The sequence below is a fragment of the Phytophthora cinnamomi genome (assembly GCF_018691715.1).
Source record: "Phytophthora cinnamomi strain GKB4 chromosome Unknown Contig90, whole genome shotgun sequence".
NCBI classification, from domain to species: domain Eukaryota; phylum Oomycota; class Peronosporomycetes; order Peronosporales; family Peronosporaceae; genus Phytophthora; species Phytophthora cinnamomi.
The window spans coordinates 210,899-349,405 of record NW_027151023.1 but is presented as its reverse complement, the minus strand read 5'-3'; the positions used below and the strand labels follow the sequence as shown (position 1 = coordinate 349,405).

The following is a 138,507-nucleotide window of genomic DNA, read 5'->3' as shown; positions in this document are numbered from 1 at the left end:
GAATACTAAATAGTACGCGGTAAAGTAATTGAACACCCTGTGATTCAACGCCCTCCTCTAAGGCGTTCTACAACTAACACAGCACCATCAATATAGCGCGGTCTTACTTGGACGCTTATCGTGTATAACACCCCCTCCCTTGCATTGAAGGGCGGTTTATAACACTAGACCACCGTGTACTATTTGGTATCCTACGTTAGATGGACAAATTAGTGGAAAGGCGCAATACCCCTGTAGCAACGAAGTTCAACCGTGATGGGCATTTAAAAGCTAAGTTGAATTTATGCTAAAGCATCAACTCTGCAAGGGTACCTACGGTGTGTGTGGTCCGATTACGTGTGGTACTGTCGTGCTGAGATAATGCCATCCCGACGTGTGCGAGTTGGAAAAATCGCTCGTAACGAGCCACATACTAAAAATCGACAGCTGTGAGGTTTGAACTCACGCGGGTTACCCCAATGGATTTCAAGTCCATCGCCTTAACCACTCGGCCAAGCTGTCGGCGCGAACATTACGTCTAATATTGTTACTATTATATAAGTTACAAGCGTGACCGAAACGTATTCGCCGACTTCGCGTGATCTTTAAACCGACAAGCACCAACTCTGGATCTAACCCACACATAACACAATCAACCAACCACTCTAATATATCGTATTTTGCACCGAAATGCCCGCCCCCATAGTTTCCCCCACTAGATATGAATAGAGGTTGATTTAATAATAAAGCGTCCAGAAGCAGGCTGAGCTTTGAACCAGCTATAATACATCAGCATCGATCTAGCGTCAGTTTGCTGGAAATGATGTTATATATTGGCATTTCAGCATCGGGCACATTATCTGGTGCTTGTTAGAAGGTGCATGCACCCATTCACTCTCTCGGACAATTCTAGGAGGATCGATTTATAGGTGCTGGCTTTAGACATTTTTATTTGCCGTGTCGTTTAGATTTGACGGTTAAATCGTGGTGGTAAAATGCGTGCAATCCACAATAGTAGTTTCATCTACTATTCCAGCACTGTTTTCGCATGCGCCGTGGGCGCGTCATAACTGCGGCGAACAGTCGCGGCGCTTTAACATCTATTGTTAGTTATTAATCAAAGTAACTAAAAAGGTTTAATGGGAAAACTGCACACACAAGCCTACACGTTTCGACTGATCTCCTCGCTATTTCGACTGAATCGTGCTTCCTCATTAATAGACCGACTACTTGAGTAAGTGCGTGAGTGTGAGTGACTGAGTAAGTAAGTGACTGGTCAGTGAGTTTGTGATAATGAGTGAGTGAGTGAGTGAGTGAGTGAGTGAGTGAGTGAGTGAGTGAGTGAGTGAGTGAGTGAACATTGATCGAGTGCGGGAGGGAGGGAGGGAGGGAATATACCTATTCCCCCTCTGCTCACTTTAGTAATGGTTACAAGAATGTGGCGGAATCGTTTTAACCCCCTCTCCCCGTGCCCAACGCTGTTCGTACAGCGTGATTTATTAGCAATTGAAACAAATAGACATTCCAGCAACAAGATGCGGACCACCGGGCCCAAGTCCTCGACCGTCTTGCTCGCCAGTGGTATGACGAGGTCGCTAACCTGCTCGCGGCGGCAGTGCGTCGGCATTTGGCTACCTAATTTTTAGCAGCAGATATTTACACTTGATATTGAAGCACAGCGACGCATGCATTGTTTTGTGGATACGATGCCAAAACCCATAAAATAAATGTTGGAGGCATAAATGTAGCCAACTCTTTTTCATCGGATCGTACTTATTCCGGGCATTAACCTGCTGCTGTGGTATTTCTGGCGATATTATTGTGAAAACCGGTGATTTTGTCACTCCGTATAGCTCTGTAAATCAGGGCTGTGAGCAAAAACGATACGTGGTAATTTGTACTGGATAGGAAGTTAATGTGGGTACTAATCTGAGTAAGTCGGCTTAAATAGGAGTTGGGAACTGGGCTCTAAAGCCATCTTGTCGGAACAGAGTGGTGAGGGAGAGAGACAGCGGAGACACGATGTATGCTGCAGAATTTCGATGGAGAGCTGTGGTGCTGCACTACGCGTATGGTGTGCCATGTAAGCGTATCGGCCACATATTTGGCATCAGCTCGCGACGGTAGTTCGATGTAATTGGCCTTTTGCAACCAAGGTAGTATTTCCGCTGAGCGAGCGATCCTATTGGTGGATAACGGCTCTAGGCTGTGGTATCGCCCCCAAAGAAGGCGGAACCCCTACTAACTTTGAGGTATCGTTTGCAATTTCTGTTGCTCTAGGCGTTTGTATTGTCGCATGGATATGCTACCAGCTCCATACAAAAAAGACGTGGTCATTTTTCCCCTTGTTGCAAAACTGGCTTTGCGGTGTGGAGTGCAAGACGGAGAAAAATGAGACCGAAGCGCTACAGAGCGATTTTGACGGAGTTCATGAGCTTTAACGATGCTCATGCCTACACTGCGGAGACCGTGTTTACGACAGAGATGCTGCTAAGCATCACTCCTGAAGATGTTAGCCGGTGGATGAATTTTCGTGCGTTTGGTGAGCCATACCCTGGCGAGGACGCTAAGCCAGTGTTTGCCAGATCTTCCACTCTCGTATTCGCCAAAAAAGCTATATCGTGCTTTATGCCTCGTGTTGCTGTTACCTGGGACCCGATTCGAAAAGAACGCAATCCGACGCGCTCGGAGCTGGTGAATAAGGTGATCAAAACGGTGAAACGCTTCGAGGTTCGCCGAGAAGGAGTGCAGTCCGCCGCCCGGCGTCCCATCGAATACGAAGAGTTCATTAACCTCCTCGAGGTTGTGCGCTCTAATCATGACAAAGGCAGCATCAAGTACGTCATTAGCAGTGTTCTCACTTTGCAATGGCACATGATTACTGTTAAAGGGTGATGCGTGCGCGTGGCTTCACACTTGGCGCGCCATTGTGTGTGCGTGCGTGTGCGTGTGCGTGCGTGTGCGTGTGTGTGCGTGCGTGTGCGTGCGTGTGTGTGTGCGCGTGTGCGAGGCTTTGTGGCGGCGTCCAATGCTCAAGATGAGACGCGCAGGCTGCGTGTGCATGAGGACGAGCGCGTGGGAGCGCGTCTGGATGTTCAAGCTGCGTGGATGCGCGGGTGGGTGCATAGTATTTGCATATGTAGGAGTAGGGTGTCCATGACTTTGCACAAGTCTGTATTGCTTAGTGGGTTAGTACCGGGTCTTTGACTCGAAGGTCGTGGGTTCGATTCCCACAGATGTTTGCTTTTCTTTTTGCCAACAAGAGAGCATAGTAGGCAGGCTAGAAGCTAAAACTCACTCAATCAATCTTACTTTTGGTTTTGCAATCTCGGCCCGAAGCCGTCTTTAAGTGTTTCAAGCTTTACAGCTCGTAGTCCAACTTCCTTTTGGTTATGAGCCCAAGTACCGACACCAAGTTCAAAGTCGAGCCTTTCGACGGCTCGAACTACTCGCTGTGGAGCTACAAGATGAAGATGTACCTGATGTCCAAGGGATTGTGGGATGCGGTCAGCGGAGAAGCCGAGGTGGCCTCGGCGAAGGAGCAGCAAGCGCACGCGGCGATTGTGCTCAACCTCAACGACTCGCAGTTGATGCACGTGGTGACGTCCAAGACTGCGAAGGAAGCGTGGGACACATTGAAAACGTTCCACAAGACTCAAGACATGGCGAACCGACTGTGGCTCAAAGAGAAGTTCTCGGCGTTCAAGTTTACAGCATCCTCCGTCAGCAATCACGTAACGGAGTTAGAGAAGCTCGTGATGGATATGAAGAACGCGGGGTGAACCAAGCGAAGAAGACGTCTGTGCGACGATGTTGCGGAGTCTACCATCGAGCTACGAGAGCCTGGTTCAAGCATTTCGCATGTCAGTGAGCGATTTCAAGCTTGCAGACCTCGTGAGCAAGCTGATTGCGGAAGAAGTGCGTCAAAAGGACTCGACGCGCGTCGAAGAGGCGACCGCGCTTCTTGCCGGTAAGGGCAATGGAAAGCAGCAACAGAAGAAGAACACACGCGGGGGACGCAAGAAGGGATTCTCCGGAGCGTGTTTCAACTGTGGCAAGATGGGCCATTACGCGAGGGATTGCCGTTCTAGGGCAAGTCCCGATGATAGTATCCAAGACCAGTCAAACGTTGCGTTTAACGCGACCGACGCTTTGCGAGCGAGAGCTGGGTGATGGATAGTGGTGCTTCGGCACACATGTGCAAGACACGCGACGCCTTTCACGAGTACTCGGCTATAAAGACTGCGCGCAGCATATTGAGCGCAAAGAACAGTGCGAACTTGAAGATTCTCGGCTTTGGAACAATTGTTTTGCGTGTCTGGACTGGAAGTTCGTGGATAAACGCGCGGCTGGAAAACACGTTGCATGTTGAAGACTTAAACAAGAACCTGTTCTCTCTGACGGCTGCAACAGCACGCGGTATGACCGTGACTATGGACAGCGAGCGGTGCGTTGTGAAACGCGGCAGCCAAGTTGTGGCGACGGGTAGGAAGCAAGGCAAGCTGATGTACCTCAACACTGATGGTGGTGAGGAGTGTCATGTGGCTGAAAACGACGTTGGTCTGTGGCATCGGCGACTCGGTCACGTGTCTTTCAGCACGTTGAACTCCATGGTTAAGGACGGAAAACTCAGTGGTGCGCAAGTTGCACCTGGAACCGTGTGTGGTGTATGCGCGACTGCGAAACAAGCACGCAAGCCATTCAGTTCAACCGAGAAGGAGCTCGAAGCCAGGGAGAGTGCACGCAATGACACCACCGTGTGCTCTGATGTGTTGGGGCCTGTCACCCCGCATCCAAGTCGGGCTACAAGTATATTGTGAGCTTTATTTTGATGAAAAGCCGTTTTGTGACGATCTATCCACTGCGCAAGAAGAGCGAAGTGTGTGAGGCGTTCAAGAAATTTCTCAAAGAGGCAGAAACAAGCGCGGGCATCAAGGTTAAGGTGTTACGCAGTGATAATGGTGGTGAGTATTGCAACGCAGCAATGGAGACTCTTTGCGACGACAAGATGGTCAAGCAGGAGTTTACGGTACCATACAACCCGCAGCAAAACGGTATGGCAGAGCGAATGAACCGTACTCTGGTCGAAATGACACGCTGCATGCTGAAAGAGAGCGGGATTGACAAGTCGTACTGGTGTGAGGCTATGATGACTGCAGCAGACATTCGGAACGTGTTGCCTAACACTTCAAACCCACACTCAAGTCCGTTCCAACTGGTTTACAAAAGGGAGCCACGTCTGGAGCACATGCGCGTTTTTGGGACCGAGTGCTATGCCCATGTGACCAAGCAAAAACGCAAAAAGCTGGATGACTCGGGTATCAAGTGCGTTTTCCTCGGCTACGCCAAACAGCACAAAGCATATCGACTGCTGGATCCAACTAACGGATCAATCGTGATTTCAAGGAGTGTGACGTTTGCTGAAGCCCCACTCGCTACGGCGCGTAAGGAGGGCAGCCAGGAGGTGATCGATATCATCGGCAACGACGAAGAAGAGGAGCGCACGGAAGAACCCAGCGTTGAGGAAGGTTTCCGCACACCCCAACTCACCCACGCCGGGAACCTGATAATCACAGCGGGCCGACTGACTCTGTGCCGACGCGTGGCTCTAGCACTCCGGGGAGAGATGGCGAGGAGGAGTGGATGGTGCGTCCGGCACGCAAAAGGCGTGGAGTTGTGCGCTACCAGGACGAGTACCCCGGGACTCGACGTGGTGAGTTCAACTTGGACGATTTTGAGGGTGAGTTCGATTCCCTCTACTGTCTACTTACTGAAGACGACGACGGCGAGCGTGCTGTTTCATACGACGAAGTTATGCGCAGCAAGTACAAGGACGAGTGGCTGCGTGCCATGGAAAGCGAGATGAAGTCGCTTGAGGATCACCGCACCTGGACTTTGGTGGATATGCCATCAGACAAAAAGGCAATCGGGTGCAAGTGGGTTTTCCGCATCAAGCGAGACCCGAGCGGGAAAATTATCAAGTTCAAGGCTCGTTTGGTGGCAAAGGGCTTCACACAACGCCCAGGAGTTGACTACACGGAGACGTTCGCTCCTGTAGCACGCAAGGAGTCCATCAACATGGTTGTGGCAATTGCTGCAGAGGAAGACATGGAGGCTGAAAACGTGGATGTTGACACCGCGTTTCTATACGGTGACGTGGACGAGGAACTCTATATGGACCAGCCAGATGGTTTCGAGGACCAAAGCAACCCGACTAAGAAGTGTTTGCTGATGCAAGCACTTTACGGCACGAAGCAAGCGGCGCGTCAATGGAACAGCAAGCTGAATAAGCACTTGGAAAGCCAAGGCTTTTGTCGATCGGCGGCGGATCCGTGTGTGTACGTTCGGCGTTCTGGCTCAAAGTTCAGCATTATTGTCGTCTATGTGGACGACCTCATGATCTTCAGCAAGACGAAAGCAGATATTACTGGGATTAAGGAGGCGCTGAAGCGTGAGTTCAGCATTAAGGAGCTCGGTGAGCTAAAGTACTGTCTCGGCATCGAGATCCACCGCGACCGTGAGAGCAAGGTCATTATCATGAACCAACGAGCGTATATTCAGCGACTCGCAGAAAAGTTCGGTGTAGAAAACTGCAAGGCAGTGCACACACCAGCGGATAGCAACTCGAAACTGGTGAAACCCTCGGAGGACGAAGTTTTCGCGCCTAAGTACCCGTACCGCGAGTTGGTGGGGCTTTAATGTACCTCGCAACTTGCACCCGTCCGGACATTGCTCAAGCTGTGGGTGAAGTGGCCAAGTTTTGCGAGTACTACAACAAGTCTCATTGGGTGGCCGCAAAAAGGATTTTAAAGTATTTGAAGACGACTCAAGACTTGGGGCTTGTGTTCAACGGCCGGACCAAGGGAGAGTTGTTCGGCTACGCGGATGCGAACTGGGCAGGCGATCTGGACACTCGGCGCTCGACTACAGGCTACGTGTTTTTCCTGAATGGGAGTGCGATTTCGTGGAAGTCAAAGCGGCAACCGACAGTGGCAACATCGAGCACGGAGGCAGAGTATATGGCCTTATACAATGCCACCCAAGAGGCAGTATGGCTGCGTCAGCTACTAAAGGACGTGGGGGCTGAGTGTGTGGGTGCTACTACAATATTCCAGGACAACCAAGGATGCATTGCGCTGGCCAAGAACCCAGCTTACCACTCACGTACGAAGCACATCCACCTGAAGTATCACTTCTTGCGCGAGAAGGTGGAAGACAAGATCATCGTGCTTGAGTACAAGCCGACAGACGAGATGGTCGCGGACGGGTTTACCAAGGCGCTGGCACGACCCAAGCACCGCCAGTTTATCGTTGGACTCGGCATGGACGACTAAGACGCCAGGCACAGCGCATCAAGGGAGAGTGTTAAAGGGTGATGCGTGCGCGTGGCTTCACACTTGGCGCGCCATTGTGTGTGCGTGCGTGTGCGTGTGCGTGCGTGTGCGTGTGTGTGCGTGCGTGTGCGTGCGTGTGTGTGTGCGCGTGTGCGAGGCTTTGTGGCGGCGTCCAATGCTCAAGATGAGACGCGCAGGCTGCGTGTGCATGAGGACGAGCGCGTGGGAGCGCGTCTGGATGTTCAAGCTGCGTGGATGCGCGGGTGGGTGCATAGTATTTGCATATGTAGGAGTAGGGTGTCCATGACTTTGCACAAGTCTGTATTGCTTAGTGGGTTAGTACCGGGTCTTTGACTCGAAGGTCGTGGGTTCGATTCCCACAGATGTTTGCTTTTCTTTTTGCCAACAAGAGAGCATAGTAGGCAGGCTAGAAGCTAAAACTCACTCAATCAATCTTACTTTTGGTTTTGCAATCTCGGCCCGAAGCCGTCTTTAAGTGTTTCAAGCTTTACAGCTCGTAGTCCAACTTCCTTTTATTACAAGAATCGACGACATGATGCAGCTAAAGTTCGACAGCTTCACTCCTAACATACACAGCACCCTCACACATTACTCTGTCAACTACGCAGGTCAAAGAATATTTCCGAGGAGCGTGACGCCCCGGAGCAGATTTTGCTGGGTAGCTTAGACCCACGAGTGTGTGTCCTGTTGAATTTGGCTGTTCACCTTGAAATGGCGAGTAGTAGTGCGTCTCCCTACGTGTTTGGGAACGCGGTGGACAGAGATCGTGTTGTCCGACGCATTCTGCAAGAGATATTTGACGGTGATAAACTTCACAAGCTAAAGCAAGGCAACCTGGGGACTCACAGCGTGCGTAAAGGGGCACCGACTTACGGGACAAGAAGTGGTTTGACCAGAGATTTTATAAATCGTCGCGGGAGGTGGCGTGCCCAGAAGAGTGTCGTCGGCGATCATGAAGTCGTCCAACGACAAGGCTCCAGGTCCAGATGGACTACCAATCGAATACTACAAGTTGGCACCGGACTTGTGGGCGCGGATCTACGAGGTCATACATGATTTCCAGTTAAGCAAGGGCAAGATGACAAAGTTTCAGCGACGGGCGCACCTATCGCTGTTGTACAAAGCCGGTGATCGCTCCTTACCTGGGAACTACCGGCCACTCACGCTCCTGAACCATGATGCAAAGCTTGGACCGAAGGTGTTGGCTTGGCGGCTCGGGGAGGTGCTACCTGGGATCATAAACGAGGATCAGAAGGGGTTTGATCAATACGACATCTACTACTACAATTTCAAGACTTACAAGAGCTGTGCAAGGATCGCTATCCAGACGCGTGCGCGGTTCTCCTGGATTTTACCAAGGCCTTCGACAGTGTACTATGGCCAGCCCTGGACATGGTACTTCAACACTTCGGGTTTGGGACAACCTTCCGTGCGTGGGTGAAGACCTTCTATTGCCAGACTTCGGTGAGCATCTTACTGAACAACTCGCCCGGCGACCCGTTTCTATTGGGTGCTGGTGTTCGGCAAGGAGACCCACTGTAGCCTGGACTCTTTGTGGTCTTTGTAGAGCCACTACTGAACTTTCTACGGTCGCGGTTGTCCTCCAGCGGTTTGGCAGTCAATGACATCACTCTACCTCACCTGCTGATGGCGACTGCACTGGGTTATTGAAGGACGTTCAAGATGCTACGCGTTTCCTGGACCTGGTTCAAGAATATGCGGATGCAGCTGGCCTCTGACTCAATGTGAAGAAAACGTACATTATGCCGTTCACCCATCGTGTATCTCGAGCTAAACTGGATCGGCTACGCGCTTCAACCGCGCTCAAGGTCCTCGGCATTACCGATACTGTGAAGCTGCTTGGTGTATTACAAGGCGCGTCCATCACTGCCCAACAAAGGCTCAGCGCGGTGATTACCAAGATGCGTGCACGGTGTGCCATTTGGAAGTATCGAGCAAGAACCCTTCGCGGAAAGGTAGTTTTGCTGCGAAGCATTATTCTACCCTTGCTCTGGTACACAGCCAGCGTTACCTGCGTCCATCCGTCTGACCTTAAAACGGTGGATATCATCATCCGAAACTTTGTTCATTCGAAGGACACAGACAACGCGGAAGCTGAACCAGGCAAGTTCGCCAAAGAATGGATCTTCATCGACATTGCCAAGGGTGGACTAGGCCTTACGCCGGTCAAAGAGTTTATCCAGGCTATGCACTTGAAGTGTATACGCGATGCTATTGCGGCCACTTACGAAACGGCGACGACCCCCCGCTGGTTTGCACCGACATTGGAGCTTTGCTCGACCGCATTAGGCTCACTTGGCACCGGATTCGACATTCTCTACGCTAATCTACGCGGACAACAATGGACCCCACTACCCAAGTACTGGAGAACTACGTTACGGCTCTGGGCAGACCTACATAGCTCCGGTGGTTCGGTGGATTGGAAAGGCCATGTTGAAGGCATGCCGATCTGGCTCAATGTTCACTTCTCCTTCGGGAAAGCGAACCGACCGCTTAGCGTCGTAAGCGCCACGACGATTGGCACACTCAAGGAGCTAGGCTTTGTCCGTCTCCGAGACTTTGTCAATTATCATGGCGACTACGTTACGCGGGAACTATTGCTATCGCTACTACCAGTGGAAATCTTTAGTCGACCCGCGTCACGGACTCGACTGATAACCGACACCATCGCTCGCTTCAACTTGATTACGCCATCGACAAGACCGATCTGCGGACCGACTCGACAGGCGCAACTGGAAGCAGCTTTTCATGGTTGGAGTTTCGACGGCAAAATGGTGCAAGATATGCAGAACAAAGACTTTGTACAATTGGTATTGAAGGAGCGCAACGCCTCGAAGCTTCCTGAACTCCCGCTGGAACAACTTGGTGTACACGGCTTTGGATCGACAGATTGCATGTGGCACACGGAGATCGCTTGGGATCGCCATGTTTTGCCAGTCTTTGCCGATCTCAAGTTTCGTCTACAACACAATGCTCTCGGCTTTCTTTACAAGTTCGGATGGCGTACCCAAGTAGCCACTTCAAGTGATTGCGTACACGGTTGCTCAACCAAAGAGACGGCGGACCATCTCTTTTGGCATTGCGCCGTGGCTCGCTTTCAATGGGACTTTTACCTACGACCTTTTCAAGACCTCATTGATGGAGATATCGATTGGAAGTTGGTGATTTATGCAAGTTCGATTCGACTACGCCTATCTACAGTTCGTACTTACGGTGATTATGCGGTCCAAGCTGTCTTCAACATCATTAGATGTTGTGTTCTCCGGTCACTTTGGCTTCATCGAAACAAGCGACTGTACCATGCAGAAGTGGCTACATCGGCGCCCTACGTTAAACACAATGGGTTAGCTTACGTACGGTTACATCTGCGAGCGTTCCGGTCCATGGCAAGAAGAAAAAACAAGAGCAAGTGGGTCAGATTTGCGGATCATATTGCGGATGTATTACGGATTACGGTTAGTTCTACTACTACTACTACGAGCACGACTGGTGATACTGCAACCGACGGCGTCGTGCCAGCGTCAGTGCAAGGGAGTGGCTCTTAGTTTAAAAGCCGGCCCACCACGACAAGGTGGCCACTCCGTTCGAGCCGGGAAAGACTACCTTGCGGCAGTCTAAGGGATAACAAGCGATTTAGGGTCCTACGAGGGGCTACTGTACTCACCTTTCTGAAGGGCAAGCCTGAAGTAACCGCAAGGCGCTGGCGCGTACGAATGAAAGATCCAGGTGCTTTCAGCGGAATTTACACAGAGCCGCTTGTTGCCGCCTCCCTACAAGGACGACCATCACCTTTCAACCCCCATCGGACACAACTCAACTCAAAGAGAGCCGTCACTCTCGCACCCCACATGCTATCAAGGTTTCGACGTCTGGGCTAGAAAGCACCCTCTTTCTCATCTTGGCACGCACACGGAGCCGCCACGCAAGGTCCGCTGTCGGTGTTGCCGCCACAGAGCCGCCAAAAGCATTCTACCGCTTATGGATCCCTGAGACCAACTCCTAGGCATTCCAGACATGACTTTTGATAGGCGTATTCAAGTCCAAGCATCAAGCAGATGACATCCATCTCTCCAGTCGACGCAGCAAAGGTCCAGATCCAAGAATCTGGAACCAATTGGGGCCTGTCAAGGCTCGCTGCGCCACCGGCTAAACGTTCTTCAATCCACACAGCCTGGGTCAACATTCAAGAGGGTACTTGAACGCCGACGGTGAGGCAGGTACTACGCATCTTTTCAACCGCAGCAGCTACTCCGTCGCAACACTCAGACCAGCCGAAGCAGTCCAAGATCAGTTCCAGAATTTCCGCCGCAGTCAAGCCAACAGATTCCCTCTCCTCTCTTAGCAACTGTACCACCATCCTATCGGGCGGAGCAAATCTTCCGGTCTCACGCCAAGTCAACAGAAGTCAACCAAGCACGAACCCATCAAACTCGCCGCGGCTTACACAGACTAGGAAACAGCTGCCTCGACACCTTGCACGTACGCGCCTATCCCGACCTCAAGTGGATTCTGTGTATCGAAGAGTCAAATAGAATTCCACCCGAAGCCGAAACTTACCAAGATACAAGCAACAACAACGCTACCAGGCTCCTCTCGCCAGCCCAACTGCATCATCGCGGACCAATGTTCCATGCCCCCTCTCTCTCCAGGGCAGATTCAAACCACGAGACTATCGACTACGACCCCTCTCGCCGGTCATGGTCTCCAATCAGGCGATTTCAAGCTACTCCCCCCTCTCTCTTCAGGGCAGAAGTCTACAGCCACAGAACACTGGCATCACAGCTGCACATTGAAAAATCAAAGAAGACTGCAAGCTGTGACCTGACGCCTCCCTCCACTAGGTCGGACGCCAAGTTACAACTCACAACCACGGCAACCGCAAGTCACGACATTTCCGCTCCCTCACACACCAGGGCAGGCTTCCAGCCACAACTCACAGCCAAATCGAACATGAACCAAGGCCATTCCTCCTCCCTCACACACCAGGGACGGTATCCAAGCCAAGACTCACACAATCAAGGACGCCGGGTGAAGGTACGACCTTCCATCCAAGTACGAGAACGCCACTGGCCCCCGGCGATTGTTTTTTTCAGGGGTTGTCTCCCCCCTAGCTTCGCACTTGCTAGTAGCGCACTCCGTTGTTTTTTCACGGGGTTGTCTCCCCTTTACATTTGACATAATGACATACTAGACTAGGAATTAAAGTTAATGAACACAACATTCCCAGAAGAGTGTCGTCGACGTTTATATTGATAACACGCAGCCTTATCCGGACGCCGCAACGGCCAGCGTGCTAACAGGTCCACTGGGCCCGTGCTTTTACGTTATCGAAGATGGCATGAGATTTGTCACCGATAACTTTCTCGTCAACCGAATCGGCAGCGTCATCAAGCAGAAAATGGGAGAAGGCGTATCACACGAACTGAGTATAGTCTTGTTGTGGGCGTCGCTGGTGCCCGACGGCTCGATTGACTATGCATTAGTCCCTACGGCGCTGAAACAACGCGTGATTACAGCGTATCGGGATGCTGGCGGAAACCCTACGGTAAATCCCGTCAAACGGGTTCCCATTCAAGTCTTGGGGGAGGGTGCACAACTCCAGCTTATTGAGCTCACAGAAGACGGTCCATATTCTGATAGCAGCACCTGTAGAACACAGCAACATTCCCACCAGGATGCGCGCAGACAATACTCGAACGGAGTTCACAGCATTACACTCACAGTTATTTGGAGTGCAGCGCCAGCTCTCAAACACCATGAATGAGGTCCTTCGGCTGAGAACAGAAATGCAGGAGCACCGAAGAATGATGGCTGTGATGCGACGCATCGCATTGCAGCCTGTTGTCCGAACGCTGGCAGAGGGCAGTGAGGTTTCTGACGTTGCTGCTGGTGTTGGTGCAGTTCGCAGAGTCGTGCGGCTGGCCAAGAGGCCGCGAGATTTGTTCCAGTTGTGGCACGAGTATAAGTTCGGCTTGAATGGAACCAAACCTGCAAAAGAATTCACACGAGCAGAGAGAGGAGCAAATAAGTTCGCATATTCGCGACGGAAATCTTTCTGGGATAGTGTGGCGTACCTCGTTCGAGCGGGACTCACGAGCGACGTCGCTATCGACAGGATCTACGCAGCGTACGGACGCCAGCGGTCAGTGACAGCGATCCTGACAGCTCTTCGCCGCGACAAGAAGAATGGCGGAAACCCAGCGCTCCGCGTGTAATTTAGGCGACTTTTTACAAATCAAAACGCAGTTGCACTGATTGTTGCACCGATGGTCGATATTTATATGGTATCAGCAGTTCAAACGTGACGGCGAGGTCATCAAAGCTGCCCTCTGGATCGAAGCGAAACTCCGCGTCCTCGACACGGACGCTGGTTCTGCTCGTCCTGTTGATTCCTCCTATTTTGACTGATATCTTGGCTAGTGTTTGCATAGCCGCTTGCTCGGTGGATTTATTTGTGCGGACTTCCTCGGAATGCCGAGGTTGGAGCTGACATTTCAGCCTATTTAGAGACCAAATCGATTCCGACTCTAAAATAGCTTTGACGCGAGACCGATTATAATTAGGGGTACACAATTCTAAGTAAGCGATGGGTCGAAATAAATAAGGGTTCCCGTATCTAAATAAGGCACTAAATCAGCCGATTTACTATCCGATTAGACATTCTGAGTGCTTTTCACAATAACATCTATTAGAAATAACAGTTGTATTGCGATATAGCTTTATCTCCTTTCTGAAAAAATCTGGCTCTGTAAAAAAAAACTGTAGTTGCATATACCTCATTTTTCTACGACACTGACTATCATACGCGAGGACTGACTTTTTGTGTGTTATCTACTGAACACACTTCTCAGCGCCTCCTTGATTGGCCCGATGTGAGCCTTTGTCTTACTGAGTCTTACTGAACGGCATGAGATCGTCGACGTAGACAACGACGAAGCTGTACTCGTTGCTCGATCGACGGACGTAGGCGCACGGGTCAGCATCCGATCGCTTAAAGCCTTGAGCCAAGAGGTGCTTGTTCAGCTTGCTGTTCCATTGACATGACGCGCCGCTTGTTTCGTGCCGTAGTGCCTGCCCAAGCAAACACTTCTCCGTCAGGTTAGCTTGGTCCACGAACCCGTCCGGCTGATCCATGTAGATCTCTTCCTCGACATCACCGTAGAGAAACGCAGTGTCGACATCCACGTTCTCAGCCTCCATGTCTTCCTCTGCAGCAATCGCCGTCGCAGTGTTCACCGACTCTTTGCGTGCGACAGGAGTAAACGTTTCCGTATAGTCGATCCGTGGACGCACCGTAAATCCCGTAGCCACCAGACGCGCCTTGTACTTCACGATGTTTCCGTTCGAGTCGCGCTTAATGCGGAGGACCCATTTGCCAATTACACCACACCTTTGCGTTCCAGTCGCACCATCCACTCCTCCTCACCATCTCTCCCTAGTGTGCTTGATCCACGCGTCAGCACGGAGTGCGTAGGTTCACCATGCTCCTCCTGCGCCGGTTCCTGGCGTGGTCGAGTAGGTTGCGTGCGAAATCCTTCTTCAGTACGCGCGTCCTTGCTGATATCTTCAGTCTTGTCGTCATCAATGACGTCAAATACTCCCTCAGTAGCGTCCTTCGGAATCTTCAGTACAGGTGCCTCAGCAAACATCACACTTCTTGAAATGACGATCGATCCATCGCTTACGCTCAGAAGTCAATACGCCTTGCGCTGTTTCGCGTAGCCGAGAAAAACACATTTCACACCCGTGTCGTTGAGCTTCTTGCGCTTCTGCTTGTGTACATGGGCGTAGCACTCGGTTCCGAACACTCGCATGTGGTCCAGACGCGGCTTCCGCTTGAACACCAGCTCGAACGAACTTGAGTGTGGGTTGGAAGTGTTTGGTAACACATTCCGGATATCCAGTGCCGTCATCGTGGCTTCACACCAGTACGACTTGTCGAGCCCACTCCCCTTGAGCATGCAGCGAGTCATTTGAATGAGTCCTGTTCACTCGCTCTGCCGTTCTGCTACGGGTTGTACGGCACCGTGAACTCATGCTTGATCAGATTGTCGTCGCATAAGGCTTCCATCGACTTGTTCCGGTATTCGCCACCGTTGTTGTTGCGAAATATCTTGATTTTCAATCCAGTTCGAATTTCCTTCAGGGATTTCCGGATCACATCGCACACTTCGCCCTTGTTTTGCATTGGGTAGATCGTCAAGTGCCGACTCTTCATCATGACGAACGTCACGATGTACTAGTAGCCCGACTTGGGAACGGGCGTAATGGGCCCCAACTCATCTGAGCACACCGACGTATCCTTGCGCGCGCTCACCCTTGCTCTCAACTTCTACTTCGTTTAGCTGAAAGGCTTGCGTGACTGCTTGGCTGTGGCACAGACTTTGCAGACAGCTCCGCTCCCCTTTGGGGAACCGTTGAGCTTTCCGTCCTTGATCATGCTGTTCAGCGTGCTGAATGACACATGTCTGAGTCGCCGGTGCCAAAGCTCGGTTTTATCCTCAGCGGCATGACACTCGCCGCTCGCTTCCGTGTTCAGGTACATCAGCTTACCTCGCTTCCGCCAAGTAGCCACGTTTCTCAAACCGGGCACTGATCCATGACTGTCCAGTCCACACCCGCAGCTCAACCGTTCCGAACCCGAGGACCTTCAAGTCGGCACTGCTCTTGGCATTCGAAATACTGCGGCCATTCGTTGCCGCCGTATAGTCGCTGAATGCATCGCGCGACTTGAACATGTAAGCCAAAGCTCGACTGTCCATCACCCGACTCTCACTCGCAAACCCTTCGGTCGCGTTGAAAGCGACGTTTGACTGTTCACGATCCACACACCCGGGGCGCGAAACGACTTGCAGTCCCTTGCGTAGTGACCCAGCTTACCACAGTTGAAACACGCGTCAGCAGGCCCCTTCATGCGTCCGCCGCGCTGTTCTTCTTCTTGTTCTACAGCTTTCCATTGCCCTTGCCGGCAAGAAGCGCAGTCGCTTCCTTGATGTACGTCGATACATCTCCTCAGCGATCAGCTTGCTCACGAGATCCGCTATGCTGAATGTTGTCATCGACATGCGAAACGCTTGCACCAAGCTCTCGTAGCTTGCAGGTAGACTCCGCAGCATCGTCACGCAGACGTCTCCCTCACTTGGACCGCAGTTCGCGTCCTTCATCTTCAGCACCAGTGTCTCCAACTCCATCACGTGTTCTTTGATAGAGGATGCGGGGTACTTGAACGACGCAACTTCTCCTTGAGCCACAGCCGATTCGCCATGTCTTGCGTGCGGTGGAAGTTCTCTAACTCCGCCCACGCATCCTTCGCAGTCGCCGCATCGATTACGTGCATCAGTTGTGAGTCCTTCAGGTTCAGCACAATCGCCACGTGCGCTTGCTGCTCCTTGACTGCCGTCACGTCACGTCACGTCACGTCGCCTTCGCCGGAAACCGCTCCCCACAACCCCTTGGACGTCAGGTACATCTTCATCTTGCAGCCCCACAGCGCGTAGTTGGACCTGTCGAATGCCTCAACGTTGAACTCGGAGTTGTCGTTGCTTGGGCTCATAACCTAATGGAAGATAAGGAAGAGCGATGCGGGGTGTGTGGATGAAGAAGAGCTTGTTAGCGAGGTTGAAAAAACAAAAGTAAGTGTGAGATTGAATCGCTTAACCCGTCAACGATCAAAACAAAATTCGACTTAAAAGAATTTTCATTCATGTTGTCAAATATCCCCAGTTAGAGCCGTGCAACATTTAAAATTTGTATAGTCCCGAGAAGTACTGGTACCTTTTCTGAAAAACGCGACACGTCACTGTGACTGTATCTCCAACCTGCTGGAATATACAACGTCGCCAGTAGCTTAATGCAGTACCCTACAACATGTGGGGCATAAAGTGGACATCGTCTACTTTCCGCGGTTGTCCTTTTTATCAAGAGACACGACGCTAGCTCGTCCATGACACGAGTGGTAAGCAACCAAAGCCGACACTGGAAAACTCACTGATATTAGAGAACGAAATGCTCCATATATATTTGTCGTGTAGGAATTCAATTTCGTTGGGTAAACGGTAGTCCTATCATTCTGACTCTGTATGTTGACGACATTGTGATTGACGACACTATGGATAACATTAAGCTTGTGTTAAAGGAGCTCACGAAGAAGTTTGAGATCAAGGATCTGGGTGATGTGAGCCACGTGCTTTCGATGGAGATCAAATACGTACCTGGCCAGTTTCTGTCGATCTCTCAGCGTGGTATATCGGGCGGATTCTTGAGCGATTCGAGATGGCAAATTGTAAGGCCACGCCGGCACCGCAGGCGAAAGGCAACTTTTCGCTGCCAAGTGACCCAGATAGAGAGGCTGTGTGCGTTAACATCGATCCTGATATGAGACCGCGCAGAACGAAATGATACTGTGGTGGAGCGGAGAATTGAATTATACCGCGATCTCAACCCATCGATCAAGGGCAAGAAATGTAATACCTCGGAAGAGTGTCAAGGTCACAAGAGAGGTGCCACGGAAGCGGGAAGTCAATACCTGGCATATTCGATCTGGATCGACGATATCGATCTTGACAGGGATGACGCTGATCTTGAAGATAGACACCGAATCTCAGTCCCACTGATGACGCAAACACCATAGAGAGAGTCAGCGAGGTCCAAGGAGCCAGTAGCAGCGCGCCAGGATTAGTGGTGTAGGAGAACAAGCAGGGCCAGTACTAGGACATGGTAACACATTAAACAGAGTTGATTTTTCCTTCTTCATCACAAGTGGTCTTCGCCTTCGCGCTACCGGGCACGGGATATACTTTGGCCCACCCGACGTTCCGCCAAGTCAGCGACGCCACCAAGATCGAATCACCCCGGACGCCAGGATAGCTTGACCCAGCGTCCGTCAACCCTCGTTTCAACCCACCGCTTGAGGAAGCGGCAAGCAAGGAAAGGAAAGACAAGGTCACACACCGACCACAAGGTAACCCCAGGCCAAGATCAACATCGGCCTACGAGTCTCGATCCAGGTAACCCAAGATCAACGACCCGAACCTATACCGGCGCAGCGCGTAGAAATATTCCCGCTGCTGCCACAAGTTCCCGCTGTCCGCCAAACAGTCCAAGTCTCGACCGCAAGCGCGTCTTCCGAGATCACCCGAAGAGCGATCCAGCCCACCGACGGGTGCACAAGGTGAGGATCAGCAACTTCACGGAAGATCGGAGTACCCCTCCGTTAGTCGGCAGTTCGGGCGCCGTGTGCAAGAGGAACCCCGCGATCTGCAATTTTCGCGAAGCCACTTCGCCACAATGGTGCGCGTTCCCGGATCTTTGGGTGACTCGGGATTTCACCGTGAGTCCCCTCAAGAGGATGCGCAAGGCGAATTTGGACAAGGGAATGAGGTGTCGACGGAGATCGGATCACCGACGACACCGCTGAATCAAGATCGATCCGCGGAGCGGCCGAGTTTTGGGAGGAGCTCTACCGACGGAACAGAGGGAGGTCCCGCTACGGACCTCGAAGATAAACCTCAACCTCCTCCCCAGGTCCCCTCGGGGACCCTGCGGGTCTAGATTCACATCTAGACCCGCCGGACGAAAGTCCACCGGCGAAAGCCGGAGCACGATCGTCCACCCAACCACCTAGTGCGAAATCGACAGCAAAGAAGTAGACCGCAAGACCGAAGTCCTCGCGGAAGAAGATCAAGGCACCAGACTCGGAAACAGAAGATCGTGGTGATCTCACGTCGATCGTGTCCGAAGATCAGTTGGCGGTTGCGTACTGCAAGAAGGAACTGCATGGCTTCTTGATCCAGGACACCGTGATGCGTGTCTTTCGACCGACGATTCTTGGCGAGCTCCGAGGACCCGTGTCGCCACCAGTGCCTGGATCGAACAAGCTTACGGCAGCTAAGGCACTGATGCATCTCCTAAAAGAATGTGGAATAGTTGCCGGGTCATTCGCAGCGGAAGATCTATTCGATCTGAAACTCAGCGAGATCGAACACACCGTGCAGATCCTGTTCACAGTGCTGACACCTCTAGTGGGTGAGGCAAAGCGACCGCAGGAGCAATCGGCCCGGTCAAAGCAGGTTACAATCGAGTTAGCGCTGACGCCGGCAAGATCGACCCCGGTTACACCCGGGGAACGGACCGCAACGTCATCACCTTATGTGTCCGCCACCGAGGATATCGAATCAGACAGTTCGGAAGACTCGCCGCGCATGACACTAGGGCCTTCTGGTGCAGCCATGTTATGAGATCTAGCTGACCGTGCAGACCGAGCGACGCCTACTCCCAACAGAACACTCAGGAAGGCATCGACAAATTCAGATCGCCACTCGCCAGAGAAACTGGAGTCGTTCTTCCAGGCAGCAATGGAAAGGTTCCTGAAAGAACAGCGTGTGTCCCACGGGCAGCCGAAGTCAAGATCGACAGGGGATCAAGATGTCGAAATGGAGTCGGTTGGGTCACCAAACCAACCCGCCTCGTATGGGGAATACGACCCCGACGACCTTGATCTCGTCCAACCAGCCTGAGCGGCAGTCGCTACTGCGACGACCACTACAAGCGGACAGACACTGTCCACACCACGTATTCGAGTGTCAGCGATGTCCGAACTGAAGGAGTTTTCTGGGAAAGACGGCGATGAAGATCGAGCCCGATCTTGGATAAGCAAGGTAAAATCGGCATTCGTCCGCGACCTAGCACCAGATGAAGAAAATTGCCTGGTGATCGGAGACCTTCTCACGGGGCCAGCACGAAACTGGTACCGCCAGCCGAGCCGCACTGCCCGTAGCTCGTGGAAGGATCTACATCAAAGCTTTCAGATCCAATATTGTGGTCGAGGAGTCTCGGTGGCACGGCAATACTATCATGTCCGAAAGCGATCTGATGAGTCACCCCTGGAGTACCTGCACCGCCTTAATGTCGCTGACCTTCGTGCTCGTCTACAAGTCAAGGATGGTTCGCCTGATGTCAGGCGCGAGCACGTCGAGCATTTTATCGAAACGCTCGACGACCGCGATCTGGCCGACCAGTTAGCCCTGCTGCGAATCCCTGACGCTGACACTCTGGAAGAAGTCTTGCGATCTAGCCAACGCGCGAAAGCCAGGCAGAGTAAGACCGTGTATGGATCGATCAAGCCCCACCAGAAGACCGCTGCTGCAGCCGCTGGTGCGCGGGCGGTACGAGCGATCCATGTACCCAGTGACAGCAGCGACTCTGACAATGAGTCAGGTGAATCGGCGGACGAGAACTTGCACCGAGTATATCTGGCGGCGACTACGCAACAAGAAAGATCACAAGATCAACATCTACGTGACCAAGCCCAAGATCCATTAAAGCAAGATCACCGGACGGAACGGAACATTAGATCGCCGGACGAGGGGACGCCGCCTCAGCGGTGTTCGCATTGTGGGTCAAGGAAACATGACGATCTTGGATGTTGGAAATGACTGTCCTGTGACTAGTGTGGACAGAGAAGCCATGCCGGAGTCGGCCGAGAAGATGTTAAACTAGGAGCTCGCCGGGTTGGAATCCGGTACGAGCCGAGCGTTCTAAGTTCTGCATCTATGCATATGTCGAGAGGCAGTCGGAAGCGACGGTAAACGAGGTGATCGACAATACATGTGGACTTCATGGGAAATTTACTGCTGCGATGGCAAACCTTCACAAGATCGATGAATACTCCAGATCAAACGTGAAAATGGCGCTGGATATCGCGCACGGAGAATCACGACAATAGTCAAGCATTAGAATGTGAGGGAGTGGGAAAATCGCCGTACATGGCGGAAGGACGTACTCGTCTCAAGGTCACGCTTGCTGGATAGTTGGTTTACTTCTTCGATGCTTGGGTGGGCCCCCGACCGGCGGCCAAGACCTGATGTTAGGCATGGACTTCATAGTACCGGCCGGTATCCGTATCGATTTGGTGGATGGATCGATTTGTCTGCCATATGAAGTCCGAATTCAACTCGCTGGACGGCGCCCTCTGTATGATGACAAAGTGGAACAAGTAACCTTGGGTAGACACTGCGAGATCGATGTTGGTGGATCAACAGAGGTGAAGCTACATACCGTGCCGTCGGATGGTCAGAAACTATGGGTCACTCGTGGAGATCGCTGGGTGCCTACTGTCGCTGCTGGTCCCGGTAAGATTTGCTACCTGCAAATAGTTAATGTGAATGACCGCAAGCTAGTGCTCCAGCGAGATACAAGGATCGCAATGTGGCTAACTGGGGATTGCATAGCCCGCATACCTGGATATATCTCGGTCGGGTCACAACGTTACGCTGAGTGGCAGAATTTGGCCTACCAGGCGACTACCGACGCAGGTGGCGCCACCCCAGATCTAGAAGTTGTGCACGGACCAGCCGTGGATCGTCCACTGTACAAGTTACCAACCGCGATTTTGAAGCGCCCACCGAGTCGATCTGGAGAGGTGGCGATCGTTGCCCCAGACGATATAATTAATGACTCCACCGCAAGCGATTTCCATGGCACCGACACGCGGAAAGGTGGTTCCGCCACGCCGACGAACAAGAAGTGCGCTCGAGCACTGATATCGCAAGTATGCGCTGCTACCCATCCGGTATGTGACACCGCGTGTCTCGCAAAAAAATCGGCCGACAGTTCAGAGGGGCGTAAACATGCACTCATCGATGACTACGATCTGAACAAACATTCAGCATCCATCGAACATTGGGACAAAACATCCATCGAACATGGGGACGAACACGTCTGTATCAAGGAAGGCGGCGATCTCTACGCGGAAGATGTCGAAGGACACCTAGCGGTACTTCCGGAAGTCACACCCACAACAGAAGACGTCAAGATTGAAGATCTTCAGGTGGGAGACCCAAGTGATAACACGCAGGAAGAGATCGACCGGCTACGGAGCATCATCTGGCGCCGGCGGCATTTACTGATCGGTAAAGGCAACGCCTTACCACCAACCGCAAAAGGGGCGATCTGCGACATAGATGTGGGGAACGCCAAGTCCATCGCTCAGCGGGTCAGGAAAGTCGCACCGCAGTTTCGCGAGAGGCTTTTCCAATTGATCAAGGGTCTTTTGTCAGCCAAGATCATCAACTACTCTACTTCACCATGGGCATCACCTATTGTTGTGATCATCAAGAAGAATGGGATCGACATCAGACTTTGCATCGATTATCACTTGGTCAACAGCTTGACACGTCTGATGGTCTATCCTATGCCATTGATCAATGACCTACTCGACGATCTCGACAAAGTACTATGGTATTGCTCACTGGATATGGCAAGCGGGTTCTGCGTCGTATCTATGACAGATCGAGCCCGTGCGATATCCGCATTTATCACACCATTTGGACTGTTCGAATGGAGCCGAATGCCCTTGGATTGAAGAATGCTCCTCAGATCTATCAGCGACTACTCGATAACGCGCTGTATGGCTTCTTGAATATCACGAACGGCCAAGATCAACAGGCCCAACACTTGAGAGATCAAGCTCAACCCAGCCCGGTGGATCTGTTTCGTGAAGGTGAACCCGACGTGGAAAAGGAGACCTCAGTGCTAGGTCGTCGATCTTATATCGACGATATCTTGGTCACGGCAAGGTCATGGGATGCGTTGTGTAACCTAGTGGACAAACTTCTGGACGCCTGTGATGAGTGGAATCTGTCTATTAGTGTGGCGAAGAGCTTCTGGGGGTTGAAGAAGGTTGACTACTTGGGACATAGGGTGTCGGCGGAAGGAATGGAGGCTCAGCCGAAGGACTTGTCGTCCCTTGCTGACTTGCCCTTCCCAACGACTCTGAGATCGATGCAATCATTCCTGGGCAGCCTCAACTATTATAGCAGGTTCATCGAAGATTTCGCGATCTACGCTTCAATCTTGTACGAACTCCGGGAGGCTGACTTTTTCGAAGCGAGTAAGGTGTCTAAGATCAATACCGCAATCAACCCGACAGGGGACGATGGCGAGGAGCAAGATAAGTGGGTCCGAGCAACCGAAGCGTTCACGGTACTGAAGAGCAACATCATCAACGCACCCATCCTGCAACATTTCGATCCCGATCGAGAACCAGTGGTGATAGTGTATGCTAGCAAGTGGGCGATCTCGGCTGCATTGGTGCAAGAACATGATGGCATTTATTACCCGGTGACCTTTACCAGCCGCACGCTCAAGGCAAACGAGATTAACTACGGTAATTTAGGATAAAGAAGTGTCGACACTGCTCAAAATGTTGGATATTTGCTACACGCAACTCGTGAGGAGATCGATCAAGGTGTTGACACGCCACTCGACGTTGGCGTGGCTGATGAATTCTACAGGGGTGCAAGACCGGTTAGGTAGATGGGCGGCGTTGCTTTCGAGCTGGACGTTGGAGATTGTGAAATGTACAAAAGGCGAAGATGAGATTTTGGGTGTGACGGCTGCAAGCATCACGCCCCGAGAGGAAGTCGATTCGATCCTGACCTCGATCGCGCCCAGGAAGCAGCCTCGCCAGATCATCTCGATGCCCCCACCCACGGAGGAACCTGATGAGGAACTGTTAGTGGTTAGTTTCGATGGATCAGCCCGGGTGAAACGTAACGGCGGAGCCTTCAGCGCGATTGTGTGGAGTCTGCCCCGGTGGCAAGTAATTGCGGCCGCCTCGGAGTATAAGACTGATCTTACGGTGAATGAGGCAGAATATCACGGCCTGCTCCTATGTTTCGATTTGCTGGCCGATCTGCATGTAGACCGGGGACGCCTGATAATCTGCGGTGATTCCAATATGGTTATCAGGCAGATGCGAGGAGAGATCGAATGCAAATCCCCGGCCTTGAAGATATTACGCCAAACAGCCATGGAGCGACTACGATCTTGGCCTAATCACGAGTTCCATCACATGAAGCGAGATTGGAATCAGAGTGGAGATTGACTGGCGAGCGCAGCCTTACAACGAGAAACGGGGGTGGTGGCAACTTCAAAATCTGAACACAGCGACTTGGTAACGCTCAATCGGCTCAACGAACTGTTAGTTCCGCGATCTCAGGCTCTAGTGGTCAAGGTCAAGACTATAACGCGATCACGACAACGACGCAGTCCAGAAGTATTGCAGGAACCACTGGTGCAACGAATGCGAATGGATCGGATATGCCGAGCACAGGAAGAAGAAAAATGGATCGTCGATCTGAAGAAGTATCTCGCTGGGGACGTGCAGAAGCTCTCTGCAACAGACGCCAAGTCATGCGCCAAGATCGCAGAAGACTATGAAGTAGACGAGGCCGGATTATTATTCTATTGCCCCCCATCCAAGCAGTCCTCCGAAGATCGCGATCTCGTGACTACGTAGGTGGTCCCCGGAACCCTGCAGGAAGACTTCCTTCACCATTATCATGTGAGTCTCGAAGGTGGACATCAAGGTATTGGAAGAACGTACCAGCGTATCAGAGCTCATTTTCACTGGCGAGGGCTCTACAAGAGTGTGCAACGTTATGTTGGTCAGTGTGTGGATTGAGAGACGGGAAAAGGCAGACCGACCATGGAAGGAGAGTCACCTGGCAATCTACAGGCCACTTACTCATTCCAGATTATTGCCATGGATCATATTTCATCCTTGCCTAAGCCCTACAAAGGCAACACAGAGCTGCTGATCTGGGTCGATCTTTTCACCGGCTATGCGATAGCCAAGACAAGTGCGTATCGAACCGCTCAAACCATCGCCGAGAATTATGAAGAACGTGTGTTTCGTCGATTTGGCGCTAGTGAAGCCATACGCCACGATAGAGAGCCTGGGTTCATGGCGGACTCTTTCAGATCATTTAACAAGATCGTCGGTCAGAAGCAACGTGCGACGATGGCCTACCGGCCACAAGCGAATGGTACAGCTGAGCGTGTGGTGCAGACGTTAAATCGATCTGCAAAGATGTACGTCTCCGATGTCAACCAACGAGACTGGGATGAGTATGCGGAGCGTTTGACGTTCGCGCTCAATACAGCTCAAGATCGAGTGCGTGGTGATACACCCTTTTATTTGGTGCATCGGTGGGACCCACGGACTACGTTGGAAGCGATGATTCCCCTTGGATCAACACGCCGGCGAGATTGCGAGCCGCGCCGTTGGTGATATCACGTCCAGCGACACTATCAATTGGCTCGGGAAAAAGTCAATGGGCGCCTACGTGACGCGATCCAAAGTCGCGCAGATCGACATAATGAGTCAGTTCGTCCCCATGAGATCGAAGCTGGTATGCAGGTGCGGCTGTATCTCGACAGAGTCAAGGAAGGTTATGCGTGTGTCAAGAATTGACAGAGACCAATCCGAAGGTTGTACGAAGGTTGCGCGAATGTGGATCCTCAGTATTTACGGAGACCTGAGACCAGGTGTCTCGTGACGAGAAGAAAGGTGGAGATCCACGTGGTATTTGCGGAGATACATAATCGGCGGAGCATAAGCAAGGTGATGATGTCACCCAGGGCCTCTAGATGACGTAATAAGGTAGAGGCGAGGCAGTATAGGAGTGGTTGGCCGGCAGACGAGCCGCCGGCAGATAGGACAGTTCAGTTCAGAATTTCCAACATCAAGACAAGGTACTTCTTCATATTAGTGACACGAAGCGGCTCCAGAAAATTTGCCCAAGTCTCTGCTCAGTGACCCGGCCAGCGACAGGCCCGTAAGACATGCGACGGAAGAGCACAAGAGAAGAGCGAAGACACAAGCGAGGAAGAAGGCTCAAGCAAGTCCAGACTCCCGCCATAGTGAAGTCAAGTCAAACTCCAGACTCATTGGTCTCCGGACCCCGGACGCAAGATTCCAGACACCAGGCTCCGGACGAAGATCTTCGATGGGCGACCGGTCGCGCCCTGTCCCAGCCTGATTTGTACCCAGAAAGGCCTTCCAAGTTTCAAGTATACTCCGACCAAGATGTTAACGACCGACCAAGACGACCGACCATGATATGTTATGCACCGACCAGATTCCTGCCCTATCCATGACCTGCTCGACATGCGACGTGATTACGCCACGCTCCGACTATGGTGAAACCAAGATAAAAGAGCTGATTCCAGAGAGAACAGTGGATACAGAAGCCTAAGAAAAGATAATCAGAGAGTTCAATTTGCCAAGAAGGGCGCAAGTGCTTCCCCGTCCTCAGGGACGAGGTGTGCTGTCAAGTAAGCGAGAGGAACAAGCCTCGACCGGAAGGATCAACCCTGCCGGCGGCCCTAAGCTACAAGACCTGCGTTTGGACGCGTCGTGACCGCGAATACCGCCGTGGAACTCTCCCAAAGGCTAAGACCAAGTTAGGCGGTGATCGGGCGACGCGCGCTCCGAGGTGACCTGTCCTATTTCATATTCCAGTTGTTGGTCCTTCGTTCGGAGGTCCCATTTCATATTAACTGCGTTTCTAGGAGGTTGTGTGTAGTCACCCCTAGATCCGATCGATTGACTACTGTGTGATAGGATTGTATATTGTCTGACCGGAGGTTGTTCTCCTTTTTTGGGGTTGAACGTTTGGAAAGTCTTCCGCCTGGAGCTAATTATCTCCTTGCGGGAGCTGGTGCGCGTGAGTGAAGGGTGCTTTCGGACTCGACCGGTGGCCCGGAAGAAACTCCAGTAGACCGGTGTACGGGCCCCCCGCTCAAGGGCCCCCCAAAGAATAAGTAGCGGCTGTATATTTGTATATTTGCATATTAACTCTCTGATTTTTGAAGGTTTGGCTGGAAGGATCTGTTTGTGATCTCAACCCCAGTCGTGGAGACCTACGTCTGAAGTAACGTAAGCGCTCTACACTCAAGACCTTATCATTGTGAAAACAACTCACCAGGTGAAGTTCGTTCTATCGAAGATAAACGACACCTACAGGGATTCACAAGGTCACACGCCACCTCCGTTTGGAGCACCTAGTGCTGCTATCGGAGTCTGACCCCATTGGGAAAATCCGTAAGGAGGAGTAATTCTCCGGACGGGCGGCCCCGTGGCATCGTGCTATACACCTGGGCGGCAAAAGGCGCTCACCCGCCTCGCCACATTAGTCTTTCTATTGTGTGGTTAGCGGCTGTGTGTGCATTGTGACTGTTTCCTACCTACCTGCGACGTGTACTCGGGGCTCTGGATTGATTTGGCCTCCCCGGTGCCATCCTGGTAGCGTAGTGTGTTACATTGTCTGGACTCAAGAGATCAGCTCCCAGTGTTCGACAGTAGGACACTCTAAACGGTTTGGTAAGGCATTGGCGTGCGTCTCGCACTTTGGTTTGGCCCCGCAGAGTCGCTGCGGTAGGGGATCTCCATCAAATCTCGTACATATTGTACAACAAGTTTTCGTACAGTGGGAAGATTTACCTCACTGTACAAGTGTGCCCGCGACAGAGTTAACTTAAGTCTCTGCCTGCGAGTGTACTAACACCCCCATACTCATCTCTTCACATTGCACGTCTTCTAGGAATTACGCTAGATAAAGATCCGCGTCTTGCTACAAGGGTACACAAGGTGAGGCCCGGAGATCCTGAGGATCTCTGGGAGTTTGGCTTGTAGGGGTACCCCCCCCCCCCCCCCCGCCCCCGTAGTTGCGTGGCAGGACACATGTGGGAGTTTATTCGTTTTTATCTGAAGGGCTCCACCACAATGGTGCGCGTGCCCGGATCTACTAGTCCAGATGAAGGCGCGCAAGTGAAGGTTGAGGTGATGGAAGACGGATCTCTGCTAGGACCGTGTCGTGTAGGAACACGCGCTAATTTATATAAGGCACACTTTCCCCACCACCAACACCCACCAAGTCACCGAAGACTCAATGGGCTTGTTAGGGTTAGAACCTGAAGGCCCAGGAACTTTCCCTTGCACCGGGTTGATGTTTCCCCTGTGTACCGAGCTTCTGCTAGTCGACCGACGGAAGACTCAGCGTCACTAGCCACGAGCAAAGGCTAGCACGCTCTCACACACAAAATATACCTCGCAGGCCCTCAGAAGGAAGGGTCCCGGCCTTTTACGGCGCGATACGAGGGTGCCGGAGCTATACTCCGGCGGGAAGAAATAAATGGAGTGCGCTCTCGCTCCTCCAGTTCCTGGCGATGACTCGTCGCTACCAATACACCGGCCACTAACTCTTGGCCCTGCCAGGGATGAACACACGCTACACTAGTAGATGTGCCCACCGACAGTCATAATCCTACCTACCAGGTTTATCTTGAGCTGCAGGTCGTTCACTGCAGGCACCGGTGTCGCCCTTGCGTGGTTGGGAGGAAAAGCTGTTCTGTTATTGTTGCCCGAAGGCTTATCTTGTCTTCTCTTAAGTTTCCTATCGATCAATACAAATACCAAGTATAAACGCGTCCGTTTTGGACCGCCAGTTGTAACTCACGACTCTTCGGCGCTTTCTCTGCGACGTGGCAGCGTTACCGACGACTCAAACGGCCGCTGAAACGCCACCGACGACTCGGGACAGGCGCCGATGACTCATAAGTTCGGATCTTGCCAGTAGGTTCGCCCCGCACTTAGCGAGCTGCAACTGCCCGCTCTTGACTTGGGACCGTCGATGAGTCATCGTCACCGGCCTATTTAGGCCAATCAGCGATCGGGGGGTTTAGTCCAATGACTGGCGATGGGTTGTGACTTGCCAGTTAACGCCGGCGCCTCGAGTCTTCTTCGTCCCTCGTCCCGCCTTTGGGTTTTGGCTTCGGCTTCATTTCCCGATACCACAACCGGCGGAGACGAACCGTGGAAACGCAAGGTCCACCGACGGCCAGGCACCGGGGGCGCCTGAGCCGAAGGATATCGAATACGAAGAGAAGTCCCCCATTACGGCTCCGAAAGGAGCCGCCAGGGACTTGGCCCAAAAGCCAAGTCCCATTGGCCTCGCTGCAAATCGAGGCACCGGCGCCGCTGAAAAGCGGGGCCACAATCTGGAGCGTGAACATCTGAAGGGCGTCATCCGCGATCTCGCGGCTCGAAGTGACGCGCTCGATGTTGCAATGGACTATATGGAAACTGAAGGAGCGACGACCATTGCCGTGAAGATAAAGAAGGCCGCCAACCCAAGGAGAGATCCAGGATTAATATCCCAAGAGATCTCTCACAGCGATGAAGAAGAAGACACGCGATTTCGCGAAGCTGAGAAGAATTACTTTCGCCAGGAGCTCGAGTTTCTCCTCCAGAGAGATCCCATGCTGCGTAAATTGGACTTGGTGATGCCGGAACGATTCAAGGGTTTGGTTCACGATCCTCGTGCACTGACATCAAAGACAAGCTCCACGCCGTTATGATGCTCTTCTGTGTGCTCCAAGATGTTGGTTTCATTTTGGATCGACCACGGATCGCTGCAGATGGGCACGAGTACGATCTTGAGACCGTCGTACTCACCCTTGCGAGAGTCTTCGCTGTGTTGAGGAAGCTTGTCCGATGCTCGGACGATGTGTCTGCACATCCGGTTGCTGGAGGCCTCGTTCCCCCACGAAGTGGAACGGAGATCTCCCTTCGTGTGTCAACAGTCGAAGAGCAACGAGTGCCAAGTTCTGTACCAGGAAGGAAGACCCCACCGGCACCACGTGTGTCCCGCCGAGAACGTCACGCGCAGGCGGTCCGAGTGGCCTCTGTAACTGATGTAGGACGCGGGAAGTCTGACAGGCCGCCAATTGCCGCTCAGACTCGCCCATCGAGAGGACCACGTGCGAAGACCCTGGAGCCCCAAGACTTGGTATCGGAACAGTGTAACGGGGTTACACGTACAAATGGCTACAAACCACTTGTGAATTTAACAGATAGGATATCTGTTAAAAGTTTTAGATACTTCCTCACCTTGGTGTAAGACACACCAATGGATACATTGAAGTGGGCCACCATAATTAGTGGTCCACACATACCCAAAGATCCTATTGATAGAAAGCAGCATCTTTCTACCAATCAGAGACATGCATATTAGCGGGGCTCTGACAGCCAGCCGCTGTCAACCCCTTTCATAGATGATAGACAGTTTTAGCAGATTTAGGAGGAAGATCAATTTACAAACAAATACATACCTAATCTAAGTCACTTGGAATCTTATCTGATTTAAATTATATTTGTGTATTCAAATATAATTAACCTAAGTAATTACCAAGTACTTACGCTTCCTCATACACGTTGCGCAACGTGTAAGCTAAAGTAGTGAGTCAAGTTAGACCCACTACACCTGGTAGCACTTTGTAGTCCGTCCAACGACCGACTGCTTGACGTTCGTACGAGGTGTACGAACGCGGAGCCGAGAACCCCATGAGCACGGAGGTGCCCATGGAGAGCTCCAACACGCCTGCAACGCATGTTGCACGCGCTGACTGCCCCCACCTGTCTGACCCAGAGTGGGAGGCCCTCCAACGACTGCCAACAGTCATTGGAGAAGCGGCGATAGCTACGATGCTGCGTACGCTATCGCCGACGGAGCAACATGGTGTTGCTCTGGGATTCATCATGAAGGAGCAGCGTGATGCTGCTTCCTCAGTGATGGCGTCGTCAGGGACGACACCGCGTGTTCAATCATTAAAATTGAGCGTAAGCAATTACGTGGGAAGAGAGGGCGAGCCTCTCCTCCGATGGCTTGTCGAACTCGACACAGCCATAGCGGCTCGACGCATCGTCGACCCGCTGTCGAAGGTCGCGTTCGCCATGTCCTGCCTTGGCGGACGCGCAAGGAGTTGGGCGTATGGACGCCGACTCTCCGATCCTACGTGCTTCAGCACGTACGAAGTGTTCAAAGAGGAGCTCAAACAAGCGTTTGATCCCCCGCAAAACGAGTTCCGGTCGAGGGCGGAGTTCCTCGACCTTCAGCAGGGTAAGCATGACGTCCATGCTTACGCGCAGCGCGCACGATATTTGGTATCAAATATCGTGACTAACCCGATTGACGAGGCGACCAAGGTCGTCACGTTCATGAAGGGGCTTAGAGATGGGCCTGTGAAGACCTATCTCTTCCGAGAGTACCCGAGTACTCTCGAGGCTGCGATTACTCTCGCAATGCAAGAAGCGTTTAGCCTACGGCAGGCTAAACTGCATGTGAACGTGCCGAGGCCGCAACCGCGCCCGGTAGTGAGCACGGGAGGTCCGGAACCAATGGACCTCTCGAACGCAACAACTGCTGGTCACCAGCAGCACGGGAAGTAATGTGCGATGCTTCCGTTGCGGAAGGGTCGGTCACTTTGCCAGAGAGTGCACAGCTCCCATGCCCCTGAGTTGGCCGTCGTGGCGATGCCGGGCATCGCCGCGAACAGACAAAAAACGTGAACATCCAGTAGGCGCGGGGCGCCCTACTGGTAATGCAGTCACGCGTGCCGACATTGGGCACGCGACACTGAGGACTGCAGCCAAAGTGAGACCAGATCTCGCTGCAAGAAGCAAGATGACAGGCCGAACCTGGTCATCTTGAAAGTTTACTCGAAGAGAGCGAGCGACTCTCTTCGAACTTTGGTGGATTCAGTCGCGTCGAGCAACTTTGTTTGACTACGGAGTTTACCGAGTCTTGACTTCGAGGAGGTAAATGTACCTCGAAGTCTTCTGGAAGTTCGATTGGCAACAGGTGCTATCGTGAAGACCGAGAAGCGCGTCGTGAACGTGCGCTTCTCGTGCAAACAACGAGTGTTTGTCGAACGCTTTATCGTCCTGGACCTGGACGATAAGTTCGACGTGGTAATGAAAATGCCGTGGCTTGCACGACATGATCCGATGATAGACTGGAAGAAGCGCACGCTCGTGCGCTTCGGCCGCGACAGCGGAACAGAGAGCGATGACCCTGTTACCGCAGCGCACGCACCAGCAAGTGCGCGCGGCTCACTAGTCGAAACAGCGCTTAATGCTGCTGTCCAAAGAGTGCGCGAGGGCGCGCACGAGTGAGCCCCACGTCGGCAATGCTGCCGACGTCGGAAGAAAAAGATGTGCTGGTTCCGGGAACCAACACCCTCGTTCAAGCGTGTAAGGGACAGTCCCTGACCCGAAGAGGTCAGGTCGACAACGGCGACGCACCCTCGGTCATGAGGGGCTCCGCCATTGAATGGCGTCGAGGTGACGAAGGCGTGTCAACTCCGGGAGTTGACGCTGCAAACAGTGCGGACGGTTGCAACCGTACCGCACTGACGCAATTACATGCTGTCGTGCAGCCGGGCTGCACGACGAAGCGCCATGCGATCAAGCCGGGCTTGATATCGCGCGCCCGCAGACAGGGTCTGCCGGCGAAGGGACACATTACCGTGCAGCCGGGCTGCACGAATGAAAATGCGGTCAAGCCGGGCTGTATACCGCGCGCCCGCGGACAGGGTCCGCCGGCGAACAACAGTCCACGGCCGGGCCTGGACCAGAAGAACAACAGTGCGGAGCCGGGCTCCGCACAACAAAAACGGCGCATGCGGAAAACGCTGCGCAAGTCTCGGTCCGGGACCGAGACGCAACAAGAAACAGTCTGCCGGACAGACAGAGGCGGTGACGCCGGACGTCGAGACGCTAAGCGTCTTGACGCGCACCGATACTGGATTCCAGTATCGTGAAATGGAACTCGCTAATCCTCCGACGACGGCGTCGGAGTTGACTTCGCTTCCAGCCATGAGCTGGAAGCGCTTCACACGCGACTTGCACGATGGACGCATCGAGCAGGTCTGCGTTCTTTCGAACAGCGGAAGAACGGCGAGCGAGAGCGAAGAGCTGAGACAGCTCTTCATGGGAAGTACCACTGAGAGTGAAGACACTCTCAGTGCGAAGACGAAGCGAGAGCGCTTCGAGGAACAAGGTTGGGACTCGCTGAAGTCGAGTCCCTATTACGAATTGTTGAGGGAGTACAAAGACGTACTCCCGGAAGACATTCCTGCGGAGCTTCCGCAGGATAAGGGCATTCAGCACGAGATTGATCTCGTGCCGGGCACAAAGTACTGTGTCACGCGGCAGTGGCCACTGCCGCGAGAGCAGGTAAAAACAATCGACGACTTCTTTGAAAGTCGTCGCAAAGCAGGACAAGTGCGGGAATCAAAGTCCCCGCACAGTGCTCCGACGTTCTGTGTCAAAAAGCCACAGGGCGGATGGCGCATCGTTCATGCCTACACCAAGCTGAACGATGCGACGGTACCGGCGCAGACGCCGATACCGCGAAAAGATATTATCATCGGTTCGATGGCCGGGAGCACCGTTTACAGTGCTCTCGACTTGCGAGATAGATTCTATCAGATCCTAATGCGTGAGAGCGATATCCCTCTCACGGCGGTGAGCACGCCAAGCGGCATGCTCTGGGAATGGCTAGTAATGCCGCAGGGGCTTAAGAACGCCCCTGCGACCTTCAACAGGTGCGTGACGCACTTGTTGCGCTCGGTGCGCGACTTCGCACCGAGCTACTTCGATGATGTATTCATCCACAGCCGGGCTGTGGACGGGAAGACCGACATAGAGATGCACAGGGTGCATCTCCGGAAGCTACTTGAGCTTATGCGAACGCATAAGCTCTACGCGAACCTGAAGAAGTGTATCTTCGGGGCGAGCGAGATACCCGTCCTCGGGTGTCTCGTAGGGAAAGAATGGTGTTCGCCCTGACCCGGAAAAGGTCAGAGTGATCAATGAATGGCCAACGCCTTCAAGTGTCAAGGAACTGAGGCAGTTCCTTGGCAGCCACGTACTTGTGCAAGTACGTGGAGGATTACGCAGGCAAGATCCGCCCGCTGTCACCACTTCTTAAGAAAGAAGCTGTGTGGAATTGGACACCCGATTGCCAAAAGGCATTCGATGCAGTCAAGCGGGGCTTGACTGAGGCGCCGATCTTGGCAGTGGCTGACCAAGATCGCCCATTTCACGTAGTTTGTGACGCATCCGATTTCGCGATCGGATGCGCGTTGATGCAGCACGATCACGAGGGCCGTGATCGTGTCGTCTACTACCAATCGCGTCAGCTGAAGCCAGCTGAGCGCAACTATCCGGTGCATGACAAGGAACTCCTTGCCATGAAATATGCACTCGCAAAGTTCCGAGTGTACTTGCTTGGGAGTAGACCATTTGTGGTCTACACCGACCATGCTTCACTGCGCACCGCAGTGAAGTCGCCACACATATCACAAAGAATGGCGAGATGGCTCTCATTCTTTGCAGAATATAAATTCCGGGTCGAATACAAACCCGGAAGATTGAATGTAGTGGCCGACGCGTTATCACGTCGGCTGGACTACGCAGAAGCTGCTGACGTCAATGCCATTGACGTCATGCGATCGAACAAACCTACGTCGTCTCTGTTGGACGATGTGAAGGCCGCGTACGCGCACGACGCGGACGCGAAGCTCTTGCTGGCCTATGGCACAGCGCCTTTTGACAAGTCCCGTCAGAAGCTGCCCAAGCACCTTCGAGCGCGTGCACACCGCTTTCGTGTGCACGACGGAATACTGCTTTATAATGCAGTCGACGACAACGCGATCCGCGTTGTCGTGCCAAATGACCATGACCTGCGACTCAGGATCATGTACGAGTATCACGATGCCCCGACTGCGGGACATCTCGGACGTGAGAAGACTTACGTCCTTCTCACGCGCGACTTCTACTCGCACCACCAGTATAAGTGGGTGCGCAAGTACATCCGTGCTTGCGAGGTATGCCAAGGCGTAAAGCCTGCGCCGTTTGCGCAGGCTCCACTGCAATCACTACCGACTCCGTCGGAGTGTTGGAAGTCCATGTCTTTGGACTTCATCTTTGGTCTTCCCCCGGACAGGGGAGGGAATACCGGTGTTGTGGTCTTCGTCGACCGCTTCAGCAAGATGGTACATCTTGCTGCAGTGCCGGCGGAGGTGACTGCGAAGCAGACGGCCCGTCTGTTCGTCGACATGGTGTTCAAACACCATGACTTGCCGACCGACATCGTGTCAGACAGAGACCCGCGCTTCACAGCGCACCTGTGGCAAGAAGTGTTTACACTTCTTGGGAGCCAACTTTCAATGTATACTGCGGATCATCCGCAGACGGACGGTCAAACCGAGCGCGTGAACCGCGTGCTCGTCGATATGTTGAAGAGCTACGCTCACTCGTTCCAATACTGGAGCGAGTGCTTATCGATGGCAGAGTTTGCCATCAATAACTCAGTGCATGGCTCGACCGGGCATACACCGTTCAACGTGAATGCCATGCGGCATCCACGCCTACCGAGTTTACTCGGAGTGATGGCTCCCACTTTAAGTGGGGGAGGATCTACGACTGCAATACAGCAGCCGCAGAAAACCGCTGACACTTGCACAGTGTCAGCTGCAACAATGGACAAACCACATGAGTCTGCGCAGGGCGCAGATTCCCCCAACAACACGGCCAATGACCACGGGTCTGCGCAGGGCGCAGACACCGCAAAGAACCACGCAGAGGCCGGGCCTCTAGCGGAGAGCGAGCTGAATCACTTCAGCTCGGATGCAATCAGTTTCATCACCAAAAGACAAGCCGTGATTCGGTTTGTCCAAGACACTATAGCAGCTTCTGTTGATCAACAGAAGCTGAACGCAGACAATGCGGGCAGAGGCAACACAAATGAATTCAAAGTTGGTTCATTGGTTTTGTTAGCTACGCAAAACCTGCCTAAACATGCAGTTTCGGACTTCGGAGCAAGCAAGCTTGCTCCGCGCTTCATCGGGCCGTTCACTGTGTTGGCACGGCACGGCAACGCTTACACACTAGACGTACCGTCTAGCATGCGCCTCCATCCGACCTTTTACGTCGGACGGCTGAAGCCATACCTGCAGCACGAGCCATCTAGCTCGGCTGACCCGAAGCCTCGGCAGGAGCCGAGGCAGAAGCGGAAGCCTTGGCCTCGGCGACGAGCAGCCTCTCCTCCAGCGCGCGGACGCGCTGAAGCAACCCCTTCATCTGGGTCCCCAACTCGACCTGGATCTTCGAAGCGATCTGCGAGACCGCCGCGACTTGGGCCTTCTGGTTCGCCAGCTCCTGCTTCAGAGCGGCGAACTCAGCGCCCTGCAAACGCTCCACGACGGTCACCCGGTCGTGGAGAGGCGCATACTGATCAGCCCGGGGCTGATCATACCCGGGGCGTGTTCCCACCCCCGCCACCGCCGATCCGTGACGCCCGCGGCTCAACTCGCTGGATTGTTGAGCGGATTGTTGACCATAGTATCCCGAAAACGAACCCTCAAGGGGCTCGTTTTCGTATTCGTTGGAGAGGATTTCCTCCCCATCAAGATACATGGGAGCCGCGGAACGTCTTGCTGGAGGACGTTCCGGAAATGGTGAGGGCGTACGAGGAGCAGTACGCGCTGGTGCAGCGGAAGTAATACGAGCGCTGCGATCATCGCCAGCGCCCGAACCCGCACGTGCTAAGAATTTAGCACGGAGCTCTTTGAGACTCTCGGGCACACGGAACGACGTGTACCCGTTCAGGTCGCGGTCGCTCAAGCGGACCGCGCCTGGAAAGCACTTCGCGCACTGAAAGCCCTCGGGCACAGCGCACGGCACATTTGCCTCCTCAGGAGCAACATGAAGTTGCTCCAACTTTCCACGCTTCGAGTACGTCTCGAAGCAATCACGCGCTTGCTTAATCCGATCACGGTAAGCACTCGGCTTCTTGTTGAAGTTCTCAACAAAGGCGTTCCAGCTTTGACAAAGTGCCTGCCATTCGGGCACTTTGCTGCGAGAAGATGTCTTCTTGCTTTGAAACCATCGGAGCTCATGAAAGAGTCCGATGTAGTAATCGCGCCTTTGATGCGTTTCCGCATCAAAGTGCAGCTCGGCAGCCACAGCGTCATCTTTGATGGCGCTGCATACGTACAGCGGCACCTCATTCGAAGGTACCGAGTTCCCAAACCGGTCCGCGATCTCGGACGCGGACGGCATCCATGGATCGTGCGCTGCAGGTGCAGCGCGCGGAGAGCCTTGAGCTTTGACATCACGCGCTGCAGCAGCAGCGCGCGGAGTACTGAGAGCCCCAGCGGAAGCGAGTGGGGTATCGCTCTCAGTACGCGAACGCTTCGAACTCGAAGCGTCCGATTCGTCCCCTTCACGCGGGCGAACGTTCTTGGCGTGAGGGTCGAGCGATTCGCTCGACACTGAGTCTTTACGCTTTGAGGGTGAGTCCTCCTCGCCCTCCATGTCTTCATCGTCGTCGTCGAAGTCGACGACGTCACCGTACTTCGCCTTCTGGCGTTCGAAGTAGTCGTCGATGGAGAGATGACTCCCCATCGACTTTGCGGACTTCTTCTGAGGCGCGCTCATCGTTGAATGAGCGCGGGTTTCTTCTCCAAACGCGGAGAATTGACGAATGGTCAATTCCGAAGATTGACGTGCGGAGACCCCGCGCGTCTAACCTTAAGGGGGGGATGGTGTAACGGGGTTACACGCACAAGTGGCTGCAAGCCACTTGTGAATTTAACAGATAGGTTATCTGTTAAACGTTTTGGATACTTCCTCACATTGGTGTAAGACACACCAATGGATACATTGAAGTGGGCCACCACAATGAGTGGTCCACACCTACCCAAAGATCCTATTGGTAGAAAGCAGCATCTTTCTTCCAATTAGAGACGTGCATATTGGCGGGGCTCTGACAGCCAGCCGCTGTCAACCCCTTTCATAGATGATAAACAGTTTTAGCAGATTTAGGTGGAAGATCAATTTACAAACAATACAGTTCTCATTTTACCTAATCTAAGTCACTTGGAGTCTTATCTGATTTAAATTATATTTGTGTATTCAAATATAATTAACCTAAGTAATTACTAAGTACTTACGCTTCCTCATACACGTTGCGCAACGTGTAAGCTAAAGTAGTGAGTCAAGTTAGACCCACTACACACTCAGCTCTCACAACCCAAGATCCCGTCATAGGAGACGGCAAGTACGACAAAGGAAGACCTGCGAAGGCAAGAAAAGGCGCCACAAGCACATCCAACGCAACCCTTCGGTCGGATCCAGATCCAGGCCGCCAGATCCAAGTACACGGGTATTGGATCTGGAGCATATACCGCGAGCAGAGTGAGGATTTCCGCACTGCTCCACCCAGATCCACGCGTCTCGCCAAGACATTCCTCCTCCACTGCTTGGACTCTTCGGAAGTTGCCAGAGGAGCAAGATCCAGCCCTACCGACGGGTACACAAGGTGAGAAATTCAGCACAGATCACGGATCATCGGGGGACCCCCTCCGTTAGTCGGTGTCCGGGCGCTGTTGGGAAGTTGGATCTAGCGATCTCCCAGATTTCGCGGATCCCGCTACACCACAAATACGTTTCCTCTGCTGGTTCCACGTCCAGGGGCTGCGCCTCTGTAAAAACAAGTTATTTTTTGTATCAATAATTTTAATTTTAATTTACTTACTTTCTAGACGACGAAATTGCTCGTACACGCGTTGCTCCCCCCGCTTCTTGAGAATGTTCTCTCGATTGCGAAGGTAGGAGTCTCGATTGATCGCCTTGCGTGTCTTTGGGGGCTTTATCTTGCCGCACACCTTGCGGTGCTTCGTTGACTTCGAAACCACCTTGGAGCACGTAGCGCACGCCGCCTTGGGGGGGGGGGCGTCACCCTTCGCCATTTCCAACCTTTTTCTACGACTGAGGACATCTGTGTGAAACGCATTTTGATTGGCTTAAAATCATTTCTGCATGTGACTCGTTTGATTGGCTAAAATAAAACGTTGTTTCATGTTGTTTCAGGGAAAGAAGTCGACATTCTTTTTGCTATTGTAATGCTATTTTGGGCTTCTAAGTAAAACGATAATGCACCAATTATTAGGGGCGGGTCGCAGTAAAAAAAAGAGGTCGCAGAAAGAGAACCCGCCAATCAAACGACCCCTCACCTCTTTTTGCATGTACACTCCCAACAAGAGGTAGTGGAGGTCTTTTGGTCTCTTTTTCTGTTATAGACACGCATTGACAGATCTATCGTAACATTTGTCATTCTCTCTCGTCATGAATCCAGGCGACACGACTCTGGCATGCGCAGCGGCCTCGATATGTGTGCTTGCCGTCGTCGTCTCCGACAAACGCACGCGGCCCGAGCCTCCGCAACACCAGTACACCGTGCCGCGAGCTGACTGGGATATGATTCGGTCCCAACAAGTCTTTTCCGTGGGCTGGTTCTGACGGCATATACGCTGCACTCGTAGGCTTCTTCTGCGCGGCTGGCCATGCTTAACTGTGAGCAAAAGTTACACTGACTCTCATGTGAATTTCGTAAGGGAAATGCGAAAATGTGCTGTGACCCGACCTCCACTTTATTAGCAATAAAAGAGCCAAAAAGAGAAGAGGTGCGACCCGCCCCTTATGTGAGCCAGCGATTAGAAACTGCTTTCTTTGTGTTAAGAAATAGCTATCAAACGAAACCAAATGCTCGAAAATCTGGTTTGACATTCTATTTGTTACGCATTCTGTTTGTTACGCATTCTTTCTGTGAGGTACCGTATAGAACTTGTTGATTCCGACATTGATGTTTGAGTAGGGTAGGGGTACAAAAGACCCTATCAAATATCATGTCAACCTGTAATGTTTCATAATCAAATATGTTTGGAGCTGAGACGTCGAATACTCAAAGAAGTCAAAAGGCATACCACTCTCCCGGGCCACTCGCAGCGCGCGCACCCGCAGCATCGTCAACGAAACCGGGGCACCTTCGACGCGGTAGTCCTTCGCCCATCGCACGAAGTCTTGCTCGGCGTCTGCGCTCAGCGATGTGTCGATCCCGAGCAGACGGAAGCCACAACTCGAGGCTCCTGCCAGTTTCACACATGGCGACGATTTTGTCCTTCTTCTTGACTCAGATGTAGACGTGCTTGCGCTTAGTGACGAGGACTGTCCTCTCTAGCCCGGGAAAGAACGAGTCGAGCGTGTCTTGTATACCGACGCTTTCGTAGGAGTTGATGACAGCGAGACGAAAATCGTAGGTCAATTAAGCGTTCTTGTGCTGGTGCAGTTTGCGATCACCCCCTTAAGCGGCTATCGCCCCCGAAGCATCTTGTCAAATGATCTCTGATCTAATGCAGGCTGGCCGGTAGACGCGTGCGCTCGGGTTCACGCGGAAATCGGTGGCTCTGGGATTTTGTCGGAATCAACATATTAATTCGGCTTTTCTACGCGATTAAACGTCATTGGTCAAAATGTGATGTCGGAATTTACATATTGTCGGAATCAATAAGTTCTATACGGATGAATATAGTTACTTTTCCGACAGAGGTGAATTTGGTTAATGTAAAAGGATGAATATTGTCCAATGAGGTGTTAGCCAAATTCACCTTTGACCAATTAAAATCGGTAGGGGTAGGGTATCCTCTTCCGACGAATTCCGACAAATATTTGTCGGAACTAGCATCAAAAAATGAATATGCTCATACAAACAATAATACTAAAATATATTGTTGGCAGATTTTGAATATTCCGATATCTCGGCACTGTCCTAGGATAGGCAGCAAATAGGCAAGACATGATTGTTGGTGGCTGGGACAGCTCACAATTAAAAAGCAGACGAAGCAGACATGAGCTTGACAACGTTCGTGCCTGCGAACACGCAAAAAGCGCGCAGCACCGCTGTTAGCGCTTTTAAGCGTATGCTTCAAGATGAGCTAGTGAGCCTAGAGTACGTACAGGCTAGCATTGCGGTGGATACTACTGGTAAGCGCTTTGCTTCAATCATGGACCGCTTTGGGTTCTACCTGGCTACACATGAAGGTAAGAAGGGCAAGCTTGCTCGCAATACTGCCGTTTCGTATTATAGAAACGTGAAACTCTGGCTGTTTGATCTGTATCCTCACCTAAGGGTGCCTACGGAACTACAGCTTCTGAAACAAAGTAAAACTCTGGACAAGCACTGTCTGAAAAGAGAAAAAGGAGGTGTTGTTAAGAAAGCGCCTCCTTGTACTAAAGAGGACTTACGTGCACTCACTTAGTATGTCTACAGCAACGCTCGAGTGAACGCCGACTATCAGGATGCAGCTCTTGCCTGCCTGATGTGGCATTGCTTTGGACGCTCCTCGGACCTGGGGTATATCAAGAAGCAGCACGTGTCAGTATCAGCCGATGGAGTTTTCTACGTACGCTTGCTACGCGTCAAAACCGCTGAGGAACAGGGGCTGACGCTTGTACCTGACAAGGCGGACTTCTTGACCTGTCCGATCCACGCATTGGCTGTCGCCTTGGCCACGCAGGATGCGCCGTGCGGCTCTCTGCTCAGTCAGCTTCCCGATCTTGTGCCCGCCGAAGCAGCCGCAAGCTGCCCTGGTATCCCGCTGGCCGAGTTGCTGGAGGCGGATCCGATCTCGTTAAGCTTTGCATCGGCAGCTGCAAGCTCGTCCGGGAGCGCACGCGCCACCGGGAACACAGAAGGCACCGCTGCTTCATCTCCGCAAGCTGCAAGTCCAAGTCAGCCAGCGCCGTCGCACTCAGCAGAATCGGCTCGTGGAGAAGATGGTGTCCAAGCCTACGTGAACCGTCTACTCAAGCGCGTCGCAAACCCTGCTGGAACGTCAGAGGCCCTCTCGTCACACTCCTTTCGGCGTGGTGGCGCCCAACACGCGAACGCAGACGAGAGGCTTGCTCCGCAGTGGATCTTCGACAGGGGTGCCTGGGATATGAGCAAAGTAAACAAGGGCTTTGCATACGTGTTTAACACACCGCAGGAAGACCGCAAGGTCGCACGCGTGCTGAGCGGGTGGAGTGTCGACGACGTGCCCAACGTAGTGGACGTAGCAGCCTTGGATCACTCCACGCAGGAGCAGCTTGCGCGCCTTCAAGACCTGCTCTACAGCTCGTGCTCGGGATTAAATGACTCCCGATTCAACGTCAGCCACAAGGTTCTCGCAGTACTTACCGCTTACCTGGTGAAGTACTTCCCTCAACTGAAGATGCTGTCGCCTTGCGCACCAATCGTAGTCCGCGTGGAGGAGTGCTTGGACGAGGCTGGGATCTCTAGAGCCGACATGATTGCCTGGTCATCTGCCTTGAACAGCGCACCGTCGACTAGTTCTGAGGGCTCCAACAAGCAACACGATGAGGCAAGGGAATGCAGAGGGTGTCACCACAGCGCTGTTATTGAGGAGCTTATTGCGATGAATCGCACGTTGAACGCTCGCCTGGCGGTCATCGAGGCTGCTCTCTTGAAAGGTGCAAGCACGACGGTTACACAAGCTGCAGATGAACAAGGGGAAGCAACGTCAGATCCAGATCCAGATCCCGAGCCCAAGCCCAAACGCAGGAAAAAGCAAGCCACTCACCTGTCGACTTCTTGGTACGAGTGGTACACAAAAGTACCTCCGGTCTGGAGCTCCACCGACCGACAGAAGAAGTCGGAATCGCGCCATGTTGTGGCCTTCATGAAGCTTTTCCTCGTCGGTGGCTGGGCGCTTGATGTCAAGGCGGAGGACTACAAGGATCAAGTCCTCGACGCCGGGCGCCGTGCTGAGAAGGCTGTGCTTGCTTTCTTGAAGTCGCGGGGTGTCAACGCGAAGGGATCCGGGAGTGTCCTTCGTGCGCTTCGTCCGCTGCACAAGGCTGGCGTCCTCGACGAGCGCGTCACGGCGTACAAGCGCCTACTCGCAATCGGAAGAATCGTGGACCCTGCACCACTGGATACACAAGACATCCTAACAGTAGTAGGCCACGTATAGGTTGTGTTAGAACATGCTATCAATACAATAGACGCACCGCAACTGCTTCACCAGCATTGCCATTAGCTTCTGCCGCGAGCCGCGTAGCTCACCAGCGGCAGCTCCTCGTCCAGCAGAAGCCTTCGTCCAGCAGCAGCCCTTCGCCTTCACGTTGTCGCTGTCCAAACGCAGTACGCCATCCTCCAGCAGCACCAGCGGCACGCCGTCAACCATCGACACCGTCACCAAGTCGTCCAGCACGTCGTTCAGCGCGTCGTCCAGCACACGTCGTCTATCAGCAGCTTGGCAGCACAGCACCCGCCATCCCGCCATTCCCAAACAAAACGAAAGCGCCAGTCGGACTTGAACCGACAGCCTCAGAGCCGAAACTCTGCGCTCTAACCTTGAGCAAAAGGAAGTTGGACTACGAGCTGTAAAGCTTGAAACACTTAAAGACGGCTTCGGGCCGAGATTGCAAAACCAAAAGTAAGATTGATTGAGTGAGTTTTAGCTTCTAGCCTGCCTACTATGCTCTCTTGTTGGCAAAAAGAAAAGCAAACATCTGTGGGAATCGAACCCACGACCTTCGAGTCAAAGACCCGGTACTAACCCACTAAGCAATACAGACTTGTGCAAAGTCATGGACACCCTACTCCTACATATGCAAATACTATGCACCCACCCGCGCATCCACGCAGCTTGAACATCCAGACGCGCTCCCACGCGCTCGTCCTCATGCACACGCAGCCTGCGCGTCTCATCTTGAGCATTGGACGCCGCCACAAAGCCTCGCACACGCGCACACACACACGCATGCACACGCACGCACACGCACACGCACGCACACACACGCACACGCACGCACACACAATGGCGCGCCAAGTGTGAAGCCACGCGCACGCATCACCCTTTAACACTCTCCCTTGATGCGCTGTGCCTGGCGTCTTAGTCGTCCATGCCGAGTCCAACGATAAACTGGCGGTGCTTGGGTCGTGCCAGCGCCTTGGTAAACCCGTCCGCGACCATCTCGTCTGTCGGCTTGTACTCAAGCACGATGATCTTGTCTTCCACCTTCTCGCGCAAGAAGTGATACTTCAGGTGGATGTGCTTCGTACGTGAGTGGTAAGCTGGGTTCTTGGCCAGCGCAATGCATCCTTGGTTGTCCTGGAATATTGTAGTAGCACCCACACACTCAGCCCCACGTCCTTTAGTAGCTGACGCAGCCATACTGCCTCTTGGGTGGCATTGTATAAGGCCATATACTCTGCCTCCGTGCTCGATGTTGCCACTGTCGGTTGCCGCTTCGACTTCCACGAAATCGCACTCCCATTCAGGAAAACACGTAGCCTGTAGTCGAGCGCCGAGTGTCCAGATCGCCTGCCCAGTTCGCATCCGCGTAGCCGAGCAACTCTCCCTTGGTCCGGCCGTTGAACACAAGCCCCAAGTCTTGAGTCGTCTTCAAATACTCTAAAATCCTTTTGCGGCCACCCAATGAGACTTGTTGTAGTACTCGCAAAACTTGGCCACTTCACCCACAGCTTGAGCAATGTCCGGACGGGTGCAAGTTGCGAGGTACATTAAAGCCCCACCAACTCGCGGTACGGGTACTTAGGCGCGAAAACTTCGTCCTCCGAGGGTTTCACCAGTTTCGAGTTGCTATCCGCTGGTGTGTGCACTGCCTTGCAGTTTTCTACACCGAACTTTTCTGCGAGTCGCTGAATATACGCTCGTTGGTTCATGATAATGACCTTGCTCTCACGGTCGCGGTGGATCTCGATGCCGAGACAGTACTTTAGCTCACCGAGCTCCTTAATGCTGAACTCACGCTTCAGCGCCTCCTTGATCCCAGTAATATCTGCTTTCGTCTTGCTGAAGATCATGAGGTCGTCCACATAGACGACAATAATGCTGAACTTTGAGCCAGAACGCCGAACGTACACACACGGATCCGCCGCCGATCGACAAAAGCCTTGACTTTCCAAGTGCTTATTCAGCTTGCTGTTCCATTGACGCGCCGCTTGCTTCGTGCCGTAAAGTGCTTGCATCAGCAAACACTTCTTAGTCGGGTTGCTTTGGTCCTCGAAACCATCTGGCTGGTCCATATAGAGTTCCTCGTCCACGTCACCGTATAGAAACGCGGTGTCAGCATCCACGTTTTCAGCCTCCATGTCTTCCTCTGCAGCAATTGCCACAACCATGTTGATGGACTCCTTGCGTGCTACAGGAGCGAACGTCTCCGTGTAGTCAACTCCTGGGCGTTGTGTGAAGCCCTTTGCCACCAAACGAGCCTTGAACTTGATAATTTTCCCGCTCGGGTCTCGCTTGATGCGGAAACCCCACTTGCACCCGATTGCCTTTTGTCTGATGGCATATCCACCAAAGTCCAGGTGCGGTGATCCTCAAGCGACTTCATCTCGCTTTCCATGGCACGCAGCCACTCGTCCTTGTACTTGCTGCGCATAACTTCGTCGTATGAAACAGCACGCTCGCCGTCGTCGTCTTCAGTAAGTAGACAATAGAGGGAATCGAACTCACCCTCAAAATCGTCCAAGTTGAACTCACCACGTCGAGTCCCGGGGTACTCGTCCTGGTAGCGCACAACTCCACGCCTTTTGCGTGCCGGACGCACCATCCACTCCTCCTCGCCATCTCTCCCCGGAGTGCTAGAGCCACGCGTCGGCACAGAGTCAGTCGGCCCGCTGTGATTATCAGGTTCCCGGCGTGGGTGAGTTGGGGTGTGCGGAAACCTTCCTCAACGCTGGGTTCTTCCGTGCGCTCCTCTTCTTCGTCGTTGCCGATGATATCGATCACCTCCTGGCTGCCCTCCTTACGCGCCGTAGCGAGTGGGGCTTCAGCAAACGTCACACTCCTTGAAATCACGATTGATCCGTTAGTTGGATCCAGCAGTCGATATGCTTTGTGCTGTTTGGCGTAGCCGAGGAAAACGCACTTGATACCCGAGTCATCCAGCTTTTGCGTTTTGCTTGGTCACATGGGCATAGCACTCGGTCCCAAAACGCGCATGTGCTCCAGACGTGGCTCCCTTTGTAAACCAGTTGGAACGGACTTGAGTGTGGGTTTGAAGTGTTAGGCAACACGTTCCGAATGTCTGCTGCAGTCATCATAGCCTCACACCAGTACGACTTGTCAATCCCGCTCTCTTTCAGCATGCAGCGTGTCATTTCGACCAGAGTACGGTTCATTCGCTCTGCCATACCGTTTTGCTGCGGGTTGTATGGTACCGTAAACTCCTGCTTGATCATCTTGCCGTCGCAAAGAGTCTCCATTGCTGCGTTGCAATACTCACCACCATTATCACTGCGTAACACCTTAACCTTGATGCCCGCGCTTGTTTCTGCCTCTTTGAGAAATTTCTTGAACGCCTCACACACTTCGCTCTTCTTGCGCAGTGGATAGATCGTCACAAAACGGCTTTTCATCAAAATAAAGCTCACAATATACTTGTAGCCCGACTTGGATGCGGGGGTGACAGGCCCCAACACATCAGAGCACACGGTGGTGTCATTGCGTGCACTCTCCCTGGCTTCGAGCTCCTTCTCGGTTGAACTGAATGGCTTGCGTGCTTGTTTCGCAGTCGCGCATACACCACACACGGTTCCAGGTGCAACTTGCGCACCACTGAGTTTTCCGTCCTTAACCATGGAGTTCAACGTGCTGAAAGACACGTGACCGAGTCGCCGATGCCACAGACCAACGTCGTTTTCAGCCACAGACCAACGTCGTTTTCAGCCACATGACACTCCTCACCACCATCAGTGTTGAGGTACATCAGCTTGCCTTGCTTCCTACCCGTCGCCACAACTTGGCTGCCGCGTTTCACAACGCACCGCTCGCTGTCCATAGTCACGGTCATACCGCGTGCTGTTGCAGCCGTCAGAGAGAACAGGTTCTTGTTTAAGTCTTCAACATGCAACGTGTTTTCCAGCCGCGCGTTTATCCACGAACTTCCAGTCCAGACACGCAAAACAACTGTTCCAAAGCCGAGAATCTTCAAGTTCGCACTGTTCTTTGCGCTCAATATGCTGCGCGCAGTCTTTATAGCCAAGTACTCGTGAAAGGCGTCGCGTGTCTTGCACATGTGTGCCGAAGCACCACTATCCATCACCCAGCTCTCGCTCGCAAAGCGTCGGTCGCGTTAAACGCAACGTTTGACTGGTCTTGGATACTATCATCGGGACTTGCCCTAGAACGGCAATCCCTCGCGTAATGGCCCATCTTGCCACAGTTGAAACACGCTCCGGAGAATCCTTCTTGCGTCCCCGCGTGTGTTCTTCTTCTTCTGTTGCTGCTTTCCATTGCCCTTACCGGCAAGAAGCGCGGTCGCCTCTTCGACGCGCGTCGAGTCCTTTTGACGCACTTCTTCCGCAATCAGCTTGCTCACGAGGTCTGCAAGCTTGAAATCGCTCACTGACATGCGAAATGCTTGAACCAGGCTCTCGTAGCTCGATGGTAGACTCCGCAACATCGTCGCACAGACGTCTTCTTCGCTCGGTTCACACCCCGCGTTCTTCATATCCATCACGAGCTTCTCTAACTCCGTTACGTGATTGCTGACGGAGGATGCTGTAAACTTGAACGCCGAGAACTTCTCTTTGAGCCACAGTCGGTTCGCCATGTCTTGAGTCTTGTGGAACGTTTTCAATGTGTCCCACGCTTCCTTCGCAGTCTTGGACGTCACCACGTGCATCAACTGCGAGTCGTTGAGGTTGAGCACAATCGCCGCGTGCGCTTGCTGCTCCTTCGCCGAGGCCACCTCGGCTTCTCCGCTGACCGCATCCCACAATCCCTTGGACATCAGGTACATCTTCATCTTGTAGCTCCACAGCGAGTAGTTCGAGCCGTCGAAAGGCTCGACTTTGAACTTGGTGTCGGTACTTGGGCTCATAACCAAAAGGAAGTTGGACTACGAGCTGTAAAGCTTGAAACACTTAAAGACGGCTTCGGGCCGAGATTGCAAAACCAAAAGTAAGATTGATTGAGTGAGTTTTAGCTTCTAGCCTGCCTACTATGCTCTCTTGTTGGCAAAAAGAAAAGCAAACATCTGTGGGAATCGAACCCACGACCTTCGAGTCAAAGACCCGGTACTAACCCACTAAGCAATACAGACTTGTGCAAAGTCATGGACACCCTACTCCTACATATGCAAATACTATGCACCCACCCGCGCATCCACGCAGCTTGAACATCCAGACGCGCTCCCACGCGCTCGTCCTCATGCACACGCAGCCTGCGCGTCTCATCTTGAGCATTGGACGCCGCCACAAAGCCTCGCACACGCGCACACACACACGCACGCACACGCACGCACACGCACACGCACACGCACACGCACACGCACTGCACACGCACGCACACGCACACGCACGCACACACACGCACACGCACGCACACACAATGGCGCGCCAAGTGTGAAGCCACGCGCACGCATCACCCTTTAACATGAGCTATGGCGCTGGGGGGGGGGCAGGCGGGCAAACGAGCGCGAGCTGTGCGTGGGCACGGTCTTGGGGACGGAGGGAGGTCCGCGCACCAGTTAGGAAAAATGAAGACTGAGAGGGGAGGCTCTGTCGGAGCCCCTAGACAGCTGGGGCGCCTCACAGCCACGAATAAAGGTGCGTGTGCTTGCCGCGACAGTTGGCGTCATCCTACTGGCTGAAAAAAGGCCAATAGTGATCACCGAACGACTTTGTCACACTTTGATGGTTTTGTATTGGTAGATGAGCACCCAATCACTGTCACGCATCAGACTGGCTGTCAAGATGCCCCTATTAGTGGACCCTCACCAGGCAATGCGGCCTCATTAATGAATTCACCCGCTCGTAAGCACATTGCTCTGAGCCAAAAACGCAGTAATATCGAAAAAGGTCGATTTCTCGGCCTAGAGGCCGTTTCAGGCCATTTCCTCGCGCCTGCAGAGGGCCCTTTGTGGGCTGAATTGAGTAGCAAAAATAGGATTTTCTTTTTCACATCTCATTGCCCAATCAGCTGGGCCGGTTTAAACCGATCCGAACCGGTCCTTCTGCTTGGGACCGCCTTCTGATTGGTCAATTTTGTAGCCATCCCAACTGTCGGAAACTGTTGGGATGTCGGAACGGTCACGATATGGTAGAATATCATCAACTCTCCGACCTAACTTAAATTTTGTATTGCCTTTAATAGCCAATCACAGCATTTTTTATTTATTTAGGCTAATCATCATACGTCTCTTTTGGATTTCGGCCAATAGATTTCGATAGGGGTAGGTGAGTCTGGTATGCTGGCAGATCCGACGTATCGGGTCGGAGGCACACGCAAAATATGTATATGGCAATACAAATTCTAATATAATTGCATATCACACGCATATTTGTCATGTCTCCGACCGTCTCCGACCTGTACCGTCGTTCAGGTACACATGCACTCTGTAAAAAAATGTATGAGCGTACATGGAATAAATTTACTAATATCCCGCATTTTAAATATTAAAATGTGAATGCGTTAGGGCCTAGCAGGTCAGGCGTGCATTAACGATGAAGAACTTCATTTTTATTTACGCTTTTTATTTTATTATAGTGCTACTTGCAACGTGGCGGCAGGGTCGCTGGAGGCTGCCGGAGGGCGCGGCGTGACGCTTGCAGGTGCTCACCAAACGGGCAGCCTGCCAGCCGCCCTGCCGGGTAAGCCATCAAGGTCGCGGTTAAGCCACCAAGGTCGTCGGCGTAAACTGCTGCCCCCGCTGCCACTGCCGCCGCCTCCTCCTGCCTCCTCCTGCCGCCGTCTGCTGCCGCCGCCGCCTGCTGCCGCCGCCGCCTCCTCCTGCCGCCTCCCCGCCGTCCACTCCGCCGTCCACTCCGCCGCCGCTCGTCCTGCCGCCTCCCCGCCGTCCACTCCGCCGTTCACTCCGCCGCCACCGCCTCCTGCCGACACCCCGCCGCCGCCTCCTGCTGTCCACCCTGAATGAAAGTGATCGGTGTGGCACACAACTAAAAGCATAAACTAATATATAAACTTGTGAAGGTATGTGATATGGGGTACCAGTGTTTTGGTACAGGTCGGAGGTCGGATAATTTATGGTATGGTACCGTAATCGAGTTTTTTTAAGCGAGTTCTTACATTGGTTGCAGGAAATAACTGAAGGCACAACAAAGTGTTTTAATCTTGGAAGTCAAATTTTGACCGCCTGGAGGCCTCGAGCTACAGGCCAATTCGTTGGCAAAATGCCGTGGTCAGCTCGAGCTTGCAGTGGCGACGCCGTCGCCGTGCTGCTGCAGCCGCAGCAGGTGCTGATCGCCCAGGAGGACGCCGCGTGCCGCTCCGTGAAGCAGCTGGATCTGGTGCGCGTGCTCTTCGCGTCGCGCTCGTCCGTCCTGCTGGAGTGCGTCGTTGACCGGCGAGCGCCCGCCGCTGCGCTGGCTGGAGGACGCATCCAGCTGCACCCGTGGGTGTTGGACGCCTGCGGACAGCTGGAGGACGCTTCGGCGACGCTGGAGACGGTCGAACCCGCAGCTTCAGCGTCGCCCTCATCCTCGTGGCGCCTCTCGCTGAGCGTGCGGACCAAATTCCCGCGCGTCGCCGCCGCCTCCGGGAGCGACAGCGGCGACGGCGGACTGCAGCTGGGCGACCCCCGCACGCACCTGCTGCCCGAGAGCGTCCGAAGACGGCAGATCGACCTGGAGGGGGCGGTGATGCGCCAGCTGCGCGCTGCAGGGACGCTCAGGGCCCCGCGAAAGGGTCAACTGGTGCCCGTGAGGCTGCTGGGGGACACGTACGTGTTCCGGGTTGATAGCGCAGCGAGGACGGATGAGGCGTCGCACGTTGTGGTGAAAGGGTGGAGCGACGCTGGTGGTAGTGCAGTGACGGAGGAAGAACAAGCAGACACAGCAGTGCTAGCGACGCAGGTGGAGGCGCTGAGCATCCAGGAGGAGGCGCAGAGCAGCACGCCAAGTTCCTTGTACGAGAGTGAGCTGAGCGCTCGGCTCTGGCAGGCTGGCTTTGCAGGGTACACGGCATTTGTGCAAGACGTGCTGTTCAACCTCGCGCTCGTGCTGAAGCGCGGACAGAATGGCCCTGGTGGCGATAGTGAGATGGAGCAGATTGGCTCGCACGGTATCCTGATCTCGGGTGTAAATGGCGTGGGGAAATCGCTCGCGCTCGTTGCGCTGCAACGCGAACTAGTGCGAGAGAGGATTGGAACGTGGCGGGTAGACGGTATGTCGCTACTGATGGGGGCGGAGAGCGCGGTGTTTCCTACGGCGTACGAGTATTTGACCCACGAGCTGGAGCAGAAATTCCCGGAGCTAGGATCTCTAAGGGATGGCCAGGTTGCAGCATCGTCATGCACCGGAGTGGTGCTAATTGATGACTTGGACGTTCTTTTCCAATCAGCGGATGGACAAGTTGCTGACGGTTCCGACAGACAGCTCCCACAGCTTGGTAGTGCGTTACTACGGCTAATTGACGACCTTAGCTCACGTAACGCACGTCTTGTTGTCGTCGGAACAAGTATCAGTGCCGATGCGAATGTGCCACTTGTTGCCAAGCGAACAGGACGATTTGGAAAGGTGTTGGACTTGGATGTTCCCACGGAGCAGTCACGCCGCGAGATCTTGCGACGGCATCTCATCGGATTACCACTGCGCAGCGATAAGGAGATTGCAGTAAGTGACAATGCAGGATGCCTGGCCTTACGTTTAGCGTCACTGACTGGAGGCTACGTGGCAAAAGACCTGGTGCGAATCTGCCGAAATGCGGCTGCTCAAGCTCACGCAAATTTCGTCAGTGATGGTCGGTCAGTGGGTTCGTCAGTCGGATGGGCAGAGCTGTTGAACGCTCAGCAGCACGTCAAACCATCGCAGCTTCGGGAGCTGAATGTGACATCTCCAGGAGCTCCAGTGGACGGGAAAATCGCGTTTGCTGGATATACAGCCGTCCAAAAGCAGCTCTTTGACTTCGTTTCGTGGAAATTCCACCCGACTGATGCGATGAATGTACGTCTACTGCACAGACTTGCTGTACTATGCGTCCATTAATGGTAATGTCTGCAGCGCTTGAGCATTTCCAATGCGTCAGGAATCTTGTTGTCAGGTCCGTCGGGTTGCGGTAAGACGCTGCTTGTACAGACACTGGCAGCTCAAGCCCAGGTGAACTTCGTATCGGTGAAGGTACGCCCTGAGTGCCTTGCAATACTGGACTTTATCTTGTGTACTATTGTGCTCGTTTTGCGTCATACACAGTCGTCGGAGCTTCTCTCCAAGTACTTTGGCGATAGCGAGAAAGGAGTCCGCCAGCTCTTCGGTACGTGTTCTGTCTCACCCAAAGGAGGCACATAGTCGCAAAGAAACCTAACAGTTGTGTGCTGTCATTTTCTAGCCCGAGCACGAGCAGCAGCGCCCTGCTTGTTATTTTTTGACGAGTTTGATTCTATTGCACACAAGCGTTCGTTCGGCGAGGGTGACGGAGGAAGCAGTGGTGGAGGTGTATACGCGCGAGTGCTTTCTACATTCCTCAACGAAATGGATGGTGTCGGCTCGCAACGAGTAACAACGCCGTCTGTCTCGCATGCTAATGGGTCCTCTACATCGGAAAGTGGGGGCATTTTATTGGTAGCTGCAACAAATCGGAAGGACGCACTTGATGCTGCTCTCATTCGCCCAGGGCGAATTGATAAGACCGTCGAATTGGGCTTTCCGACACAAGAAGATATTGAGGTACGCAGCAACTGAAAGCCTTGCGCTCGGGACATGATTTAACGGATTTTTTTTCGTACATGATTAGAAAATCTTTGCTCTGTACACTAGAAAAATGCCACTGGCTGCTGACGTCGATATTCAAGCACTTTCTGGACGACCTAGAGGGTATCGTGGACAGAGCTTGTACGTTTGCCTTCATACATCGTTCCAACTCATTTGCCTTGCCATGTGTTTGCCGTCGACAGTTCTCGTATGTTCACGGGTGCCGACATTGCGGCAATTTGCAAGGAGGCCGCATTCCGCGCACTCCGCGAAGATATTGAAGCAAAGACAGTTTGCTTACGACATTTCGAGGCGGCATGGGATCAGCGCGCTGAAGCAACCTCAACGCATACACCAGCTACAGCGAACCCCGAGTCCTTGACGAATCCCGATTCATAGTATTGTCGTCACTACAATTTAGACTCGCGAATAGACCCCCAGCTTTCAACGTGGCGAGAGCGACGAGCGGCCAGGGACGTCACGTGGTATGATTTTGAGCACCTGACGCAGGTCCTTGCTGCGAGCTGAAGCTGCTCTTTCAGCCGATTTCTTCTTTCGTGTTCGACTGAAATGCTTCTGGGCTGCTTCTACTCGCGCCTTACGCTTCGCCCCAGACACTGTAGCACATTGGGCAACCTTAGCTGCAGACTCGCTGTTTCTGCCAGCGTCGGGGGTGCTAAAATGGGCGAACACTGTGCCGAACGGAAAAAAGGCTTGGAGGAACGGGTGGAACAACGCCTGCTTAGCTGTGGCTCTCGTGGCAGGGTTGACGTCCAGCAGACTGTAGATGAAGTCATGAAAGTGGCGGTTCCCCGGAGCCGCAGCTTCTAGACGTGTCTGCAGCGACGTCATATCCTGCTTCGTTGTGCTCTTGCCTTCCGCGACTTCGTAGCGCATAGCTGACCTATAGGGCGCACAAGCGGCATCCAGAGGAACTCCATTCGTCACCACGCACTCAATCTGCTGCAAGAGGTCGTCGTTCTCGAGCGTGGCCACTTCAGCGCGCTCTTGGACCGACGACTCCACCGCCGGCAGCGTGAATAGCGGCTTGCCCGACACGCACTCGAGCAACACACAGCCCAGTGACCACATGTCCATGGCAGAACAAAGCAGCAGACCTGCGGCCACCTCTGGGGCGCGATACGTGACGGTCTGCACATCAAAGCCGCCACTCGCCCCCTCGTCCACGTACACCGCTAGCTCACTCACGTCCAGGCAGTTGCCAAAGTCCACCAGCTTCACGGGGGACGAGCACGGCGACAGGGACGTCGACGATCCCTCAGCCCCCGACCGCACCACGTTCTCAGGCTTGACGTCGGCATGGATGAGTCCTTGGTCGTGAAGGAACGCGAGCGCGCCGCAGAGATGCACCGCCGTCTCCCTCACGTCCACCAGGGACAGGGGCGGCGCCGACACGGCTGCATCTCCAGCTGCCTCGGTCTCCTGCCTCCGCTGTCCTTCCGGCGACTGGATGTCGGAGCGTCTCCGCTTGAGCTTGAAGAGCTGCAGCGTCCGATCGGGGGCGCGCGTCGCTCCGCCGGGCGCCTGCCGCCACGGGCCCCAGCGCGCGACGTCCAGCACCGGCGGCCCGAGCAGCTCCAGCACGAGACAGAAGTGGCCCTGCTCCTCGAACGTCTCCAGCAGGCGAACGACTGGCAACACGCAGCACCAGAGTCAGCGTGAGGCGCTAGCGCAGACAGAGAGGGAACCCACCGGCACAGGCTCCGTCCGCGTCTCGGTCGTTGACTCGCCGCAGCGTCGCAGCCTCCCGCTCGCCCAGCGCGTTGAGGTCTTGCTGCCGCACGCACTTGATGGCCACGTGGCGCTGCTGCTGCACGTCCAGAGCCCTGGGCCAAGCAAGCAACGATGAAGAGAGGAGGTCAGCAGAGGCGCTACGGACTCGCTTCATCGGCCACGAACGACGCACCGCATGATGACGGCGAAGGTGCCGCTGCCCACGCGGCGCAGGAAGCGGTAGCGGCCGTCGCGTAGCAGCGTCTGGCCTTCCACCAGCGTCTGCATCTCGAGAGCTGCTGACAATCAGGGAATGGCGCCAAAGCGGTTTGAATACGTCGAGAGTAAGCGCGGTTAACGGAGACCGTCGGCGTTTGGGTGACCGCCAGGCCAGGGAGGACGAAGAAGGTTACGTTGGCTCTTTATTCTCGCACCGCTAGCTCATCCGTCTACACTCGTCCTCCAGAGGAAGCGTGCCCATGAGGGGACACCGGCGCATATACACAAAAATTAAATACTTTACTTGCTGCCGTTCACGCCCTGCAGCTGGGCGCGCAGATGCTGCACCTCGGCCTCCAGGCGAGACCTCTCCTCCTGCGATTGGTGCAGCATCCACCGCAGCGACTGCACCTCCTGCTCGTACGCCTCCAGACTCTTGCCGCTCTGCTGCTTGCTCAGCTGGCCGGCGCCCTGCGCTAGCAGGTGCATGTGGCTCTCCTGCGCCGGGGAAGGAGATCCCTGTTGCTGAGGTTGCTGCTGCTGCTGCTGGGGCTGCAGTCGCGCAAAGAACGGCTGCTGCGGGATTTGGGCCGGAGATAACCTCACGGCCGTCGACGTGAACTGGGTCTGCTTCATCGCCATCGCGTTGCTCGTGGCGCTGGAACTGCCCGTGACGCCTCCAGGCATCATCGAGACCGTGGGAAGCAGCGTCGGAAGGGAGTCCACGGCTGGCAGAAGCGGCGCTGGCGCCATGAGCGACGTGCCATTGAAGTTCGGAGCCGCCGGAGCCAAACGCGCGGCCTCGCCGTTCTTCCGCTTTTTGTTGCTGGCTGCTGTCTGCGGCTCGGACGACCCGCGCTTACCGGGGCTAGGCTTGCGAGGTTGCTTGGCCTTGATCGACCGATTCGCTGGCTTGGTCGGGCGAGCCGGCCCACGAAGACGCTGGAGCTCCTGCACTAGAGAGGAGCCGAACCGTGCTACCTGCTCGTTCCCCACGCCGCACGCCGTGAGCTCCTGCTCAGTGGACGGCATGTACAGAGCCACCTTGGCCAGCGTCGGGTTGGGCAGGATGTCCCAGGGCGCCACGCCATACATGTTCACCAGCTTCTGGCGCCACGACTGCAGGTGCTGGAAGACCAGGGCGGCCTGCTCCTCCGTCAGCGGCTTGAGCGGCGGCGCGACTGCGTTCGCGTTGCTGCTCTGCTCGGGCGTCTGCTGCTGCTGGGTGAGCAGGCGCTTGGCGTTGCTCTCCTGGATGCGGGCGATGCGCAGCCGCAGCGTCGACGCGTCGCGGTACTCGGCCTCGTTCTTGGCCAGCTTGTACAGGGCCTTCTCCATATGCTGCGCCAGTCTGGGCAGCGCCGCCAGCACCTTCTCGGGCGCGTGCGGCTTGAGCGCGCGCAGGGTCTCCACGATCTTGTCGACCATCGCCTTGCGCAGCGGGTTCTTGTCCGGCCCGTCCTCCTGCATGACGACGTCCGCCACCGCTGCGTTGGGCATGGCTGCTGCTGCGCCGCCGGCTCCGCGCTGAGAGAAGAGCTCCGAGCTGTTGGAGGTCTGGAACTGCAGCGGCGAGTGCTCGCCCAGATGCTGCTGCTGCTGCTGGACGTCCGTGGGGCTACTGGCGCCGCTGCTGCTGCTGGTGCTGGCGCTGACCGCCGCTCCGGGTCGCAGCGGCTTGGTGGGGCTCACCCACCTGCGCTGGTCGCTGTCTCCGCCTGCCGCGCCGCCGATGGCCGCCTCGTCGTCCCCTTGTTTGTGGCGCCGGTTCACGCTCAGCTTCTTCACACGCATCCGGCCGTCAAGCCGCCGCCGATGCTGTTGCCGGTGCTGCTGCTGCTGGTGCCGGTGTCTGCCTTGAAGCCGCCAGTGCAGATCGATAGGCCTGGGCGGGACGGCGCAAAACGGGCAATGCGTCGACAGCGCGCGCGGGCGCGTCATGCACCAGTTAATGCGGGCCGCAGCGCGCTTCCGGGCCCCCCGCAGCCGCACAAAAGGCTCGTTCAAGGCGAGCGGCGTCCCGGAAAGACCGGGAACGGCTGCCGAAAAGGGTCATCGGCGGAAAAGGGTCCTCGCGCGCAACCCGAAACGTGACGCAGACGCGTCATATTGAGACCTCCCGCCGAAGTATCGATGCGTGACGTCGTCCCATACGTACCTGCTGAGCTCCGCAACCCGACGTGAACTTAATCGGGAGGCCACGTGCGACTCGTCGCCCGTTACAAAGACCAGGCAGGGTGCGACGTCACACGTGCCACCACGCAAGCCGACCTCTGTTGTTCTTGTTTCCCCCGCACGGCATCACAGCGTCTCCCAGGGCTCGCAAAGCGATCGAGATGCTTGGCCGCTAGCGCTATTCACGCACGCAGCTATCGGTCGATAGCCGGAGTTGTGTCGCGGGGCGCAGTTTCTGGCGGAGTTGGCGTGCGCCGCGCGATGGGCTTTTACCGGTATTACCGGTATACCGCAACCCTACTCGCGGTAGCGCGACGTCACGTCCGTCGATGACGTCGCCGGCGGCCTCCTGAACGCGTCACCGCTTGACAGATCTTCAAGCGGCAATCCCCGATGCCAGCATTAGCGGCCAATGCTCCGCGGCGGGGTGGGCTGCTCTGTCCATCGAGCCCCCCTCCTGGCGCGGAACGGGCAGCCACAGTTTTACCACTTGCTGTTGTAGATGTACGTGTGCATGTACTGAGCTGAGCAGTGTGTTGCAGTTTGATTTTGGTGGGCGGTCGTGAGCGGCGCTTATCGGATTTGGTCCCAGAAATTGTCTTTTGGCCTGTCTGTGCAACAGGCAACTTTTCAACTTCAATGACGACTTACGTTGCTGCAAGTTCAGTAGGACGAGCTGCAGGTAGGGGGGTTCGGTGCTGATGGTTGTGTCGACCGCGACATCAGCGAGGGTGCAGCGTAGCGCGTCTCGGGTGTAGTTGTCTGTACTTGCTGGTGGCTATAGCGCGTGCTCGCTACCGTACTTGTACACGAGGCACTGGAGTACCACACTGGCACAAAACCTTGGATAGAGAGATTGACGCTGTATTCATATCGTATGAAATACTGTTTGGGTTCTACTAGTTTACTAGGTATTCATTCATACGAAATACTTCGTAGGCAATGGATATCAAAGAAATACTGGGTCGCACCAGATAGCCGAGGGTGATTATACTCAGTTCTTGCCTTGTTTGAAGAATCGTACATTGAGTATATGAAGCACAGGAGTCCTATGATAGGACTGCAGTATGTGAGAGGGATAGCATGGTCTTCTGGGGGGGGGGGTATTACTTGTCATATTACTTGTCACCAAAGAATGGTTTGTCCATCAGTGACATTCTTGTGTTGTCAGAGCATTCGCCATAGCGTGGTATTTTGCCGCACGAGGACTGTACGTAATTCTCAAGACGCGAAAGGAAAGATTCTTGCGTGGCGCGGCAACCGTTAGTGCACATTTCGGAGCAGCATACTCGAGCATGACGGTAACAAAGTGGCTGCTTCAAAGCACTTCTGAAGCTACTAGGTACAGGTTCTAGCAAGCATATAGACCGGAGCAATCGAGCCCAACTGAGCAGACCCTGATGCTTTCCCGAGTTCAGTAAACCATCTAGTGAGCAAGCCTACTCGGATGAGGTTTCGTCGCCAGGGATCTTCACCAGCAGCAGCTCTTCCGTCCGCCGACCAGCGTGCGCCACAATAGCAGGCTCTTTGAGGGAGAGAACGCAACTCGCACCAACGAAGAATGTCCCATTTTCGGTGCCGACCCGGTTTGAGCAGAGGAAGTGGCAGTTGGGCTTCGCGTACTCGCCTTTGGCCAGCGCATCCACGACCGGCGTCAAGCGCTGCGCCCAGTAGGAAAGCGTAGGGTACGGCGCTACGTCGTGCTCCTCGAAATCGTTCCAGGCGCAGGCAAACAGCACCAAGTCGCTCTTGTTCTCCAGTGCGTGCGTGCCGAACTCGTAAGTCGAGAACGGGGCCTTGAAGTCGTCCGGGTTGATGTCCATGCAGATCCCGAAGGAGATGGTCTTGTCGAGCCACGGGCAGTGCCACGAGCAGAAGCCGTCGCCCGCCGTGGCCCACGACTTGTCGGTCTCGTACAGGAACGTCTTGCGCGGGTTGAGCACCAGCTCGCCGTCGGGGCTCACGACCAGCATGGAGTTGTACAGCAGCTCGCCTGCCTTCTCCACGTAGCCGCAGGTCACCAAGCAGCGCAGACGTCGCGCTTGGCGCTGGCACCAGCGGAACGTCGGCCCTTGGCCTGCCACCTCCGCCACCTGCGCCACCTCCGCCTTGGACTGAAACACGTAGCCGGTGAACGCCATCTAACGAGAAAAGACGTGAGCTCTCGGTAACACGACTGCATCTCGTGCCGCAGGGCCCTCACCTCCGACAGCATCAGCACGTCGAGCTTGCCTTTCTCAGACAACGGCGCAATCATTTTGTCCACATACTGCGAGCACACCAACAACCCAGACACCAGGCAGCCTGTGTCAAAGCTTTTCCAGCAGTGATGGGTGAGTCTGAACATTTATTTATCACTTTGCCAACCTCCATGTTGTGCTCGACTTGCCCGAGCTGCGGGTCTGCGAGAGCCCAGGTCCACAGTACACAGCAGCACCAAGGCAATTCTTAGTGACGTAACAACTCCTCCCACAGCCCCTGCTTCTTGACAGCAACCACGACGTACCGTACTGCACGATGGCGACCTGCATGTTTGTTGCTCACTTTTTGAAATGGCTTCCATTTTTACCCAATTATAATACCGCTCTTCAGCAAGATGCTGCTGTCTTGCTGTCTTGCCTTAGCCTCGCCCAGCCTCCGTCTGCTGCAGCGCGGCGATGAGTTTGGGTAGTTGCAGGCGCAGCTCCGCCACCCGCTCGGGCGTTGCATACTCCTGCAGTGTTGCCGACTCCGCCGCGCCGTTCGCATGGCGGCGGCAGAAATACTCGGCCAGCACCAGCACGTACACGCCGCAGTCGTAGCCGTTCTGCTGCTGCGGGGCGCTCTGCACCTCCTCCACACGAGCGGCAGCCCCCTCTCCGTCGCGCCGCCCTGTCGCTTTAAGCAACCGCTCAAAGGACTTCGCCACGCGCCGAGCCGCGAGTCTGTTGTGGCCGGCGCTCGAGTCCAAGTGCCTGAACTGGCCGTCGGCGAACAGCAAGAGCGACCAGTGGCTGCTCTCTCCGCCCAGCGAGGCGTTGTCCGTCACCGGGATGAGGCAGAGCTGCCTGTCCGCCAATTTAACGCCTCTCGCCAGGTCCTGGAACTCGTCCTCGTCCTCGCACTGGTGCAGCAGGCACGAGACCACGGCCGGGTCCATGAGCAGCACGTCGCGCGAGGCCACGGTCTGCGTCAGGAACTGCAGGTAGAAGTTGACGGCGTTGTCGTTGAGCCATTGCCGCCCCGAGAAGAGCGCCACGTCCGACTCGTACAGCTGCACGTCGTGGTAGTTGAGCACTTGCCGAGCCATGGTGCTGTCTGCCCAAGTCGCGTCCAATCCAACGTCCGTTGATTATCTCTATCTAACGCCAATAACACGTTATTCACAGTCAGCCAGACGTTTTTTTGCCGACACTTCATATCTTCCCGGAGCATGGCGTCGTCGCTCTTCCCGCAGTTCGGCAACGTGTTCGGCGCGCCGACCACCGCAGGCCGCGTGGGTGTCGCCGCCCTGTCGCTCCTCTCTGCCCCCGGGCCGCAGTCGCTAACCGAGTGTCCGATGGATGTACGCAGAATGAGCTGGTGTCCTTCAACGCCGGCAAGATGACGGTGAAGCCCACGGCCAACGGCAAGTTCCTGGTGACGCCGCAGCTGGAGAAGGGCAAAGTGTGCCTCTCGCGCGGGGACGACCAGCTGCTGCACTTCCAGTGGGTGGACCGCCAGACGGGCGCCAGCCCCGAGGACTTCATCATCTTCCCCGACGACGCGCACTTCGCTAAGGTGGACACGGGCCGCCCCGAGGACCGCGTCTACATCCTGCAGTACAAGAACTCGTCGCGCCGCTTCTTCTTCTGGATGCAGGTACGGCCGCGAGCGGTGACGACTCGTCCATGGATCGCCCCCCCCTAGTCGACTAACTTCACGTTAAACGTTAAACGCTGACGCTGACGCTGACTGCAGAACAAGGACGCGTCTCGCGACGAGGAGCTGGTGAAGAAGGTGAACGACTGCATGAACAACGCGCAGGCGGCCGCCAGCAGCGACAGCGGCCGCGGCGCCGGCAGCAACGTGCAGCTGGACCACAACGCCATCATGCAGATGCTGGGCGCCATGGGCGCAGGCGACCAGGGCCGCGGTGGTGCCGGAGGCAGCGGCGGCCAGGCCGTGCAGATGTCGGAGCTGCAGAACATCCTGCAGAACATGGGGCTGCCCGCGGGCGCCCAGTCCGCGGCCTCGTCGCCCGCCACGTCGGCCGTGTCGTCCTCGCAGGCCTCGCAGAACGGCGGCGGCAGCTCGGCCGCGGCCACGACGGCGTCCACGCAGCACGAGCACGACGTAAGCGGCATGGAGGTGGACGAGATGGACGAGGACGAGCTGCTGCGGCTGGCCATCGAAGAGAGTATGCGCGACGGAGGCAGCACCAACCCGAACGCGTCATCGGGTAGCGGCGCAGCTGGAGGTAACAGTGACTCGGACAGTGGCAGCAGACCCGGCGGAAACAGCGGCAGCGGTACCGGTGGAGGCAACAACATGGACACCTCGTCTTAAGCTGTCGGGTCCGTTGAGGGCGAATGGGAGGCTTGTACCCGTTACGGGTAGGTAGCATGTAATTCGACAACAAAGTACTCCATTTGCTCGGTCCGTGCAGCTTCCCCCCTACTAACGCCTTCCACCACGTGAGTAGTGCTCCTTTCAGTGTCGTGTTTGTTTTCCATTGGTGGTTGACATGCAAAGGTTTTCTGACAGTTTTCTTGTGTTGCTGCGCGTTTGTAGGCTTGCTGGTCGCTGCTTTGCTGTGTCTGCTGTCCAGTGTATTTGTTTTGTTGGTGGCCAATGTGGCGATAACTTATGCTTGTCGCCATCGTTATTTAATGTTGTAGCGGCTTCTACCACGGCTCCGACATCGTCAGCACCAGCCCCAACTACTGCTGCAACCCCAACTCAAGTCGCTCCCGCTGCTACACCCGCTCCGGCTGCACCAGCACCTGCGTCTGGCGCTGCTGGAACCCTTACAACGGCGGATCTCCAGCGTGCGATGGCTTCCTTGCAGCAGTTTGCGGTAAGAGAGCTTGGATTCTCTGTTGTACAACGAAGAAAAGCCAATGTGGCCTGTGTTTAACGATGGTCATGGCGTCCATTCTACAGCAACCGAAACCAGTATCCCTCACCAAGCTGCTCAGCGCCGACAACGTGGCTAATATCTTTGACGACCCAGCTTGCGTTGAAGCGCTACTTCCGCACCTGCCTGAAGGTTCTCAAACCCCAGCAGAGCTTCGTGCGACGGTGAGTTGATCGCAGTGACCGAGGATAATTCCTGGTGTTTACTTATGTTGTTGCTTCTTTTTGCCAGCTGAGGTCTCCCCAACTGCGCCAATGCATCGGCTCGCTTGTGAGCGCTTTGCAGACCGGCAATTTCAACGCCGTTATGGCTAACTTCGGTTTGGACCCTGCCTCAGGCGCTGCCAAACTTGCGTTTGGAGATGGTGAGTTAACAATCGCATTTGCTTCTAAAGAAACCTGTCTTGACCGTTTTGTGATTGCTGTGTTGTGCCAGGTGTGGGTGCTCTCCTCGCCGCTATTCAAGCATGGGCAGACCAGCAAGACACCTCCATGTCTGCGCCAGGCGATCAGAACGAGGCCAGCAAGTAGGACACTTCCCTTTGATATCGTTTCAGCCATGAATTGCTGTGCGGCCAGCACGTATTTTGAAAAGGTTACCGAACACACTCCAAAGAGCGCCATGTAGCTGCATTTTCAAGAAGTAATACAGTCGATGCTGGCCTCCACTATGGTGATCTCTCAATATTCCCTGTACTGTACAACTAACTACCCGCGGTGTGGGTATGGATGTCCCTGGAACTGAAGCTCTTCTCCGGTGTGAGCTTTGAGCTCGCTTCCTAGTTTACGTATCTGCAGTGTCACCGCATCAATGTGGTCACGAACCTACAGTATCAACACAACAATATGAACATCACGTACTCCACCAAGCACAAACAGCTAATCGAGACGTACCCAAGCAACGAAGGCGGATGGGGACATGCTATCGAACTCGCGAATCGAGGCTTTGAAGGGCGATATCGCCTCCGAACTTGGCTCTGGCAGGTTCCTGCTCGACGACTGTGACAGCGCTGCCACAAGAGCAAACTCAGATGTAGTAAGCCATTCGTTCGGCCGCAACTCTCCGCGCTCAGCGAATCCAGAGAGGGCAAGCTTCATGCGCTGCCGGATGGCCACCAGCGGAGTTACACGCTCCCAGTGCTCCAGAGCCGACAAAAAGACATCAGCATCTTGGATGGTTGATAGGCGTTCGAGCATGGCAAGTTTGTTCGAGAACGGGAACTGTAGCACGCGCCAAATGACTTCCAACCGAGCATGAAGACTGAGAGCATGACCAGTTAAGGTATTCCCCGCAGAGCGGCCACCAGGGCCACGGCTCGCTCGACGTTGTAACACCGGTGGCCTCTTGCTTTTACCACTTCTCTTATTGCCACTACCGGTGCGACGTTTTACAGATGACATGCTCATCGAGCTCCGAGCCGAGAAGCTAGTTCGACTACTGTCAACACTTTCCACGTCGTCATCCCCATATTCTGTTCCGTCTTCTCCATCCTCTCCTTCCTCGCTGTTGTCCTCTCCATCGCATTGATCTCCTTCTTCATCGAAACGATCCTTATCCTCATTGTTCTCTTCCTCCGCAATCATACCAACTGCGTTGCCAGAAGCTGCTCCTGGTGGCAAATGCCACGCCCAGGTTTGGGCCGTATCTCTTCGATAAGCTATCCGGGCTTCCGAATGACGGCCGATCGCATTGGTGTCCAGTTGGGCACGAGGCGCACCGATAAGCGACTCCTTTCGCCGGCCATGCCTTGAAATCGGTTGGGACGGATTCACGAGAATCTTCTGCTCCAGTACCGATAAACGCCCGCGTGTGCCAAGCTGAGAGCGTCTTTGAGGCGATAGCGATTGAGTATCTGTCGCTGGAGTGGTAAAATCTGCCCCCATTGTCGTGTCAACGGTTAATACTGGCTCCGAGGCCGACATACCTAAAGCAAGGGAAGGACTTCCAGGATTTTGAAGCTGGTTTTCTCGAGATGGAATGCTACCGCCCGCAGGCAGTGACACTGCCGAGGTCGAGGTTACCATTAGCTTTGCTGGTGCTGTCTGTGGCAGCAACTGCTGGGTTTTGCTCGAAGCCCCCACTGCTCGCACAGCTGCGGCTGCTGTCCGTGTTCGTCTCTCATTAGCAATGAGGCGCTCTCGGATGCGAGCCTGCAGCTCTGCATATACTTCAGTGTCTCGTTGCTGCTGATTGCCGATATTTTTTCCAGCATCCAGAGCTCTGTTAACTTCATCGCCATTATCACTCCTCGGTGTGCTTCCAGCCTTCTTCCAGAAAGAATGCTGACCCTCGAGGCGCTGTCGGAGCTCCACAGGTATACATGCTATGCCCGAAGATACATACCTTGAACCGAAGTGCCCAAGGGTGTCCCAACGCTGACGCTCACCGCTCCGACGAAGCGCTTCCGCACCCCGTGCACCTACTGCCTGGTAGCTTGGTGAGCGTTGAATCCACTCATCTGCCGGATCCAGCATCTTTGCGAGCTCCATATCAGCTTCGGCGCTGTTGACGTTGAAGAGGCCAGACGTCTTCGCGTTTGAAGTCTCACCTCCCACCAATAACTGCAATACCTGTGCCACGTAGGGGTGCCGCGCATACAGATCCCCATCGTTGGTATTTGCGATGACAGGCACTATATTGAATCCAACATCTTCACGCGTAAGCAGTGAGCTCGCTGAAGGCGGTGCAAGTCCACCGCGGCGCGTTTGTATCCGCCCCAAGCTTGGACTTTTGCTGCCATCGTTATTCGCAGTGTCTTGCGCTTGCTGGCGAAATAATGGCGAAGATGATGTCTGGTTGTTCTTGCTCGGTCTCCTTTTTGGGATGCCTTCTGCAGTACGGATAGCGGGGAGCTTTGAAACACGGGCCGCTTTGCGCTGTCGACGCCTGGTCGACGCGGTGGTACCTGGTACTGATACCGTCTCGGCGGATTTCGCACGGCTTGATGGCCTCAGCAATTGACTGAGCTTGTGGGACGACATGCCAACAGCGCTTTGACCTGAATTCTTTCTTTTAGGTGACGTCGGTAGATGCAAGACCTCTCGCATAGCCTCATCGCGCAACCGATCCAGTTTACACCGGCGCTGCAAGTCGACGAGACACAGCGTTTGTGCTCGTTGGATATTGGCAGCTGAATCAAATATGCCATTCGCATCGAGCGCCTTCGTGATGCGCGCGAAGTTTTCGTCCACCTCGCTCGAAATTTGTTGGATTTTGCGCTGCATAACCAGCATTACCCGCTCGCGGTCCTCCAACGACAACCTCTGCAAGCTCCGATCGGCTGGCTCCACTGAAAAGAGAGCCACGCCACCGCCTGTGTTCGCTCGGGCCTCGAAATCCCTCATCTTGTGGCTAAGCACGACATCGGGCAGGTGCATTTTGTCGTCAGGACCGCCGTTTGCAGTCGAAGCACGATGGGGATCTGCAATATCTCCCAGAGTTGCAGCCGTTGTGGTCTCTGCAGCCGGCGCAGTAGTACTTCTTCCACCTGCTGGGCCTGGTTGTCCAGCCATCGCCGAGTCCTTGGACTCCTTGGCGAATATCGAGACACCTTCCTTGGCGGCATTGGCTCGACGCTGTGCGCGCTCGATCCGATCCCGCAGTTTTGCTGGTAGACGGATCGGCTCGAGCGACTGAGAAGCGCGCGTGTCGACGAGTAGGAGAGATGGCGACGCATCGGAGAAGGATCGGCTCGCTGCCCGATCATCGCTCATCTTGCTGCTCGCTTGGAAGAGTGCATGAGCGCCGCGCGTGACAAGGGACGAGAATAGGCCCGAGAAAATAGTTCCACCATGGTGATCGACCCGCACGCGTATCTCCAAGGGCAATATTTCATTTGATTTACAAGGGCAAAACTGAATGATAACACGAGTCGGACGTTAGTCCCCGGGAACTCCCATGCGCTACCAACGTTGCGCGGCCGAGTAGTCCGAGGAATTTATCTGCTGGCGTCGCTGCTGGAAAGGAGCAGGCGGTGGGGCCAACACGGGCGGCGAATGATACTGAAGTCCATGGCCGTGGCCGGTATGCTGCTTCACTGGAAGGTCTGGTAAGGTGACGTAACGAGAGTCGTCACTCACTGGGTTCTCGTGCGTACTCATCGTAGCACTTGTAGGCTGCTGTCGGTAACCATACTGCTGTTGGGAGGAAAAACCAGGGTGCAGTTCCAGCATAGAATCCACTCCATGCCCGTGTCCATGCCCACCATGCCCATGCCCATGGCCATGACTGTGGGAGTGACCGGCACTGCAATCATTCATCACCATCGACTGCTCCGCACCAACACCATCCAGTCCCATTGCAGAAAGCTCCTGAGGCTTTGAAATCTGCACCGACAGGAATTTGTCGAGCCGTGCATGGCGCCGGAAAATTGTTCGAGTTTGCTGGAGCACTTGCTGTTCGTTAGCCGAAGTTGAGATCTCGAGGTGCAAGGTGGCCACGCACATGTCGCCCGCGTGGTGCCAGATATTCCACTGAGCAACACGCTCCACACCGGGAATTGATGCCTGCACTTCTTGTAGGGCGGCGTTGACGTTGGCTTCCCGATCCTGCGGAGCTCCTTGCAGTAATTGGCGAGCAGTATCCCGCAGCAGAGGAAGCGTGCTGCCCAAGATCAGCAGTGAAATGAGTGCTGAGGATGCTGAGTCCGCCACGTGCCACTCGTACAATTGGATAAGTATTGACGAAATGATCACGCCCACACTACCCAGCGTATCGGCCAGCACATGGAGGTACACACCGTACATGTTGCTGTTTCCACCGTGATGACCATCCTCGGAGGCATCTTCGCCATGAGCTTGGTGATGGGTGTTACCATGGCTGTGCCCGTGGCCGCTGCCGCAGCCGCCTGAGTGCTCTGAGTGGCTATGCCCATGGTGCACGTGGTCATGGAAGAAGAACAGGCCGACAAGATTCACGACGAGTCCTGCCGTCGATGTGAGCAGCAAATGGTCCGTGGCGACCTCCGGTGGGTCCAGAAACCGCGATGCAGCCTCGGTGAGCAAATGGAACGACACAACAAGCAGCAACAGCGAGTTCAAGAAGCCCGATAGCACCTCCACGCGACCATATCCATACGTGAACTTTGCATCAGGCGGCAGCTGCCCGATGTAGGACGCCGCAAGGCCAATCACGAGGGCGCCGTTGTCAAATAGCATGTGCCCCGCGTCGCCCATCAGCCCCAGAGAGTTGGTGTAGAGCCCGACGCCCAGCTCCACGAACATGAAGGCGACGTTCACCGACAGGAAGATCAGCATCTGACGCGAGGCGCGTTTGGACCACAGCACGCCGAGAACGTGGCTCGCCCCGTCCACCAGTCCGCCCTTCACCTCCAGCCCAGCACTGGACCGGTACGTGTCGAGGTACGCCTCCGTGTCTGGACCTGTTCCTCCAAATGACGTGTCCATGCGTCGCCACCGCTTCAGCAGCACGTAGAGGACCAGCCCACTCGTCATGGCGCTCAATGCGCCGCGGAACCAGCCTCGCTCCCAAAATGCAACAGCGACGGCGAGTGTCACCCCCGTGGACGTCGTCACCAGCTGCGCCTTGGTCTGGTCCACCGACGGCAACGAGCGCAGCTTCCGGGCGAAGAAACCGGTCGTGAACTGCGCCGCAGCTGCCAGCAGCAGGCAAAGCGCCCATGCAGACGCACTCACGACGCCCCCGTCGGCGCTGGCTCGGTCGTTGGCAATCTGCTGGGCGCGCGCAACGCTCTCGGGCGTCAGCAGCGCAAGAAGCGCCGCGAAGCCCGCGGCAATGGCCAGCGAAAGCGGCGACGCGTCGGCATCGACGGCCGCCGCCCTCAGCGCGGGGCTCTCGGCCGCCAGCTGCAGCCCCAACGCCGCCCCCAGCAGCAGCAGCGTGCGCAGCAGCGCCCCGTACTCGTCTGCGGACACGCCGGCCACCAGGACGTAGCCCAGCAGCAGCGGCAGCGCGTCGTTGGCGTCTCCTCGGCGCCAGCGCTGGAGCTGCTGCAGCAGCAGCCGCGCGTGCTGCAGCAGGAAGGCCAGCAGCGGCCCGAAGTGGCGCAGCGCCTGCGCGCCCACGTACAGCGTCGCCAGCCGCCGCGCCGCGTCCAGAGTGGCGCTGCGCGGGTCCAGGGGCGCCGGCCGGCGCCGAGAGAGGGAGCTGCGCGAGCCGGCGGCCAGCTGAAGCACAAGCTGCACAAGCAGCAGCTGCGCCAGCGCCCAGAAGTCGCGCGCCGCGTGCAGCAGCAGCGCGCGCAGCAGGAGCAGCACCAGCAGCGAGCTCGAGGCGGAGGCCCCCGCCGCGCGCGCGAAGGAGCCGCCGCCGTCCGCCGTCAGGTCCATCGGTGCAGTCGATAGTGGCGTTGTGCGCATCAGCGTTGATGATTACAGGAGGGGCTAGATTTGGAGGGATGTGGGTATAGTGGTAATTTGAGATAGTTGGTCTCGAGCTTCTTGACGACGTGCACGTGAAGCAAATGCAGCCCTAGCAGCGTATTGACTACACGCATGACGTGTTCACTCCTTGGCTTTAGTTGCTCACAATTCCACTTGTCTACACGAACGAACCCGTTTGGGAGCGTTTGCTGGGTGTCACGTTTGCATACTCTACGAGGTAACTTCTCCGACGGCGGAAATAGGCAGCGCTGTAATTAGGATAAATGACGGTGATTAAAGAGGCTGCATTCGTAGTTCGCACGGCATGTACATGATGCTCGCGGACAGAACTCTGGCCGGCCACTATGCAGCGGGCAGCACGAATCTCCCTCCTGCTGCTGAGCGCCCAGGACGCTCGCCGACCGCTAGGAAACCCACTCGCGATCGGACAGGTTCACTCTAGTTTCTTTCTTGAAACGGGCCACTAGAAGTTCGTGCGCCTAGAAGACCCGGAGGGTTTCGCGATCGCCGCTGTGCTCGACCAGTAGGGACGGACATGTGGACAGCGCTCATGGACCTACGCTAGATAAATGCGCCGTGGCTGGCTCAGATGCACGGATTGTTCTGGTGCAGGCCTTTGCGGCGGACTGCCCTTGGTGCCAGGACTCTGGTCGTCCGCCTTGGAGTGCTGCAGTTTTTGAGCTGCCCAATCACGCGCACGTTGAAGCGTTGGGCGCGAAGAGGCGCAGAGACTTTCCTCCGAGCCGTTATGCGGCACCTGCGAACCGAACGGGCCCATTGCATGGAGTGCGCGTGGATCGCGATGGATGCAAACAAGCACAGCGAGCGCCGGTAGCGTTGTCTCCGATTCCAGCGGAAATGCGTCAGGACGCAGCTTTTTTCGCCAGCTTCGTCGCCAGGCTTTGGCGCTTTGGCGGGTCGAGCGCTGGGCTCGTTCGTGCGCTAGTCCAGCCTTTCCTCGATCGTTCGGCCGGCCGTTTTAGTAGGCACGCTGTTCGTTTCGGGCAGAAACCCCTGCTCCGAGTACACTTGCTCTCGGCCGCGCTGCTGCTCCACGGTCTCATGCACATTTCTCCTTTCGCTACGAAGGACCCACTTGGCCGCGCGACCCGCTTGCTGTCCAAGACCCGCACTTGCTCCAAGCATGCTCCCCGTCAAGTACCTGGTGGCGCTGATCGCGATGTGTGCCTCCCACGCGTGCGTGGTGAGCGCCGGCGGCTACCCGCCCCCGGACTTCACCCAGACGGACACGCTGGCCCCGGTGACGTACACCACGGCTCCAGTGACTACTGCTCCCCCGGAAGAAGCTCTGCAGACCTACGTGGACACCCCGGCGGTCACCGAGGCAGTGTACGTGAAGCCCACGCCGCCGCCCGAGACCGAAGCAGTGACGGAGATCCCTGTCCAGGAAGAGCAGTTGGTGCTGACAACTGAAGCTCCGACGGAGACGCCGTGTCCCGAGACGTCCACTCCTGAGACCGAGGCTCCGACCACTTCGCCGCCTGTGCAAGAAGAAGTGACCGAAGCCCCCATGACAGCCACGCCCGTCCAAGAACAAGAAACAATCCCGTACGTCACCACGCCGACACCTACCGAGGCTGCTACTGAGACGCCATGCCCAGAAACCCCGGCACCAGTGACTGAGGCTCCCACGGCGCCGACACCAACGCCGACGCCGACTCAGGAAGAATCAATTCAGTACGAAGTCCCAACGCCGACAGCGACGGAAACGCCGTGCCCGGAGCTGCCCACCCCCACTCCCGAGACGGAAACCGAGGCTCCCACGACGGTGCCCGAAACTGAGGCCCCGACGACGATGCCTCCGGTGCAAGAATCGGGTGAATACTTTCCCCCGGAAACCACCGAGACACCGGTGCAAACCGAAACTGCTGCCCCTGAGACCCCAGCGCCGGCAGCGACTGAGACCCCGTGTCCGACGTTTACCCTTGTACCGGAATCGCCTGCTCCAGAGGCCACTCCGTCCACACCCGAGGCGACTGCGGTTGATATCCCTATCGCTATTGATACGCCGGCCCCTACAACCCCGTGCCCAGTATTCACGCTCGTGCCAGACACACCAGCCCCCGTCGTTGCCACTCCGGCTCCTACGACTCCCGCACCAGAGGAAGCCCAGGCCCAAGAATCGATTCCGTACACACCGGAGGCGACCGAAACTGCGGTTGATATCCCTATCGCTATCGATACGCCGGCCCCTACAACCCCGTGCCCAGTATTCACGCTCGTGCCAGACACGCCCGCTCCCGTCGTTGCTACCCCGGCTCCTACAACCCCGTGCCCAGTGTTTACTCTTGTGCCTGATACACCTGTACCAGAGGAAGCCCAGGCCCAGGAATCGATTCCGTACACTCCGGAGGCGACTTACACCGCGGTGGATATTCCAATTGCTATCGATACGCCGGCCCCAACGACTCCATGCCCGAAGTTCACCCTCCCGGACACGCCCGCTCCAGAGGGAAGTCAGGAATCTACCCCGTATACGACGCCATCTCCGACGCAGACCGCTGTGGATATTCCACTAACCTTCGCCCCGGTGACTCCCGCCCCGAAGGTGGAAACGCCATGCCCTGAGCTCACCCTGGTTCCCGAGATGGCTTCCCCGACTCCGGCGCCGACGGAAGCTTACGTACCGACACCGACACCGACCGAAGAAGCTGTGTACACGCAGAACGAAGAATCGGCTACGACTGTGACGGTCACCGACGTACCGTTGCCTCCGTTCACCACTGTTCCGCCCGAGACCCCCTGCCCGACCACAGTGGCCCCAGAGATTGTGACGCCGACGCAGACGGAAGAAGCGGTCGCTGCAACAGAGACTCCCTGCCCCGACACGGTCGCCCCAGAGACCGAGCAGCAGACTCAAACGCAAACGCAGACGTCGGCTGAGGGCAGCGCTACCCAGCAGCAACAGGGGAACGACACCACGAACGACGCAGTGGGCACCGTCACGGCGGCTTCCGACGCGACGGAATCGACGGAAGCCACGACCGAGGCTCCATCCACGGCGGCCACCTCCGACGAGCCTTACGACACGTTCTCCCAGACGCTGCCCCAGTCGCTGACCCGCAACCTTCGATCGAACTGAGGCGGCTCCGAGTTCGATCCAGCTTTGTTTTCCGCTGCTTTTGCGTATAGGACCAGCCACTAGCGCCTTGTTCGTCCATGGGTTTGTATTCCTGGTTTTGCATTGTAGAGATCTCGTCAATGCAAGCATGCGTTACAGTGGCCGTACTAACAGCCTTCACCCCGCCAAGTCTTTCCGCTTCTCGCCACTTTGCTCGCGGTAACCTGAGACTAATCTTACTGCTACTGCTGCGCTACACCGTTGACGATAGCGAGCACGAAGCGCAGAATGTTGAACGGTGCGTCCTCATCCCGGCAGGCCTGGAATCGGCAGTGGGGGCACACGAAGATGTCCTCGTCGCGCAGTTTGAGATGGAGGCGGCAGCAGTGGCCAAAGGTGCGGCTCGAGTACATTTCAGAGCACAGCAACATGGCCTTGCCCGCCACCTCGCAATTGGCCCGCAGCTTCTGCCGGAGGCGAGCGTGTTCAGCTGGTCGTTGAATGAGTGCGTCCACGGCACGCTCGGGCGCACCATGGACGCAGTCGAGAACTTTCGCAGCAGCACCACGTCTGCTGGCACAGACAGATACGCCACCGCCTTGAAGACTTCACTTGAAGTGCAGGTTCCGTATGTAGTGACACTTGCCAGAACTCGAGGCAAGCCGCCGCAAATTGCTTCCACTCTCGGCCCGTGTGGCGGCCGAGGTGGTGGTGCTTTCGGAGCTTCTTGATCGTCGTGAACCCGCTCATGCCGTTTTGAGCAGCCCGCTGCTGGCGCTTGAGCTGTTGTATGCGCGCCCCAGTCAGTCCGCCCGATATGGGCCACGTTGCCTTGCAAATCCATCGTTGTTAGAAAGCACTTCAGGTCCTGAACCCCTCCCGTGCAGCGGCCCTCGTCCTTCACGGGCTGAGGGTCGGCCGTGTATGGGATCTTGGCGCACCAGTGCCCGTGCGCGTACATGATGCGCACCTCTTCGTGCCCTCGTCCACCATGATGCGGATGTTTGGCACGGAGGGGATGGTCAGGTACTAGTTCTTCTTGTTGGGCTTGCGGTTTGGGGGCAGGGCGCGGGGCCGAGGTGAGGCGTATGGCTGCGGTGCCCAGGAGAGCTACCACCGCTTCACACTAGATCGTGAAGTAACGTTAGTTGCTCTTCCTCCGAGTTTTGAAGTGCATGTTGAAGTGGGTATTGTCGGTTCGTGTACTCGACCTTGTGCTAGGAACCAACGAAGGTGGCAGCTATAAAGCGTCAGGACAACAAACTTTGTTTTCCGCTGTTATTGCGTTTAGGACCAGCCACTGGCGCCTTGTTCGTCCATGGGTTTGCAACCATGCACTTCACACTAGTATGCATTAGTATGTATGCCCCACGCACGTCGAGCGTTGCATACGACCGATCTACAAATCACACTTCCATCTCAGTGATTAGACGGTTGGACCGTCACTTCAACGTGACGTGATCCAAGGCGAGCCCCATGGACCATGCCATCGCCTCCTTATCCTGCGCCATTCCCGAGTTGGCCCCGCACCGCGCAGACCGAAGCCGGAGATGGACGAGGCCCAGTACGTCGCGACTCCCCCCACGCCCAACGCGGACGCCGCCAAGCGCTCCAACAAGCTGCGCCTGGCCGAGCGATATGCGCAAGAGGAACCGTTCCGCTGCCGCCCCAATCCGCTGCAGCACGCATCGCTTCCGTCCGTGATATCGGCGCACTGGCTGCAGCCGCTGGTGTCGCTGGGCGCCCAGAAGGTGCTCGAGAAGGAGGACATCTGGGCCGTCGCCCCGGAAGACTCGTGCCAGGAGCTGCACGAGCGCTTTCGCTCACACTACTCGTCGGAGGGGCAGGAGCCGCTCAGCCTGCCGCACGTGGCGGTGGGCTTCCTCAAGACGTTCCGCCGCCAGATCGTGACCATCATCGCCAACTACTGCGTGTACATGACGGCGATGGTGCTGCAGCCCTTCATCGCCAAGGCCATCCTGCAGTTCCTGGAGGACGAGTCGAACGTCTTCCAGATTGACAACGGCTACGTGCTGGTGGCGCTCATGGTGGGCGTCTCCTTTGTGGGCATCACCTGTCTAAACTACGGTTTCTTCCTCTCTTCACGGGTGGGCGCCAACATGCGCGCCATCGCCATGGACATCGTGTACCGCAAGGCTCTCCGCCTGTCCTGCACTGCCCGCCAGGCCTACACCACGGGCGAGATCACCACGCTCATGAGTGTCGACTCGGAGCGCATTTTCTTCGCCATCATCAACGGGCCGTGGATCATTGTGGCGCCGCTGGCATTCATAGTGACGGTCGTCCTGATCGGCGTCATGTTTGATGGCGTGTCGGCGGCCTGTGGTGCTGCGCTGCTGGTAATCGTGCTGTACACGTCGATGCAGCTGGCCGAGCATATCGGAGACGTTCAAAAGGAGCTGCTGCTAGTAGCGGAAGAGCGTGTGAAAGTGACTTCCGAGGCGCTGCAGGGCATCCGAGTCATGAAGTTTTATGCTTGGGAGGAGTCACTCGCCACTCGCGTCGAGCGGATCCGCGCGGCGGAGATCAAGCACTACCGCAAGTTCCACTACTTACAGATCACGAACACCATTCTGCTCTTCCTCACTCCCGTTTTCCTGGGCGGCTTGGTGATGGGAATTTACGTGGGGATCAACGGGACTGTGACGGTCACCGATGCCTACACGATTATCAATGTCGTGAACATTACGCGGCTGGCTGTAAACATGTTTCCGCTTGCAGTCGCCTCACTCTCTCAAGCCTCAGTCACATATCGACGGATGGACGCATATCTAGGCTGTGAGGAAGTCAACAACACTGGCGCCACGCGCTCCAAGCTCTTGATGCATGCTGATATTGGCACGATATCGGTTCGCAACGCCCACTTCAGATGGACTCCAACCTCGACAGCAGCTCCTGATATTGTTGTTGTTAATCCTGCTAACGGTGACGTCGTTGCTGATGAGCAAACTCATCTGGCCGAGGCGCACGAATTTTCACTTGAAGGCGTGAACCTCGAGATCGACCCGGGATCGCTCGTAATGATTGTTGGGACTGTAGGATCCGGGAAATCAAGCCTACTCAGCGCTCTCCTCGGCGAGATGATCTTGGTTGACGGAACTGTGGACGTCTGTGGAGATCTATCGTACGTGAGCCAGGAATCGTGGATCCGCAATGCAACCGTGAAGGACAATATCTTGTTCGAGGAAGAGTTTGACGCTGAAAAGTATGCTGCAGTGTTGGAGGCGACGCAGTTAGCGCTGGATCTTCACGCGCTGCCAGACGGTGATCGAACTGAAATTGGTGAGCGAGGCATCAACTTGAGTGGAGGCCAGAAGGCGCGCGTTGCAATCGCCAGAGCTGTTTATCACTCGAACTACGACATCTTAATCCTGGACGATCCGCTGAGCGCTGTGGATCCGCATGTTGCTCACGCAATTTTCAGCCGATGTATCATGGGCCTCGCGAGGGAGAAGACGCGCTTGCTTGTGCTGAACAGCCACTACGATCTCCTGCGGCATGCAGACAAAATAATTGTGGTCCAAGAAGGCCGGGTTGCTGGAGATGGCAAGCACTCGGATATCTTGGCTCATTTCCCAGAGCTGCGGTGGGTTGGCACCACGATGGACGTCATTGATGAACATAATGACAGGGCGGAGGCCGTCAAGACAAAACTATCTGTACCTAGTGCAACTGCAGTACCCGTGAAGAAGGAGCAGTCTCTTGTGCCTGAACACAGCAAGCCCGAAGGGAATTCATCCGGACTAATCAGCAGCGAAGATCGTGTGAAGGGGAGAGTGAATGGCCAAACGTACAAGGCGTACTTCGACGAAACCGGGTTCAACGGAGTTCTCGTCGTGTTCATCATCATTGCGGCGTATTTTGCTGGGCAAGGAATGCGAGTAGTGGTGGACTGGTGGCAAGGCCATTGGGCCAAGGAAATGGAAAATAAGTCGTCCGATTCGAGCTACTCGGAACTGGCGTATGGAATGTGGTACTTTGGGTTCATCGTCATTTGCGCGTTTGTGACTATCGGGCGGGGTTTGCTCATGATGGAGTCCTGCATCAGGAGCTCTAAGAACCTGCACAACGAATTGTTTCGCCGCGTTCTGAGTGCGCCTGTGAATCTTTACTTTGATGTGACTCCAGTCGGAAGAATTCTCAACCGATTCTCCAACGACCTCGATCAAATGGATTCAGTTCTGCCGCAGCACTACCAATCTCTGTTCCAGAGCCTCGGGGTGTTTGTTGGATGCTTGGTTGTTTGCGCCTTGACTTCATTTTGGGTTGGAATTTCGTATGTCCCGATGCTCGTGATTTTCGTTATAACTGGTGTGTACTTCAAGCAAACTTCTCGAGAAGTGAAGCGACTGGAGGGCGTAACGCGTTCGCCCGTGTTCAATCTGTTCGGGGAGACCCTGAACGGTTTGCATACGATTCGAGCATTCAAGATGCAGGACAAATTTGTGGCTCTCAACAAGGCAGCAGTCGATGACAACACCTCTTTTTACTTCACGTATTGGGCTGCGGGTCGCTGGCTTGCGATTCGTTTGGACTGGCTGTCAGTGCTTGTGATTTTTGTAGTAACCATCTACCTAGTCACCTCCAAGGGCGGAACGGACTTGGTTGTTGCCGGCATCTCGCTCACATATTCTCTGATGCTGACGTCAATGATCCAATGGGTGGTACGGGCGGTCGACTTGACGGACAACGCGATGACAAGCGTGGAGAGGCTGCTGCACTTTCGTAACATCCCAATGGAAAAGGATGATACTGGCTGCGTACCGATTAACGAAGTCGCCTGGCCTGGTCGAGGAGCCATCCGCTTCGACAACTTGTGCCTGAGATATCGCCCAGATCTGCCGCTGGTACTTCGAGGCGTCAGCATGGAAATCCAACCAGGAGAAAAGGTAGGCATCTGTGGCCGGACCGGTGCTGGGAAAAGCTCGCTCATGATCGCGTTGTTTCGGATCTGCGACTTTGACAGCGGATCGATCGCCATCGACGGTATTGACATCGAGAAGGTGCGACTACATGATCTCCGCCGCGGTTTGGCCATTATTCCTCAAGATCCAGTGCTCTACAGTGGCACCCTGCGTGATAACCTGGATCCGTTCGGTGACTACAGCGATGAAGCTATTTGGTCAGTACTGCAGCAAGTGCACTTGGCAGCCACGGTCACGAAATGGGGAACTGGTTTGGACTTCGTCATCTCTGAAAAGGGTGATAATCTGTCGGTGGGGCAACGGCAGCTGCTGTGCATTGGACGTGCCCTTCTGAAGGACAGCAGAATTGTCGTTCTTGATGAAGCTACTGCAAACGTAGACACAACCACCGATCGGCTCATTCAATCAACCATCCAAGAAACGTTCGCTGACAAGACAGTGCTGATCATCGCGCACCGAATCAACACCATTCTCCATTGCAGCAAGATCGCTGTCATGGATGCTGGACGCGTTGCGGAGTTCGGGTCCCCCTCAGCTTTGCTGCAGCAGCCGGACTCGATCTTTGCTTCGCTTGCTGGTCGTTCCGGGCATCATTAAACACCGTGTAGATAAGCAGCGAAAGGGAACTAAACTACGCATTCATTGACACACATATTCGTCCAACACCACAATCTTGCTCCTTGTCAGGAGGGCACGTCCAATGCACAGCAACTGACGTTGGCACACCCGAAATTGCCCCGAGCCTCCGACACCGCGAAGTCCAGACCTGCCTGCACCCCGATCTGACAATCCTAAATCAATATGTTGGTGGCATTAGATATCGTTGTTGAAGGGTGTATCACTCTTAAGAGGCTTTCTCCTGATATTCGTGGGTTAACGTATCATTCCCCGAGTCGGAGGCGGCGAGCATGAACCTGCTGCAGGGCAAGAGCAACCAGTACCTGCGCGAGGCCATCCTGGAGGGCAGCGTGGAGAAGGCGCGGCGCTACCTGACGCTCAAGATCGGCAAGGCGGACGTGGCGGCGCTGACCGAGAGCGGCGGCTTCTCCATGCTGCACTGCGCCTGCCTCGTGGGCAACACGCAGATCGCCATGATGCTGCTGCAGTACGGGGCCGACGTGCTGGCGCTCACGGACGTCGGTGGCCCCTGCGCCTGCTGCTGCTCTGCCGAGTATGTCTGACCCTCTCTCTCGCTCGCTCTTCTTGCTCGCAGGACGGCTACACGGCGCTGGACCTGGCCATCTGGAGGGGCCACCTGCAGATCATCGAGCTGCTGCGCTCACAGGGCTGCGTGGCGCCCATGAAAGGTGCGTCCACAGTAGCAGCGCCTGATAGTGACTGCAGCTACTGACGCTGGTGCTGCTGGTGCTGCAGAGCCCGAGAGCCTGAACGGCAAGGTGATCTCCCACCTCGGACGCAAGGCCACCGTCGTCTTCTTCGAGCCGAGCACGAGCATCCGCACCAGCAGCCTCCGCGGGCTCTACTACGAGGACAAAGGGGAGGCCAAGCTCGTGAACCTCTGGGCGGGCACGGACTACAAGATCGTCGGCTCCAACCCGTACTTCGAGGAGCTCCGCAAGTTCGACTACCAGTACGCAGAGATCCCCGTGACGCTGCCGCAGGACTACGACGCCATGCTGCAGGGCGCGCTCCAAGGAGCGGCCTTCTTCGACAACGACAGCGACAGCGAGAGCGACAACGAGATCGAGGAGATCGTGGAGGTGCGCGTGCCTCCGGGCCCGCTGGGCGTGCTGCTAGACAGCGGCATCCAGGAGTGCGCCGTCGTGCACGGCTTCACGAACCTGCCGACGGGTGAAAAGGGGCCCATTGAGCAGCACGGCGATGTCTACCCGGGCATGTACATCATGAGCATCAACGAGACCAACGCGTCGCTCATGTCGCTGCAGCAGGTCACGCAGCTGCTGGGCAAGCTCGCGCGCAAGGAGAAGCTCATCCGCTTCGCCGTCTTTCGACCGGGCTCGCCGCGCAACCGCAGCAACACAGACTCTGCCTCCGAGGTGTCGAACCAGCGCACGTCCATCACGTCCAGTGCGTCGCTTCCCCCACCTGTGCCAGTTGCAGCCAAGCCACCAACACCAAGCTCTGGTCTCGCCAGCTTCTCCTCCCGCTTCGCTAACTTGGCTGCCTCAGTCATGGACAAGAAGCCGCCCACTCCCCGCACGAGCATCACCTCGGCATCAGACGTAGGAACCCCCAATGCTGCCGAGTGTGCACACTGCAGTATGCCTGCCACGGCGCACAGCTCGGAGGAGTGCCCCTACCGGTGAAGGTGAGCCCAGGTTCTGTGTCTTCAACAACAGGTGACGTGGATGCGCCGGAGTGCTATCACGTATTTGATGGACGTCACTTTCTTTATTTGTTTGTGCTCTGGCTAAATAATACGTTGGCGAGTGCATACCTCGTAAGAGGTCTAGAGCACCATGTAAAGCGTTCCCCAGAAGACGTCGGGCCCCGGCAAAGTCCAGGACGCCAAGGCGCAGTTCTGGTTGAAATAGTACTGCTTGCCTGTCGTTTGCGACTGCACCTCCTGCCACCCCAATCCTTGGCCATCGGGGCTCTCGCCCACGTCTTCGAACGTCGAATCCACGAGATAATCCACGAAGCTACCATCGCCCATGGCTAGAGTTACGTTAAACAGGCTCGTGCGGGGTCCGCCGTTCTGCTTGAGGTGCTGCTGGGCGCGCCGAGCCGCAGGCGCAGCGTTCCGATCCAGCAAACTGATGAAGTTGGCCGCAATCTTGGCGGCACGCTCGGCGTTGGCCTTGGTCTCGAAAGTTGTGAGGGCAGCCATCGCCGTGTGGGTGCTAGCCGGGGTCGCGGTCGTCTGCTTCATCTCCTGGCGAAGGTCGCGCAAACTCGCCGAAATCTCGTTCATGCGGTCCAGATGCACCTGCAGATCCTCTAGTTTTAGCGTTTCCTCCTCGGGCGTTGGTGCTGGAGCTGGAGTGGTGGTCGGAGCTTCGGCTGGTGTCGGAGGTGGAGCAGCACGTGAACCGTTCGAAGCAGCCTGGGACTTCTTGTTGGCGATAGCACTCGCCATACTCTCCGTAAGCACATCTGCCACCCTTGGCGGTGGAGGTGGTGGAGGCGGTGCACCGCTAGGCCGTGGCGCGGGAGCTCGTCTCGAATCACGACTGCGACGACCGCCAGATCCAACAACCAGCTTCTTCGCCACTTTATGAACCACCATTGGCACTTCCACGTCTTCGGTCTCCATGCTAAGTCGCGTGGAATTCTCAGGCTGGATCTCTTCAACAACAAACTCCTCCGAATCCATGCTGCGTCGAGGGACGATTCCTACATTTACAGGCTGGATTTCCTCTATGACCAGCTCCTCCACCTCTACCTCTTCCAACTCCATACTACGACGAGGGACTGTGCGCATGTTTTCGGGAACCATTTCTTCTACAATGAACTCCTCGACCTGGACCGGAATGGGAACGCCTGCATCCGACCTCCTACCGAACGACCTGCTCTCCACAATCTTTGAGTTTTCATCCAGTGTAAAATTGGCCGAGTCCGAATCATTCGACACAGTATCCAAGCTGGCATTCTCCTCCTCCGTGAGAAAGCTAGCTACTTCCACCTTGTGCACCATCGGTACGTCCATGTCCAAAGTCATGACTGTCGCTTGTGATAAGGATTGCCGCACTGCATCATGTCGATGGCCCTCCGTGTTGAGGAAGTTACCCGCGTCTTCCTCAGAATATACTTCCTCCTCGGGGTCACTGTATTCCGCTAACTCAGCTGCTTCAGCCTGGTAGTCTCTCTCAGTCCGCGTCGGCTGCTGCGTGTAAGTTTCTTTGTACTTGCCAACGCCCAGATCAAGCTCAACGGGGGCGGGGGCAAGGATACTGTCTCCAAGTAATTGCGGCTGCAGTTCCTCGACATCTAATCGGTCTTCTTCGTCTCCAGGAGATGAAGGTGAAGTGGATGCCTTTGACAGCCGTTCACTTTTGCCCATCGACGAAGACGTCGGTCGAAACTGGAACATGTTTGGTACTTGTTTCCGCACTGCCGAGGATCCATTGCCACTGCTCCTATTTCCATCTTCAACAGAGTCCTGCGAGCTTGTGCCCGCAGTGGAATCCGAGAGAAAACTGCGTCGTGTCTCGTCCGAAGTTTTTCCTGCGGATGCATGCGAGCGACCCAAGAACGAGCTGTTAGAGGCTAGTGAGCTGCGGACGCTACCATCCGAACTGACGCGAGACATGTCGCTCTGCCGGGCGGACGATGCGCGGCGTGGCAGCTCTCGACTCTGCATCTTGCTGCTGCACTTCACGCAAATCCGTGTCTTGCGCTTGCCTCCGGGCGCGGAGAGATCACTGAGCCGTTGATGGGCTGTCACGAGCTGGTGCACACTGCACTGACTGCAGATAACGTCTCCACAGCCGGCGCAATTGTACTTCTTGCGCACGAGAGAAAAGCTGCGCGTACACACCACGCAACAAACACGGCGGCTGAGTGGCACCATATCCCTGGGACCTGCGTACACGAGCATATCTAGGCGGCGCTGGTTGATGTGGTCTCGTATACACGCGGACCGCAACGCTGCAGTGTCCACCATCTTCTGCACCAGCCAAGACGGCAGACGGTCTCCTAAATCGTTAATCATCATGGTCACAAACTCCAGACTCCCAGGCGCGCGCTCGCTCCACGTCTGTAGCGTCAACGTCTTCGCTCGAACTGAACCGTGTTTCGAATCCCGCGGCGGAAGCACGTCCAGATCCACGCTTTTGCCCAGCCGGTAGCCGATGCGGCGGCCGTCGCCGTCCTCGAACGAATCCACAAGCTCCACGTACACGTAGTCCCGGTGCTTGGCGACGGACGGCGCCAGCGACCGCACGCAGTGCCACTTGACGCACACGAAGCGCTCCTCGGGCGTGCGCGGCACCAGCGTGTAGACCACCTGTCCGTCCAGGAACTCGCTCGGGTTGACGGCGCTCTCGTGCTCGGCGAAGTCGGCGGACGTCTCGGTGATGAGCAGGTCGCTGATCTCCCGGAACGTGGCGCTGATGTTGCAGCTGCCCCGGACGGCGGCGTCCAGCATGGAGTCGTCCGGGCCGCTCCGCGCGCGGTGGATGGTCACGCCCTCGCGCGCGCGGCTGGGCGTCCAGCGCACGCGGCCGAAGCCGAGGCTGAGGTTGTACGCGTCGTCCACGGACTTGTCGATGAAGTTGACGAGCGCCTCGACGCGGTCGGCCGAGAGCTCGGGCAGGTGCTGCGCCATGTCGCTGAGCATGGACGACATGCTCTCGTCGCGCAGACTCGACGGGGACGTGGCCGACGACGAGCGCGCGGACGGCGAGCGCAGCGACAGCGAGCGCGAGGACGAGGACATGAGCATGGACGCGAAGCCGCCGCCCGAGCCGCGCGACGGCGACGGCGCCGGGGACCTGGAGACCGAGCGCGCGGACTTCTGGCGCCGCGAGCGGTAGTGGCGCTGCGGCTCGCGGTGCTGCCGCTCCTCGTGCTGCTGCGGGGGGTCGAACGGGTCGTCCTCCTCCTCCTCGTCGCGGTCCAGGTAGGGCGTGCGGCGGCCGCTGCGGCTCGGGGCGGCGCTGCTGTGGCTGCTGTGGGCGCTGCGGCCGCGCGCCTGCGGGTCTGTGAGCGTCTGGCGCCGGCGCCGGTGCAGGTTGAGCTTGGCCACGCTGAGCGCGGCGCTGAAGGTCTCGGACGCGGCGGCGCTGAGCGCCGACACGGCGGAGGGCGCCGAGCCCACGACGGAGGGGCCCATGGGGGCGGAGGCGCCGCGCGGCGACGTGATGAAGGGCGCGTACTCGGGGCGCGGCATGCCGCTGCTGCCTGCCTGCCTGCGCGTGGTCGACGGCCGCTAGGAACTGAAGGCGGCGCTCGCAGGCGAGAGAGCCTGCAAGACCCGCAGCCATCTGGCCAGGGCTAGGGCATCAGATCAACCGGGCGCGAGTCGGAACTGCTCATGTAAGTAAGTGCGCGACGCAGCACAATGACACTAATTCAGTGCTTCAGTACGTCGGACCGACGGACGACACACGATGGTCGATGCAACGCTAGCGGCGGGCAGTAGAGAACGGCCTGGCCTGGAGGTCGTTCATTGCAGCGGCGGCGACCGCACGGCATACATACATACATACATACATACATACATACATACATACATACATACATACATACATACATACATACATACATACATACATACATACATACATACATACATACATACATACATACATACATACATACATACATACATACATACATACATACATACATACATACATGCATACATCCATACAAACACGCAGCGACTTCGAGCAGCGGCACTTGCAGCAGTGAGATGACGTTGCAGACCGCAACTGGCTGCATTGTACACAACTTTGCTTTGGTCGGGATATCTCTCTCCACGCCAGTTTTGCACAGCGTTATCGTCGCGCGGCGTGCAGACTACAGTGTGTGTACCTGTACAGACAGATCGCTGTTGTGGACAAAGCGCGCTGCGGCCACACCGTATATCGGTGATCGACTCGTAGGCAGGCGTGTTACGCTTTGGGCAAGTGATCTCGAATCTACTGCTATAGCGTATCCTATACTGGTTTCAAGTGAACGGCGGTTGACGCATCGCGTCCAGGGCGTGCGTGGCGGAGCCATATCGCGGGGAGAAATTCGCGGGCCGGCCGTAGCTCTCTGCTTGGCGTCGGCGGGCGCCCATCGGCGCGGAGCCCGGCGAGACAGCGACGACTATCCATAGATGCTGACGGCGGCGGCGGCCGCAAATCGGTCCGCAGCTTGTCTACTGCTGCCGGCGAAACAGGAGGCGCGCCTTGCGTGTGGGGAGAGCGGCCTCGACGCCAAGACTTGCTACTGACGACTGTCGCGTGGGGTGGGAGTGCAAACTGCAGTCAGAGGTGACGAATGGGGATCGGCGCTGGCTGTGAGGCTGCCCCTTGCACGTGTCGGCTGGGTCAATCATCCATCGACACGCGCCTGCCTCTACGGTTCGGGATACTCACAGGTGGTGCCGCTATCAAGTTGATAGCGGCGCCGCCTGAGTATCAAGGTTGACCAGCGGGCGACTCCTGCCAGCCGCGCTCCCTCTGCTGCTGTCGCTGCACAGCCGTGCTCGGGCTGGCCAAGGTGGGCGCGATTAATCGAGGCAAAGAGCGGTCACCGGGGCCAGGTCGCGAGCGCTGGCGGCGCGCGGATGCCAGGTTGGCACACGATGCAACGCTAGCCGAGTTACTGCTATCACTTGTTCTCGGTTGGCGCCAGTTCCGCCCTGGTCGAACTTGGCTCCTGCACGCAGTGTGCACTTCGAGCGCGCAGAGTTGTACGAAGTTTGCTTTACTGTCCTTACAACTCTCCACCAACAACGCAGCGATCGCGTTGCTCTCGTTCGTGCACAAGCTGCCTTCAACATGCACACGAGTCTCGTGTTCCAGCACACAGTCGCCGCCAAAGTGCATACGCACAAGCGACTAACGCGGTCCTAGTCCATTGGAGATACTAAACTCCACGAGCTCTACATGCAGCACGGGGTGCTCGTCTTACCGAACTCGAGCTCCCAGACAGCAATGTATGTCCGTCCACCTGCGATTTCGCCATGCAGGACGTTCCATTGGTCACTGTAGCGAGGATCGCTAGTGCCTATACAACCCGCTAGTACAAGTAACGGCCGAGTGAGCACCAAGCAGCATGAGTCAGGTCGTCGTGGTCGCCGGCCGCAGCTACTCGTTGTCCGAGACGCTGCGCAGCGCCGAGCTGGCCCCGATCTTCGAGGACGCGTGGACGGCGTCGCGCGTGTGGGAGGCCAGCCGCTTCCTGGCCGAGCGGCTCGTGCGCTTCTCGTCCGTGTCGCCCGCCGCCTTCGACGTGGGCACGGGCCAGTCGGTGCTGGAGCTGGGCAGCGGCTGCGGCCTCGCGGGGCTCGTGGCGGCGGCCCTGGGCGCCGACGTGCTGCTCACGGACCAGCAGGAGGCGCTGGAGCTGCTGCAGCGCAACGTGGAGGCCAACGCGGTGTCCGAGAGCGAGCGCGGACGCCTGCGGGTGGCCGAGTTCGTCTGGGGCTCCGATCGCGCACTGCCTCGACGCAGCTTCCGCTACATCCTCGTGTCGGACTGCATCAACCCCATCTACGGCCAGGAGAGCTGGCGGAACCTGGCGCGCAGCATTCACAGGTTCAGCGGCCCCGAGACGGTCACGTACTTGGCCCACGAAGCCAGAGGGGAGGACGAGGCCATGACGGACTTCTTGGCCTTCAGCGCTGGCCTGCTGCAGTGCGAGCGCATCGACCAGCAGGGCAGGATCAGTCTCTTCAGGATCAAGAGCGAGAGCAATATAAATAGAGGATGAGCATTATGGCCACCGCACGGCACTCGACTACTTTGTTCCTATCCTGTCCGGGCCCCATGGCAGCGGCAGGCAGCTCCGTCGGCGTCTTCTGGGGGTCTGAAGGGCGACTCGTATCCAGCAAGACGTCTGATCGAGGTCAGAGTCCCGCAACTACAACTCAAAGCTCCTCCACCGTGCAGCTGCCCCAACTGCCGCACTCTGCTTCGAGCAACAAGCTGCCCCCGCAGACTCGGTCCAGAGATGATGCCGCGATCTCGCTGCTGGAGGTGCTTCATACGCTGCTGCGCAGCATCAGAGAAGACATGAGCAAGTTCATGAAAAGCATGCGGGCGATGGACCCGCCAGCTGACACCACGGTCCACTTCGTGGGGCCTCACGGACCACGCTACTACTCCCAGGGCGTGGCAGCGGAGGACCGCGAATTCTTCGTCCGCGAGCGGGAAATGGATGCAGACCGGGAGGCGGCGCTTGCTGCGGTTGGTTAGATGATTCTGCAAACGTGTGCTGTCATGGTTCACTTACTCCGCATTTGGTCGATGTGGCCACCTAGACTGCACTAGCGCGAGAACGCCACTGCGCAGTGGTCGACAAGCAGTTCTACAACTTCGACCGACGGAAGAAACCCCGCAGCAGCAAGTACAGGATCTTACACTCTACGGCTTAGATCTCATCGTGCGATGGCCCGCTTTGACGCTTTTGGCAAAATGATGTGTTCTAGGAGTGGTCAAGTTACCCGCGGCCGACTCAGCATTGAGGAGGCCGCCGCGGCTGCAGAAACAGCTCGTATTGACCGCCATCACAGAAAGATCGAGCATCTACTGCACGTCCTGCAAGACGAAATCGCTAAGGAGACGCGGAGAGAAATTGGTTGATCACGTGTGCTTGCTATCTAGGAGCTTGCGTCTGACTGACGAATACCCCTGTGCTGTAGATTTCCTGGAGTTTTGTAGCCCAAGCGGGCCAGGATCACGGCAGTCACGACGTCGAATGGCGCTGATCATCAAGGCTCGCTATGAAGCTGCAGACCGGATCATGCGCATCTTGGAGGTGCGTGCCCACCGTACAACTCGTGGTCGCTGCAGGTCAGCGGTTTACCATTTGTACGGAGCTGGTTGTATCAGGAATACAAAATCGTGGTGGGTGTGTCAGCAGTAGACTATTTGCTCCAAACCATCGCAGAGGGGAAGGCTATTATGTCTTGAGAGTCTACGGTCTTATCTATTCGGCTCAAATTATGGCGTTCGCGTCGTCATTGTACGCTGACGGGGCGATCGCGGGCCTCGCGGGCCTGTAGTGCAAAAGGATTGAACACAAGATTCGCGGTGTAAATTATACTCCCTCCGTCACAATTGCGTACAGTATTACGAACCGTTTGAAGTCTCTTGGGCTTGAGTAACTTTGACGTCCCACCCGATTGAACAGTCTTCGGGTTTCTCTTGGTTGTCTTCTGTCGTGAGATGCACGCACACTATTGTTAGCATAGAGCGGCTTTGGTAGCAGTTTCCTACTAGACCTTACCTTTTTCAACGCTGTTCGAGTCCGTCGAGGCTCGTCATCTTGCTTGGATTCTTCGGTTGCGAAACTAGACACATAGCAAGAAGACGATATAGATGACTTTGACGATGCCTTGGAGCTGCTTCGCTCCGGAAACAATGCGCGATGCTCCTCCTCTACTTGTGCCTTCCGATGCAATCGCTCTTCCAGCTCTCGAATCCGGTCTTGGTAAAACTGCTCATTGTGCCACACCACAGACCGCTACCTCGTATAATGGAAGTCACGATGACATCTCGGCGATGTTAGCTCGCCAATATTACACGAAGCCGAGGTTGGTTTCTATTCGTACCTCTCCAGTGCCAATTACGCGCTGAGGGTCCTTGTCGACGAGGCTATCGTTGAAGTGGCAAGCCAACCTGTCCGAAACCGAGGTGGAGCTCACCTCCAAAGCTTGTTCCGGAATGAATTGCCCCAACGCTTCCGAGATGGCCCGACTGCGCTGCACCTTTGTCTGCGTGTAACAGCCGGCACCATGCAGTAAGTGAGGGTCTCAGTACTTGCAAAATAGCTTTGCATGCTACCGTAACACTATAGAGGATCTCTTCTCGACACATTGGGAAAAAAATGCTACCGTAACACTCGTTTCGGTACCGAACGCACCTCTAGCGATAGCACGGTGTGTTCCAATATGCGCAGTCGGTTCTCAAGAGCGGTGGAGATGTCCATAACGTGCCCAAACCGAGTTTCAGACTCTTTCCGCGCTGCTTGAAGCTGCAAATTGCGTATCGTTCAAGCAAACACGCATTAATCAGTGAGTATTCACCACGATAAGAAGTTTTACATCTCATACGGTGTGAGTCATACCGTGTTTTTCGTTGTCGCGCCTGTGTCTTGATGAAGCTTTTCCCCGACGTCCTCGAGGGCGGTAATCACTCGCCGTCTCTATAGCATAACCGCATTCATAAACCGGTAAGCGCTTCTGCAGATAATCCAACGGCGGAATAAGTGCAGCCGCACCAAATCATCGGTCATACTCTCGAAAGAGTCTTCGGCAGCAGCTAGTCTATCGCCTAGTTTACTGCATCGATCTTCACTTGCTCGCTGGGCTTCAAGGGCGCATGCTTGCAGAAGCTGCAAAGCATTCTTCAGGGTAGCTTGTCTCTCACGTAGATCTTCGATTGCACTTGACATGTCCTCGTTGTATTTCTGGGCTGTAGTAGTTTGCACCTTCTTGACATCGTCAACCTCAGACTGAAGTACCACTACGGTGCCGCTCAGAAGATGCTGCGTGTCGAAGCATTTTTTGAGCACCTCCTTCACTCCGGCTTGCCGGTGCTCGACTTCCTGCTGAAGACGGTCAAGTCGTTGTTGCACTTGATTGGCATGTGCGTCCAATTGGCCAGCCGTCTCCGATGTCTCTGCACGCCAGGAAGCGTCTACTTGATGCACTAGTTGCTCTAAACCGTTACCCTAGCATCCAAGACCATCGACAATCTCGCTCATAGTTAGTCCTCCTGTCCTAGGAGTACAAAACGCCAAAGATTAGCCTCACTAGCTGTGTCACCGTTCTTTCCAGCTGAAAGCTCTTTTCCGACACAGAAGATCGGACGAGCGCCAACTCCTGCAGCACCACGAGCGATAAAAAGTTTAGTCGGTGACAACTAAAACGACCGCATACGTGCATACCTGGTCCAGTTTGTGCGTGACTGAGAGCGTCAACGTTTCCACCTTCGTGTCAGTCGCCGATTGGTACGAGTGCATCTCCTCGATCCGGGCCTCGAGCGCGAACACTTGCGCCTTGAGCTCCTCGATCTCGTGCTCCGTCTGGTGCTTGACGTCGTGAAGTGCAGCGTCGTTGCTCTCCGCCATACGCGGCAGGTACTCTTGGCACTGGCGGAACTGGTCCTCGAGCGTGGCCATGCGGGGCTCTTGACGCTGCAGCTCGGCCGAGAACTTGTCCATCCAGGCGTCCACCTTGGCTGCGTGGGCGGCCAGCTCGCTCTGCGCCTGCGTCGTCGTCTGCTCCACGTACTCCTGGTTGAGTCGGAAGACCTTGGAGAGCGACCCCACCTTCTGGTCGTTGGCGAGTTGGGCGCTCTCCAGCTCCGCCAGGCGCTGCTCGAAGGTCTGCGCGGTCAGGCACGCAGCCGACACGCGCTCCAGCTGCACCTCGAGGAAGGAGATGTAGGCACTCCGGTCCGTCAGCAGCTTCTTGGTGTTCTTCTCGCTGCAGTGCTTGAGCAGCGCGTTGCTGCGCATGTAGTCATCGTAGTACGAGCCGGAGCCCTGCGCCATGCTGCGAGCAGTTGAAGAGTCCCGACCGGGCGTTTTGCGTCGGTTCGAGTCCCAGTCGCGCGGATCCAGATCACTCTCGGTCGAGGAAGCACAGTAGCAACAAGAGTCATGGCGGCCGCGGCTCCGAACGAGGTGGAGGAGGTGATCAAGCAGCTCAAGAGCAAGCCGGGCTTCTCGTCCTACATCCTCATGAACAACGACGGCATCGTGGTCAAGTACGAGAACCTCGAGTACAAGGAGGCCATCATGCACGCCTACCACGTGCTGAGCCTCTACGGGCGTACCAAGAAGCACCTGCAGAAGCTCTTCCCGGACCCGAGCGACAGCGAGATCGAATGGCTGCGTCTGCGGACCAAGATGCACGAGATGATCATCGCCCAGCACTTGAGGTTCACGCTCGTGGTGCTGCAGCAGGCCGAGGCGACGGACACGACGCCGGAGCCGATTGGCCGCGGCGGCGTCGTGGAGGAGGCAGCCAACGGGGCGAAGGAGGAGGAGAAGCCCGTGGTGGCGACATGATCACGAGGTGCGCCGAGCAGAGTGATGGTCGTACATGTTGAAGTTGCACCAGCAAGCAAGAGACGAAGGCTTCGCATTTGTTTGATTATATATTCCTTTATACGCATACCACGTTGTCATGATTTAAAGCGGGGCCCGACGGCTAACCAGGCTGTACGAGTCGGCTGACGAAAATGTACACAGCACTGACTCACTCTACGCGAGTAACAGGGGCCGACGGAAGCTCGCTCTTCCTGGAGCGCTTGCGCAGGAAGAAGTTCTTGACGTCCATGATGGTGCTCAGCACCACAGGCAGCAGCAACATTCCGTTGAGCACACCGCACACCACCACCATCATGTACATGCGGAAGTAGTACTTCTTGAACACGCGTGAGTCGGCAAGTGTCAGCACACTCAAACCGATGACCTTCGTGATGGTGATGCCAAACAGCACTGACGTCAAGACCTGGCGAAGTGCGTCGCGAGCACGCTCGTCACCAGTACCGCGAGCCTTCGCGAAGAAGCGTACGTAGTGACCGCAAAACTCGACCGAGATACCAGCCGCAATAATCAAGTTCACGATCGACAGACCGTTGAGCATGATGTCCAGCGGTTGCATCAGGCCCAGTACGAGCACCACGATGTTCGTCGCCGTCAGCGCGATCACCAGCGAGTAGAACACGTTGCCCAGGTACAGCGTCGTGATCACGAAGATAGCGGCAAGTGCCAGACCAATAAGCTCAAAGGCATCATGGACCACAGTCAGGTACTGCTCGAAGTACACGTACGTCAGCGAGTACACCCAGATGTCCACACCTGTCTTCTCGCTGATCCACTCGGCCGCCGCAAGGTTCTGCTTATACGAATCAATGTAGCGCTGCTGCGTTGGGTTCGACGTTCCCGTCACCATGTACGACCAAGCCGTGATCTCGTCACCGTAGCCGCTGCTGTTGAGCTTCACCGCAGGCGTCGTTGAAGTGACAGTCGGAATTGGCTCCGTGTCAATGCTGAACTGTCCACGGTAGATCGAACCACCACCGTATGAACAAGACGTGCCAGCACTAGCCGTCGCGAACATGCTGAAGAGCGACATGTACTCATCTTCTGGAACAGGGGGCACAGTGTCCGACGAGGGGAGGCAAGTATCATCATCCGAGCGCAGTGTCGTGTACGTATCGTTGCCGGTCTTGATCGGAACATATGCGCCCTCGGAATCTACACGGCAGCACTCGCTGTCAGGGTTGACAAAACCCCAGAAGTCATCCATCCACGAGTAGGTCGTGCCGGGGCTAATGTGAGTGATCGTCTTATCGCCGTCATTTGCTAGAGCATTCATGATATTGGGAATCGAGTACGTCCCACAGATATCCTTCGACTTGCAGAAAATCGTTTCCACACTTTCATCGTTCAGCGACCAAGCATCTGGGTTGCGACCGTAGCCCGTCTCGACGATGAAGTACACAGGAACTCCCGTGGCAAGGTACACATCCAGCGCGTTGAAGTACTCGATCATGTACGAGTCGGAAGGCATGGCTTCCTTCTGCGGTAGGCCCTGGTCCAACGATTCCATCGAGTAAATAGACCACAATGTCCATCCAAGGAAAGCCAGAAGAACGACGAGCTTAACAAGCTTGTGGGTTAGGATCGACGCGTAGACATCCACACAATAATCAAGGAGATTCGTCAGCGTGCGATTCTCGGGCGTGACAGAAGGCCGGACGTCGTCCGCCGCTGGAGTCTTGGGCTGCAGCGACACAAGAGGTTCCGAGGACTGCTGAACAGTTTCTGGAGCAGGTACCCGTGCTGCCACCGATGATGCACGCTTGAAAATAATGTCGTACTTGCCGCTCAGCTCACGACGTTTGTCCAGTGTAAGAACGGAGAGGAAGAAAGTCATCTGGAAGCAAAAGTTGATCGCCACTGCACAGCATGCCATTGCGGCAAACCACAGCACCACAGGCATCGCCGAAATGGAACCAAACGCAAACGCCACCGATTCTGCAGCGGAAGCCATGAAGATACTGGGGCCAATGTACGCGATACTCTCAGACAAAATGACGGTTGTGATCTCCTCAATCGCCTTCGGGTTGTGTTCCAGACCAATAAAAAGACTCGGTTGGTCACGTCGGAGTTGGTCTTCCTTCTCCGTCATGGCGTGAATGATCAAGAAGATGTTATCAACGCCGATGGCCAGCGACAGGAAAGGCACCACCTCCATGATAATAAGCTGAAGCTTGACCCCAGCCCACATGTAGATGCCGATCGTCGAAGCCACACCGCATGCAATACTGATCACACCGCAGAAACCGGCCAGAATCTTGGACGAGATAAAGAACTCGCGGCTGAACTTGATGCGGTTGATACCAAGCGAAATGTAGATGAGCATCAGACAGTAACTCAGCGCCACAGGACCCATGCCGTTGTTTGATTCAACGTCAACCTCATCGTTCACGGAGATCTCGGCGTAGAAGTAGACATTGAATATCGTGTTCGAAGCCGCCTCCTTTTTCATGGTCTTGATGTACTCACGCTCCCACTCGATCGCAGGCTTGTTCTTGTCGTCATCAGCGTAGTTATAGTTCAGGTAGGAAGAAACAAATGCCTCCGACTCCAGGTAAAGTGTGTAATTGCTTTCGGCGCCATCGGGAAAGCCACCCAAGTACGTATTGTACAAGTTCATCGGCGAGCCGAAAGCTGACAAACAGGGGCAGTCACTCATACTCGATGGAAGCGAATCGCCATCCTCCAGAGCGTTCTTCAACTCCGTGCAAAGTGCCACATCCGACGTGGTTGGCGAGTACAGGCAGTTGCTGAAGTGCTCCAATTCAAAACCATATTTCTCGTAGAACTCGAAGTGCTCCATGTTGTTCTGAAAGTACTGCGTGATCGAATTGACCGTGCAGCCCGTACCTGTGGCCTTCCAGCAAATGTCATCCAGGCTGACAGTGGTCTCGCCATCATCCGAAGTGTACGTCACATTAGCCGCCACATTCTGCACACGAATTGCCTCCTTCAAAATCGAGGAGCGGTAGATGTTGCCACCGTCCTTCGGAACCATTATAACCTGCTCCGAGCGGTAGAAGGGGTTGAAAATATCGCCGTAATGTTGGCGCTGCTCGTACGACGTACTTGACGTAGAAACCCACAGCTTGATCGGGTCTGTTTCGATATCAATATTGTACAGACCGACGGCGCAAATGACGACGATGCATAACACCATCGGAATAATCTTCTTCGGTCGGTTGCCCTTCGAGACGAAGGCCGCCCACAACCGCAGCTTGTTTGTCATCAAATCGTCCATAAAGCTTAAGTACCCGACACTACCAGCCATCGCGCTCGCGACGCCGTGGAAGTCCGGTGTGTTCGGGCCTACTACCTGGGGAGTGCCGGAGTTGCGCTCGACCGCGCTGTACCTCCTCTCGCGAAGCATTGCGACAATGAAGCCCACGATCAGTACCACACCAACCACACCTCCGAAGATCACGAGGAAGTAGTTGAGCGGGGACCAATCCGTTGCAGGCAGGTTGTTGGCGAGGTACTCGTTCAACTCCGCCCAAGTGGCATCGTCATTGTTGTCCACAATACTTCCACTGCCAGATGAAGATGCGGACTCGGCACCGTAGCAGGCTTCCGTGTATGTGCGCGTATCGTCGGAGCTCACAGCACACAGCGAGCCGCAAACACCCACACACGACGTCATCTTGTTGTTCATCGGCGAAATGCAGTTGGTCTCGTTCGCATAGTCACAATGGCAGAACTCGGTCATCTGGAGCTCCTCCGAAAGCTGGTCCATAGTCGTCACGTTGATCTGCTCTGGAGATCCGATGCTGTTGAAGGCGTACTTACCCATATACTCCATGAGGCCGTAGCCGTCGTGGCAGTCTTGGTTGGGGTTGCACAGCAGCGAGAAGGAGCTGTCATCCTCGCAGAAGTCGTAGATGTCGCGGATCCAGTCCTTGCCCACGTAGTACGTGGCCTCCTCCACAGCGGGGAAGACCTGGCCTTCGTGCTCGTCGTCGCCCGACATGATGCGCACCTCGTTGATGTCCAGGAACATGCTGTTGTTCGGGTTGCACGTGAACTGGCAGAAAATGTTGCGCAAGTTCTCCTTGCAGGCCGAGCACAGGCCGGGGATCATGCGCACCTGCGTGGACAGCCCCGTGTACTGGGACTCGGTACAGCAGAGCATGTCATCGCCCAGGGCGATGGTCTCGTTGTAGAGCAGGGGGCAGTCCACCTCGAACTGCTCGCGGTTCGTGTCCGACCACTCGGAGAACTTGTTGGAGAAGCCCGCGTCGTAGGCGTCCTCCACGGACGTCGGGTAGTAGCGGTTGGGGATGGCGGCGCTGGCCGTGGTGATGTTGACGTAGGCCGAGTCGAAGGCCACGCAGTAGCCCGGCGCGCGGTAGAGCGATCCGAGCTCCTGCACGAGCTTGGGGTCCTGGATGCACTCCTCCACCTTGGAGTATGTGCACATGGTGAGCTGCGCCTCGATGAGCGCCAAGTTGGTGGCGTTGTCCGCGAGGCTCCAGGGCACGTAGCTGGAGGCGGACGCCACGCCCGAGGAGGACGTGGAGCCCGCCGCGCCCTGCAGCGACAGCAGCAGCAAGGCCGAGACGCGTATCATGGCGGGTGTTGGCGTGTCCGGGTGCCTGCTGATTGGGAAGTGAGCGATCTCGGGGGATGATGAAGCTGCAGGTGCAGGTGCAGATGCAGGTGGGGGTCGCATAGGGGAGCTCAGTGCGTTGAGCTCGGGTTTGAGACGGATCAGGTGTATCCAGGGGTGGCACTCGGCATCGCCGTCCGCTTGACCGCCGTGGCTCGACTCGCGCTTGACACTGTCACTGACAGCGCTGTCTGGCTGCGCGCGTCTGCGGCCTCGCAGTGCCAAATGGCTCCGTTAGTCGGGCCTGCTTCAGCCGCGCTCGGCTGCGCCCGGATCAAAATGCACCGCCAGCTTAGGTAACACGCGCGTCGAGACCCAAACGGCGAAAGGCGGCGGCGAGCGCTCAGCCAGCCACGGCTTGGGCCTCGGCGGCGGCGGTGTCCGCCTTGGCGCCCCGCGGCAGGAGAGCGCGGAAGAGCATCATGCGCCCACCGAGAGCCGAGACGGTTATGGGGAGGCACGTGGGATTCAGGGTGCAGCCGCTTCAACGCAGCAGACGCGAGTCGGCCGCGGATCACCAAGACAACAGGCAGCGCGACTGGCCCAGCCGTCCGTCGCTCGCTGCTTGGCCAGCCGCAGTCTGCATGCTGCAGGCTTGCGACTGGAAGCCCAGCATACTGAGGCGCAGTCATTCGGGAGTGATGGTCGTTGAAGAGGGCAAAAATACTCCAGTGCTGGAGCTCCTTCTCGCCATGCCCACGCCTCGACCCGAGCTGCCGGCGCCAGGGCCGCTCCTGTTTCCTCGCTACGTGGACGCGGACAGCCTGCAAACGACGGAGGACGACGCCGACCGAGCCGTCCGCAGCCAGTCGGTGCTCCGAGTCGTCGGCCTGCTCGGGGCTTCGAGCGCCAGCACGCAATGCGGCAGCCCGCGCGCCGCAGCGTTCGCCGCCCCGTCGGCGCCCGAGAGCCCGTCGCCCTTCGGCTGCGGCTCGCCGAGCCCGTTCGTGCGGAGGAAGCACGCGGCGTCGCCACGCGCGGGCAAGATGAGTCCGCTGAACGCCCTCCCGCCCCGAGCGCCGTCGCCCGTCGGAGAGCTGCCCACGGACTCGGTCGTGTCGCGCGCGTCCCTGCTGCTGCCGCCGTCGGGGGCCACGACGATCCGATCCCCGAGACGGGCGATCCTCGGCCAGTCCGACGTGCAGAAGATCACCAAGTGGCTGCAGTCGCTCTCGCACGAGGCCGCGAGCTTCTCGTCCTACGCGCTCTACTGCGACATGCTGTTCCGGGAGAGCCGCGTGCTGACGCAGGGCAAACCCGTGCCCAACCGACTGCAGACTGCGATCGCGTTTCACTGTCTGTGCAAGGCCACCAGCGTCTTCGCGCGGCACGAGAGCATTCTGCTTCAGATCTGCAAGTACGTAGCGGCGCCTCGCTCTGGTAGTTGGCATTGACTTGATGTGTGCTGTGGTCTTGTGTCCACTTGACTTTAGCGACCTGGGGGCTGCCATCTACGTGAACCACGATCCTCCATTGATCCGCAACGGAGAGTTCGAGGCGCTGGAGTTCTTCGCTCGCCTTACCACGTTCTACGAGCAGCATACCGTCTCCCACCAGCAGAAGCAGGATCTTCAGCAAGGTAGGCATCTCAGTTGCGGATGTCGGCTGCAGATGGCTGAGCTATATGGTATGACCCCGTAGAAATGATAAGACAGCAAGCGGCATATCAACAGCGTTTAGAGGAAGAGCGGGCCCGAAATGACCAACTGAAGCACCTACAGCAGCAACTCCACGTCAACAAGCTCGACCAGATCAGCACGAAAAAAGCCCACGCAAAAGATTTGAACAGCAAGCTGCAAGATATTCTGCAGCACTTTCAACACGTCAGCGACGACGAGAAAGAGAAAATTGTTCTGGGTGCAATCGATGCATTGCACGCACAGGTATCCGCCACCGCGGTACTTGCAATAACGGACGAAATGGATCCGGCCGAGAAGGACAAACTCATGGGCAGTCTGTTTCGAGACGAGATGAAGGAGATCACACAGTACGTCCACACTTTGTTTCCTCGATAACATTTTAAGAAACTAACAACAGTTTGCCCACCCCCCAGGCAAATTGAGGCCCAGGTACTTGTCAAGTCGAGTGCGCATCAAAACATGATTCTAGAGCGCTCGGCCGCACGGATCACTCGCTTCCAGACACTGATTTTGCATGCGATCAAAAATCCAGATAGCAGCGAAGAACCAAATGGACACGGCAGCGCTGAGGCAGACGATTGCTTGTGCGATCACGATCGCAAAGTGCTCGAGAGTATCGGAGATGTGGTTGATGAGCTGCAACGGGAAAAGAAAAGCTCAATGAGCTTGGAGCAGAAACTGCAAGAAGCTGAAAAGCTCGCGACAGATCTGCGGTGGAAAAATAACGCGCTTGTGAATGAAGCGGAAGAGACTGCAAAGAACCATGAACAGCAACTCCAAGAAATGAGAGATCAATTGGCTGACGCGCAAAACTTGACCGATGACAAGGCTGTTCAAACAGAAGGTGATGGGGACGACTTCCGTCGCCACAATGAAAGTGCGAGTGGCAAACGACGACGACAAATGGCTGGCTCGGACAGCGACGATGATCTGATCCTGAAGAATCGTGCCAAGAACAAGTTCGGCTACGGCATTGCAAACATCATCGACCAAGCGAAGATTGCTCCGTCCAAAGTGCGCAAGATTTTGCTCAAGCGTAAGCCTCTTACGTTGAACGAGCTTCACAGTATCATTGTCGGCTACTACCAGGCCAAGATGTTTCAAGATGTGCAGGATGATTCCTCAGGGAAACCCCGCACGAATCTGGCGCAGTTCATTATGGAAATGTATGTCCTGCACTACGGTCTCAAAGACCTTGCTGTCAGCCAACTTGTCTTTTTGGATGCTGCTATTCGCAAAAACGCTCGCGTACGTTAACCTTGTCTTGGCATCTTCTATTCAGTGCACAGAGTTTACGCGAACTGCTTCTGTTTAGGAAAGCGCTCGTGTGCGAACATTTGGACTTCTCACAGGCTCTCTCGACCCGGAATCTCATGCCTGCTCAGTTCAAGGTGTTGACTTCTTTTTGCTGGTGGTCGTGATTATCTTCAACGGTATGTATCCTGTCATGGTTGGCGACGAAGATTATTGCGTTGTGAATCTGACGTTACCATGGTTCTTTAGCCGGTGTGTACAAGAAAGGCAGGAAGCAAGCCGTGGCAATTGCACAAAACCTAAAGACATTCTTCGGAGATGGAATCTTCATTAGTCCAAAATCCGTGACGGTCAAGCATGAACTGGTGTGCCAAGCTATCGATCTAGCGTTCTCGTTCACAAGAAATGACCCTGGGGGGCCCCTGAGCCAGCTGAAAGATGAGATTCGCCAGAGATGCCTAGCGAATAGTGGGGGCTTGGACATAGACATGGTGTTGGAGAAGATTATGAATTACTGGTTCGTGCTATACGAGCAACAAATTCAGGATATTCACAACATGTTCACAATGGTCGACACAAACGGTGACGGAACCTTAGACTTCCAGGAGTTCTGCGAGCTGGTTGCAGTTCTTGAGCCAACAATGGATCGTCGTGATGCGTTGGCGCTGTATAACCGCGCGGCTGGAGAAGATAACGTTATCGACAAGGATGAGTTCGTGCAGGTGATGCTGGCCCACCAGCGTGGAATCATCCTCGAGGAGTTCTACGGTGGTGTGTCGAACAAGAAGATCTTGATGGGCATCGAACAGCGGAAGACCACACTCTTGCCACTAGGTTCGCCCACAACAACCGGCCATGATAAGGAAGAAGGATCCTTCGCCTCATTGACTGCTGCAATGGCCTCAGTCGCGGTGCCCGCCGAATCGTTGGATGAGGAAGACGAGGAAGGCAAGAATTTGTACGACTTCGAGAAGACAGAGAACCAACGAGTCCAGGAGAATGTATCTTTCCAAACGTTATCTAGACTGTCGACGTGGGCTGCGGAGGCTAAGATGAAGCTGCGACAAGCAACATCCAAAGCTCTCGAGTCGACGAAAGAGGAGGAAGAAGCGGTAAGTGATACCTTCCAGGGTGACACGACAGTCTTACTTCGCCAAGCATTGCAAAAGGCCAACATTAACGTGGCCTCGTCAAAAGAGTAGAGCCGATTGATATCGAGGAATTTACTTGCCTGTCCATTATTTGGTCAAACAAGAGCATGAAATGCTACACGAACTGTGCTTACCTCTATTCTTTATCGCACTTCCGACCTAGCCAGCGATATCTTCATTCGGTGATCAATTCCCGTTTCCATTCGTACGGCTGATCGTTCCTTCTACTTCATCAATTCCTGCTCCAACTCAAGATCTCGAACCGTCAGTGTGTACTTCATTTTCTTGTCACGCTTCACGTCTGCCGTAGTGTCGTCCGAGCTGTCGTCAGCTTGAGCTTTTGCTTCCAGACTCACTTTCAAGATCATCTCCTCGACGATGCCAGGGGTGGCCTCACGAGGAACGGCATGTCCACAAACTTGGAGTATCACCTGCCCTGGACGCAGCAAACCCGTTTTTTCTGCTGGCCCTGGGCTCGAGATGAACGCTCGAATGTAGATTGCCTCGTCTTTCCAGTTACCAAACAAAATGCCAAGCGGGGCTTTCGGAAAAACAATCTCTTTTGTTGGAATCGATGACAAGATATCGACGTTGTCTTCGTTGGCCAATGGAACAGCGGGTATATCTCCAGTTGACTCGGCCTCCTCGTTCGCATTTTTGCTCTCATCAGTCTTCTCCTTCCCTGGGTGATCACGACTCATCGAGTCTCGATCACTTTTGCTGTCTGAGAGACGGTGCTGTTGAAGTAACTTGCAGATCGCAATGTAATCTTTGCGACTTACGAACGTGCAGTGCATCGGCTCTTTCTTGCTCGCAATATCGCGCAGGGCCACCATAATGTCCGCAAAATTACTGTAGTCGGGGCCTGTAAGCGGGGTGTCATTCACCTGCAGAAGTACGTCACCTTTCTCCAGCAAATGGGTCTGCTGTGCAAAGGACGGAACACGCGCAAAGGCTGATAGCACCACGTACTTCCTACCAGTGGACGGCGGGTCGTCGTCGTCATCACACGCAAAAGATGATGCGTCCTCGATTTCAATCATTGGGGGCCAGTCGCGGAGCTTGATGATAGCATCCGGGCTTGTGGCAAACTGCATCGTCACAGGGCGAGTCTTCAAGTCGCGAAGAACGGCCAACACTTCGGACAGCGTCTTGAAGCGCAAATCGACATTGTTGACCTTCGTCAGAAGCTGGCCAACTCGAATTTTGCCGCTGAGTTCTGCTGGACATTTTGTACCGTCTGGTTTCGCAGTAAAACCGACCACTATCACACCACAAGATGCCAGTGGACGAGCTCGCAACCGTAAGCCAAATGGTCCCTCTTGTCGAAATGTGAAGGTAGTAAACTCCGGTTGTGGTTTCATTTGCTGCCGCCGGTTCTTAGCAGGGTCCTCAGGAAGTAATGAGAAGCGCATTGTAAATGGTAGTGGTAGCATATCCAGCAAGCCTCTCAGTTCCTCCACAGTTAGCTTACTGCAGCACAGACCATTAATTGCCAGCACACTGCCGCCCACAGGAACGCGCCTAAGGTCACCCGTCAGATGGAAGTCGTGATGGTCATCAGATTCGTTTTTTGTTGTTGGTGAATCAACGTCCAGAATTTGTGATACAACCACATATTTGTTCAGAACCCCCTTCGTGAAAGTGAATGGTACGGTATTCCGCTCGGTGAAGATGCATTCAAGCTCTTGTGGCTGAATTTCTACCTCCTTGGCACCACGCCAAAGACTTGCCGTCGGTAAATCTTCCATGCGGATGTCGAGAAGTTGAAAGATCAGCGGCCAATATTCATCCATTTGCTTGTTGAGCGTCCCCAGAAGCTTAATCATGTGCTTCAACAACTTTGTTTCCATCGTCTTCGCCAAGTACTCGCGAATTAACTCAGCGAAAAGTGACGTCAGCATGTTGTAGACTGCGCTAAACCAGCTCCCTTGCACGGTGAGCTTTAACTCCTGGCGAATTTCGATAGTCATTGAGTTAAGAACCAGAATGGGTTTGAATTCCCCTGTCTCCTGGTTCACGATTTTCTTCTCGGCCTTGAAGCCTAAAGAAATAACGCCGCCACTGAGTGCAGCATCTGCCAACCCTCCTCCGTGCAGGTAAGGGAAATACTTTTGCTCAAAGGTCCAATCAAAACCCTTGAGTAACGCAGTCAAGTGGGTCGCACGAACAGTGAACAGCTCTTCGTCAACTACTGTCCCCATCCGCACTTTGACACGCTCTTTTTTCACACGGAAATTTGACAGGTCCAGGTTTGAGATTGAATACCCAATGTCGTCTTCCACGCCTGAAATGGTGTCAACTTTTAGGGTTGGCAAGACCGACGTGAAGAAGTCTAGACAGTGATCTTTCATCCGGTTGACGAACTCTTGCCGCTTTTCGCGGTTCTTTGTCATCGTGGTTCCCCACTCGGCCAACTTGTCCAGTTTGACTTCAGCAATAGCTTTTGTCACGTTGTCGCAAAACTGATCCGGGTTCTCAACCGACTGAACCAATTCCTTTGCCTTCTTCATCAATGTTTGCCCATGAGATGTCTGCTGCATCTGCATCCAATATTTTTCGGAGGCATGGACCAAGACCTCAGCTTTAGACGACAATTTCGGTAGCAGCTCTTCAGCTTTTTGCGCCAGCGTGCTCGGGTCCAAATCGGTCATTGAGTTCACTCCCAGCTTTCTGCTTGCCATTTGCTCCAAGCGTGAGATTGTTTCTTGCGCTTTCATCAAGTCGCTTTCGTGCTGTTGAATTTTAGCAAGAAGATCTGACTGCAACGTTTGGTGCTCTAGAGACGACTTCAGCGCCTTCAAACGAGGCTGCTCCGCATTCACTTTGCTTTCCAACACGTGCAAAACCTGGGACAAAACGAGTTTGTTATCCTCCTGCGATGATGTTAAAAGCGACGAAGCGCTACCCCTCGATAAGAGCCTCTGTCGAGCCGAACCGAGCTCGGCGCTAGCTTTTTCACGCAGGCTCGAGTGGAGATTCTTCACCTCGTCGCTGTTTTTCAATTGGCTCAGGACAGTAGCCGCCTTGGCGAAAAAAGCAGCGGAGTCTTTGCCTTCAAGCAAGTCGCTCTCTAGCATCGACTTTGCAGACACAGCCATCTCCTTCAAACGTGTTAGCTCCTTGCCACTCGCGGCTCTCAAACGCTGGGTAGCATCCGAAAAACTGGGATCCAGTAATGAAGCTAATGCTCGTGTGTACTGGTCTCCGTACGACGCATTTGTAGAGATAAACGAGATGGCTTCCGCGTGGTGTTCGCAAAAAGTCTGAAGTTGACGGTACGTTTGCTTCGCCTTGAGACTGAGTACCAGCGCGTCGTCGCGGGTAATCCGTCCCTGGAACTCTTCGTAAATTCTCTCGGCGGATAAAGGCTTGGGCACCCTTGCCAGCAGACGAAGATCGACACAAGCCACGTCCTTGGCTTGGAAGTAGCCGAGGCTTCCGCAGTCCAACTGCACTGCATACGAATCGTTCGAGCTCCTGTAGTCTGTAACGGTCCCAAGACCGAAACTCGTCCGAACGCGCGTCTCCTTTGCCAGGCGGAGCTCCTCTTTCTGCTAGGCAGGAGACCCACAACAACCCACACGTCAAAACCTGCAGTGACTGTTTCCTACGCGGAGCTGGAGCGAGGTGAAGACGCACCGACAATAGCTTCGAGCGTTGGTCTGCGGCCGTTTGCTCCTGGCTCTCGTCAGCCACGTCGTCAGTTTTGATCTGCACTTGGTACTTTTGATCCGGCACACTGGCAGCGGGCAGCAACACGCAGCAGGTGAGAGACTGAGTGCAGTGCAGAGGCAGCAGACGCCTCTCACACGTAGTTGAGCACGACGCCCTCCGCATCTTCTTCCCCTTGGCGCAGCACCAGCACCCGCGTGTGTCTCGGGATCTCTCCGCACTGCAGCATGCGGATCTCCGGCAGCAGACATCCCCTCTGCCACGACCAGATGAGCGCGTGAGTATACTGAGACCAAGAGAGTGCAGCAAGGGATTGTGCCGCCTCACCCGCGCGTACAGCACGGCGCCCCCCGTCAGCGCCACCTCCACGTGCGTCTTGCGGTCGCTGCAGCTGCGCACGCGCCCGGGCCCGAACGGCGTCTTGACGTCGTCCCCCTCGCGGTAGCGCATGGCCATCGCGAAGAGCGGCGGCACCTCGTCCGCGCGGCTCATGGCACAATCCGGATTGTGGCTTCAACGCGGCGAGCGTCGTCATCTGGACCCTCTCGTGTGCTCGAACAGTTACAGCCGTTTCATACCATACCCAAGCCAAGTGAATCAGATGGGATTGTGGACTTTTCCGGTTTAATTTGTGATTTTGTACTCTATCTCGCGAGGAAGGCGTCCAGCGGGCCCTTCTTCTTCTTCGGTCTCGCGGCGCCCGCGATCGCCATGGCCTCGCCGCGCTGCGCCTGGCTGAGCTTCAGCGCGAAGTGGAAGTCGGCATGCTCGGCGCGGGGCTCGGGCACAATCCGCTGGCATTCTGCGCAAAAGTGCCCGTCGGCCGTTTCTGATTGGTCGGCGCAAGTTGAAGTTGCAGCCGTTGCAGGCCCAACAGTATTAACACCATCGACAATGCTGCCTGGCTGGCTGAAGAACGCCGATATCTTCTGGCGGCTGCTCTTCCTCAACGGCGACGCCGACCCGTCGCGGCCTCGCTTGGCGGCGAACTGCTTCATCTCCTTTTCCATGCGCTGCGCGGCCGACGCCGCCTGACCCGCGCCCCGGGTGAAGAAGCTCGAGATGGTGGTCACGGCCTGCGAGTCCAGCTCGTGGAAGTTCTTGGCGTGCATGCTCAGCACCGCCAGCGGGAACACGCTGTCCAGGTGGAGCCGCATCACATTCATCGCCGCCGCGTACAGCTCGTCCACCGTCGTGTCCTGCGCGATGCCCAGCTTGCACGTGCGCGGCTTGTCGCCGGGCTTGGCGCGCGTGAACTGAATCGCCAACTGCGACGGGAAGCGCTTGTTCTCGATGCGCTCGTCCTCGCAGCGCATGACCATCTCCTCACACAGCAGACGCACCCAGTACTCGAGTTGTTCGACGCGCACCAGCGCCGCCCCCGAGCGCTGATCGAACTGCTTGACGCAGCCCAGCATCTTCACCTGCACCTTCTTCTCTTCCACCGGCTCGTTGCCGTCGTTGCCCTGGCAGATTTGGTGGACGTAAGCCGCAGTTTCCTGGCCCACGTGCTTGCTCAGGTCTGCCAGCCCGCATCGTTCAAGGAAGGTATGTGCAGTCAGCTTCTTAAATGCGTCCTCGGGCGATTCACCTGCTGCTGAGGCTCCTTGATCGGGCACTCCTAGTCTCTCGTAAATACTCTCCAGCTGCTTGCCGAGCTTGCCGCCCAGACCTCGCACCTTTCGCATGGGCAAACTCTTCATGAGATCGGCGACGAACCGGGGCGCGACCACTACTTGCCCGCTGGGCTTGTTCAGTGGGGACGCTAACTTGGCGAGCAGTTTGTTGCCCGAAACGCCGGTAGAACAAGTGTAGCCGAGCTTGCTGTAGATCGCCTGGCGGATTTCTCGTGAAATCATGGCGCCAATGCAAAGAAGGCGCTCAACTTCCGTCAGCGGGAAGGCCGCGACGCTGTCGCTCGTGCTATCGTCCTTAGAAGCAATACCAAACACTTTCGTGTCGTGGTTGGCGGGGTCCTGACAGAAATCTGACGAGAACACAGTCTGCACCAGGCGAATGAGCTACAACCTCTCCCCCACGCAGTGAGCGGAGCCCACTCACCGTCTGCGCCAGTCTCTGCTTGGCCAGCTCGGTCACGTCCATGAACGCTTCGTCGATGCTCGCCTTCTCGATGACTGGCACCATGGAGCCCAGGATGGCAAAGATCTCGCGGCTCGCGACGCGGTACCTCCTGAGGATGGCTTTTTGGTGCGTCCGGTCGAAGAGATGCCCCGGCTTGCGGTTCTCCCCCAGCGTGTCGACATGTGGCTGCGAGCAGCGCGTCAGTTTGGTCAGCCAAACGCAACCTTCCCGCGGTTAGCCCCAAGCCACTGCAACGCACCAGGTGAATGTGCGGGCACTTCTTCTTCGCGTCGTCCACAAAGTCTCCTGCCGCAGCAACCAACGCATCAGCGCCCAGTCACACGAGAGGCGCAGCACACGTGGGCCCCGCCCCCACCTCGCTCCACGCCGAACTTGCGCGCGTCGTAGTTGACGGCCAGCAGACTCCCCCACTGCTGCACCGCCACGGGCTGTCCGTCCGGGATCTTGAGGCGCCGCTGCTCCACCTGCGCGTAGAAGCAGTCGAGGTCTAGGTGGATGATCACCCGCGTCGAGGGCGAGGCTGCTTCGTCGCCCGCGAGCTCCATCCAGTCGGAGCTGGTGGTTACCGATGTTCACACAAGTATGCAGTGGCGACGAAAACAATGCTGTAGACGTATGCAACCTGAAAATAAAGCTAGTCGCCCTTGTCGGGCAAGCATCCATTATAATGCAATCAATGCTTCCAGCCGTCAAACTGCTAACGATGGATACAATCGCCAAGCTGATTTCACAGTGCCGGACCCGTTGCATGCATGCAAGGCACCCTTGAAAACAAACATGGCGAAGGACTCGCGTGCGTAATGAAAAACAATCTTCTTAAAATGCAGCGTTAGATCGAACGATATCGAGAAATGTACAACTAACGTCACTACATGCACCCGCTACATTGGAAACGATCCCCAATCATGACGTACGCTCTGTAGTCGCTACAGTTACGGAGACCGGGAGGTACCGGGATCGATCCCCGCCGAGTGCGGGACTTTCCACGGAGGCCGGAGATAGGCAATATCTTGGACGAGCAGCCACTCCATGGAGTGGTCCGCCCTGCCAACCCGCACCTCGGTGTAGGATAGTTGGGTGGGCTGGAGGCCCCAAGTGCCGAAAAATGCCCCATAGTGTAATGAGGGGTATCAGAACCCGGTCCCGAAATGGGTCGGATAGCCACATGTTGGAAAACATTGCAAGTTGCTGCTGTTGAAGTTACAGTGAAGTGCTGCTGGAGCAGATAAGGGACGAGGCAGTTGAGGTAGTGTAGTCTAACGGTTGCATGCATGTCTAGGAGAGAGGGAGAAGGAGTTTGGCTGCGGCCATTCCCCAACTTACCGCCAAGAACAAGTTGTATTTGTGTGTGTGAGCTTTGTGGTGACATATTCCAACACCACAGGCATCCCCACCAGAGCAAGCCTCAAGCCTGGTGTGTGGGTTCTGGTGGCTTAAATCTCTGTAGTCGCTACAGTGCAGAAATGTCGCCCGTGGTCTACGTGTTTGGTCGGTGCATACGCTTACTGGCGGCAGATGGTCCAGATCTTGAGTTCAGAAGAAGTTCAGAAAACGTCACCGTGACGGGATCCCTGTATATCATCGTGTGTGGGCCAATCACACAAACGCACTGATATTGCACAATACGGGGGATTACCAAACCTTTTCAAACGGTAAAGTAGTGGTATCTATCGCCTTAAACCAGTATAATGTGTTCCTCTCCTACTGCATGGCTGAACCCTGCGCATACGGAGGATTCGGTAACGCTACAGAAACAGCTGTCCCACTGTTTCCGACTTCCAAAGAAAAGCCGGAAGGTAACTTGATGCTGCCCCCGCGTGCACCTTGTATCCTTCTTGCACAGCTCCTCCTCGCGACCATCTTGGTGAAACAGCAGAGAGGGCATTCACTTCCTTGCCTGCAACGAATGCTGACCGCTTTAATTGCCAAAGGTTGCTGCGCTTTAATCGCGGATGCTCGTAGAATGCTGCTTGCTGTCCGAAGCTCGGCGCCTCGGAGCGGTGATAGCCATCGGTGCTGCACCAGCGCCCATCGCCCCAGACAAGCTGCAGCAGCGCCGAGTGTTTGAGCTAGGTCGGCAACTCGGTGCGGTTGCTGCAGTGCTGGCCATAAATACAGTAGCGACCTGTTTTTGGTCACTAATTGCGATAATGTTTCACGAATAACCGTTAAATACAGTATTTAAGCTATCCAGACCACTAAAAATACAGCGTTTAACGCTTATTCGTGGAAAATTATCGTAATTAGCGACCAAAAACCGATCGCTATATACATTCGTGGCAAGCACCGCAGGAGAGCCGGGGGCGGGTGTATCCGTGGCGACCAGCACACCCGGTTAGGAACCTGATTCGCGCGTCTGCGCTGATGGTGGTCTGCCAGCTCGCCTCGTGAGTAACCCCGGACGAGACCAGCCGCGCGCACCAAGACGCCGCTGCGTCGGGGCAGACGCCACTTTGTATGTCGGCGGGGGATCCCTGCATAGCCGCGCCCGGGCGCCGTCGCAGGCGCAGTATCCGCGCTCGCCCCTGGTCGAGCTCTCGCTGATCAACGGTCTTTTAATCCGCGCTTCTGGTCGTGGATTCACGCCACTCTTTGCCGGCTGCTCCCGCTGTCCGAGTGCCTGCCACTGCAACGCGGACACCTCCTCGAGTCGCAGCAGCGGCGGTGGAGCCTCATTTAGAAATCTGCCGGCGATCGAGCACGCAGCGCGCGCGTCCGGCTGATTAGGGTTGGCTGCTGCTCCACTGGTCCTCTTCCCTTCTACACATCCTGCCATGCGCGTCTCGGCCTTCGCGTCGCTGCTGCTGCCGCTGGGCGCGGCGAGCGCCGCCAGCTCCACGTCCTCGGGCGCGTCGTCCGTGTCCAGCTACGTGCCCTGGACGCTCGCCGACAACGCCACCAACCTGGCCGACATCAAGGCGCAGCTCACCATGTGCACGTACTCCAAGGTGGAGGAGTGCATCCAGGACCCGGCGCTGGTGCACGAGCTCGGCACGCTAGTGCGCGCGCCTGGCCACTGCGTGGCCTTCGACTCGTCTTACGTCAACGTCACCACGCCCAGCGCCGCCATCCCCAACCGCTACTACCCGACGTCCGTGGAGGACGCCTACGACGCGGGCTTCTCCAACAAGTTCTCCGAGTGGTCGGACACGAACCGCGAGCAGTTCGAGGTGGACTGCCCCCTGCTCTACAACGAGACCATCGCCCAGGGAGACGACATGCTGTGCTGTACCGAGTCCCAGTACACGGGGCTGTCCACGCAGGTGCGCATGATCCCCGGCCTGTGCTCGGCCTGCAAGGAGAACCTGCGCAACATCTTCTGCCAGTTCACGTGCAGCCCCAACAACAGTCTGTTCCTGGACGTCAACGAGGTGCGCATCATGGGCGGCGACGACGAGCACGCCGACGCCGTGTTCCCCGCAATCGAGGAGGTCACGTACTACGTGGGCAACGACTGGATCCGCGACATCTACGACTTCTGCGAGGACGACAGCTCCTTCTCGCTGCTGTGCAACCCCAACCAGGACTGCCACGACGGCTACGGCCTCATGGAGTACATGGGCAAGTACGCCTACAACAGCATCGGGTCTCCGCTCCAGATTAACGTGACGACCATGGACAAGGTCCCTGAGATCAACCAAATGACTGAATTCTGCCACTGTGACAACGTGAACGCTACCAACTGCATCCTGCCCATGAACAACAAGATGACGTCGTGTGTGGGCGTCTGTGGTTCGCTGTGTGCTGTGAGCTCGAATGACCGCCGCACGTACACGGAGTCCTGCTATGGTGCTAGCAACGCTGTGGCCACTTCCTCCTCGGCAAGTGGAAGCGTCGGTTCCGGCTCAGATGACTCAACTTGGGCTGAGCTGAACGCGTATCTGGCTAGCAACATCCCGGTGACGGACTGGACGGGCCTCAATTACTTCCTCGTGATCTTCGGTGGGGCCGTTGCCTTGCTGCTCATAGTGGGCTTCATCGTGGCGGGGTGCCGCGAGCGGAGATCTAGTATTCCCAACCCGCACACTGGCACGCCCCACGTCGGACCGTACACGCCCGAGGCCCACGGCGTGGCCCACGCGATGGAGGCCAGCAACACGCGTCTCAGTTACCTGGATGAGATCATGACGAACAAACTGCGTGCGTGGGCCGTGTTCGTCTCGACTGGCAACCGACCAAAGAAGATCATTCCGATGGTGCTGTGCGTTGTTGCAGTCTGCGTTGTTGGCCTGTACAACATCGACATTGAGACGGACCCGATCAAGCTGTGGGTCTCCACGTCAAGTACTTCCTACCGGCAGCGTCAGCACTACGGCGAGATGTTCAACCCTTTTTACCGCTCCGAGCAGGTCATCATGGTCCCGAAGGACGGTGGCAACATCTACCGCTCGTCGATTATCAAGGAGGCTATTCGTGTGCAGACCGTGGCGGCCAATGTGACGTACACTTCGGCCGACGGTGATGAGACTATCACGCTGGATGACATTTGCTGGAAGGCCACAGGTACGGGCTGCACGGTCAACTCGATCACGCAGTACTTCCAAAACAACATGGAGCACTTCGAGTTCTACGAGAAGTATGGCATGGAGATGGAGCACTTCAGTAACTGCCTGTACTCGCCGACCACGTCGGATGTGGCGCTTTGCACGGAGCTTAAAAACTCGCTGAAGGATGGCGATTCGCTTCCGTCGAGTATGAGTGACTGCCCCTGTTTGTCAGCTTTCGGCTCGCCGATGAACTTGTACAACACGTACCTGGGTGGCTTCCCTGATGGCGCCGAGAGCAACTACACGCTGTTCCTCGACTCTGTGGCATTTGTTTCGTCGTATCTGAACTATAACTACGCTGATGACGTCAAGAACGAGCCTGCGATCAAGTGGGAGCGTGAGTACATCAAGACGATGAAGAAGGAGTCCGCCTCGAACACAGTGTTCAATGTCTACTTCTACGCCGAGATCTCCGTTAACGACGAGGTCGACGCTGAGTCCAGCAACGGTATGGGTCCTGTGGCGCTGAGTTACTGCCTGATGATCATCTACATCTCGCTTGGTATCAACCGCATCAAGTTCAGCCGCGAGTTCTTTATCTCGTCCAAGATTGTGGCAGGCTTCTGCGGTGTCATGAGCATTGTGTGTGGTGTGGCATCGACGATCGGCATCTACATGTGGTTCGGAGTCAAGCTCCAGCTGATTATTATGGAGGTGGTTCCTTTCCTGTCGCTTGCTATCGGCGTTGATAACATCTTCTTGATCATTCACGCCATGACGGAGAAGGAAGACCAAATGCGCCGAGAGCAGCCAAGTCTCTTTATTGGTCTGGAGCACAACCCGAAGGCGATTGAGGAGATCACGACGACGGTCCTGTCCGAGAGTCTGGCTTACATCGGTCCCAGTATCTTCATGGCATCCGCTGCAGAATCGGTGGCGTTTGCATTTGGCTCCATCTCGCCGATGCCTGTGGTGCTTTGGTTCGCCGCAATGGCCTGCTGTGCCGTGGCAATCAACTTCTGCCTTCAGATGACCCTGTTCCTCTCTGTTCTTACGCTGGACAAGCGTCGTGAGCTGAGCGGCAAGTACGACATTATTTTCAAGCGGGCCTCGTATGTCAAGTCGCAGCCACCTGCCGGTGGCCCGGACACCCAGCAGACTGCTCAGCCGCTTGTATCCCTCGAGCCCAAGACTCCGGCACCTGAAGATGCCCGTCGTTCTGTCACGCCCGAGAACCGCACGTTGACGGATGTCCTCGACTACTGTGTGGATGTGTACGCGTCGCTTTTGACGTACAAGATTGTGAAGCTCGTCGTGCTGCTGGTATTCCTCGGATGGACATTGTGGTCGATCTACTCGATGGAATCATTGGACCAGGGTCTGCCGCAGAAAGAGGCCATGCCTTCCGACTCGTACATGATCGAGTATTTCAACGCGCTGGATGTGTACCTTGCCACGGGTGTCCCGGTGTACTTCATCGTCGAGACGGGCTACGGTCGCAACCCGGACACTTGGTCGCTGAACGATGAGAGTGTGGAAACGGTTTTCTGCAAGTCGAAGGATATCTGCGGGACCTACTCGATCCCTAACATCATGAATGCGCTTGCCAACCACGGTGACAAGACCGTGACTCACATCAGCCCCGGCACGACCTACTCGTGGATGGATGACTTCTGGGGTTTTGTCAACCCTGACAGCGAGTGCTGCCGTGTGGATTCCGAGGGCGCGTACGTCCCGATCGAGACTGGCAACGACACGTACACGACTGAGCGTTCGGAAGACGCCACATGCCTTGCTACTTCAGTGACGATTCCCCCCGTTCCTGAAGACCAGTACATGTCGCTCTTCAGCATGTTCGCGACGGCTAGTGCTGGTACGTCTTGCTCATACGGTGGTGGTTCAATCTACCGTGGCCAGTTCAGTATTGACGATGACCCCATCCCGACCGTCAATGCTTCGACGCCTGCGGTGAAGCTCAACAGCAGCGGCTACGGTGACGAAATCACGGCTTGGTCGTACATGGTGACGGGAACGTCGAACCCAACGCAGCAGCGCTACATTGACTCGTACAAGCAGAACCTTGCGGCGGCCGAGTGGATCAGCGAGAAGACTGGTGTGGACATCTGGGTGTACTCGCTGACGTACGTGTACTTCGAGCAGTACCTGACTGTGGTCGACGACGCATACAAGCTTATTGGTCTGGCACTTGCCGCTATCTTCGTGATCACGACGCTGTACCTGGGCAGCGTGTTCTACGCGCTGATGATTGCTTTGACGGCGACGAACCTCGTGGTGCTCGTACTGGGCCTGATGCAACCGCTGGACATCATGCTCAACGGTCTGTCGATCGTGAACTTGATTATTGCGGCTGGTATCGCGGTCGAATTCTGCGGTCACTACGTCCGATTCTTCGCGAAGGCCCGCGGTACCGGTGACGAGCGTGCCCGCGACGCACTTCGTCAGGTCTTCACTTCAGTCATTTTCGGCATCACCATCACGAAGGTCATCGGTTTGAGTGTGCTGACACTTGCCGACTCACGTGTGTTCAAGAAGTACTACTTCCGCATGTACATGATGGTCGTGCTGTGCGGCGTACTCAATGGTATGCTGCTGCTCCCAGTGCTGCTCAGCACCATCACCGACGTCAAGGACTTCTTCTTGCGCAGAGGATCGCGGAAGACCGACCTGCCTTCGGCGCCTGTTACTCGCGTGGACTAAGTCGACCCGCTGTGAGATCCCAAGCTGTTTGCATCTTCGTGTATCCTGCGTTCAAGCCAATTTATACATATGAGGACGCCATCGTCAGCATCCAAGCCAACCCAAGCTGAGCGTGACGAGTATGACGGAGCATTAGAGAAGTGTGAACGTGACGTAAGTAAATAAATAGGAAGCTCCTATCTTCATCCAAAAGTTTTTGTCTTTGCTCGGTTGGGGGATCGCAACGCAATGATGATGGTCTTTGATCCTCTCGCTAACGCTAGCTTCATGGTGTGCTTCCTCGAAGCAAAAGTTATTCATCACTGACAGTTATCAAAGCGCATTTCACACGGAATCTATTGTGTCTTGGCAACAGCAGCCAGTTCAGGGAACTCTACAGCCAGTGTATCAAAATCTCCAGCCAGGAAGGCAGCGGACAACTGACCAATGGCGCGGAGAGCGTAGAAGTGGTCAATCTTGCCGGCGGACTTCATGAGTCGGTTGAGCGTCGGTGAAAACACGGGGATATCCGAGAAATTGTTGTGCCGTGTGCCGCGCAGACACGTAAGGCGAGACTGTTCGTGCGTACACCCGCGCGCATGACGCTCCGTACTTTCGGAGTTGGGGCGCCAGTGGAGGAAGTGCTCCGACATCAGGTGCAGCACAGGAACACGCGAGCCCAGGCCGTCGCGCACGTCTGCATCCAGCGGCTCCATCCAAGCGTCGAGTAGCACCATCTTCTTGAACCGCGCGTCGTGGTGTGCAGCACTGAGCGCTGTGGCTGCCCCGAACGAGTGTCCAGCAACGCTCACGTTGGCAAGGTCGCAGTGACCGAAGATGCTGCCCGTGGCAGTATCTTGCTTAATAGCGTCCAGCACTGCGCGCACCTCGCTGACCCGCTGTTGCAGCTGTCCATTGCGGAAGCGAAAGCCCGCTCCGTCGATGTCGTCGCGTACCTCCGGCGTGATCTGCTGGTAGTACTCGATGCGACCGGGCTCTGGGCTGCACACGCACGCGGAGCCGTCGCAGTGGTTGAGAACCACCACCACGTGTCCGTGGCTCGCGAGCTGCTGGTTCACGTACGAGTAGAGCTCGAGCGAGCCGGCGAGGCCGTGGCTGAAGATCACCACGGGCCAGCCGCCCGACAAGGCTGGCGCAGAGGCCACCGGCGCGTCTCGCAACGCCGCCAGGTGCGCATTGCTCATGTTATTGAACAGCCACGCCGGCATCTTGGCGAAGACACCCAGTCCGGTCATGAGGTGGCGGCCGTGGTGCAGGTACGGCACTCGGTCGCCCTCGCGCCCGAGCTCGGGCTCTGCCGCCGGGTAGAGAACGCGGCACTCGACGCCGCCGAGACGCGCCGAGCGGCAGCCGATGGCCTGGTGGGGCCCGTGCAGCTGGGAGAAATCTGGCCAAGGGAAGAGCAGCGACGAGGCCCAGGCCAGCAGCACCGAGAGGGCGATGAGCGCGTCCAGCGCCGAGTGCGGCCACCTCCAGGAGGCAGGAGCGGTCGCCAGCAGCGCAGGGCGCAGCACGCGCAGGGCGAGGGACGCGTACAGCGGCGACAGCTCGCGCCTCGGTGAGTGCAGAGCCAGCAGCAGCGCCACGCCGCACCAGCCGCCGAGCAGCAGTGCGCCGGAGGGGGAGACCAGGTACTCGACGGTCACGTGAGTCGCGCACGCGCCCAGCAGAAGCCGCTCCAGGACGTGGCGCCGCATCTTGAACGCTAAGGGTGGCCCTCCTCTATTTCTGGTAGTGCAACGGGTATTTTTAAATCCTCTGAATTTTATACAGAGTAGACAAGTGCGCGTACTAGTCCCTATATAAGCACAAATCCGTGAATCTCTTATAAGATGACAAAAGAATAATGTATCGGGAGGAACCTGTTAGGTTTTATATATGGGAGGATAGTATATTATCCAGTGCGTGTTGCCTGAATCTTTTAGGGGCGACATTCGCGTGACAAGATAATTTGGACGTTGTTTGTAGTCATTTAGCCTTAACTTTCAAATCTACGAGGACAACCAAGGATCCATCGCATTGGCCAAGAACCCGGAGTTCCACAAGCGCACCAAGCACATCGACATTCGCTACCACTTCGTGCGAGTGAAGGTAGAAGACGGCCAAGTGGTGTTGGAGTACTGTTCGACGAAGGACATGCTGGCGGACTTGATGACCAAGCCGATCACCGCTGTGCAGTTCGACTTCCTACGGAGCAAGCTCGGTGTCCAAGGCGCAACAATGGTCGAGTCGAGTGGGAGTGTTGTCAAGAAGGTGTCTCGACCTTCTGCGGTGTACCGGTATTCCCGTGATTACGTGGAGGTGATTACGGGACAGGTGTTTACGCCACGGTGTCACGTGGGTACAAGATTGTAGGTACAAGATGGGCATCGACGTGGCAGCTGCTGATTGGCTCAAGCGACTCAGTATCCGGTAAGGAATCCAGTAGTGTGTATCCAGACGAGAATCCAGTAGGCTTAGAGGTAGCAAGGAGTTAGCGAACTAAGTACCTAAATTAAATCACTTTGCATTCTGACATCAAGTGCTCAAACGACCTTCCTTTTGGTTATGAGCCCAAGCCCCGTCTACCCTGCCCAAGACCCCGACTACGCCTTCGCCATGGACACTGCCTCGATGACGACCGCCCGCATCAACAAGTTCGACGGAACCAATTTCCACACGTGGAAGTTCAAGATGCAGATGGTGCTCGAGGAGCGCGAACTGTGGGAGGTGACGAGTGGGGAGATCAAGCTGGAGCACTGCCACGCCACAGCGGACCAAGCGCTCTTCAAGAAGAAGTCGCGCAAGGCGTTGGCGATCGTCTTTCTCGCGATGGAGGACTCGCAGTTGCCGCTGGTGCGTTCAGCCAAGGATGCTCACGATGCGTGGTCAAGACTGGAAGGACACTTCGAGAAGAAGAGTTTGGCCAACAAGCTCTTTCTTCGTCGACGTTTCTTCACGACGATGATGGAGGAAGGTGATGATGTGCTGGAGCACATCAACAAGATCAAGACTCTGACGGAGCAGCTCGACGCAGTGGGCGCTCCGGTCAGCGAGGATGACTTGGTGATCACGCTTCTTGGGAGTCTCAGCGAGTCGTACCAGTTCCTCATCACGGCGTTGGAGTCGAGAGCCGACTCGCTGTCGTGGGAACTCGTGACGTCTCGGCTGTTGCATGAGGACATGAAGCGCAAGGAGCAAGGTGGCGGCGTCGACGGAGCCGCGCACGGTCAAGGCCAAGCGTTCATGACAAGTGACAACGGCAAGCGCAAGGGACGGCAGGCGACCGCCAACAAGGCCAGCGCCTGCCACTACTGTGGGGAGCAAGGACATTGGATCGCCAAGTGTCCTGTGCGAATCCGCGAGAACGCGGAGCGGCAGAGGCCGCAGCGAGCGAACGTCGCGCAGAGTGAGGACGACTCTGGCGACTTCCTCTTCTCGGTTGGTGGTGAGAGCAACACCACCAAGTCGAATGAGGTGTGGCTGGTCGACTCGGGTGCAACGCAGCACATGACCAGTTCCAAGAAGTTCATGAAGAACAACAAGAAGATCTCGCCGGTGGACGTGCATCTCGCGGACGACGGTGTGGTGCAAGCGATCGGGAGAGGCGACATCGTGATAAAGATGCAGACCCCGCGCGGCGTCAAGAAGGGTGTGCTCACGAATGTGTGGCACATTCCCAAGTTGTCGCGCGACCTGTTCTCCGTCGGCAGATTCACCAAGGACGTCGGGCCTGTGACGTGTGGTATCGGGAAATGAAGCCGATGCCAAAACCCAAAGGCGGGACGAGGGACGAAGAAGACTCGAGGCGCCGGCGTTAACTGGCAAGTCACAACCTATCACCAGTCATTGGACTAAACTCCCTGATCGCTGATTGGCCTAAATAGGCCGGTGACGATAACTCGTCGACGGTCCCAAGTCAAGCGCGGGCGGTTGCAGCTCGCTAAGTACGGTGCGAACCTACTGGCAAGATCCGAACCTATGAGTCGTCGGCGCCTGTCCCGAGTCGTCGGTGGCGTTTCAGCGGCCGTTTGAGTCGTCGGTAACGCCGCCACGTCGCAGAGAAAGCGCCGAAGAGTCGTGCGTTACAACTGGCGGTCCAAAACGGACGCGTTTATAGTTGATATTTGTATTGATCGATAGGAAACTTAAGAGAAGACAAGATAAGCCTTCGGGCAACAATAACAGAACAGCTTTTCCTCCCAACCACGCAAGGGCGACACCGGTGCCTGCAGTGAACGACCTGCAGCTCAAGGTAAACCTGGTAGGTAGGATTATGACTGTCGGTGGGCACATCTACTAGTGCAGCGTGTGTTCATCCCTGGCAGGGCCAAGAGTTAGTGGCCGGTGTATTGGTAGCGACGAGTCGTCGCCAGGAACTGGAGGAGCGAGAGCGCACTCCGTTTATTTCTTCCCGCCGGAGTATAGCTCCGGCACCCTCGTATCACGCCGTAAAAGGCCGGGACCCTTCCTTCTGAGGGCCTGCGAGGTATATTTTGTGTGTGAGAGCGTGCTAGCCTTTGCTCGTGGCTAGTGACGCTGAGTCTTCCGTCGGTCGACTAGCGGAAGCTCGGTACACAGGGGAAACATCAACCCGGTGCAAGGGAAAGTTCCTGGGCCTTCAGGTTCTAACCCTAACAAGCCCATTGAGTCTTCGGTGACTCGGTGGGTGTTGTTGGTGGGGAAAGTGTGCCATATATAATTTAGCGCGTGTTCCTACACGACAACGGGGTGCCGCGACCCGGGATTGGTGTGACCTTCTGTGTTTCGTGCTACTGCAGGTCGATCGACTTTACGAGCAACCAAGAAGAAGAACAAGAACAAGAAAAAGAAGAAAAAAAAGACGAAGAAAGAAGAAGATGGCGAAAGGATCACGTTCAGCGGTACCAGCAACTCCAATGAAGACTGGCGGAACGCGTGGCGACGACTCGACTGCGGCCCTGATCACGCCGCACCTCGACCCGATTGCTGAGCGGACCGTCAGCTTCGACGACTCGATGACTGGATCCGACGCCAAGGACGAAGAAATGGATGAAGACTACGACGATTACCTGGAGGAGAAGGCGCCTGCGCCAGCGGTGGTGACACCCGAGACTCCGGAAGATGCAGTGCTGTCTGCGGGACGCAGCGCGGGCACGCGTTCGTTGTCGCGAAACCTCGCGGTTGAGCTTGACGATGACACGCGCTCCGTGACGCGCAACCTCGCGGATGAACTGGATGATGTGGATGGCCCAGGGCCAGCGTATGACGACTTGGAAGACTTTGAAGACGCCGCCGACGACTCGAGGTCACCGGTCCTGACGACTCAAGTGACCGAGCAAACCTCCGGTAACCGGCCGCCACTCAACGGTGACACGCCGGCGGCCAACAAGGTTCTCGGTCGACTTTACGAAGAGATGAAGAAGAGCGACTGGGGTGAGCTATTCGAGCCAACGATGACTCGCCAGGCGGTTTGGGCCGATTTGTGTCACGAGTTGGCTCGCCCAGTGAGTTCGGTAACAATCGAACAAGTGGTGAAGGAAACCGAACGATTTCTGAAAGCATTGGGGCTTCGGCCTCTGGAGCACCCCTCACCGTCGACTCTGGAGTGTTGGGTGCCGGTCGAAGCGGGCGCGGAGCTCTGGAAATGGAAGAAGCGACTCCGCACAGCCTTCGGCGTGAACTCGTTCACTCTGGACGACTCGCGGAAGACTCGTGCGGCTCGCGAAGTGGTCAACCCGGCTAGCGTGCCGCTGCCGACGACTCCGAAGATGACAATCCGCGAAAACCCCAGCCGAAAACCCACCGGAGGGGTGTTTAGCGCGTCAGGAGAGCGATCCCCGTACTTTCAAGACTCCCACATGGTGACTCCACCAACTACGGGCTACTTAGACCGCACTGGGCGTACCACCGATGACTCAAAATCGGCCAGGGGCACGAAAAGCAGCTCAGGACGGAGCAGGATCCGCCGCAGCGGGCCCACCGACGACTCGTCGGACGAAGAAGTGGACTTTACCGGCGATGGAGGAGCGCAGATGGGCGAGTACCTGCGCCAAATCCGTGAGGTGACCGAATCCGAGTTGCTTAACGCGACTCCGAGGATCGAGGTGGCAACGCATCGCCCACTGGGGCAGATCAAGGCGTTCTCGGGCACCAGGAACAAGAGCGAGAACTCGATGCAATGGCTTCGCGCCTTTGTCTACGAGATGAAAGGAACGCGAGCATCGCCCAACGAATGATGCATGCCCTTCGAGCTGAGTCTTCGGGACGGCGCTCTACATTGGTACCGACAACTGCCCAAGAAGACCAAGCGAACGTGGAGCCTCTTAAGCGAAGCTTTCATCAAGTACTATTGCTCCCAGTTCAGCCAGTCAGCGGAGAGTCGCTACTACTCAGCCAAGCGCGAAGACAAGGAACATGTTTGCGACTACCTAAACCGGCTCAATGGAAACGCCAGGAACGCTGGAATTCGGTTTGAGAGCAACGGCCGCAAAGCACGCGACCACGTCAAGCGGTTCCTCGAGACTTGCGGCGACCGAGGGCTCGAACGGCGCCTGTGCCACCTGCGCATCTCAAACATACATGAGTTGGAGGAGAGGATCCAAGAGATACTGAAGATTGACGAGCGCAGTTCGTCCCGCGAGTCGTCGCTGCCTCACTCTCGAGCTCGGGATGCCTCCCGACGACGTGACGACAGACGTCGCGATGACTCGCGCCGCCACGAGCGCTCGGAAGACGCTCGCCGACGTGATGACAGTCGCCGCGACGACTCGCGGGATGCTTACAACCGTCGCGACCGACGCGAACGAGATTATGAGCGTCGTCGCGACGACTCACGCAATATGCCTCGCGTGAGCCTGGCTGAAGCATCTGTCGCCGACATCGTCGCCGAACTTCATGGACGGGACACGCGGGACATGCGGAGCGAGCTGCAGCAACAACGCCACAGATATGATGGCAACAGCAACAGCGAAGATGGAAGTGAGCACGGCAGCGACGACTCACAACGTTGCGGCGAAGACTGGGGTGATAGCTATTCGTCAGACGGAAGCGACCACTACCTTGCGGCAGCCAATGACAACGAACGACGAGTTGCTGCCGAAGGCACGTACGCACGGTCCGCCAACCGACAACCCTGGGGTGACTCAGCGGGGCGCAGCCAAGGCCGGGACAATCGGCTCCAGAACCGCGGTCACCGCGACGAGAAACCTCGCCAGTATGGGCCGTGCGCAGCCTGCGGGGGCCTCTATCACTCGGCGCACTACTGCCGACGTCGGTGCAAGCTGTGCAAACAAGTGCACGACGCCGGAAAATGTGATGTGTTCCAAGAAATTACCAAGATCATCAAGTCCAAGGTGGACAAGAAAGACCTTACACCCGAGCTCCAAGAACTCCTGTTTGCGGACCATTTAAACTAGGCAGCCCGCCAACTACGACTGGGTTGGTCCCAATCGGGCTGCCACAGTTTGCCGAGCCCGCAATTGAAGCCGAGTGCATCTTTGCATTTGTGGGCGAGTGCGAATGGACGAAGACTTAACAAGACAACGACGGAATTGGAAAAGGAGAGAGGCGATTGCCTCGGTGGAGGTGTATGGTGTGAAGAAGACAATAACGAAGATGTGGGAGATACCGCCGAAGACTGGCTGACAAGCGCAATACAAAAAGACTCGCGCCGACGACTCGTTCCAGAAGTGCGACTCTTAACTGGAGAACGAATGGGATGGTGGTCGGCGCAGAAATTTGACAAGCGCGTAAGGATGCGGACACTGGTGAACGGAGCCGTGAACGACTCGCGCACGAGGATATTGCTGGACACTGGGGCAAATGTCAGTGTCATCTCAGAGAAACTTGCCAAGCGACTGAGACTCCGCGAAGTAGTGGGGCATGGACGTTGCATGGATGTACAAGGGATCACCAAGGGCAAGATGATGACGACTCGCCGAGCGAAGGTGAAAGTCACCCTTGGATGGGAACGCGTTTATGTTTTTGAAGTCTGGATAATGGATCACTGCGCCGGGGTAGAAGTGGTGCTTGGCATCGACTTTATGATCCCGGCCGGTATCCGGCTGGACCTCCTCAATGCGACGGCCAAGCTTCCTGACGAAATAATGATCCCGCTGATCAAGACTCAAAACATGATGGACGAGGCCGAAGGAAGCCACGTCACGTACGGTCCGACGGAACCATTGCAGATACCGGGCCGCGAATGGGACGAGTTCAAACTACAGCGGCGACAACCCGAGCCGACGACTCACGTGCCGTGGATCCGCCGAACTGAGACGTTCATCCCGACTGTCACCAGGTTCTACAAGGGACGTCCGGTCAGGATCCGACTTACCAACGCCACGGATAGGCTGGCGAGTTGTCCGGTGCACTTCCCGGTGATAGCCTGGGTTCCGATTGGGTCGCTGCCGAAGACTGAGGGCTACGTGCGGCTAGATTCCGCAAAGTACAACGAGTGGCAGGTACTCGCATACGCTGCCGCACGGGACAAGACACTACTCAACTGGGAGGCTGAACTCTACCAACAGTGGTTGGCCAAGCAGCCTCCAGCGGTGGAACGAGTAAGTTACCCGACGCCTAAGAGCATTCTGCAGCGACCTGACGAAGACTCGGCCGAGAAACCACCCGTCCACAGTGAACGTGACAGTGCCGACGACTCGTCGGTGACGGGTGACTCAGAATGGATAGCGGAGGAACATCACCGATGACTCGACGCCACTGCTGGCGACTCGACGGGGGTGGCGATGACTAACGATGAAGCCATGACTCCAGAACCAGCTGGACCAGGACTGGAGACTGCTGAGTCGACGGTGCGCCGCGACGAGGACCAAGGACTAGAGTGCAGTCCGAAGGGGCCTCCACCGATGACTCAGACTGCACCCAGCCGAGAAGCCGGAGACATCTCAACGACTCTCGACCAGACGTTCATAGCAGTAATGCGCGTACTGGCCACGGAAGGTACCGACGACAGAAGCAACGAGACGACTGAGCATCCGGCGGCGGACATCGAACTGGAGGACTACGCGCATGAATTAGCGTTCCTCCCCGATTTATCGGAACCGGCGCCGACGACACTCGACTACTCGGCGGCGAACGTCAAGAATCCCGAGTTGTCGGCAGACCAACAAAGGAGCCTGATCGAGGTACTCCGACGCCATGAAAGTATCATGATTGCAAGCGGGAATGCACTCCCTCCGCCGGCATATGGCGTGGTCTGCGACATAGATGTGCAGGGGCACGCGCCGATCAAACAGCGGGCCCGACGGATCCCATTCAAGCATCTCAAGAAATAGTACGAACTCCTCAAAGGACTGCTCAAGGCAGGGCTCATCGCGTTCTCGGACAGCCCGTGGGCCTCGCCAATCGTCATTGTCCTCAAGAAGAATGGCCAAGACATCCGCCTCTGCATAGACTACAAGATGGTCAACGCGGTAACGGCAATCCTGGAGTACGCCATGCCGCTCGTCGACGATTTGCTCACGGACCTGGAGACTTACCTGTGGTTCTGCTCGCTCGACGCGGCCAGCGGATTCTGGGCCATCCTGATGACTCTACGTGCGCGCAAGATTTCGGCATTTGTGTGTCCTCTGGGGCACTTCGAGTGGCTACGAATGCCTTTCGGCCTCAAAAATGCGCCGATGATCTACCAACGGATGATAGACAACGCGTTGTGGGCATTTGTGCAACCGAAGGGCGGCTGGAACGCCTTTGCAGCAAAAATGAAGGCCGCCGAAGACTCGGCAGAACACTGCCGACGACTCGAGTCGTCACCTCTCCTACCAGGCACTACAGCGACGACTCGAACCAAGTTTGCAGCTGCCCGCGATGACTCGAAGACAGTTGAACCCATTACTCGACTCATTAACAGCCCAGAAGCCGATATGTTTACGACCAACGAAGCCGACGAGTCGTCGCTGGTACCTGTGTTCGACCGGCGATCCTTGGTGGACGATATCTGTTTCGGTGGCGAAGACTTCGACAGTTGTTTGGCGACGCTGGATCGGCTCCTCAGTCGTTTTGAAGAGTGCCGGATCAGCGTCAGCTTTACCAAGAGTATTTCGTGCAAGGACGCGTCGACTTCCTGTCCCATGAAGTGTCAAAAGACGGCATTCGGCCCGACCCGAAGAAGCTTGACGCGATCACTAAGCTGTCTTTCCCACGAACGAAGTAGGGAATGCAGTCTTTCCTAGGAGCGCTGAATTATTACAGCCGCTTCACCCAAGACTTCGCTGTCTACGGCGCGGCGCTGTACCAGCTGAAGGAAGACGATTTCGCGCCGGAGGTTGACCTCACAGTTGCCCGCCGGAGTTTCCAAGCTCTCCAAGACAAGGTTGCGGCAGCGCCGATACTCCGCCACTTCGACCGCACCAAGGAAGTGCACGTCATGCTGTTCGCAAATGAGTGGGCATTAAGCTCCACGCTGCTACGGCTGCATGATGACAAGTTGCACCCTGTTCGCTTCTGCGGACGTGTATTGAAGGAGGCCGAGATGAACTATCATGCGGCGGAGAAAGAGGTGCTAGCACTGTTGCTACTGCTGAAGACTTGCTACACTCAGTTGGCGGGGCGGACAATACGAGTCTACACTCGCTTCTCCACAATGGAATGGATTACCAAGTCGAAGTCACTCTTTGGGAGAGCTGTACAATTCGCGGTATTGCTCTCCCCGTGGCACCTGATCGTCCAACGAGTGAAGGAGACGGACTGTGCCTTCACCCAGTTGCTCCAGTCGACGGTGACCAACTTCGTGGATCTCGAGGACTCATTGGAACTGGTTGCCCCGCCGACTAAGTGCTCACCGACGACTCGCATGGACCCAAACCTGCTCTATGCACGCCTACCGACGACTCATACAGACTTCGTGGTCTCTTTCGATGGGTCAGCGAAGATTGAGAAGTACGGTGGTTACGGCAGTTGCTCATGGATCGTGTGGAGCCTTCCGGGGTGGAAAATAGTTATTGCAGCGAACGCTTACCTCGAGAAAACCACGGTCAATATCGCCGAGTACACCGGCATGAACAACGGCGTTCTCGCCGCGATCGAACTCGGCGCCGAAGACTTAGTGATCGTGGGAGACTCGAGACTCGCGATCCAGCAATCCCTAGGGGTGATAGCTTGCCGGAAGGAATCACTGATGGCACAGCTGAATCATCACAAGGAGATCACAGCACGATTGCGGTCAGTCAAATACCTGCACGTGGTACGCGAATACAATGCTGCCGCGGACTCGTTGGCAACAGAAGCCTTGGAGTCAAAAGTTTCCAAGGTCATTCTGAGTGAAACCCGGAAAGCAGAGTTGGCCGCACTCAATCGGATACAAGAAGTGATCTACGAGTCGCCGCCGCAAGGATCAGAAGCACAAAACCTGGGTCCAGGAGGCTCTATTCAAACCCTGAGCGGCGTCTCGACCGTGAAACGCAAGACATTTGCTGATTTCGTACGTCCAGAACCTGGAATGCTACTGGCGATGACTCGGGCGCAGACCAAGAACAAGAAAAAACATGTCCGATTCACACACGATAAGCCTAAGCTACCGCCGAAGACTCGCCCTAACCGGAAACCTCCTGAAATTCAACCCCCAAAAACGACTCAAGCTCCACCAGCAGCTCCTAACGCACAAGACATTGATCCTGTGGAAGTCCAAGAAGAAAGACGACGACGAATAGCTGCCGCTCAGGACGAAGAATTGCGATGGGCTAACCTGAAGACCTTGTTACGTGGAGATGTGGAGAAACTTGGATACCGAGCCGCCAGAGATGCATGGAAAATCGCAGATAAGTTCGTGTTGTCGGAGGACAATTTGCTACACTACATGGGAACGAGTCATCGGCGTGACGCTGAGTCGCAAGAGGAGATCTCGCTGCGTCTTGTGGTACCCACCACGATGATTCAAGAAGTGCTCCAGAATTGCCATGACTCGCTGGAAGGTGGCCATCAGGGTGTGGTGAGAATCTACCAGCGAGTCAAGCGAGATTACTACTGGTTGGGACTCTACACCGACGTGGAGAAGCACGTGAGATCGTGCCCCGATTGCAGCACCAGCAAGAGCCGCCCCCAACTGAAGGGATACTCTCCTGGCAACGTGCTGGCGGAACGGCCTTTCCAGTTAGTGTCCATGGATTTTGTGATACCACTGCCGAAGACTCGGAGGGGCAACACAGCCTTGCTGCTCTTCCAATGTTCCTTTACGGGTTTCATCATTGCGAAAGCCATGGCGGATACGAGCGCACTCAAGGTGGCACAAGCATTCGAAGAATGCATATACCGACGATTCGGTGCGCCATCACTCATCCGCCATGACCGCGACCCACGGTTCATGAGCGAAGTGTTCCAAGCGTTTGCAGAAATGATGCAGTCAAGGTCCCGAGCAACGCTGAGTTACCGGCCGCAAGCCAACGGACAGCAAGAACGGTCAGTCAAAACTGTAATGCAATCCGTCAAGGTATACGCCGAAGACCCGCTCCAACAAGACTGGGACGAGATCGTGGAGCGCTTAGTCTTCGCCATCAACAACTCACAAGACACGACTCGGAAGGAAACACCATTCTACTTGGTGCACGGGTGGGATGCCCAGTCAACGCTGAAAGCCATGTCATCCTCGCTCCGACACGGCACGCCAAAGCAGTCAGACGCACTGGCGTGGCGCCGCGAAGTCAACAGACAACAGCAGATTGCTATGGAAATGGCCAAGGAATACCAAGCCACCGAGAAGACTCGCAGAGCCCGGGAACACAACGCCAAACTCAGCAGGAAAGAGAAGACAATACTGGCGAAGACTCGGGATCACGAGTCGTCGGCGGCGGCACAAGACCAACCGTCTACGGGACAAGACACCCCCGTCCCAAGTCACCTGTCGCTCAAACCAAGTACGCATTTGCCACCCACGACTCGCGAGTCGTCGGCGGGTGCCCCACACCAACCGTTTGTGTGACAGGGGGGACATGTCTCTCGGGACAGGGTGGGTCCACCGAAGACTGGCGGAATTGAGCCGATTGCAGGCCGAAAATCAATGCTGCCGGTCCCATTCGATGTCGGCAGCAGGGTCTGGTTGTACATGGAGAGAGTCAAGCCCGGCCTTACCAAGAAACTGGCACACCGGTGGCATGGACCCTTCCGGATAAAAAAGAAGATCGAAGACTATGCCTTCGAACTCGAGTTACCGGACCGCAGTGGATACCGATTCTACCCAGTCGTCCATATCTCCCGACTAAAGCTGGTTGATGAGTTTGGAGATCGACCGAAGACTCGTCTCGCGCCCGGACTCGTCGACGACACGCGACTAGACTTTGACGAAGAACTGCTCCCTGAAGATAGTTGGGAGCCAGATCACGTGGCAGGAGAGTATGAAGTTGAAGCCATCCTCGACGACCGTGTGCCGTTGTCCACGGGAACTGAAAGAGCAGTGCGCGAGTTTAGAGTCAAATGGGTCGGCTACGAGGAACCAACGTGGGAGCCAGCCGCTAACCTTTCTTGTGGAGGGCTCCTCTATGATTACCTACGGCGAAAACGAAGTGAACAGCGCCTGCAGATGGTTCAAGTCGCCGACGAAGACTAGGTGGCTACGAGTCACCGCCATGACGACCTGTACTTGGGGCAACGCAGCCCAAGACCACAGACGAAAACAGCTACTGCAGTACTACCTTTTTGCATTTGAAAATTAAACGCTACCAAGACGGACAGCTAAACTCAACGGCAACTCAGAAGCGGAATCGGAAACGAAAACCAAATGGATAGAAGACGCTGCCGACGACTCGCTTGAACCCGACTTCAACTCAATCAGGATCGGAGGCAACAGCTGCCCGAGCCAAGACACCAAGCAAGCTCGAGTCGTCGGAGCCCCCAGCAGCATCCAGAGCTTGTCCTCCCGGAACAGACGCAGCAGTCGGCGAAGACTCAGACGCAGCAGGAACGCGAGCATCACCAAACTCGGCCACCCATTCTGAGCTCAATTCACCCGGCTGCAGCGACGAACTTGGAACAACTCGACGACCAACATCGGCGCGCGAAGAACCAGCTGGGACAAAGAGCGGAGCCGACGGGTTGCATGGGACGAACGTGGTGTTGTAGGGGTGCTGCTCCGGCACATCGATCCAGCCGTTCCGCCAAGGCTCCGAAGCATCCAGGGCAGCGACCTCGCTCAACCAGTCGATAGTCTTGGGCTCCCAAGGCAAGTATTCCAGAAAGTACCCGGGCATGGTCGGCTCGAGCATGAACTCGGGCTTCACCTCCCAGAAACCCGGATCTTGGCTGCTGCCCCACTTCGCGAGCATCCCAAGAAAGAGGTCAAGCGTCTGAGCCTCCAGGACCCGCAGACGCTTGACCTCTTTCTTGGAATGCTCGAGTTCCGCGCGCGCTTGCTTGAGGAACACCATGGTGTTCTCGTGCTTGAACGACTCCTTCATCGCCGAGTTTTCGGCGGCAGCACGCGCAGCTTCAGCGGAGTGCAACTGGCCTCGCATCACGGCCAAGTCCAGATTAATGTCATCGTGGACTCCCATGTTGGGCTGAGCCGCCGCCACCACGTCTTCCAGCGAGCGAGCAGCGGCCAAGCGAGAGCCCACGTGGCGGTCACCACGAATGTTGGGACCCTGGTGCAGGGTGACATTGAGACGACCGATGAGATCCAGCCGAGGACCCAACACCGCGATCACGCGCTCCGATGCCTCAGCACTGGCTTCCATGACGATTTGCTCAAGGGCCTCACGTGACACCGTGATCAGCGAGTCGTCGGTGGTGGAACGACTGGCCTCAGCGCTCAAAGTAGAGCACCGAGCGGCTAGCTGCGACGACTGGATCGCAACCGAGTCGCCGGCAGCACTACCAACGGGCACATCAACCAGAGAAGTATCCTGAATGACAAGAAACGAAGGCAATAACCGTGAAGGTAAGCGAGAGCAGCTCAAGATCAAGGTGCCAGTCAACGAGACGTACCGAAGGAGCAGCCGGAGAGGTGGCCAGAGACGCGGACGACTCAGTGGAAGCCTCCAGCGAAGCTTGGCTCGGCGTATCGCCAACAGCGAGTGAGCCCAACTCCGGAGATGACAGGACAACCTGGGAAGCAGACGCACAAAGTCGCCGAGCATCAGCATCTCACGTGAAGATGACAGAAAGCGAGAAGACGGCAGGAAACTCACCGTGGCCGAACTGGCCGTCGACTCAGCAGCGCTCTCGTCCTCAGACACCGCCGACTGCGAGGGAGCAGGAGCAGCAGGCGAACTACCAGCACCACGCGAGCTTCCCCGACCTGGCGAAGACTGACCAAGATACCAAGATCCGGGTTAGAAGTGAAGACGGCGAGAGAACAAGAAGAAGACGGCTTACCTGGAGCGAAGACCGAGACACACCGAGAGCCCTGAGGGCCGAGTTCACGGCGGACTGGGCAGCACGCGAAGAACCAACCATGGCACAGGAGCACCCCGACGCTCACCAGCACGCGGCTCGAGTCGCGGTGGGGGCAGTTGTGGTATCGGGAAATGAAGCCGATGCCAAAACCCAAAGGCGGGACGAGGGACGAAGAAGACTCGAGGCGCCGGCGTTAACTGGCAAGTCACAACCTATCACCAGTCATTGGACTAAACTCCCTGATCGCTGATTGGCCTAAATAGGCCGGTGACGATAACTCGTCGACGGTCCCAAGTCAAGCGCGGGCGGTTGCAGCTCGCTAAGTACGGTGCGAACCTACTGGCAAGATCCGAACCTATGAGTCGTCGGCGCCTGTCCCGAGTCGTCGGTGGCGTTTCAGCGGCCGTTTGAGTCGTCGGTAACGCCGCCACGTCGCAGAGAAAGCGCCGAAGAGTCGTGCGTTACAACTGGCGGTCCAAAACGGACGCGTTTATAGTTGATATTTGTATTGATCGATAGGAAACTTAAGAGAAGACAAGATAAGCCTTCGGGCAACAATAACAGAACAGCTTTTCCTCCCAACCACGCAAGGGCGACACCGGTGCCTGTAGTGAACGACCTGCAGCTCAAGGTAAACCTGGTAGGTAGGATTATGACTGTCGGTGGGCACATCTACTAGTGTAGCGTGTGTTCATCCCTGGCAGGGCCAAGAGTTAGTGGCCGGTGTATTGGTAGCGACGAGTCGTCGCCAGGAACTGGAGGAGCGAGAGCGCACTCCATTTATTTCTTCCCGCCGGAGTATAGCTCCGACACCCTCGTATCACGCCGTGAAAGGCCGGGACCCTTCCTTCTGAGGGCCTGCGAGGTATATTTTGTGTGTGAGAGCGTGCTAGCCTTTGCTCGTGGCTAGTGACGCTGAGTCTTCCGTCGGTCGACTAGCGGAAGCTCGGTACACAGGGGAAACATCAACCCGGTGAAAGGGAAAGTTCCTGGGCCTTCAGGTTCTAACCCTAACAAGCCCATTGAGTCTTCGGTGACTCGGTGGGTGTTGTTGGTGGGGAAAGTGTGCCATATATAATTTAGCGCGTGTTCCTACACGACAGACGTTCGAGAGCGACTGGTGGTTCAGGCTCTGGTTTCTCCGTCTGGGTCTGGGTCTCGAAATAAACGAAATTGCAATTCCCCAACGCTGTCCCCAGATTGCTGGAGCTGGGGATTGTGTTGCTGCTACACATACCCTGTCAAAATCGTTTTCTAGCCTCGAGGGAGGACGCCTCTCAATTGGAAATTTCCACTATATCGTCATGCAAACAAGTGTCATGGAGATGCTGTAGTTGCCCGCGCCGGATGCGGCGTTCCACCTGCTGGCCTCCCCACCCCCTGCGCAGCCCGCCACTGTGAGTACCTCTGGCGACGGAGGAGATTCTGCCCGCGAAGTAGCTCCGGCTGAGACGAAGCGCGCTCCTCCCGGGTCCCCCGAGTATGCGCCACAAGCGCTGTAGCGTCGTTGCCTTTGTCTTCCATGGCATTCACAAGAGTGTCTGCCTCTCCGAATTGATGCCTATCTCGGAATAAAATCCTCAAACCATTCCCACCCCCTTGGAGGTGGGAATTAATGGCTTGTCTGGGGATAAACAGCCAGCCAATCAGAATCGTTTAATTTATTCCGAGACCCAGACACGGACGGAGAAACCAGGGCCTCACGGAGACGAAGGGTCTCAAGTGGAAGCTCGGCGCTCGCGAAGGCAAAGGGCTGTTCAAGCTGAGCATGACACCGGTGATGCCTGACGAGGCCAATGTGGCAAGCTCGAAGGATCGCAAAGGGGACCGTGAGATTGGGTTTTGACTGCGGAGTGGAGCCACCGGACCGAGGTCTAACGGCATCGAGGCTTTGAGAGGAGAAGACCGAGGTCTCCTATTGGCTACTCACATTTACCGCGCCAGAGTGACAGAAAGCTAGTTAGTGACTGTGGGGCACGGGGGGTCCTAATAAATTCCCGCCGAGCCCTCCAGGTAGTCATAGTGGATACCCTTTTTACCTCCTATTAGGAATCCGGACTTAAGACGAAGGCTCGTCCGGTTGTAGGATTAGACCGAAGGCTCGGTCCATATTAGATATTTGTATAGACATTAGGGATTAGTTATAGTCGAGGCCTCACCGCCTCTAACTATTAAATCAGAGCAGAATATTCCCCCAAGCCATCAGGGTCAAGTCCGTCTACGGTAAGTCTAGCTAGCTTCGCTGTAGGGTCAGGATACGCTCGGCCGACGCGGGGTATGTCTGCCGGTGAGCTTAAGGTACATTGACCGAGAGTTCGCCCAGGTAAGGCCAAGAGTGGATAGTGGCCGAGTGTTGGGAGGTAGAGAGTCCTCCCTGTACGTTTGTACGTACCTGGGTGCGTGGCGTGGCCCCCCAGTGTATTTGACTCTTGGGCCGAGGTTTCACCTCGGCGCCCCTGTCAAAGGCCTTGACCGGCCCGGTACCCTTCCTTTCTGAGGGACCACAGTGGGTTTAGCGCGAAAGCGTTTATATTTACGCACCTCAGCCGTTGCTCGTGGCTGGCGGTGCCTGTGTGTGGGCTCTACCTATCTGACCGATACTTCAACACAAGGCATATTTCCAGCCCGGTGTAAGGGATCGGACCTGGTCTTCAGGTTTAATCCCAACAATCTTCGCCGACCTTTCGAGGGAAGCGTGTGTTGTTGGTAGGACTCGTCCCATTTGTCGAGGCTGAGGGACGAGGACTCGTAAAATCGTGAATTCCTACACGACAACTGGTGCCGCGACCCGGGACTGGTGTGACCGAGTGTTTGTTGTTACGGTCTGTGTAGGTATTGCCCCTTAACGAGCATTGAGGAGAGAAGGAAGAAAAAGAGAACAAGAACAAGAAGAACAAGATGGCGAACGCATCTAAGTCAGCGGTACCAGCAACGCCGGCAAAGTCGACGCGCGGACCCACCGAGTACTCGTCAACCGTCGCTAGCGACTTGACGTCTCGGTTGTCGGTGATCACCGAACGGTCAGTCAGCTTCGAAGAGTCGGTGGATGAAGATTCCGACGCCAAAGATGAAATGATGGACTATGATGACCTGGAAGAGAAGTCATCTGCAGCGATGCAGGAGACGGACGACCAGGAAGACGCGATGTTGTCCGCGGGACACAGCGGGGTTCCTCGCTCGCTCTCGCGAAACCTCGTCGAAGAATTTGATGAAGTGGCGGAGCCGAACCACGCCTACGACGACTATGAGGACGGCACCGAGGGCTCGAAAGCCCTGGTGCAGGTTACTAAGGGTCCTCAAGTTGTCCAAGGCAACCGACCGCCGATGAATGGCAGCACTCCAGCTGCAAACAAGGTACTTGGACGAGTGTTCAAGCAGATGATGGAAGAAAGCGAGTGGATGCAGCAATTCTCGCCCAAGTCAATCCGACAAGCCATCTGGGTGGAGTTGAAGGGCGAGCTGGCCTGGCCTGTAAACTCTATCAATACCACTCAGGTGGCCGAGGACACGGTCTCGCTCATTCGGGCTATGGGGTGTGAGCCGCAAACTCACCCCTCGGATACTGCAATCCGTGACTGGCCCCCTGCCATAGCGGGCCGTGAGCTCCAGAAGTGGAAGCGCAAGCTCCGTCTGAGCTTTGGCACCACAGACATCGGCCTGGCTGGCCAAACCAAGGCCTCGGCGGAGCAGGAGGAGGACGACCCGTCGAAAGTCCCACTCCCACAGACGCCTCAGAAGAAACCAGAGAGCTCGCCAGACGGCAGACTACTGATGGTGTGTTTTCGGTCCGTACCGAGGGTACGCCGTACTTCCAAGATTCGCACATGGTGACTCCCCGGTCGACGAGCCGCGCGGAACGCATTTCGCGCACCGAGGGGTCGAAACCCACTCGCAGTACACAACACGGGAAAACGAGCCGACGGTTTGCCCCTCGGTCGGCCTCCTCTGACGAGGATGGTGATGATGATGACTACCTGGACCACGTTGACGGCCGCGACGGTCCTGGTGACGAATTGGCCCGCCAGGTCCGGGAGGTGAGCGAGATGGAGCGCTTGAGCTCGACGCCGAGACTTGAGCTCGCGACCCGCCGACCCCTCGCTCAGATCAAACATTTTTCCGGAGCCCGCAACAAGAGTGAAAACTCGATGCAGTGGCTCCGAGCTTTCGTCTACGAGATGAAGGGTACCCACACACCGCCTAACGAGTGGTGCATGACGTTTGAGTTAAGCCTTCGGGACGGTGCCCTTCACTGGTACCGTCAACTTCCGAGGAAAACCAAACGTCAGTGGAAGTTGCTCAGCGACGCCTTCATTAAGTACAACTGCTCGCAATTCAAGCAGTCTGCTAAGGCTTGGTACTACTCGGTGAAGAGGGATGGTGCCGAGCACATTTGCGACTACCTAAATCGACTGAATGGCTACGCTCGCAACGCTGGCCTCCAGTTCGAGAAGGGTGGTCTCGATGCGAAAGACCATGTGCACCGATTCCTCGAATCGTGTGGGGACCGAGGGCTCGAACGGCGGCTCTGCCACGTTCGAGTGAAGGACATTCATGAGTTGGAAGACATGATTAATGACATCTTGAAGTTGGAGGAGCGTGGACAGTCCCGCGAGACTTCGGCTTACCCACCGAGAAGCCGTGAGAGTACTCGCCGACGTGACGACAAACGCCCCGAGGCTTCGCGGGACAGTTACCGACGCGATGACCGACGCACCGACTCTTCGCGTGACGGTTACCGTCGCGATCGATATGATCGTCGGGACCGAGACTTTGACCGCCGTCGCGATGACTCGCGCCATGTGCCGCGAATCTCGCTGGCAGAGTGTAGTGGGCCTAACTTGACTCACTACTTTAGCTTACACGTTGCGCAACGTGTATGAGGAAGCGTAAGTACTTAGTAATTACTTAGGTTAATTATATTTGAATACACAAATATAAGTTAAATCAGATAAGACTCCAAGTGACTTAGATTAGGCAAAATGAGAACTGTATTGCTTGTAAATTGATCTTCCTCTAAAATCTGCTAAAAACGGTTTATCATCTATGAAAGGGTTGACAGCGGCTGGCTGTCAGAGCCCCGCTAATATGCATGACTCTGATTGGTAGAAAGCAGCATCTTTCTACCAATAGGATCTTTTTGGTATGTGTGGACCACTCACTGTGGTGGTCCACTTCAATGTATCCATCGGTGTGTCTTACACCAATGTGAGGAAGTATCCAAAACTTTTAACAGATTACCTATCTGTTAAATTCACAAGTGGCTTGCAGCCACTTGTGCGTGTAACCCCGTTACCCCCCCCTTAAGGTTAGACGCGCGGGGTCTCCGCACATCAATCTTCGGAATTGACCATTCGTCAATTCTCCGCGTTTGGAGAAGAAATCCGCGCTCATTCAACGATGAGCGCGCCTCAGAAGAAGTCCACAAAGTCGGCGGGGAGTCATCTCTCCATCGACGACTACTTCGAACGCCAGAAGGCGAAGTACGGCGACGTCGTCGACTTCGACGACGACGATGAAGATATGGAGTGCGAAGAGGACTCGCCCTCAAAGCGTAAAGACTCAGTGTCGAGCGAATCGCTCGACCCTCACGCCAAGAACGTTCGCCCGCGTGAAGGAGACGAATCGGACGCTTCGAGTTCGAAGCGTTCGCGTACTGAGAGCGATACCCCACTCGCTTCCGCTGGGGCTCTCAGTACTCCGCGCGCTGCTGCTGCAGCGCGTGATGTCAAAGCTCAAGGCTCTCCGCGCGCTGCGCCTGCTGCGCGCGATCCATGGATGCCGTCCGCGTCCGAGATCGCGGACCGGTATGGGAACTCGGTACCTCCGAATGAGGTGCCGCTGTACGTATGCAGCGCCATCAAAGATGACGCTGTGGCTGCCGAGCTGCACTTTGATGCGGAAACGCATCAAAGGCGCGATTACTACATCGGACTCTTTCATGAGCTCCGATGGTTTCAAAGCAAGAAGACCTCTTCTCGCAGCAAAGTGCCCGAATGGCAGGCACTTTGTCAAAGCTGGAACGCCTTTGTTGAAAACTTCTACAAGAGGCCGAGTGCTTACCGTGATCGGATTAAGCAAGCGCGTGATCGCTTCGAGACGTACTCGAAGCGTGGAAAGCTGGAGCAACTTCATGTTGCTGCTGAGGAGGCAAATGTGCCGTGCGCTGTGCCCGAGGGCTTTCAGTGCACGAAGTGCTTTCCAGGCGCGGTCCGCTTGAGCGACCGCGACCTGAACGGATACACGTCGTTCCGTGTGCCCGAGAGTCTCAAGAGCTCCGTGCTAAGTTCTTAGCACGTGAGGGTTCGGGCGCTGGCGATGATCGCAGCGCTCGTGTTACTTCCACTGCGCCAGCGCGTACTGCTCTTCGTACGCCCTCACCATTTCCGGAACGTCCTCCAGCAAGACGTTCCGCGGCTCCCATGTATCTCGATGGGGAGGAAATCCTCTCCAACGAATACGAAAACGAGCCCCTTGAGGGTTCGTTTTCGGGATACTATGGTCAACAATCTGCTCAACAATCCAGCGGGTTGAGCCACGGGCGTCACGGATCGGTGGTGGCGGGGGTGGGAACATGCCCCGGGTATGATCAGCCCCGGGCTGATCAGTATGCGCCTCTCCACGACCGGGTGACCGCCGTGGAGCGTCTGCAGGGCGCTGAGTTCGCCGCCCTGAAACAGGAGCTGGCGAACCAGAAGGCCCAAGTCGCGGCGGTCTCGCAGACCGCCTCGAATATCCAGGTCGAGCTGGGGACCCAGATGAAGGGGTTGCTCCAATGCGTCCGCGCGCTGGAGGAGAGGCTGCTCGTCGCCGAGGCCAAGTCCTCCGCTTCTGCCTCGGCTCCTGCCGAGGCTTCGGGTCAGCCGAGCTAGATGGCTCGTGCTGCAGGTATGGTTTCAGCCGTCCGACGTAAAAGGTCGGATGGAGGCGCATGCTAGACGGTATGTCTAGCGTGTATGCGTTGCCGTGCCGTGCCAACACAGTGAACGGCCCGATGAAGCGCGGAGCAAGCTTGCTTGCTCCGAAATCCGAAACTGCATGTCTAGGCAGGTTTTGTGTAGCTAACAAAACTAATGAACCAACTTTAAATTCATTTGTGTTGCCTCTGCCCGCATTGTCTGCGTTCAGCTTCTGTTGGTCAACAGAAGCTGCTATAGTGTCTTGGACAAACCGGATTACGGCTTGTCTTTTGGTGATGAAGTTGATTGCATCCGAGCTGAAGTCATTCAGCTCGCTCTCCGCTAGAGGCCCTGCCTCTGCGTGGTTCTTCGCGGTGTTTGCGCCTTTCGCAGACCCGTGGTCGTTAGCCTTGTTGTTGGGAGAGTCTGCGCCCTGCGCAGACTCATGTGGTTTGTCCATTGTTGCAGCTGACACTGTGCAAGTGTCAGCGGTTTTCTGCGGCTGCTGTATTGCAGTCGTAGATCCTCCCCCACTTAAAGTGGGAGCCATCACTCCGAGTAAACTCGGTAGGCGTGGATGCCGCATGGCATTCACGTAGAACGGTGTATGCCCGGTCGAGGCATGCACTGAGTTGTTGATGGCAAACGCTGCCATCGATAAGCACTCGCTCCAGTATTGGAACGAGTGAGCGTAGCTCTTCAACATATCGACGAGCACGCGATTCACGCGCTCGGTTTGACCGTCCGTCTGCGGATGATCCGCAGTCGACATGGAAAACTGGCTCCCAAGAAGTGTAAACACTTCTTGCCACAGATGTGCTGTGAAGCGCGGGTCTCTGTCCGACACGATGTCGGTCGGCATGCCATGGTGTTTGAACACCATGTCGACGAACAGACGGGCCGTCTGCTCCGCGGTCACTTCTGCCGGCACCGCAGCAAGATGTACCATCTTGTTGAAGCGGTCTACAAAGACCACAACACCGGTGTTCCCTCCGCTATCCGGGGGAAGACCAAAGATGAAGTCCAAAGACATGGACTTCCAACACTCCAACGGAGTCGGTAGTGATTGTAACGGAGCCTGCGCGAATGGCGCAGGCTTTACGCGTTGGCATACCTCGCAAGCACGGATGTACTTGCGCACCCACTTATACTGGTGGTGCCAGTAGAAGTCGCGCGTGAGAAGGACGTAAGTCTTCTCACGTCCGATACGTCCCGCAGTCGGGGCATTATGATACTCGTACATGATCCTGAGTCGCAGGTCATGGTCATTTGGCACGACAACGCGACCCGCGTTGTGGTCGACTGCATTGTAAAGCAGTAATCCGTCGTGCACTCGAAAGCGGTGTGCACGCGCTCGAAGGTGCTTGGGCAGCTTCTGGCGGGACTTGTCAGAAGGCGCTGTGCCATAGGCCAGCAAGAGCTTCGCGTCCGCGTCGTGCGCGTACGCGGCCTTCACATCATCCAACAGAGATGATGTGGGTTTGCTCGATCGCATGGCGTCAATGGTATTGACGTCAGCAGCTTCTGCGTAGTCCGGCCGACGTGATAACGCGTCGGTCACTACATTCAATCTTCCGGGTTTGTATTCGACCCGGAAGTTATACTCCGCAAAGAATGAGAGCCATCTCGCCATTCTTTGTGATATGTGTGGCGACTTCACTGCGGTGCGCAGTGATGCATGATCGGTGTAGACCACAAATGGTCTACTCCCAAGCAAATACACTCGGAACTTTGCGAGTGCATACTTCATGGCAAGGGGTTCCTTGTCATGCACCGGATAGTTGCGCTCAGCTGGCTTCAGCTGACGCGATTGGTAGTAGACAACACGATCACGACCCTCGTGATCGTGCCGCATCAACGTACATCCGATCGCGAAATCGGATGCGTCACACACTACGTGAAATGGGCGATCTTGGTCAGCCACTGCCAAGAACTGCGCCTCAGTCAAGCCCCGCTTGACTGCATCGAATGCCTTTTGGCAATCGGGTGTCCAATTCTACACAGCTTCTTTCTTAAGAAGTTGTGACGGCGGGCGGATCTTGCCCGCATAATCCTCCACGTACTTGCACAAGTACGTGGCCAAGCCAAGGAACTGCCTCAGTTCCTTGACACTTGAAGGCGTTGGCCATTCGTTAACCCGTCTGACCTTTTCAGGGTCAGGGCGAACACCATTCTTCCCTACGAGACACCCGAGGACGGGTATCTCGCTCGCCCCGAAGATACACTTCTTCAGGTTCGCGTAGAGCTTATGCTTTCGCATAAGCTCAAGTAGCCTCCGGAGAGGCACCCTGTGCATCTCTACGTCGGTCTTCCCGTCCACAGCTCGGCTGTGGATGAACACATCATCGAAGTAGCTCGGCGCGAAGTCGCGCACCGAGCGCAACAAGTGCGTCACGCACCTGTTGAAAGTCGCAGGGGCATTCTTAAGCCCCTGTGGCATTACTAGCCATTCCCAGAGCATGTCGCTTGGCGTGCTCACTGCCGTGAGAGGGATATCGCTCTCACGCATTAGGATTTGGTAGAATCCATCTCGCAAGTCGAGAGCACTGTAAACGGTGCTCCCGGCCATCGAATCGATGATAACATCTTTTCGCGGTATCGGCGTCTGCGCCGGTACCGTCGCATCGTTCAGCTTGTTATACGCATGAACGATGCGCCATCCGCCCTGTGGCTTCTTGACACAGAACGTCGGAGCACTGTGCGGGGACTTTGATTCCCGCACTTGCCCTGCTTTGCGACGACTTTCAAAGAAGTCGTCGATCGCTTTTACTTGCCCTCGCGGCAGTGGCCACTGTCGCGTGACACAGAACTTCGTGCCGGGCACGAAATCAATCTCGTGCTGAATGCCCTTATCCTGCGAAAGCTCCGCAGGAATCTCTTCCGGGAGTACGTCTTTGTACTCCCTCAACAGTTCGTAATAGGGACTCGACTTAAGCGAGTCCCAACCTTGTTCCTCGAAGCGCTCTCGCTTCGTCTTCGCACTGAGAGTGTTCACTCTCAGTGGTACTTCTCATGAAGAGCTGCCTCAGCTGTTCGCTCTCGCTCGCCGTTCTTTCGCTGTCCAAAAGAACGCAGACTTGCTCGATGCGTCCACCGTGCAAGTCGCGCGTGAAGCGCTTCCAGCTCATGGCTGGAAGCGAAGTCAACTCCGACGCCGTCGTCGGAGGACTAGCGAGTTCCATCTCACGATACTGGAATCCAGTATCGGTGCGCGTCAAGACGCTTAGCGTCTTGACATTCGGCGTCACCGCCGCAGTCTGCCCAGCAGACTGCTCTTGTTGCGTCTCGGTCCCGGACCGACACTTGCGCAGCGTTCTCCGCTTGCGCCGTCTTCTTGTTGCGCGGAGCCCGGCTCCACACAGTTGTTCGCCGGCGGACCCTGTCCGCGGGCGCGCGGTGTGGTGCAAGCGATCGGGAGAGGCGACATCGTGATGAAGATGCAGACCCCGCGCGGCGTCAAGAAGGGTGTGCTCACGAATGTGTGGCACATTCCCGAGTTGTCGCGCAACCTGTTCTCCGTCGGCAGATTCACCAAGGACGTCGGGCCTGTGACGTTCGAGAGCGACGGGTGCTTCACGGAGACGAAGGGTCTCAAGTGGAAGCTCGGCGCTCGCGAAGGCAAAGGGCTGTTCAAGCTGAGCATGACACCGGTGATGCCTGACGAGGCCAATGTGGCAAGCTCGAAGGATCGCAAAGGGGACACCACGTCGTACCTCTGGCACCTTCGACTTGGTCACATTGGCCATGGCGGTCTAGACGCCATCGTCAAGAAGGGCTACGGCTCTGGCATCGACATGACGTCGGTGAAGCAGTGGGAGCTGTGCGACGGATGCTCACTCGGCAAGCAAACGCGAGTGAGCTACATGAAGTCGTCTCCAAACCGTGCGAAGCAAGTGCTGGAAGTGGTTCACAGCGATGTGTGCGGCCCCATGCAGACGTGTACGTTTGGTGGCAAGCGCTACTTCGTCACGTTCATCGACGACAAGTCGCACTTCTGTGTGGTGTACTTGATGCGGAACAAGTCGGAGGTGGCCGCCAAGTTCGCTGAGTTCGTTGCGTTGGCTGAAACGCAGACCGGTAAGTGTGTGAAAACGCTCCGGAGCGACAACGGTGGCGAGTACACTTCGCGCGAGATGGCCAAGTTCTGCAGCGACCGTGGTATCGTGCAGAAGTTCACGCCGCCGTACACGCCACAGCTGAACGGCGTGGCGGAACGGATGAACCGGACGGTGGTGGAGTGTGCGCGCTGCATGTTGGAGTATGCCGGGTTGTCGAAGGGTTACTGGGGTGAAGCGGTGGTGACAGCCACGTTCCTCCGGAACCGGTGTCCGACACGCGCCATTAGCCACGACAAGTCGCCGCACCAAGTTTGGACGGGAAAAAAATGTAGTGGGTCTAACTTGACTCACTACTTTAGCTTACACGTTGCGCAACGTGTATGAAGAAGCGTAAGTACTTAGTAATTACTTAGGTTAATTATATTTGAATACACAAATATAAGTTAAGTAAGAAGAGGATTCCAAGTGACTTAGATTAGGTAAAATGAGAACTGTATTGTTTGTAAATTGATCTTCCTCTAAAATCTGCTAAAAACGGTTTATCATCTATGAAAGGGTTGACAGCGGCTGGCTGTCAGAGCCCCGCTAATATGCATGACTCTGATTGGTAGAAAGATGCTGCTTTCTACCAATAGGATCTTTTTGGTATGTGTGGACCACTCACTGTGGTGGTCCACTTCAATGTATCCATCGGTGTGTCTTACACCAATGTGAGGAAGTATCCAAAACTTTTAACAGATTACCTATCTGTTAAATTCACAAGTGGCTTGCAGCCACTTGTGCGTGTAACCCCGTTACCCCCCCCTTAAGGTTAGACGCGCGGGGTCTCCGCACATCAATCTTCGGAATTGACCATTCGTCAATTCTCCGCGTTTGGAGAAGAAATCCGCGCTCATTCAACGATGAGCGCGCCACAGAAGAAGACCTCGAAGTCGGTGGGGAGTCATCTCTCCATCGACGACTACTTCGAACGCCAGAAGGCGAAGTACGGCGACGTCGTCGACTTCGACGACGACGATGAAGACATGGAGGGCGAGGAGGACTCGCCCTCAAAGCGTAAAGACTCAGTGTCGAGCGAATCGCTCGACCCTCACGCCAAGAACGTTCGCCCGCGTGAAGGGGACGAATCGGACGCTTCGAGTTCGAAGCGTTCGCGTACTGAGAGCGATACCCCACTCGCTTCCGCTGGGGCTCTCAGTACTCCGCGCGCTGCTGCTGCAGCGCGTGATGTCAAAGCTCAAGGCTCTCCGCGCGCTGCGCCTGCTGCGCGCGATCCATGGATGCCGTCCGCGTCCGAGATCGCGGACCGGTATGGGAACTCGGTACCTCCGAATGAGGTGCCGCTGTACGTATGCAGCGCCATCAAAGATGACGCTGTGGCTGCCGAGCTGCACTTTGATGCGGAAACGCATCAAAGGCGCGATTACTACATCGGACTCTTTCATGAGCTCCGATGGTTTCAAAGCAAGAAGACCTCTTCTCGCAGCAAAGTGCCCGAATGGCAGGCACTTTGTCAAAGCTGGAACGCCTTTGTTGAAAACTTCTACAAGAGGCCGAGTGCTTACCGTGATCGGATTAAGCAAGCGCGTGATCGCTTCGAGACGTACTCGAAGCGTGGAAAGCTGGAGCAACTTCATGTTGCTGCTGAGGAGGCAAATGTGCCGTGCGCTGTGCCCGAGGGCTTTCAGTGCACGAAGTGCTTTCCAGGCGCGGTCCGCTTGAGCGACCGCG

The 138,507-nt window shown here is 55.8% G+C and overlaps 23 protein-coding genes across 26 annotated transcripts; 11 read left to right on the top strand and 12 right to left on the bottom strand.

The window, feature by feature from the left end:
• Positions 1-42,866: 42,866 nt before the first annotated feature.
• Positions 42,867-43,172, bottom strand: IUM83_18350 (uncharacterized protein; the record flags this gene model as incomplete). The annotated part of the gene is made up of 1 exon (XM_067943345.1): positions 42,867-43,172. The coding sequence occupies one exon, from the start codon at positions 43,170-43,172 to the stop codon at positions 42,867-42,869; it is 306 nt and encodes a 101-aa protein (XP_067784499.1).
• A 6,884-nt stretch (positions 43,173-50,056) lies between these two features.
• IUM83_18349 (Cell division cycle protein 48) lies at positions 50,057-52,969 on the top strand (the record flags this gene model as incomplete). Its single annotated transcript, XM_067943344.1, has 11 exons — positions 50,057-51,160; positions 51,225-51,275; positions 51,380-51,496; positions 51,564-51,627; positions 51,765-51,826; positions 51,884-52,000; positions 52,073-52,133; positions 52,209-52,358; positions 52,494-52,546; positions 52,614-52,693; positions 52,774-52,969. 11 exons carry the CDS (start codon positions 50,057-50,059, stop codon positions 52,967-52,969), a joined length of 2,055 nt encoding a protein of 684 aa, XP_067784531.1.
• A 45-nt stretch (positions 52,970-53,014) lies between these two features.
• Positions 53,015-54,592, bottom strand: IUM83_18348 (CMGC protein Kinase; the record flags this gene model as incomplete). The annotated part of the gene is made up of 3 exons (XM_067943343.1): positions 53,015-54,222; positions 54,284-54,417; positions 54,498-54,592. The coding sequence occupies 3 exons, from the start codon at positions 54,590-54,592 to the stop codon at positions 53,015-53,017; spliced, it is 1,437 nt and encodes a 478-aa protein (XP_067784530.1).
• Positions 54,593-54,823: 231 nt separating this feature from the next.
• On the bottom strand, positions 54,824-56,317 carry IUM83_18347 (CMGC protein kinase; the record flags this gene model as incomplete). Its single annotated transcript, XM_067943342.1, has 1 exon — positions 54,824-56,317. The coding sequence occupies one exon, from the start codon at positions 56,315-56,317 to the stop codon at positions 54,824-54,826; it is 1,494 nt and encodes a 497-aa protein (XP_067784534.1).
• A 1,820-nt stretch (positions 56,318-58,137) lies between these two features.
• Positions 58,138-59,229, bottom strand: IUM83_18346 (ubiquitin1-specific protease; the record flags this gene model as incomplete). Its single annotated transcript, XM_067943341.1, has 4 exons — positions 58,138-58,839; positions 58,902-58,967; positions 59,066-59,100; positions 59,205-59,229. 4 exons carry the CDS (start codon positions 59,227-59,229, stop codon positions 58,138-58,140), a joined length of 828 nt encoding a protein of 275 aa, XP_067784533.1.
• An 89-nt stretch (positions 59,230-59,318) lies between these two features.
• Positions 59,319-59,987, bottom strand: IUM83_18345 (ubiquitin1-specific protease; the record flags this gene model as incomplete). The annotated part of the gene is made up of 1 exon (XM_067943340.1): positions 59,319-59,987. One exon carries the CDS (start codon positions 59,985-59,987, stop codon positions 59,319-59,321), a length of 669 nt encoding a protein of 222 aa, XP_067784532.1.
• Positions 59,988-60,110: 123 nt separating this feature from the next.
• Positions 60,111-61,225, top strand: IUM83_18344 (proteasomal ubiquitin receptor adrm1-like protein; the record flags this gene model as incomplete). Its single annotated transcript, XM_067943339.1, has 3 exons — positions 60,111-60,173; positions 60,251-60,538; positions 60,638-61,225. 3 exons carry the CDS (start codon positions 60,111-60,113, stop codon positions 61,223-61,225), a joined length of 939 nt encoding a protein of 312 aa, XP_067784456.1.
• Positions 61,226-61,712: 487 nt separating this feature from the next.
• Positions 61,713-62,326, top strand: IUM83_18343 (proteasomal ubiquitin receptor adrm1-like protein; the record flags this gene model as incomplete). Its single annotated transcript, XM_067943338.1, has 4 exons — positions 61,713-61,736; positions 61,823-61,960; positions 62,028-62,160; positions 62,232-62,326. 4 exons carry the CDS (start codon positions 61,713-61,715, stop codon positions 62,324-62,326), a joined length of 390 nt encoding a protein of 129 aa, XP_067784538.1.
• A 177-nt stretch (positions 62,327-62,503) lies between these two features.
• Positions 62,504-68,104, bottom strand: IUM83_18342 (Cation Diffusion Facilitator (CDF) Family; the record flags this gene model as incomplete). Its single annotated transcript, XM_067943337.1, has 3 exons — positions 62,504-62,620; positions 62,690-63,016; positions 66,059-68,104. The coding sequence occupies 3 exons, from the start codon at positions 68,102-68,104 to the stop codon at positions 62,504-62,506; spliced, it is 2,490 nt and encodes an 829-aa protein (XP_067784537.1).
• A 1,198-nt stretch (positions 68,105-69,302) lies between these two features.
• IUM83_18341 (zonadhesin-like protein) lies at positions 69,303-71,261 on the top strand (the record flags this gene model as incomplete). Its single annotated transcript, XM_067943336.1, has 1 exon — positions 69,303-71,261. The coding sequence occupies one exon, from the start codon at positions 69,303-69,305 to the stop codon at positions 71,259-71,261; it is 1,959 nt and encodes a 652-aa protein (XP_067784536.1).
• Positions 71,262-72,790: 1,529 nt separating this feature from the next.
• Positions 72,791-78,474, top strand: IUM83_18340 (Ankyrin repeat protein; the record flags this gene model as incomplete). The annotated part of the gene is made up of 6 exons (XM_067943335.1): positions 72,791-73,288; positions 76,098-76,150; positions 76,228-76,264; positions 77,080-77,322; positions 77,400-77,493; positions 77,561-78,474. 6 exons carry the CDS (start codon positions 72,791-72,793, stop codon positions 78,472-78,474), a joined length of 1,839 nt encoding a protein of 612 aa, XP_067784535.1.
• Positions 78,475-78,617: 143 nt separating this feature from the next.
• Positions 78,618-82,001, bottom strand: IUM83_18339 (Chromatin structure-remodeling complex protein BSH; the record flags this gene model as incomplete). Its single annotated transcript, XM_067943334.1, has 1 exon — positions 78,618-82,001. The coding sequence occupies one exon, from the start codon at positions 81,999-82,001 to the stop codon at positions 78,618-78,620; it is 3,384 nt and encodes a 1,127-aa protein (XP_067784487.1).
• Positions 81,844-82,044, top strand: IUM83_18338 (uncharacterized protein; the record flags this gene model as incomplete). Its single annotated transcript, XM_067943333.1, has 1 exon — positions 81,844-82,044. One exon carries the CDS (start codon positions 81,844-81,846, stop codon positions 82,042-82,044), a length of 201 nt encoding a protein of 66 aa, XP_067784488.1.
• Positions 82,045-83,881: 1,837 nt separating this feature from the next.
• On the top strand, positions 83,882-84,538 carry IUM83_18337 (protein N-lysine methyltransferase METTL21A; the record flags this gene model as incomplete). Its single annotated transcript, XM_067943332.1, has 1 exon — positions 83,882-84,538. One exon carries the CDS (start codon positions 83,882-83,884, stop codon positions 84,536-84,538), a length of 657 nt encoding a protein of 218 aa, XP_067784479.1.
• A 56-nt stretch (positions 84,539-84,594) lies between these two features.
• On the top strand, positions 84,595-85,740 carry IUM83_18336 (uncharacterized protein; the record flags this gene model as incomplete). Its single annotated transcript, XM_067943331.1, has 5 exons — positions 84,595-85,014; positions 85,089-85,174; positions 85,257-85,405; positions 85,470-85,585; positions 85,660-85,740. The coding sequence occupies 5 exons, from the start codon at positions 84,595-84,597 to the stop codon at positions 85,738-85,740; spliced, it is 852 nt and encodes a 283-aa protein (XP_067784480.1).
• A 47-nt stretch (positions 85,741-85,787) lies between these two features.
• On the bottom strand, positions 85,788-88,327 carry IUM83_18335 (Chromatin structure-remodeling complex protein BSH; the record flags this gene model as incomplete). 2 transcript variants are annotated; one of them, XM_067943329.1, is made up of 9 exons in its annotated part: positions 85,788-85,826; positions 85,908-85,985; positions 86,057-86,293; positions 86,382-86,543; positions 86,693-86,803; positions 86,897-86,974; positions 87,050-87,502; positions 87,585-87,653; positions 87,719-88,327. In XM_067943329.1, 9 exons carry the CDS (start codon positions 88,325-88,327, stop codon positions 85,788-85,790), a joined length of 1,836 nt encoding a protein of 611 aa, XP_067784476.1. The 2 variants fall into 2 exon arrangements, with proteins under 2 accessions (XP_067784476.1, XP_067784477.1); XM_067943330.1 differs by having other exon boundaries at positions 85,908-85,982.
• Positions 88,328-88,435: 108 nt separating this feature from the next.
• Positions 88,436-88,846, top strand: IUM83_18334 (Dynein light chain 2B; the record flags this gene model as incomplete). The annotated part of the gene is made up of 1 exon (XM_067943328.1): positions 88,436-88,846. One exon carries the CDS (start codon positions 88,436-88,438, stop codon positions 88,844-88,846), a length of 411 nt encoding a protein of 136 aa, XP_067784478.1.
• Positions 88,847-89,036: 190 nt separating this feature from the next.
• IUM83_18333 (Niemann-Pick C1 protein) lies at positions 89,037-93,452 on the bottom strand (the record flags this gene model as incomplete). Of its 3 annotated transcripts, XM_067943325.1 has the most annotated exons (2): positions 90,496-90,569; positions 90,647-93,452. In XM_067943325.1, the coding sequence occupies 2 exons, from the start codon at positions 93,450-93,452 to the stop codon at positions 90,496-90,498; spliced, it is 2,880 nt and encodes a 959-aa protein (XP_067784485.1). The 3 variants fall into 3 exon arrangements, with proteins under 3 accessions (XP_067784483.1, XP_067784484.1, XP_067784485.1); XM_067943326.1 differs by having other exon boundaries at positions 89,037-93,452; XM_067943327.1 differs by having other exon boundaries at positions 89,037-92,045.
• A 731-nt stretch (positions 93,453-94,183) lies between these two features.
• On the top strand, positions 94,184-97,587 carry IUM83_18332 (NPP1-like protein; the record flags this gene model as incomplete). The annotated part of the gene is made up of 6 exons (XM_067943324.1): positions 94,184-94,848; positions 94,925-95,070; positions 95,133-95,478; positions 95,545-96,379; positions 96,447-96,564; positions 96,635-97,587. 6 exons carry the CDS (start codon positions 94,184-94,186, stop codon positions 97,585-97,587), a joined length of 3,063 nt encoding a protein of 1,020 aa, XP_067784486.1.
• Positions 97,588-97,760: 173 nt separating this feature from the next.
• Positions 97,761-101,703, bottom strand: IUM83_18331 (PDZ domain; the record flags this gene model as incomplete). Its single annotated transcript, XM_067943323.1, has 4 exons — positions 97,761-101,090; positions 101,179-101,278; positions 101,349-101,467; positions 101,539-101,703. The coding sequence occupies 4 exons, from the start codon at positions 101,701-101,703 to the stop codon at positions 97,761-97,763; spliced, it is 3,714 nt and encodes a 1,237-aa protein (XP_067784481.1).
• A 152-nt stretch (positions 101,704-101,855) lies between these two features.
• IUM83_18330 (DNA polymerase iota/DNA damage inducible protein) lies at positions 101,856-103,859 on the bottom strand (the record flags this gene model as incomplete). The annotated part of the gene is made up of 4 exons (XM_067943322.1): positions 101,856-103,214; positions 103,273-103,479; positions 103,553-103,599; positions 103,670-103,859. 4 exons carry the CDS (start codon positions 103,857-103,859, stop codon positions 101,856-101,858), a joined length of 1,803 nt encoding a protein of 600 aa, XP_067784482.1.
• Positions 103,860-106,088: 2,229 nt separating this feature from the next.
• Positions 106,089-110,519, top strand: IUM83_18329 (Niemann-Pick C1 protein; the record flags this gene model as incomplete). Its single annotated transcript, XM_067943321.1, has 1 exon — positions 106,089-110,519. The coding sequence occupies one exon, from the start codon at positions 106,089-106,091 to the stop codon at positions 110,517-110,519; it is 4,431 nt and encodes a 1,476-aa protein (XP_067784521.1).
• Positions 110,520-110,854: 335 nt separating this feature from the next.
• Positions 110,855-112,216, bottom strand: IUM83_18328 (platelet-activating factor acetylhydrolase 2, cytoplasmic; the record flags this gene model as incomplete). Its single annotated transcript, XM_067943320.1, has 1 exon — positions 110,855-112,216. The coding sequence occupies one exon, from the start codon at positions 112,214-112,216 to the stop codon at positions 110,855-110,857; it is 1,362 nt and encodes a 453-aa protein (XP_067784540.1).
• Positions 112,217-138,507: the final 26,291 nt, after the last annotated feature.